This window comes from Meleagris gallopavo, chromosome 10 (assembly GCF_905368555.1).
Source record: "Meleagris gallopavo chromosome 10, MGAL_WU_HG_1.1, whole genome shotgun sequence".
Taxonomy (NCBI): Eukaryota; Metazoa; Chordata; class Aves; order Galliformes; family Phasianidae; genus Meleagris; species Meleagris gallopavo.
In genome coordinates, this window is record NC_139413.1 from 5144561 (window position 1) to 5271614 (window position 127054).

General features: G+C 51.7%; 1 protein-coding gene across 2 annotated transcripts; it reads left to right on the plus strand.

The window, feature by feature from the left end:
* The first annotated feature begins 363 nt into the window (after positions 1 to 363).
* On the plus strand, positions 364 to 109893 carry PBX1 (PBX homeobox 1). 2 transcript variants are annotated; one of them, XM_085232096.1, is made up of 9 exons: positions 364 to 1344; positions 3484 to 3557; positions 84684 to 84928; positions 87274 to 87464; positions 88425 to 88560; positions 91241 to 91400; positions 97943 to 98055; positions 99502 to 99591; positions 105647 to 109893. In XM_085232096.1, the coding sequence occupies exons 1-9, from the start codon at positions 1154 to 1156 to the stop codon at positions 105737 to 105739; spliced, it is 1293 nt and encodes a 430-aa protein (XP_085088222.1). In that variant the 5' UTR covers positions 364 to 1153; the 3' UTR covers positions 105740 to 109893. The 2 variants fall into 2 exon arrangements, with proteins under 2 accessions (XP_085088222.1, XP_085088223.1); XM_085232097.1 differs by lacking the exon at positions 97943 to 98055 and having other exon boundaries at positions 367 to 1344.
* Positions 109894 to 127054: the final 17161 nt, after the last annotated feature.

Below are 127054 nucleotides of genomic sequence, written 5' to 3' on the forward strand. Positions count from 1 at the left end.
TGAGAAGGAAGGAGCTGCTTGAGGCACGGAGCGGGGGAACGAGGGGAGAGTCGGGGGTGACGGCGGGCCGAGCCGCCGGCGTTGACGCCCGAGAGGCCGAGGAGAGGCGCAACACCGAGCACTGCAGCCCGGCGCCGCTCTTCGCCATCCGCCCCAGGCCGAGGCCGCTTTAAGGCGCGGGCGGGGCGCGGCCCCCGGCCCACCTCTGAACCCGGAGATTGACGGGCGGCCGCCGGGAGGGCGGTGCGGCCCGCGGGGGCCGGCCTTCCCGCCGCCGCCGCCAATGGGGCCGGGGGGGCGGAGAGCCGCCGCTGCCCCTTCCTCCCTCCTCCTCCTCCCCCCGCGCCTCCGTCCCTCCTCCTCGGGCTCCTCCGTGCCACTTTGAGGAGTCCGGAGCCGAACAAAAGCAGGAGGCGAGGGCCGGGGAAGAGGGGGCGGGAGGGATCGCCGCGTGCGGGCTCGGCCGGAGGGGGAGAGGCCCCGCTGCCGGGCGCGGAGCCGGGCGCGGGGGGTGGGGGAAAGTTTGGAGCCCACCCCCGCCGCGCTCCCGCCGAGCTTCGGCCCCGCGGCGCGGCGCTGCCATCGCGGGGGCCGCCCCGCTCCGCTCCGCGCTGCGCTCCGCCCCGCGGCGGCCGCTGCCCGCCGGCCCTGCCCGCCCCCCGCCGCCGCCTCCCGGGCCGCGCCGCGCTGCCCTGCTTTCGGAGTCGCCGCCGTTTCCCCTCCCTTCCCCGGAACCCCCCCTCCCTCCTCCCTCCCTCCCTCCCTCCCTCTTTCCATCCCTCCTCCTCTAGCAACCAAAGGGATTTTTTTTTTCCCCTTTCTTTTCTCTCTCTCTCTTTTTTTTTTCTTTTTTTTTTTTTTTTTCCCCCTCTGTCTCTGTGTGTGTGTGTGTGTGTGTGTGCCCATTTTTTTTCCCTCCTCCTTTTCCTCTCCACCGCCGAGCTGGAAGCCAGCGTGAAGGATAAATAATAAAAAAAAAAAAAAAAAAAAAAAAGCGAAGAGGAGGAAGAGGCTGCGGGGAGGAGGAGGGGGGGGGAAGGAAAGAAGAAGAAGAAAGCGAGCAAGAAAAGAAAGCGCGGAGCCAGGCGGGCAGCCCAGCCGCCGCGGCCGGCAGCCAGCAGGGAGGCGGCGGAGCGGGAGCCGGCGGCCGGAGATGGACGAGCAGCCGCGGCTGATGCACACGCACAGCGGGGTGGGGATGCCGGGCCACCCGGGCCTGTCCCAGCACATGCAGGATGGACCAGGCGGGGCGGAGGGGGAGGCAGGCAGGAAGCAGGACATCGGAGACATCTTACAGCAGATCATGACCATCACGGACCAGAGTTTGGACGAGGCGCAGGCCAGGTGAGCGAGGGGCGGGCGCGGGGAAGTTTACCGGGGGGGTGCCGGGGGGAGCAGCCCGGCTCGCAGTCCTTTGTGCGGCTTTGTTGTGCGGCGGGAGGGCGGCTTCTCCCGTCCCCTCGGCTCGGGGGGGCTGCTTCCCATCCTTATTTCCTAACCCCCACCCCGATGGAAGCGGTTTTTTTCCTCCTTTTCTTCTAACTTTGGGGTAGTTCCCCGCAGCCCGCTCGCTCCCGCAGCGCGGTGCCGCTGCCCGGCGGGGCCCAGCGCCGGCTTGGCGAGGCCGTGCTTCTCTGCTGTCACCGCCTGCCTTTCTGCCTTTAATTTTCTTCCCATATTCTTATTCCACCCCCTCCTCCCCCAGTAAATCCCAAGGTATTCTAAAAAAGAGGGAAAGGAAAGGCTGTAGGGTATGTGGACTGATCTGCCCTCCTGTGTGCGGCTTCCGAGGTGCGAGCAAAAGTTGGGGAGAGAAGAAAATCCAACTAAAAGCATGGTTTGAGGGGTAAATAATGATAATGAAAGAGTTGGTCGGTGGTGTTGGGGTGCGCTCAGAGTTCACCCTGCGTGGGGCCGTGGAGTGCAGTGCTGCTCCATCCCTGCTGCTGGGAGAAGGCACTGAACCGGAGACGCTTTGGGATGGCTTGCATGGGGAGCACAGCCCTGCAGTGCCCTCAGCAGCGTTCCTGGGAGCAGGAGGACACAGAGGGCAGAGAGAGCTCTCTCCTCCTGAAAGTTGCGGGAATTATGAGCATTTAGGGTGTTTCATCAAACCAATCCAACTCAACGACCTGGAGCGGAGCAGCCCTAGGAGGTGGCAGGGTTTTGCCTCGCTGGGCTATTCCTGCACCATCCTCATAGGACTTTTTTTTTTCTTTCTTTTTTTTTTTTTTTCCAGAGGTGCCAAACACGCATTATTTAGCAGAGATCTTTGGCTTTGCATTTCCTGCACCAATCCAGCTATCGTATGGGTGCTTTGCTGCTTTTTTCTTCTTGTTATTTTCCTTAAGTTTGGTACTTGGCCTCTGCCCCAGTGTGATTTGCAGGAGTGATTGTGATTTGTGCACCCCGATGCCTGCTCCCATCTGATACGGGCACACCGTGGCTCCGCGAGGTTATCCACCTTTGGGAGGCTTCGTCAGCCGCATAAATCTCTCCCAACATGTTGTGGGTAGTGGGGGAAGTGGTGTGAATGTTTGCCAGATGTTCACATCGGCTTTGCGTGTTGTTTCGGTTGGTAAACAGAAATCCCGTAACCGGTGCCTGCTAGGAGCAGCCCTTCGTACAACACAGCCCTCGGCCGAGCCGTCATACGGCTGCAGGAGGAACCCACAGCCATCCCACGTTGCTGCTTTGCAGACACCCAGCGGGCTGCGAAACCTGTCCATAAAACCACCCCGAAAAGCTCTCCATTCCCCCAAACGCACAGGCGGAGAGTGGCCAGCCCCGCAACACCGACCTCGAGGAGAGAGCATTGAGCGCAGTGCCACCGCTTCCCAGCAGCGTCAGGCTGTTTTTGTAAATATTTCCTCCCCCAATTGCAAGGAATTCAACCCTAGCACCTGCAAAGAAGCTGGGTGCATGCAAGGAGTGCAGCACGGGCGCGGAGAGCCGGATTTATTTCTCCATCTGCGCGCGTGCCTGTGGCTGTGTGTGTCGGTGCTCCAAGTTGGGCTCTGAAATTGCCTGGGTTGACAGCTCTCAGCAGAGGATGTTTCAGCACTGGGGGAAAGCAGGGGGGGGCTTTTTTCCTTTCTGCTTTGCGGGATGAGGATGAAACACATAGCTGGCTTTAGTTTGGAGGTGGGAGATGGAGTGAGCCCGCTGCTGCGCTGTGTGTGTGTGAATGAGAGTTAAACCAAGCCTGGCTTCTGAGCCTCCTGGCTCGGGGAGCAGCTTGCCTTGAGAGCCGTTCAGTAGCAAATGCTGTATTCGAAGCCATTCAAAATTGGCCTCGTTTCTCCCCTTTCCACTGGGGAGATGGCTGCTGGCTGCTCCGGTTCTGCATCCCCGTGGTCCTAGCAGGGCCCTGCCCCAAACATCCCCCCCAGCCTCTGGGTACACCAAGGAGCTGCTGTGAACCTGCGAAAGTTGTGGCTGTATGACGTCCTAACCTCACCCCTTTTTTCCTTTTCTCTGCAGGAAACACGCTTTAAACTGCCACAGGATGAAGCCGGCTCTTTTTAATGTCTTGTGTGAAATCAAAGAAAAAACAGGTAGGGAAGGCACGCCGTTGGTTCCACGTTGTTTTTCTTTCTGCTCTTTGAAGGTGTTATTCCACAAAGTTTGTGACCCCCCCCCCCCCCCCCCCCCGCCCTGATCCATGTGTGGGAGTGTTTAAGTGGGGAGAAACAACTCCCTGGTATGCGATGCTTCTGGCGCTGGACTCGAGTGATGTGGTTTGTGTCTGCCGGGGAGAATAGTGTGGTTTAGTTCCTATTGTGGAGCCTCTTCTTATTCATTGTTTTTTGGGGGAGAGGAGGGAAAAATGGAAAACGGTGCAGTTTCTCTCTTGCTCTGTTGTTTTGTTGTGGGTTTTTTTTTTTGTTTTTCCTTAAAGCACGGCACTGCTTTAAAAAAATAATTGATTGCAGAGTGTTGTGTGTGTGTGTGTGGGGGGGTAAAATAGTGCAGTTTTACTGCTATTCATGCTAAAATAGACCTAAAGATTTCTTACTTTTTTTTTTAAATAATTTTAAAGAAAGGGCTAAAATGCTCATGTCTGCCAATCATCCATCCCAGCTCATGTAAGAGCAAGTTGTCAGCTGCCTTCAGTGAAAGCAATATATTAGATTGTTAGTTACTTTAGGGTACTGTTGTTTTATGACATGGGGTGTTCTCAGGCTTCTAAAGAAGCTAATGACATGAGAGCCTTGGCTCTGCCGTTTCCCACTTTCCAGACCTCCTACCATGTACTAACACACTTATAACACATCCCAGGGGGGCATTTAAATTTTAAAAGCAACAATTAAAAAATAGCAGTCATCAATCAAGGGTGATCTTAAACAACAGATGCTCAGGGAAGGACATTTAGCAACATGCACCACTTATTTATTTATTTGCCGGAATCCCTTTTTTTTTTTCTTTTATTTCTTTTTTTTATTTCTTTTCTTTTCTTTTTGGTTGAGAGAAGGGGTGAGGGGTGGAAATAGGGAATAGCAGGAACGCGGTGTGGAGGGCTGACTTGTGCTAATGCCTTTCAGGGCCAACCAGAGGTGCTCAGCGGGCTCTCAGCTGCCTGCTTTCAGCACACAGCAAAGTATTCGGCTCCCACCCCCCTCCCCTTTTACAACGAGGACTGTAACAGTCAATAATTCATATCTAAACCATATAAGCAAGGGCATGACATGAATGAAAGTGACAATAAATATGATTGCGCGCCCGGTTGATATACATTGATAGTTACACATAAAAGGGGAACAGCTTTCGGAAACCTGAGTCTGGGTCTTACTTTCTTTTTTTCTTAAATATATATGAAACCTCCTAGCGTGAGCAGCTGATTGAAAATACAATTACTTGACTCTTGCAATATATATGAAACGACTAAAGGGGCCTATTGTTAAACGTTGTTTGTGCAGCTTGTAGCACAGACAAAGCACCTACGATGGCATTCAGCTCCAAGCCCTCACCGAGCAGCCCTTCGTTATGTAGTTTGCACAATAACACGCGATGGGCTCTGTAGAGGAACCACTGCAGAGTTGATGGGGTGTGTGTAAAGTGGTGGAGTCTGTGTGTGAATACATCTTACGGCTGCTTTTTTAGAATTTCTGCTGTGTGCCCACCCTCCGAAAAAGGAGCCGTTGGGTTCCTCTCCTTCTTCTCCTTTTATTTTGCTTTAAGCAAAGAAAATGTTTGCTGACGTGTGTGTGGTGCTGCATGTGGCACCGTTTGGCAGGGTGACCGGCTCTGGTGCCAGGGCATTCGTAAAGTTATGGGGTGGGGATAGGCACGGGGACTGGGCGCCTTCCTTCCCTTTAGCAGAGTGAAACCCATAGAGGTGGTGAGCAGAGCTGTGCTGTTGGGGATGAGTGATGTTCAGGTGCAGGTTGGGGCCGTCTTACACTTCTAAAATTGTGTTTGCTGCTGTTGAGTGTGGGTTACGTGGATGCACTGCTGCTGTACGGCGGGCTCTGAGGAGGCTGAATGGAGGTGCCTCTTGGAGCGTAGTTTATCTCCCCTTGGATATGGTGAATTTTGCTTTGCAAATTAAAGAAACCTCCTCCCCTTTCCCCCATCTGCATCCCCAAAAGTCACACTTTGTCAGCGAGCAAACGACCAGATGGTATTTTTCTTTCATTATTGCTTGGTGGGCCCGGCAGTGGCAGGAGGCTTGCCTGCTTTTCCTGGGGCCGAGGGCCCTGCGTTCTCCCCTTGGTTGCAGGGGTCTGTGCAGGCAAGCAGTGCAGTGTAAGCTGAGCCAACCTCTCCCTCCACTCTTCCCCTTTGGGTTCCCTTTCTGCATTGGGGGAGCTGCTGCTGGAGATGCTGTCGGTGAGCACTGAGGGATTTTTGGCAGTGCCTGCATGCAGCTTCCCCCAGCGCTGTGATGTGCGGTAGCATTTGCTCAGTTGCCCGCTGCCTGATTTAAGTGACTCCAGAGCCTCACGGAGACTTTACCACCGTCTCTCGCAGCGTTATGGATAATATTTCATAGCGCTAACGTTGCCTGAGCAAACCCAAAGTGTCTATAAAGTTTGCAGAAAAAGAGGTTGTCTTTACTGGCCGAAGAGTTTCCTTCCGCACTCATCCCCTTCAATTATATTAAAGCACTTCTAATCATTTTCTAATTTCTTTTCTAAAGCTCAGCAGTTGGAACCCATCGGATGCATTTTATCTGCAGGCTCTCTCCTTTGGGGTGATGTTTGTTTAGAAGTAGTAAAAGTTGGGAGCATCGGTCTGGGTGGAAGCACGCAGGGAAAGAATCGCCGCTTGGATCTCGGCGTGAGTTGCCAGCGCTCATTTGGTGTGCGTTCACTTGCAGTTGGCTGCTTTGTTATGAGCTGGAGGGGCAGGACTGCCTTCAAATGGCTGGCTGGCTTTTTGGAATAATAATTATGGAAATGGGAGGCATTGTTGTCCGGAATACAATCGATTCCTCCGTCGATAGGGTTGAAATCGGAAATTGCGTTGGGGATTTATAGAAAGTTTGAAGGCAGGGAGGGATAGGGGCTCTGACTCTGTGTCCTCTCTCCCCCCTCCCTTATGTTTTTTTTTTTTTTTTTTTTTCCCCATTTTCTTTAAGCTGTTCTCTGCATGAGCAGAATAGCTAAGCAGAAGAAGCAGGCAAGGCGTGCAGACGTGGGGTCCTTGGATGGCAAACTGGAAAATATCTGCTGTCAAAATGCAGCAGCGTCTCTCGGCTGCGAGCCTCCAGCGCCCATCTCACTGCTGGGGACCGGCAGAGGCGAGCGCAGGATATAGGGCTGCTTAATCTCATTCCTCCTCCTTAAGAGCTTTTCCTATCATTTCACTTTCTCTGCTCTTTTGGGGGAGGTGAGGGCATAGGGTGCACAGTACTTCTGTCAAGGCCCTGACTTCTTCCCTCAGAGCCCCGCTTGGCTTTTCGCAGCCCTTCTGCGGCGCGGGGATTAGAGTTGAGTAGAAAAGCGTGCATACAGCCAATGGATGGAATTTACTAAGTGGAATATTTATAGACAGCACTGATTAGCCGTGCAATTGTTGTCGAATAATGGGTTTGTTTCTTTAATTTTAGAACATAATAGCTATATAAGGTGCCTCTCAGCTACCTTTCCCCGTGCATTATCTTCACCAAACTTAACTCAAATCAGATCTTTGGAGGAGGCAGGATTTTTTTTCCCCTTCTTTTTCTTCCTTAACACCCCTTTGTTCTCTCCAGCTCTGTGTTCAATTAACACCCCCATCACAGAACTGTAGTCTTTTTTTTTTTTTTTTTTTTTAATGTCTGTTACTGTATTTCACTTCTGACACCTCTCTTATTATCCTTGCCTGCCGTTTCTCTTTAATCTAGCAATTACGTTATGGGGTTTCTTTCTCTTCCTGCCCCCAAAAGCCTTCCAGCGGAGGCACGGGATGAGAAGCAGCATGCCTTGCATGGGGCTGGTCATCCCTGGGGTCTCAGGGTCCCAATGGAGGAAGAGCAGAATGTTTTGTCCCTTTTCCTTCGGCCCTGCCAAGAGCAAGGCCTGTGTGTGCGGGGAAATCTCTCCGGGTAATTTCTCCATGCAACTCCGGGTAAATTGCTTCCAGAAGCCCACTGCCTTGAAGGGAAGGGAACGTGCAAGGGCTGAGAGATAGGGATGATCTGAAAGGGTTGAAAGATAGGGATGATGGTATGGGAGGGAAATGGTGTCTGGGAGATATTGGCTTGAGGGGGTCAGGCTGTGTGGCTGCAAGGGAAGTAGGCACACTCTGGGGCTAGCGGAGGGGATGGAACCCAGTCACCTTAATGGGAAGGCTCCAGTACAACCCAGAGACTCACAGGGAAGCAGCGGGTTGCATCTGTGGGGTGGGATCTGTGAAGCAATGAGCGCTTTCTCTGAGCTTTCCTCCTCAAACAAGATGTTGTCCGTCAGGGCCTGTCGAGGACGGGTAGCATCGCAGCAGCGTGCTTGCAGTGAGATTGCTCTTTCTTCCTTTTAATTTCGTATTTTCTCCCTCTCCCCTGGTAGCATGTGGCTGGAGCTCTTTGAACGGAGCAGGCTTAATTAGTTTAATCAAAATTGGCCTCCTGCAATTCACCAGGGCAGGAGGTGGAAGCGGGGGCTGCCAGCAGGCTCCTCACCCCCTCCCCTCAGGCAGCGCAGTGAGGCCATGGCTGGGCCTTATTGCTCCGTGCTCTTTGGGGAGAGAATTCCCGAAACGTGAGGTCTTTGTTCCGAGGTTGGGTTTTATTTAGGGTGTCTGGTGTCAAATCAACTTCCCTGTGGTTGCAGGCCTGTGGGGTTGGCTGCTGAGCCCCCCGCGCCAGCTGCTTGCAGGGGGCTGAGCCCCCTTCACCACACGTCCTCCTGTCCCTCCCTGCTTTAGGGGTGAATGCTGGAAAAATACCCACGTAAACCACATTTAACAACTAATGGTGACGTCCTCTTAAGGATATGGTAGGGGTCTTCACCATCCATGGGTTTCTGTCCACCCCCCTGTGAGTGCTCTTGGCAGCAAAATGCTGTGGTTAAGTCCAGTCTGGGGAAGGAGGGTCTGTTATTGGGCTGTGTAGCTCTAAACAAGAAACTCGGAAGATCTTTCAGGCCTAAATTTCTCCAGGGAAAACAGCTCTAGTTCCCTTATTTGAGAGCTGCAAAGGGATTTCCCCCTTTGAGTGCTGACTGTCTGCAAGCAGAGCTTTTCTAAACGGTCTCAAATGTTGGATTTATTCCTGTTAGCAGGCTTGTGCTCTGTGTGCTGGCCCTGGCTTTGAGGGCAGCAGCTGTAAACAAGATGCAGAGAAACTCTGAGACAATTTCATCATGGTTTTTTTTCCACTTTTTTTTTTTTTTTTTTTCCCCCTTGTCACAAGGAAATTACTGCATGCAGCAATTCTTTAGGGGAGCAGGGTGGTGTTTTAAATGTAAATGGTTTTGTTTGCAGTGAGATGCACTAGGCTATGCTGCTATTCCTGCTTCTGCTGAATCAGAGCTGGAGATTTTGGCAGGGAGAACAGAGAAATAAGGGATTCCTCCTTTGTCGCTGGTGTAGCACCTCATTTCCCAGCAGCTCCTGGATTAAAGAAAGAGCTGTGCTCTCTGTTGTCGAAGCTCTGCAGAGGATTTTGTGATCTTTTGAGAAGCTGTATTAAGCATTTTCCTGTCTCTTTCTCTTCCTGTGTTTGGACTTAGGGTGCTTTGGGATGCAGGGAGCCTGTGCTGTTGGCTCTGTGCAATGAAGGGGCTGTTTGCAATGCATGCAGCTGGTGCAAAATAAAGCTCTCGAGGCAGGAGCAGGGGGTGAGTTTGTGTTCAGATAAATTATATATATATATGTGTGTGTGTGTGTGTGTGTGTGTGTGTGTGTATATATATGTATATATATACATATATATATATATATACACACACACACCTATATATCAGAAGAGCTAGAAATATATATATATATTTTTCTTGCTCCCTTGTATATTCCTAGGGCAGTTTCCTTAGGCAGTGAGTTTCTTTATTCTATGCTTGGTTTTGGGGTTCATGTGGGGGAAGCAGCGTGTTCCTGGAGGGCTCCCCAGTCCTGTGTTGAATATTTTGCTTCTGGGTGCCAGAAGGAACACTCCCTTGCACAGCTAGGATATATGCTTTCCTGCCTGTACAGCACCTAACACAAGGGAACTCGGTCCTGATTTGGCCGTTTGAAGGAGGTAATGTGATTTACAGCAGTGGATCTGGTTAATAATCTATAGCAGCTTCTGTATACTCAGGGGCTGCTTTTATTCCCAGCCAGGTGTTTGCAGGCTGGATCAATACATCCCTGTTTGCATGGGGACAGTCCATAATCTAATAAACCTGGGCCCTTCCCCACCTCAGCCTGTGCATCTTGGTTTTCCCTGAACATCCACGCAGAAACTGTCCAGGTTTGGTTGCCCTGGCAAGTGTTCAGGAGGGTGGCAGAGCTGTTTGGGAATGTTATCAGGACTCCTGACTGCCAGTCTGGAGTAGCACGTGATGCCTAAATGCTGCCAGGTTGCATTAGGTGCCAATGTAACAACCTCTGCCCAACCACCCAACTCAGTGGTTTGAAAGGCTGGGCAGTCAGCTTCTGCATACAGTTTGTCTTGGGGGCACTGCTTCCCCCAGCAATTGGCTTAAATAACACAAGGTGATGGGCACTATGGATACAAGTTGCAGAAAGCCGTGGCCTGGGCAGGCTGTGGGCTGCATACATTATGGCACGGAGCTATCAGGCCACCAGCTAGGCCTTCACACGCTGCAGTGCTCAGGTTGGGGAACTGCTGGGGCATTGCTTGGGCTGGAATTGGGATGGGAAGAAAAAGGCACTGAACAGTTGTATCTCTTGGCCTTGCTCACCAGCCCTGCCCTTGTGTGTGTTGTTTTTTTTTTTTTTTTTTTTTTTTTTTTTTCTTAAAGCCAGAACAGTGTGATCCTGAGAGACTGCAGTCCTGCAGTCATGTGTAAGCTGTGGAAGGGGGTGTGCTGGGTGGGGAGAGCCCCTTGTGCCCTGCTACAGGACTGGGGGCTGTTCTCTGGTCCAAGGATAAGCCTGCACATCTGCTGCCTGTTGTAAAACATAGTAGGTTGACCCTGAATGCCGTCTTCAGCTTTCTGGTCTCTCAGAGGGCTTAGCTAACTCTTCTAGGAACACCCCAAAATGGGCTCTAGGAGGGGGTCTTGCAGCTTAAAGTGCTTTTGTTGTCTCAGCTGTGTTTTTTAAATCAGGGTCTCCTCCCTGTACAGTCACCTTTTCTCTGCTCGCCTTCTGTTGGTGGTTGCTAATCTCCCTTCCCCAGCCCTTAATAGCTTTCTGGTGAGCAGAGCTGGGGAATGGAGGGAGGAATCCAGGCGATGTCTTGGCTGGGAAAACCTCTGCATACAGACTGTGCTTTACCAGCTGCTTCCCCCAGAGCCGGCAGCGCTGTGCTGGGGAATGGCCTTGCCTGTCCCCGGTCCGTGCACACTGAGGAGCATTTTGGGGAGCTGATGAAGCAGATCACAGCGATCCCCTCTGACACCCAGGGAGCAGTGCATTGTCACTGTCCTTGCCCTGTCCAGCGTGTTCAGTTTGCATGGCCTTTTATTTATAGAAGCCTTACCAAAAATAGCTTTTTGCCTTGCCCTGAGCCTGAAGGATTGTTTCCCACCCTCTTAAAAATATGCAGATCAATTGAAACCCCTCAGATCAGCCAGTGCTGTGAGAAGTCGCAACAAGCTGAACTAACTTTGCCATTTTACTTCAGTCTTGACGGAAAAACAAACAAAGCTGCAAGTGGACACAGCCTGACTTTGTTGCGGACGGCTGGACTTATTTCTCATCTGAGTCCAGGCTGAGAAACTCAGATCCTTGCTTCTCTCCCTCTCTCTCTGCACGGCGTTTTGTAACTGCACATTTGGCCTAGGCTGGCTGGCCTGCCTCTCCTTGTTACCAGAAGAGGAAAATCAAGTTTCTCTCCTGGTTGGATAACATTTTCAAATTCCAGAGTGATGTCGATTAGCAAAATTAACAGTGGCAGGTTAAGCGGCAGAAATACCGTTCCAGTTGCTAAGTGTGCATTGTTCCTTGCTGCTCCTTTCCTAACTTCGGCGGTCCCAATCCTGCGCACGTTTCCGCAGTGCAGGTTTCTTTCTTTCTAATTCAGCACGACTCTTTCCTTTGACACTCGATATACACGGGGCTGAAGCCAAAATGAAAGTGAATCTGCCCACAACTCTCCGAAACGTGCCTTTCTCGTTTCGGCATTAATGTTTCAAAACTCAAGCTGCTTGTGGGTGTGCGTCTGCTTGTTTACACAGCTCCTTCTTTTCTCACGCACTGTGATTTTTCAGGTGAAATGTTAGGAATGATACAATACCTGGCGCCTGCTGGTTGCACCTCTGGGTGGATTGGTCTCCAGCTTTTAACTTGAGCAGGCTCTATCCTTAAAAAGGTTGCAAATGTATTGACTCAGTCCTGAGTGTTTTTGTTTGTTTGTTTTTTTTTTTTTTTATAAACTTGTGATTAGTATGGGGCATATTGCAGATTTCTGTACAAAAGGCTCAGCCCACAGGTTAAGGAAAATGAGTTGGAAGTTGTTAGAGTCATTGATTCTAAGCTGGTAGCTCCAGATGCAACCTATCCTGATAAGTTGGTGCTTTCTGCTTAGCGGGGCACTTGCTCCCGTGTGACCAGGCTGCCTGCTAAGGACTGAGGGGCCTGCACATCCCTGTTCCCAGTGCAGGGAGCAGGGGGCAGGGATGGTGTTTTTGGGGGATGTATTATCACCCTAGAAAATCCTGGCTGTTAGAGCTGGTCAGCAGATGTGATGTACCGATCGGTATCGGCGATGGGAAGTTGCAGTATACTTTGCTAATGGAGAAAAATCCGAGGAGTGATTCTCTGATTTACGCTTTCAGCAGTGTGAAATGAAGCAGCGTGAAGTGCTTTGCTCAGCAAGCTCTTAGCAGCCTGCTTTTCCCTTTGTACCTCACATAGAATTTCCCAAAAAGGCTGCTCCTTAACTTTATAGCACTGATACAGGTGCTCCGTTTGGAGGCACAGAGCCTTCTGCGTGCACCCGGAGAGGCAAAGCATTTCCTTTTATCCCTAGGCTTGTTGCCTGGGGCAAGCAGTGCTGGCTTCTGCAAAGCCCCACCGCAGTCCCGTTCCCCAGTGACCACAAGGTCATATAGCACAGTAACACATTTCAATATATGTATATTTTGCTCTCCCTCAGATAGTTAAACATGGTTCTTCTGGTCCGGGTGCTGCTGGTGGAAGTGTCCCTGGAAGGATTATTGGGAGGAGTGCCTGGGCTGAGGCTGCTTCTCTCCCGAAGGTCCCTGGCTGCTATTTGCACATCTCGAGGTCTGACTATGGCTGGCATTTCCCTGCTTGGCTGGAATTTACTTTCCTTCTGGCGAGGGCATTCGGTAACATTTGCGCACCTGGGCCGCTTAAGCTTTGGAGTGGTTGGGGGAATATGGCAGAGAAGGTCACGGGGCAAAAGTGATCTTTTGTCTCTGCCGTTCTTTATTGGCAGCAGGCAGCGGTGGGAGCAGCTGTTAGGCACTGTGTCCTCCACCCAGCAGAAGGAGGGGAAACCGCATTATGGAGCATGATGGTGCCCGTGCTGCCATCTGGGCCCTGCTGGGTTGGATGCTGGGTGCATCATTGTTGGCCCAGGCTGCACAGCTCCGAGCCTGCTTGGTTTCTTTCTTTTTGTTGTGGTGATGGATCAGTTGGGTAACCAGGTCTGGGTTTACAGGTGTTTTGTTTATTTTATTTTTTCCTATTGTGGAAGACTTGTGTTTGCATTTGGATAGGGGTGAGGTGTGTCACTGGAAGGGAGCAGTGATGCCTGGAGTGACAGAAGGAAGACAGGGGTGACGTGTGCTAGTGTGGTGGAGGTTTAGGAAGACCATCCTGGGGCAAATGGAGATTGTTTACCTCAAAAAGCCACATATAATGTGAAATGAGATAAAATGCAGAGAAGGATGGAGGTAAAGGAAGTCCCTGATCTGTAAATGAATCTGAGGCTGTTACTGTGCAGCAGAAAGGTGGCGAAGTCCATGCTGATGGCAGGACAGGCTTTCTTTTCCCTTTTCTGCTGTGTTTGATTAGGGCTTGGAAACAATCCCTGGCAATGTTGAGGTGCTCCATGAGCAAATAGCAAGCAGGCTGCATCCAGACAGCAAGTGCTGTAGCATGTGGTGCTTCATGTCTTGATGGCCCCAATTAGAACTGCTTGGTTTTGGGATCTGGTGCTTGCAGAAGGAATGTTACAGAGCCCTAGGTTAGGAGGAGAGAGTTTGAGTGAGTTGAATCCTAGAACTGCTTGAATTGGAAGGGACCCTTTGAGGTCTTTTAGTGTAACTCTCCTGTGATGAGCAGGGACATCACAGCTGCTGGAAGATCCCTCCTGCTCATTGGTGTGGTTTGGCCACCGAATGTTGTAGGCCTGCGTGGAGCTCGCTGGATCCTGAATATCAAGGCACGTGGCTGTAGGCAAGGGCGGAGGACAGACCTGCCTTATTATACGTAGGCTGTGATTGAGAAAGGAACTGCACAATTAGGAGAGGTCCCTGCGGTTTGTGTTTGAAAGGAACTCCATTAGAATAATTTCTGAGCTCCTGTTTAATCAGGAGGCTGTCTGCTGATTAAAATGGAAACTGCTTGCTCAGATCCTGAGCCTTGCTGGTGTGTGTGGCAGGCCCCCATCGCTCCGAGTCCCCTCGTCCTGGTCCCTTCTGGTTTCCCTCTGATTGTATTTGCGTCTCCCATCAGGGCTTCGGACCTGGGCTGAGGCGGTGAGGCCCTGAGGTGTGTGTGATGTTCTCCCTGCTGCCCATGGGCTCCTGTTAGGTGCTCTGCCCACCCGCCAGCTCCTTGTTAGCACTCCGGGAGGCCATATTGATGGTCTCATCTGTCAGGCAGCTCTTCTTGGGCCCCTTCCAAGGGTCCCTTTGGCCCAGGGCTGGAGTAGCTCAAGCCCTGGCCGTGCTGCTGGGAGGGGGCTCTCGCTGACGGGTCTTTTGGGCCTTTCTGCAGCCAGCAGTGGAGCAGGCTCCTTCAAACCGCACCATGTTTTCTCTGTGGAGCCAGCTTGTCCTGGCACATTCTGCCGTGTAATTTAGAGGCAGCCCCTGGGGACTGGCAGTGCTCGGAGCAGAGTTCTGTCAGAGGTCCCAGGCAGTGCCTCTCAGTGTTCCCTCCTAGCATGTGCTCCTGGGGGATGTGGAGGAGGCTGGCAGCAGAGGGAGGATCCCATGTTCCCAGCTTCTGCAAATAAGTCGTCTCTTCGCCTGGTTCCTCTGCAGAAATGAGCTTGTTTCCCATTCCTCTCTTTTCTCTCTGGTCTTTGCATGCAGTGGGCGGATCTGTGGGAGGGCTGGAGCTGCATGTAGCTTTGCATAGATGAACTCGAGCCTTGATTCTTTCTGCCTCCACGAGTCCCAGCTCTGCTTTCCCTATCCTGTCTGGTACTGAGCAGACAGGCCAGGCTGGAACTTCAGTCAGCTTCCTTGATCAGCTCTGCAGCTCTCCGTGTCTTGCACTGGGTGTGCTGGGCATTGCACGAGGAGCAAAACTTTTGTCTTGATCAGGACTGTGTGTTCTGCATGCTATGCCCTTAGTTAGGGGAAAATACTCCCTTGCCTTCTGTGGCCTTGCTGCTTGGGGCTGTTTTGGTTGTGTACCACATAGAGCTGGCTGATACAGGGTTGTTTGACTGCTGATAGTCAGTAGAGAGAAAAGGGATGCATGGTAACCTACAGCACCTGGTGCTCAGTAGATCTGTTGTGAGCACGGCAGGGCTGCACGTGCAGTTGCAGTAACTGTCCTCTGTGGTGTGGCACAGGGCTCTTCTTGATCCCCGTGCTGTGCTGTTGTTCCCAGTGCTGCCTCTGGTGCTGCTGGGGGAGATGTCTCCCCACCATGGCCAAGCGTCGGAGCTGCTGAAAAGAAAATTGATTGTGGTTTTGCTGCCATCATTCCCAGCCCAGGAGGGACTGATTTAAGTCATCTTGGCATGACTGCCACAGGGCTCTCCAGTTACGAACTGGTTTGCCTTCGCTTGGAGGGGCTGTGTGTGCCTCATGGTGACTTCCACAATTGGTCCCTGAGATCAGCGAGGGTTTGTGGCAGCAGGAGTAGCAGTTACAGGCCTTTGGTCCCCCAGCCTTTTGTCTCAATAACCACACTGTGAGCACTCAGTTTCCCTGGTTTGTTTGGGAGGTGGGGGAAGAGCACTTGCATGCTTTTGGCCTTCTGGCCCTCAATGCATCCCAAGGCCCTTCATCCATGTTTCCAGAGAGGTCTGCATGTAAGATAGCTCTCAGTGCTGCCAGCAAGCTTCCTTTTAACTGTGCCACAGTGGGGCTTTTTTTTTTTTTTTTTTTTTTTTTTTTTTTTTTTTAAATTTTATTAGGAAATTCCCATTGGGTTGCTTTAAAAAGCGAGTCCTTGTGGCTGGCCCCTGGCCCGCCGCTAACAGATTTGTTTGAGAAAAGGCTGCGTTGGCATCCTGCTTTATTGAACATGCCTCCTGGGAAGGCGGCTTGAATATCCTTCTGTCTCCTCGGAGCAGGGAGCTCTCAGGACTGCCTGCCGCCATGGGGATGGGGAATGCTCCGCACTCCTCTCCCTTCCCCTCCCACCCCTTCCCCTTGTTCAAGGCTCTTTTTTTTTTTTTTTTTTTTTTTTTTCCTCGGTGGAGAGAGAGAGAGAGCTCTGCATGGTGCGTCCCACTCCATGCGGCTTTTCTCTTTCCCCACGGAGTTCATCCAAAGTTCGTATCCAGACGATGAACAAAGTGGCTCAGACCTTTTCCTGACTCCTCACCCTTTGTCCTCATCACTTAGTGACAGACAGGAATCAAATGCCACAGACAGGCTGACGGGACCAAGCTCTGTGAAAGTCCTTGGTGGGGAGGAGGAGAAGTCCTGGGTGGGTGCGGGCTCATCTTTATTTAGAGAGGGAGATTTAAAGAGCAGAGCTGCTTTTCTATTGGAGAGCAGCGGTATTTTTTTGGCAGAAGCTGGGTGAATTTTTAGTGACAACAGAGGTGGGGAAGAAGGACCGGATAAAGTTAGCCTCGGCTGTTAGCTCTGGGTGTGCCTCTGGTTGCGGGCAGGGGAAGGAAGGGGCTAAGGGCCACTATGGATCTGAGATAAGGGTGCCTTGGAGGCAAGAATGGAGGTCGCTCTGCAGATGAGGCTGTCCTTGGGAAAGGGGCACAGCTCGCCTCTTGGCTTTGCCATCTCTGCTGGGCCAGCTGTTAGTTTATGCTTCTCACTGCAAACTTAGAATCATAGTCATTAAGGTAGGAAAAGACCACTAGGATCATCTAGTCCAACCATCACCCCAGCACTCGTGCCCGCTAATGCATGTCCTTCAAACTTGCTCCTTTCTGCCTGCTGCTGGAGCATGCTGCAGGATAGCACTTACCTAACTCATCCAGCTGTCAGATGCTTCAGATGAATCCCGTTGATCCCTCTCTCAGGTGTCTTCCCCACCATTCACCTTCTTTCATCTTTCCTTACATGAAAAATAAGAACTTGGCAGGAATGTCTGGGAGTTGCAGCTGAGGAAAGGGCAGCAGCGCCTCACGGCGGGGTTTTTGTGGGTGCTTTCATGGCAGCTGGGTTGGCTGCTGCACCAAGTTTGGCAGGGTTGGGAGGTATGGATCTCACAAGCCTGCAGGCAGGTGAGGTTTCTGTGGGAAGACATAATCATCCTTTGCTGGGAGCTGCTCCATGTGAGATGCTGTGGTTCTTCAGAGGCTGCCTCAATCATCTTGTGCCTTGCTTTTGTCTGGATGGCATGAACCTGCTTGCTCTCCTAACGAGTTTTGGGCAGAGGGCTGATGTCCTCTGCTGAGGACATGGAGCCTGTCCCCAGGCACACATGCACACGTATGCCCAGATACAGACAGGTGGAGGACCAAATCACAAACATTTGAGGCTCCATTGCTGAGATGACAGTTCCCACTGCCATTTGCTAAGGGCTACACAGTGACTTTATTTTGCAATTTTATTTTTTTTTTGCACTCATGATGATTTCTGGAAATGTCCTGATGCTGTGTATGCCATTGTTCTTCTGGCATAGACCAGAGGCTGCAGCCTCCTGTGCTGTCACACCCCCAGGAGCAAGGTACGAGGCAGATTTGGGGCTGGGCTTGCTCTGGGCTCACCCTGTTGGCAGGGAGACACGAATGCAGACAGACTCCATACCTGGCTGTTGGAGGCCCTGCCATGAGCTAGGCAGGGAGGGGTCCTGCATGCCTTCTCCCAGCACTGTGAGCGTGCTGCTGTCTGCCTGGCCCGCTCTGGGGTCACCTCAGAGGCAGCAGGAAGGGGCTGGGGATGTGCAGGCATTGCCCTGTTTTGTTCCCTGGTCTTGCAGAGCTTGCCTGGCCCCCAGCCAGCTGCTCTGACTCACAGGGCTCTTCTTGTGAGTCTCCTACACCCTCCATTACCCGATCCGAGCGCTTCCCAGCGTGTCAGCTCTTGCTGTTGTTACCATCACAGAGCAGTGGCCGTGAAGGGAGCTGTGCATTTGCGTGCTGCATACCCACTGCAGGCAGGTGCTGCTAAAAGGGACCAAAGCATAGGTCTCTGCTGTCCTGCTGAAAAAGCCCTTTGCAAAGCATTCTCCTTCTTAACAGTGCCCAGCTCTCCTGACCCCACGAATGGCAGCAGCACATATGTGTCCTCAGGGGCGTGTGCCCTGTATGTGAGACAGAATAAAGATCTCTGTGGGCGCTTTGAGGAATGAACTTGGAGGCTTTATCTCTTCTCCATCTTTTATCTCTGTGCTGTGTCGATAGCAGCAGTGCTGGGTGCTGTACGTGGTTCTGGGGTGTCCTCTAGCCTTTCCCTCATTGCTGTGGGACTGCTCTATTTCTGTTCCTAAGTGCAACAGGTAGCACTTGGAGGGGGACTGTAGCAGTGGGAAAGATCTAAAGGCTCCTCCAGCACTCCCCAGTCTCTGATTAACTCATCGTGTGAACAGGAGGTGACAAGAGCAGTGTCAGAACTCTGTGTGCTGATGCTGCAAGCCCTGAAGTCCCTATTGAGTAAAGGTGGGTGTGAGGTGCTTGGAAATACCCTGTGTTGCAAACTGGAGTCTCCTGGAGTTCCCAGCTTGCAATTGTGCTATGATTTTTCTGTAGACTTTGTCCTCAGCCCTGTAGGGAAGCAACTAGGGAGTGTTCCCTCCAGATCTCATAGCCCAGTGCGATGCTTGGTTTGGCACCAAGTGCTCTTGCATCAGGCTGGGCTGTGCCCAGCACCTTCCTACCACGCTGGGTGTGGGCAAGGTCCCATCCTTCTCCCAGGAGAAAGGTGCAGGGCTCGTGGCTCTCCTGGCTGGTGCCAGCTGAGAGCGTGGGAGGACTCATTGGGTGAATAACTGTCAGCTTTCTCTGTAGCAAGGAGTTTGTGGTCTGCTTGATGTGTGCTTGCCTCCCTCCCCTTTGGGCTGAAGAGCATTGCAAATGGACACTACACTGCTAAGCCTCTGTGTTCAGCTGTGTGCTGCCCGTGCAGCCTGAGGACTTGCCAGGAGGGTTCTTGGTGGCCTGGAAAAGCCCAGTTTGGATCTGAAGCCTGGCCATGTGCTGGGTGGGAGCTGGCTGGCGCACACATGGGCAGCAGAGGAGCAGCATCTCCCCTCGTGCAGAAGCATTAAGCTAAGAGCATGGTATGGTGGCTGAAGTTTGTTTCCTCTAGCCTGGGCTCCCCAGTTGTGAGGCTTTTCTTCACAGGCCTGTTTGGGAGGTAGGATATCCTCCAAATACACTCTTCTCAGTGACTTAAGCACCTTTTCAACAGAGCAGGTGGTCTGAGGGCTCTTAAAACCACTTCTTTGTGCTTGCAGGCTGCCCCTTAGCAGGAGTCCATGCGTGCAGTTCCCCCATAATCAGAAGGGATTCAGGGTTTGAGGGAGCTGTGCCACCTGCCTCCTGTTGTCCCTATTCCCATCAAGCACAGCAGCATCCTGCAGGATGCGTGCTCCTCGGCTGGCCCTTTCCTTGGGGGTGCAGCCAAGTCAGCCTGGAGCTGAGGTCTCTTTCTGTCTCTCCCAGCCCCTGCTTGCCTGCTCCATGTCTGTGTCTTCCCGAGCCAGCCAGCTGCTGCTGCCAGAGCCCCCGGAGCCAAGCGTTTGGGTCCTGGCCCCTTCCCTGCCTCTCCCCAACATTTATCAGCAGCCTCCCTTCCCTCCGAGGCGCTGAATTCTTTCTCTGTGGCGTCATCCTCCGGCCAGAAGCCGCCCGTCCCTGCTCTCCCTTCCTCCCGAACGAGCCCAGAACTGCTGGGCAAACATTTCGCCTGTTGTTATTACAGTATTCCCATCTGCATACTTAGTCATAAACCCCTTTTAATTCCAGCCTTTTCTGGGGCGGGGTTAAGAGTTCAAACCCATCATTTTTCTTTTGGGGCTGGAGGCTTACAAAAGCTGCCTGCAGCGAGATTGTTCTGGAGGACGGGCCCGAGAGTGAGCTTAGGGGGAGGGAGAGGCACTGGGAGGGGACGGGGTGCTGGGGTCCCAGGAGGGTTTTAGCAGCACTTTGCTGGCAATCAGGCTGAGGGGCCAGCTTTGGTGTGGATGTGTGGGGTGATGGCATGGGGTGCTTTGTGCTATCCCCTCTTCTTGTTCATGGGAGGCAGATGGGGCTGGCCCCTGCTTAGGGAGGTGTGAAGTCTTGTTGCTGATGGGGCCTCTTGGGGTTACGAACAGTGGAAGCGTTCCCAAATGTGCCCAGTCCTTACAGGAGAGCCCCTCCAGGCACAGTGCAATGCCACTGATGCTGCAATGATGAAAACGTTGCTGCTGGGCTCCTTTTGGCCCAGCTCAGTGGGTGCCTGTTCTGTGATTCCTTTGCTCTTCTCCTGTGCTGTGCAGGCATCCCCAGGACCCGATAAGCCCAGGTGTCTCCGTAATTCTTGCTACCTTGGTTGTGAGCCTACCTGGGTTGTGTAGGTGGCTGCTGTAACTCTTCCCTCCTCCTCATAGGGCCTGGCTGCTTTCAGCTCCCTCTATCAGAGGTTCCTGGATGTTAGCGCTTCCTACTAGCTTGATGCAATCCTGTTGTGAGGTCTCCCTTCCTTCCTGTGAGCTGCCTGCAGTCACCAGCTGGTTCACATGGGATGAGCATGTTCCTACATCCCACCTCAGCCCTATTTCTTTGAGCTCACAGCCTTGTGAGCTAGAGGTGGAGGCATGGCTGGGGCTGAGAAGGGGTGTCCTGCTCCTGCCTTGGGAAGCATTGTTGTTCTCCTCGTTTCTTTAGGCAAGAGGAATTCATTTATTTTTATTTTTATTCCCCCTCTCCCTCCAAATTAAAAGGTCTTGAGGAGGGAGAGAAATATGAACACGTATTTGGGTTGACAGAAATCTTGTGTGAATTTGTGCAGCTCAATTGCCCAACATCTTTGAGCAAAGAAGGCTCTTTGGGTTTGCTTTTGGGAAGCATAAAGAAGATGGAAATGTCTCATATTTACATTTGTGAAATTAAGCCTTTGCCTTTTTTTATTAAAAGCATTTCTCTGCAATTTGACTTCAGTTTCATATTACGAGAACCTTAAGGACAACTGTAACTCTAGAGAGATGCTGCTCAGAATAACAAGTCCTGAAACAACAGGTATTTGGGCAACTGTTAGAAAAGCTGCTTTCCTGCGGCTTTCACTTGTGTTTTGTTTTGCTCAGGTTAGAGGGTTTTCCTCATTTATTTGAAGGAGGGGTGGGAAAAACCCTTTTGTCAAAGGCATAACCTGCAACCAGGAGATGAACGCTGCCGAGCTGCGCATTCAAAGGCAGGAAATGCCAAAGCCAAGTTTGCACGAACAACCTCCACTGTTCCTCCCTGTGCATATCCTGCCGTTCCGCCTTTAATTGTATGATCATGCAGTATTACCCAATTTGGACTGCATGATGGCTTATAATGTGTGGCTCATTCCCCTCTCCGCTTTTCTTAGATGAACAGAGTGAGGGTTTCGTGGCACTGTGGATACTGAACAACCAAAGAGAAATAATCTAAACAAGCTGTGTGCTTCCAGACCACGGTGCAGGGCCATCCTTACAAGCAGTGTGTGGAGGTGCAGCGATCCTGCTAGCTGTGGGGCTGTCCCAGGCAGGATTAGCGCTTGGAATTTGCATCTAAATTAGCTTTGATGCTTGATCCCCTGAATTACCCTGTGAGAGCTACACTTCTGGGTGGAGAGATTTTTAATTTTTTTTTTATTATTTCTTGCACGTTTGCTTGTTAAGCTGCTGTAGAAGGAAGAGGGCTTGTCACGTGGAAGAGTGGATGTTGGTGGGAGCTTTACAAACAGTCGCTTTCAGTATTTCAGTAGTGTGATGCAAAGAAATGCAGGGCCTGGGCAGCTGTGTCCCTGCTCTTGGAGCTTTCAGTCCCTGATGGAATTCCTTATGGGGCAGCTCAAGCATAGCTGCATCTTGCCATCAAATCCCAGGGGATGCAGGGGCCGTCCACCAGCATTGCTCTCCTTTTTCAGGGGATGCTGCAATGCTGTATGCACTACGTGGGGTTTTGGATGCGGAGAGGAGAAACGCCATCCTGAGGCCATCAGCGCTTTGCTGGGCTGGATGTTTGGAGCAGCCCAGAGGAGACTTTGCTGGAGGGGCCCAGCAGGGTGCACGCAGCGTTTATTAGACCTGTTCTGCAGGAAGCTTACATCTCCAAAAGGCTGGGCTCGCCTGCTTGGCGTGGGGTCAGGGAGCCGGAGAGGTGCCGGTTTGGTTTCTGGGCACGCCGCGTTGCTGAGCGATGCCGGTCAAGCCGCCCAGCTTCCTGCTGTGCTGCAGGGCTGGCTGTGGCTGCACATCTCATGGCTGCTCGATCGATTACAGCAGCTCGGGTCGTTGCAGAGGGAGAAGGAAGCCTGCCTGCTGCGCTCTGCCTGCTGCCCTGCGTCGCACAGCGGGGCTCTGCCTGACCTGCCGCAGGACTTTGTGGTGTGGAGTGTGTGCACTCTTTCCATCTATCTCCTTTATTATTCCTTTTTTCTTAGAAAATGAGGGCTTGTGCGATTTCTCCCCCGCTCACCTGCACCGTTTGCCTTTCAGCCACCCCGTGCACTAATGACAGCACACAACCCCATGCACCGGTAAATCTTGGGAGAGGTCACTCCTGTCTCTCCTGGCCCCCTGCGTCACATTCCAGGCCCAGGATGGGGACGTGTGTTCTCAGCTCCTGCCTGCCCTGTGCTCCACCAACATGTCCTCAATCGCCGCTCTCTCCCTCTCTTCTTAACGTGTTTTCTTAACGCGTTGCCTGCGTAATTGTTGGCTGTTTGTCCGCTAATGATTATAAATTAGCGGCCGAGTGTATAAAAAGTTAATGAAGTTCTGTTAGTGGAACCATTACGAGTTCCCAGGCTGGCACGTACAGGTCGGCTGAGCCGGTAAGAAAAGCCAGACACTGCGTCCAGCATTACAGGATATCAGGTTTCAGCTTGCTCACTCTTTCCTGCTGTGGGCCCTTCTTACATTTTTTTGTTATTTTCTTTCTGGATGGAGTCAAAGTTAAGCACTTTGGGAACGCCTAAAGGTGCCCAAAGGTGGCAGGTGATGTTTGCTCTGCTTTGGGGGGGGGAAGCATCAAAATGCCTCTGTGTCCCCTGTTCATTGTGCAGTTGTTTCCTCTCCTTGGGTCCCTCTGTTCTGCTCTGTGCCAGCTTTTTTTTTTTCTGCATTTGAGCTTCTCGAGTCGGAACCAAACATCTCTGAGCCCTTCAGCTTCTGTTGCTTTGCCTTTAGAGCATTGTGAAGTGGCTGCTTCCATCTCAGCACTCAGTGCTTGTAGGCATGCTGTAGGAAGGCTGGGCACAGAGCATGACTAGAGCTCCTGCAGGTTAAAGCTGCTCAAATCCTCCCGCCTCTTTATTTTTTCCCATTTTTCCATCGTTCAGAACTTGGCTCTAACTGTGCAGCCTGAAGTTTCTCCAGGTGGAGGCAGATTTGGTGCAGCACTTACTAAAATGAGCTGAGCAGCTCAGAAAAATGAGATGGAGAAGAAGGCATCCAGCTTGCAGTGCACGTGGGATTTTGGAGGTGCCCTTGAGGCTCTGGCACCCTTCCTCTCGAGAGGAGCTATGGGAACATGGCAGTGGGATTGTGGTGAAAATTCAGTTGAACTCTGCATGGTTACCTGTCTGTTTAGCAGGTCTCTGAGGAGCCTGTACTATGTTTTGGCAGCTAAACCCCTGAAAGAGCCTGTCAGGTAGCTGGGGTCTGTGCTTTGGCTGCTCCTTGGCAGGGTCTCTCCCTGATCCCAAAATTTGGGTCATTGCTTTGGGTGTTCTCCCCTCCAGAACCAGCTTGCCTCCTGCTGTCCCTGTTCTATGATGTCCTTTGCTGCAGCCCAACTCAGAAAACCACGTCCAGAGAGACAGGACAAGATCTGCAGGGCTAGACAGACTGTGGGACCCTACAGCAGGCACTGAAGCAGTGGCTGAGAGCCTTGGAGAAGGTGCCATCTTTTTTTCCCCCGGACTCAGGTTTTTCCCAGATGGGATTATTTGCGTTCTCGTGGCTCTCTTCCCATCTCTAAGGGTGTTAACACTAGTCTCCTGGCCCCGTGCCAGACTGAGCGATCGCTTTCGCCTTCCCTTATTTCCCCCTGCTGCTTTCACTCGGGGCCGGCGCGGGGCTTTGTTCTGCAAGGCTGCTGCCTGTGCTTTTTAAGGCCAGGAGCCTGCGTCCCTGCAGAAAGCACCCCGCTCTTCTGGGGAAAACACTCATAGAGTTGCTCAGAGGATGGTGGGAGCAGTATGAGTGTTGCTGGACCCCACAGCCATGTTTCAAGATGGGCTTGAGCTGCCAGCTGTGATGCTAGAGCAGGCGCTGAGGCTAGCATAGCAGGCTGCCCAAAGCCTTCCCTTTGGTTTGGCCAAGGTCCATGCTGGTGCCTGGCTTTTGGGATGAGTGATGCGAGCCAAGAAGGGGGCAGCCCTGTGTGGATCCAGCTGTGAGTGCAGGGATTAATGCTGGGAGGCGTGGGTGAAAACTGAAGCTGTGAGTGATGCTGCAGGAGCCCGGCGATGCTTGGCACGTGGTGGGGATTACAGGCAAACGTCCTCCTGGATGTCCCGCGTCAGTGCTCTGTTTGGGGTTGGGGGCAGCTCACACCTCCCCTACGCCTTGTTGGGCTTAGGAAGGGCGTGCGGGTCTCAAATTTTGGCTCTGAACCCTTCGGAGGACACAGCAGCCGCACTCTGTAGCAGCAAGAAGGAGTGTGTGGAGATGCGATGGGGTGGGCCATGGTGGGGACCCCAGCCCCTCACCGGTGGACCCACGCCTCCTTCCCTGTGGCTCGTTTTCGGAGGGCACAGGCATTCCAGGAATTTGTAAGGAATTACCGGGCGGGTGGTGGAGGGGACGGGAGGAGGGGAAGAGCGGGAAGCCTCCTGCAATAGGAACCATCTGGCCTCGGTCTCTCCGAGCAGCGGTGCCTGGGATAAAGGAACTGATCGAAAACAGACATTGTTTGAGACAATAAAACCGTATTACACGTTAATGAGAAAATACATTTGAGAGCCGAGGGCCTGGGGCGAGCTGGGTGTTCTCCTCCATTTCCTCTCGACCCATGCACGGCTCCGAGGTCGCAGGCGGCTGGCTGCTTCTTTCCCCTCTGCTCCTGGGTGCTGAGGCTTTGCCCCTCCAGCACTGCCATAGGGAGAGGTACAGTGGCTTGCATGACGCTGGTGCCTAAGATGGGGTTCATGCAGGGTTTGGACTCGGCACGCTTTGCTCCATAATTTGGTATCAGCTCTTTGTTGCCGTATGTCTGCTTCAGGGGGGCTTGTTGTATTTGCACTCCCTTCCTTACTCGGTTGAGGCTGGGTGTCTGCAGGGCCTCAGGCTCCCACCTCTCTTTCTAAGTAAATAAAGCAGGTTAGAGCCTGCTTGCTCACCTTGGGGCAAGCAGCACTGCCTGCCCTGCCTGCGTCCCTGAGTGGGCCACCTTGACTGGAGCTGAGCTGGGCTGCCTATGGGCAGGCACAGGATGGACTCTGCTGTACCCATAGCCTTGAGGTGCTGTGCATTGCTGATGCTGTTTATGTGATCCTGCAGGCCCAGCAGGTTTCCTCCTTGCTGGCTTGTGCATCCACCTGAAGGAGCCCTGGTGGGATGAACAATCTCTGCCTTGCCTCCAGTGGGACATGTGCTCAGGTGTCTGTGCCTTGGCAGGGCTCCTCTCAGCTCTGCCCCTCAGGGTGTGGGCCTTGGAGTTCCCATGCTACTTCTCTCTGAGCTGGGTGTGAGTGTCCACATGCCCTCTGCTCTGCTTCCCCTTCCTGCAGAGAAACAGAGAAAAGCTAGGCGAAGTTCTCACCTGGAGGGAACTCCTTGAACCCAGCCCCATGGATTGACTCAACTCATCCAGGTTTCAAGCTGGGCTCCTAACCTCATGTCATCTTGTAGCTTGGCTTCCTGGCCTCCTGGCGTGTAGTTTTTTCCACAGAGCTGATCCTCACAAATGGGTCTGAAGGAGGATAAATCAGCAGAAGCCTGCCCCCACAAGCTAAGGAGAAGTAGTGATTTGGAAGGTGGGAATTGAGAAGAAAATGGGAACGGGGCTATGAGGGGAGAGCCTAGAGCTTGTACCTCCCAGCCGAACATTTTCCGAGATCTTTCTTCACCTAAGGCAGGAGCAGAGAGCTGACAGTCCACAACAATGGCCCCTTTTCTTCTCCAGTGCTGGTGTTTTCATAGTGTTGGGTTACATCCCCCTCTCGCTGAGGGAGGGAGGGAGGAAGGGAGGGAAAGGGGCATTTATAGAACCTGACACAGGCTACATGATGTAATGTTATTTTTCAGTACTGAAACGAGGCAATTTTTCACTCAAGGTCAGCAGAATTTATGTCAAATCCTGCTGGAGGGAGGGAGCATGGGCTGGGGGTACGGGATGGGGTCTGCAGCCAGGCCCCCAATACCTGCTCTGCTCCGAGCTAACACGCATGTAACCCTGGCCATTCCCTGCTCCCACTGCCCCTTGCCTCATGCTTGAACTTAAATATTTTAATTAAAATAGATTCTGCTGGGAGCGTGGAGCTAGGGAAGCTGCTGCAGACCCCGTTCTCGGTGCTTGGGCCCTCAACATCTGTTTCCTATTGAAAGCTCTTTGGAAAGGAGAGCTCACCCCTCCTCCCACCCCACAGTCTGAGTCCCTTTGGAGACCCGCGCGCAGGCCTGGCTTTCCAGCGTTCCGACCCCTCTCAGCCTTCCCCAGCCTCCCAGAGCTGAAGTTTTACTCAAACAAAAATAAACAAAGTTGATTGCAGCGAGGGCTGGCAGCAGAGAGGCTCTCATGCAGGGGCTTTGTCCGTGGAGATGGTCCCTCCAGGAGCCACCGAGGCGTGCTCTGAGCGTGGTCCACTGCGCTTGGGTGGAAGGCGGCTGGGAAGAAGTGAGCGGTGGTTGGTGCGGGCCCCCTGTGCCACAGGAGCATCGCTGTGGTCTTCCAGCAGCGTGCCTGTGTCAGAATCGTTCACGACTGTAAGAGGTAGTTCACTGTGTATCTGCTCTCTAATGTAAAGGAGAGCTTCCCTGATGCAGCGTGAGGCCTGGACATGTTCCAGGAGCACAAATAGCGGTGGTATGCCGTTTATTCAGAGAAGTGCTGCCCGGGCAGCGCTGAGCTGCAGTGTTGTCAGCTCTGGGGTTGCTTTCACGCTTCTCCCAGCCACAGCCTGTGGTGGGCCACAAGGCTTCTTCCTGAAGGAAAACCAGCAAACGGTGACTGTGCCTGCAGGTTCTGCAGGAGTTCTGGTGCGTTCCTACCAAAACACACGAGACTTTGCTGTGCTCCCAAGGAGAAACGCATCCTGAGCAAGGACTGCTTGTGCCAGGCTGGCTGGGAAAGATAGAGGCTCTGTGAAGGGTAGTCTTCTACCTGTTGCTGAACAATGTGGTGAGGTTATAGGCCTCGTAGACCTTTGACTTCAGGGTTGGAATGGATTGGTTGATGTTGAGGCTTTTTGTTTCAGTTAGTTAAATCTTCTGTTTAGCTTGGTTAAGTCAGCCTAGTAAAAACTTCTTCCTTGCATAGAATTGCCAGGCTGCACAGAGGGGGTTGCAATCCTTCAGGTAATTTTCAATGTGTTTATAAGCTGTATTTCTTTAGTTGATGCCCATGTCTTACCCTTGCAGTACGGCAGGGGAGCGTGTGCTTCCCTTGCTTCCCTTGCTTGGAAGGCTCAGCAAGGGGACTGGAGATGGATGGATGAGCAGGAGAAGGGAGATCAGAGTGCCAGGAAGGTCTCTGTACTGCTTGGACTGTGGAGATAGCTGGATCCAGAGATAAACCCTGAGCCCTCCTGCTATGGAGAGGAGAGGCTATAAAGTGCTGTTGCCATCTGGGAAGCAAAACCTCCTGGGCTCAGGAGAGGGGAAGAAGGCATGAGTAGGATTTGGGGGTGGGTAGAGGTGTTTGAAAAGCCCCAGAGAAAAATAAAAAGCTACGGATCTTGATTCACGCTGCATTCAAGGGTTTAAAACAGAGTTGTCTCTCTTCCCTTTCCTGGAACTTTTTCCTGACCCCTTTCAAATCAAAAAGCGTTATCAAATGTTAGTGGCTTTTCTTTTTTGTGATTGTTGCTTTTGGCTTGAAAGGCAGGAAGCAAACAAAAGCAATATGTGCCGTGCTGCCTGCTGCAGCCCCCCTCTCCCCAAAGCAATGGATGGCTTCCAGTGTCTATATTTCAGCAGAGTGTTATGGTTGGAGTGGCAGGGAAGGGAGATCGCTGCAATGTGAATGAATACATCTGCCTGCTTGGGGAGATCTCCTGCTCCTCCCCTGGCTGCTGAACGGCCCTGGAGTGTTGCTGACCCCCTTGCCAAAGGCCTGGGTGAGGCTGGTACCTGATGTACAAAGGGAGATCTGGCTAAAGGAATTGGATTCCCTTCTATCTCCCCGAGTCTTATGCAACAAGTTAGGACAGACCCACGACACCTACGTGGTGCTGATGGCAGAAGTGAGGCACGGGCACCCCGTGGCTCTCCCAGAGCTTGTCCCAGGTGTGGGGAATCCAGCCCTTCCCTGGGACTCGTATTCCTGCAGGCTGCCAGCCGATCCCACACTCTCCTGCCCTGTGTTTTATCTTGCTGGTGATAGTTTCCTGGCTGTGATGCTCCTGTGGTACTGGGACCAGCTGCCGTGTGAAGACACACGCGTGTGTGGGGCGCAAAGGTTGTGTGTATGAATGAGTGAAAACTCAGAGCCTAACGCCATGTTTATCTCACAGAAGAGGAATTTTTTGATGAAGCCTCGCAAAATCATCCGTCATCCCCATGTTGTTCTGGCAGCGGTGTTGCCCACGGGGATGCATCCTGCCCATTTCTTAGGGGCGTGGGGGATTTGCTTCAGATGCATGTGAACAGAGCCCCTGGGCTGCCTTTGCGGAGCTGAAGTCTTTGTTCTGATAAAAGTTCTCTGCTGCTTCATATTTCCAAGCTGTTGCTGCAGCAGCGGTGCTGTGAGCTCTCAGCAGCTGAAGAAAAGCTCTTGGTTGTTTCCTGGCCTCCCCCCGCCCCCCAACCTTTGCATTAACATCTGGATGGAGATAAACGCAGGCGGGCTGCTTTCACTTGCTTTGACTCCTTTGCAGCTTCAATGGAAAGATCGTTTCTAATTTGGAGGAGCAGTGGCACGGATTGCGCTGGGGTTTGCTCCCCACATCCCTCCCCAGACAGCAGTGTGTTGAGAACATACTCTGCAAACTTGGCACAAGCAGGGGGAGTGTAAGTGAAAGCTAATTGGAAGCAGCCCTAACTTACACTCTGCTGGAGCTATTTACAATATCTTTCATGCGGTGACTTATTGAGTTATTTGCTCAAAGGGGAAAAAAAAAAAGCCAACGCTGCTTATTTATAGCAACAGTGGTAACCACTGATACATGAGCTGGCTTGGACATGGAAGCATCTGTCCTGGTCAAACCTTGGGCTATTAATTCACATCCGTCACCCCCCAGCCCTGGATGTGTCAAAGCACAAAGGTGTCCGTTGTAAATGTTGCTGTCTGGGTGTCCCATCTGGGGACAGGAGCCCTTTCAGACCTTTCTCCGGGCTCCTGTCTGAGGTCCTGTGCCATGGTACCGTCTCGGGCTGGTTCTCCAGCAGCTTCCGTGTCATGCTGTTTCATGCCTGGTGGGTGCTGGTCTTCCATCATTGATAGAACTGTGGTCGTTGCTTGGTTTTGCTCAGTGTGAGCCAACTGGATGGAGGTGCTGGCTGGTGCTGCATCGTGTCATCGTGCCCTGTTGCAGGGCAGGGCAGAGGGAGCACTTCTGAAGGAGAGAGGGATGTGCACATCCCACACTGGGTGTTGGGCTCGGTTTCATGCTTAGATGGTGCCCTGAGGCGGAGGGGTTCAGCTGGGGGTGCTTTTGTGCTGTCATCTCTCCCATACCCAGATTTATTTCAGTGTAGGAGATATACAGAAGCCTCTAAGCCAGCCCGTGGCTGTAAATCCCCACAGACAGCCTTAGTCCAAGGTTGGGCCTCATGCTGGGTTTGGGTTGATGTCTTATGTGGATCCTGGCCATAACTTCCATTGTTCCCAAACCCCCACATGGTGAGTTCGGAGCCGTGGCTCCCATTCATCCCTGCCCTGCCCATCCCCAGATCACAGGGCTTTATTTAGGCCCAGGAGCACACGGTGTATGTGAAGTATCTCCCTGCTGGCCTATCTCCACGTCACCCTGCTTTCCTGGCTCTTGGTTCCTGCCCTGCCTGCCTCCCCCTGACTTTGTTGTTATTTTTTCAGCCCAGCACTAACACTTTTGATGTTCCCAGCCTCCCATCGCTGAGCATCTCCTGCAGCACCAGCCCCGTGCCTTTCATTACCGCATTAACAAACTCGAGTTGTGCCTAACGAGGACGCCTCATACGTTATGCTAATGATCAAGAGACATGTTAATGATATTTTAGAAGCCTAATTAGTGGAATATATAACTATATGCAATTTGGTAATGGACTGTGACAAGAAGTTGTTAAAAGGGGGCTTGACAAATCCAGTTGTATGTGGCCTCAGACAAACAGTTGCTGGAAGAGATGAGCAGGAGCGGGGCTGCGCTGCCTGGCCGTGGCCAGGGGCTGGGCTTGGTGCCCGTCAGCCTGACTGACACAAGCTGCTTTGTGGCTCTAAATTTCCCATTCTGCTTCTTGAACTGACGTGACCAAAGCTTCAATTTATGGGCACGGTAATTTTCTCTCTCCATCTGTCGATAGCTGCACGCATACGTATAAAATACAGTTGGGCTGCCTGCGTTGGATGTGCTGTCCTCCACCTGCGAGCGGGCAGAGGGCATGGAGCAGCACCACGTCTTGCATGCTGCCTGTGAGCCATCAATGTCACCTATTGGCAGCCCTTCCCGAGGTGCACGCAGTCACGGAATCACAGGATGGCTTTGGTTGGAAGGGACCTTCAAGATACTAAAGCATCACCCACCGCCATGGGGGGCTCCCTGCGTGACCTGGGGCTTCCCTTAGGTCAGCAAGGGGACTGCTCTCCTTTGAGAGCAAATGGTTAACAGTGTTAATTCCTGTTGCTCGTGAAGCAGCTCCAATTAGTAGATCTTGTTTCATGATATCAAGCCTAATCTTTGTCCTTTCTTAATGACTTCACGGTTTTCCTGGCTGTATCCTGAGGGCTGCGCTGTTTTGTTGCTTTGTGCATCTTCACACGCGGGGCTTCTCAACCTGACCTAAAATCGAGATTTTAATACAAATACGTTCTCATTTAAACTCTCACTACTTTGCATGCCACTTCTCTCTGGCAAGGAGACACTGAATTGAAGGGACGTGGGAAGATGTATGTGGCCTTTCTAAGAGCTTCGGATATCTTTGGAGGCATTTCTTGGTTTTGTTTAGGACGAGAGATGATGCACCAGAGGAGCTTCAGATTGGATATTAGGAAAAACTCCTCCAAAAGAGTGGTTGGGCACTGGCACACTCTGCCCAGGGAAGTCACCATCCCTGGAGGTACTACAGAACCGTGGAGACGTGACACTGAGGGATGTGGTCAGTGGTGGGGATGGGTTGGGGTTGGACTTGGGGATCTGAGTGGTCTCTCCCAACCTTAGTGATTCTCTGATTCTGATCTGGGCTTGAGCTGAGTTAGCATCGCACATTTCTGCCCTTCAGCAAGGACTGCCATGTGCTGACCATTATGGAGCTTCTCCCCAAGGCACCCCTCGATGGGCTGGGTGCAAGGAGCAGGGTCAGCTGGTCCTGCTGGTATGGAGACATGCTTCTGTATGGGCTGTCTGTGCTCCATGGACCCTGGGCAGGGGGCAGGGACGGATCCGTGACCCCAACAGTAGATCGCTGCTGGTTTGGGCTGCTTAAAGTGTTTGAATTGGGAATTAGCAGCCTCTTTGAAGCTTGGAGAACTTTCATCCAGTTGGTTTTTCTTTTCCCTTCAAATATTTTTTTTATTTTAAAAACGTTGAAATTCTTCTACTTATTTGGTTTTTTTTCCCCCTTGCTAATAACTAAATTATAATGAGGCTCCCAGTGGGATCAAAGAAAAAAAAAATCCACAAAAAAAAAAACCAACAAACCCTCGCAGAAATTATTCCTCTTCCACCACCCCCCTTCTTTTTTTTCTCTTTCCAGTGAAATCCATTCTGCATAATAGCTCTTTGTCTTGCTCACAGATAGGCACGGGGGAGGCCAGGAGCCAGAGCTGAGCAGCAGGGCTGTGCAGAAGAGTTTGGGAGCTCTGCAGGTTGCTAGCTGTGCCCTGGGGCCATTACCCACAGGTGGCAGGGCTTGGTGATGATGGGGATCCAGGTGGTTAAGTGTTCTTTGTTCGGTGTCACCACCTCTGTAAGGGAAGATGAAACCTGGGGAGCAAGGAGCAAGCTGCAGTGCTGCACATCCTCCTGGCTGCAGCATCCCACTGGGGTCAAACCATCACTCAATTAAATGGCACCAAATTCTTGTTTCGGGGTGATGGCAGGCTGTGTGCCGTGAGCCACGGGAAACCTGGCTCTGTGTGTGAATACCACCCTGCCTGTTCAGTGCTGGGGCAGAGGGAGAACTGGGATGGCCCCCCACCGTGCTCACCACAGCCTCCCCATTGCTGGGCAGGTGCCATAAAGCACGAGATTCTCTCCACTCTGTGATTTTATTCCACAGATCAGGGATCAAAGCAGAGGACTACACAGCGACCATAAAATTAACTGCTTTTTCAATTTTACAATGCTTTCAGTGATAAAGAATCATATAAATTTAATATTAATTAAACACTTAGCTTTTAACCTCCTCCTGCATCTACTTTTGGCTCCTTGTTGGGGAAAAATTAATTGGGCATCTTAAATCTTGCGTTACTAAACGCTTTGACAAGGGGGGGGTTTCAAAAGCACTTAGAACTTGAACAGAATGTATTTGCACCATCCGTCCTTCCACTCACCTAATTGAAAAAGGGTGGGGGCAGGGAAGTGGGGGGGGGGGGAAAGGTGGGTTTTATGGGTCACTTTCTTAAAAGGGATAAAAAAAAAAAAAAGGGAAAAAGGCATAACTTATAGCTGCTCTTACAGGCCATGCTTTAATTCAATCCCCACCACACTTAACGCCCGGCGCAATGGAAGCAATTGATCTTCTATTACACACTGCCTATCGATCGGCGCTGCGTGCCGCCCGCTCCCACGTCGGGCACGCGGGGACGGTGCAAACATCAGCGTCTCTCTCCTTGCCTACTGCTCTGGTAATGTATGGTATTAGCTTCCCGGCCATTGGAACGTCGCTGCCTTTGGGGTAGAACCCAGCAAGCTGCTTTTTAGTGGCAAACAGCAACGCTTCATAAATGCGCGAGGAAGGAATTGCAAAATAGCTCCTTTGCCATCCAAACCGGAAAGATGCAGTGGGAGGAAAGCTCCTGGAAATCAGTAATGTTGCAAAAGACCTAAGGAGCACAGCGGAGAGCAAATTAGATGTGTTATTTGCAGCGTGGCTTGGCAAAAAGAGTGCAGCAGTGGGCTTTCTGGGCTGCGCAGCCACACTTGATAGAGCAGCAGAGATCTTAGTTCCTGTTCCTAACTGCCTATGGCATGTGTCTCCAGACATCTTATTAATATCAGTAAAACGGAGAGGGCTGTGGAACTGCAGGTGTGTGGGGCTGGGAGAAATTCTCCCTTCCTCCTGGAATCTTGTTAAGGTCCGTAACAAACTGGGGGATCTGCGGCTGCTGAGCGGAGATTGGTGTTGGCACCGTACCTCTGTGGAGATGTATGGAGGCTCAAACAACTCCAGGATGCCGGGTGGAAGCAGATCTGCTCATGGCATGAATTGCATTCTGCCTGTTTGGATCAGTTCTTTGCATAGCTCTGGAGCTCAGTGGTGTCTTTTGCAGAAGCACGATGGCAGCAGACCCTTTGCAGATTTCTCTCACGTGGGCTGGCTGCAAATTTTGGAGTGCAGGTCTATAGGTGTGCATTAGTGGAGCTGCACAGGTGCAGTGCAGCATCTCAATGGAGAGCAGCAGGTCGGAGGCACCCCTGCACCTGTTCTGTGGGTGGGCATTGTGCTCCAAGGCTGAACTACTACCCTGTGACTGCTGAGCAGCATGGAATTAATGATTAACGATCCCCTTGGCGTTCTTGTGTTTGAATTCAGATATTCTCCTCAAATTTGGGGGTGGTTAAATAACTATATTTATTTATTTATTCATTCATTTTCACAAAAGAAGCTCTTTCTTGCTAAGGACTCGGTGCAGGGTTACCTGATGGACGGTGTGGCTGGGAGCTGTATGGTGAACATTGGATCAGACAAGGTGTGAACTGAAGAAGCAAAGTCAGGAGCAGGTCCGTCCCCCATCCCATTCTTGGCCGGTTGTCTGCTTGTATTTCAGGTTGGATATTAGGAACTTTTTTTCTGAGAAAGAGTGGTGAGCACAGGCTGCCCAGGGAAGTGGTGGGGGGTCATTGTCCCTGATGTTCCAGAACCATGGAGATGTGGCACTGAGTGATGTGGGCAGTGGACATGGTGGGGGTGGGCTGATGATTGATTATGTTATTTTAGTAGCGTTCTCTAGCCTTAATGATTTTCTGGTTTTTAAGGGGATCTCATACTTGAGACTGAGCCTGGAGGGGATGCTGAATACCGTCTGGTTCAGCACACTGGTATGAGGAGTGACCAGTGAGAGGATGCTAAAAGGGGCATCCTCTGTGCAGGGCAGCATTCAGACATCAGCAGGGCCAGCAGGATCTTTCTGTAGGTTGTGATGCCAGCCCTGGATGGCCCCATGGAAAGCAGGGGGCTGCTCCTCTTTGTGTGCTCACCCTGACTCCTTCAGTTCGGCCTGGGACTGGGAAAAGAGCTGCTTTGAGCGCTTGATTGATCCTAAAATACCTGGGGCCGGATGGGTGGCAGTGGGGAAGGGCTGAGCAGCAAAGAATGTGCCGATAACTGAAGTCTCCTCTGAAGTTTGGTATTGGTACTTAACATGTTGCTTGCTTCCGTCTTCCCCTGAACACACAGGTGCTGCGCAGGGCCTGGCAGTTCCATAAATAATCCTTAGCTACCCCCAGTGCTCCATATGCAGCTGTGGAAGCGCTTTGATACGGTTTATCCTGCAGGATCCATACGAAAAGTCATTGAGAAACAGCATGGTGCCAGTGAGGGTTCTGTAAGTAGCCCTTTGTGCTGCGACTTGAGAGATAACACTAAGAGCAAAGTGTAGCAGTGCTGCTCCCCACAGCATTGGGCCAGGGAAGCACTGTGGGACTGCTCTGGGCTTCCCTCTCCCCAGCAGCTGCATTTTGAAGGTTTTAATGTCTGTAAGATTGCTGGCAGCAGAGGAAGGTCTCGTGGGTGTAGCGGTGCCCCGGAGGCACGGATTGAGACCCCGCTGCCGTACAGGGGATGCTACGACGGCACAGCTTCGCACGGCTGGGGTGAGATGCTGTGGGGGAGATGTGTTGAGACCTGGTAGGAGACCGGGAGGGATCAGCAGCTGGCTTGCAGCAGGGTGTTCTGCTGGTGCTAGGGGAGCTTCACCGATTCGTACCAGCTGGGACTCGTCTTGTTTTTCTGCTGCGTGCCTGAAGCTGTGTGCGGGCAGCAGCGCAGAGCTGCTGGTTTTGGCTTGCTATTAACCCCCTTGGTGACGTGTCGGAGCTGCCCGAGCTGTGCTCTCATGAGAAGCCTGTTCCTGTATGAGAAGCAGACATGGGGTGTGCAGTGTGGGTGTCGGGCTGGGGGCTGGAGGTGCTGTTACTGCATCCAAGAGCCAGGCATTTCTGCAGGGCTCTTTGTTCCCGCTGCTCCCTTTGCTCCACTCAGCACATCCCACACCCTTCTTTCGTTTTGATGTTCTGGTGGTGCCGGGGCTATCATTAACCCTGCCTGCTGGCTTTCTCCCTGCTGCTCTCAGGCTGAGGCCCGCAGGCAGGCGCAGGGCAGTGCTGGTCACTCTGCCAGCTCTGGCAGTGGGAGGAGAGAGTCTGAATTTGGGTCAGTCACTGACCAGTGCTCCTCAGGGAGGGTCTGATTTCAGTGCCGGGTTATGTTCACAGAGGCTCACTGCTGGCTTGCAACATGGGCAGGATCTCTCATTACCTGCTCCAGCTTTGGAAAATTAACTCTGTGCTTGCAGTTTGCTCTGGGGAATTTTGCAGTCTTTTGCTCTTAATTCACTGTGTTTTCTCTAGCTTCTCCCTGTAGTGGGCTTACTTTTCCATGAAAGTAAGCAAAAGGACGAAGGCAGCAGACAGAAGAAGGTGGCTGTGGAAGGGCTGATCCATCAGCGAGGGGATCAGACCTACCTGCAGACATCAGGAGGTGGGTGGGAGCGGTGCACGCCGTGCCTGCCCATGCTGCTGCCTGCCCCTGGGCACGAGTGTGCACTCACACCCGGCTGTGTGCTGGCAGGAGGACCACAGCTGTGCCCTGGCCAATAAACACGTACGTCACAGAGCAATGCAGAGGCCCTGTGCTCGTGTTTTGGGCTCAAATCCCTCCCTGGTTTGTTTGGGAAAGGTGTGGAAGCAAGCTGGGCTCGATTTGCTGTTGGTGTGCTGCTTTCAGGGTCAGGCTGCTTTTGGATGGGGCTTATTTGCATGTATTGTTTTCAGCCCCTGTCCCCACTGGCGAGCTTGAGGTGGCTGTGGGGAGGGAGCGAGCTGTTTTTCTGGTTTGCAGCTGGCCGTGGGGCAGGGAACGACTCTGCTCTGCGTAGTTTCCGCTCCTTGACAAGTCGGTTTTATTCAGACCTGAAAGGGGAGTTGGAACCGGCCTCATCCCAGCATTGCAACACCTCCAGCCCAGTCTTCTGCGTGCTCCAGGCTGCCTGCCCAGCTCCTGCGTCTTCATCTGCGACCACCCCTGCTCCTCATCCTCCCCGTGGTCAGTTCTCTGCAGCCCTGACTGGCATAGCAGCGCTTCCATGCGGTATTTCCACACGTGGAACAGAAGGCCCCGTGCTGTGAGCAGAGCAGGAAAGGATCCCTGTGCCATCCCCGTGCCATCCGTGCGCCCTGCTGGAGCACAGCCCCATCCCCAGCCCATGGGGGCATCGCTGCTGTGTCCCCTGCCCTCTGCCCGCCTCCCCCCGCACACCCTCCTCCCCACTGTCGAAAGGAGGGGAAGAAAAGGAGGAACAACCATATGAAAAAAATGTTAATTTATTAATCACGGAATATATAGCAGTTCATCTGAAATGCTGTTGCTATGCCAACACCCTGGGAGTTTATTTTCTTAATCCAGGAGTGAAGCGTTTGGTCCCCCGCTCTCCTGCTGAGCTATTTGAATATGTTGCTGCCGCCGCCGTATCTGTTTAAAAGGGGGAAGGAGGGAAAAAGGGGGGAAAAAAAATAAAGTAGGCTAAACCACCAAAGCAGTCAGATGCAAAGCAGTAAGAAGCCTTTCTCAGTACGACTTAGTAAAAATGACACAAATTAATATACTCTACTTAAACCAGACCAAGATTAATGCTTCTCTTTCAGAGCAGCTTAGTCCAACTGTCACTCGACAAGCGTTCGTTGGACAAAATCAACACTAATCAACATTTATTCCTCTCTTGCCCTTGGGTCTGAGGAGCGTAGAGCGGGCTGCGCCATTCTCCGGCTCGTCTCGCCACGCTTTTCACCCTCCATCCAGCTTCGCCATATATCACCCTTCCTCTCTGTGCTTCTGCTTGTACGGATCCACACGCTCAGCTATCAGGCTACATTAGAGGCATGATAGATTTTCTGTTTTAATTTACATCTATTATATTACAACATAACAGATCTTGATTCAGTGGAGACCAGTGTCTCCTGTAGCCACACTCTTTGGGAGGATTTCTGCATTAACTTATTAAGGCTAGTTAGAAAGTGGCTTCGGATGGACTCTCCTTCTCCTTTTCTTGCCTCTGTGTGCTGAGCTAAGCGTGGCCGTGCTCTTTGCCTGCTGGGAAGGGCTCACCTTCATGGGCCAGCCCACAGGGGGGGTGATGAGTGTCCCCCAGAGCAGGTCAGGAGAACATAAAACGAGAGGTGACGGACTCAGGTTGTACTACAGAAGGTTCAGGTTGGACGTGAGGCAGAACTTCTCAGAAAGAGCAGAGATGCTTTGGCACAGGCTGCCTGGGAGGGGGTGGAGTCACCATCCCTGGAGGTGTTCAAGAAACCTGTAGATGTGGTACTTAGGGTTTGGTGGGGATGGGTGGATGGTTATCTAGATGGTCTTAGCATTCTCTTCCAACCTTAACGAATGATTCTGTGAACATCTGTCAAGGGTACTCCTGTTCCAGTGCTGGAGGAGGGCTCAGGCTGTGTGTGGCTGCCTACCCCTCTTAGGTGGAAGACTGGGGAGCAAGAGCCTGGCCTAGTGTTGGATCTCCCAGTATGAGGTAGGTGCTGATGTGCTTAGGATCTCTTTGCTCCTGTTCCTAGAGGCCAAAAAGCTGAGGTTGTTCTGTGTTTGGATGGGTTAGGTGGCACTGAATCAGGCAGTTGCCCTTGTAGGTGCTGTTCCTCTTCTCTGGAGGTCCAACACGTGACATGCACATTGTTGCTGCCCAATTTGTGTGCTGTTAGTGATGACCCAGAGGACCTGAGGACAGGATCCAGTTGGAAAGCAGAAGTTGGCTTCCCAGGTCAAACCAAAGCTTTGATGCTTTTGCTGTGTGCCCTGTGGCTCTGTTCTGCCATGGATCCTTTTAGCCTGTGTTGCTAATTCTAGCTTGAAGTTTCAGTTTCCTCTTTCTTCCTGCAAGCTTTGATATGGGGGTTTTCATTGTCCTCTCTTCCCATCGCAACCTCCGTCACATCACATACAGGCTGCTGGCAGCATGCAGGAGCATTCCCAGCCTGCTTGGAGCTGGTAGGATCTCTCCCCGCCTTCCTGTCTCCCTGCTGGTGTGAAGGAAGATGTGATTGATGCGGGCACTTTAGCACAAGTGCCATTTTCCAGGCCGTAGCTCTTGGCACTGGGAGTGCTGCCGGACCGGAGCAGAGGGAGCTGCAGGCAGCCTGTGTGTGCCGGGCGCTTTATGATGCGCTGGGAGGGGAGCATTGCATCCCTCCCCAGCCCTTAGTGCTCAGCAGTAAAGTAAATGATGCTTAGTATAACTTTGCACTTAGAAGACTTGCAGCTCAATTTGAACAAAACCAAAACTCTGGGAACAGGAGGGGCTCTGTAGCGAGCCACCTCATTAATTTTAACAGAGGGAGGAAGGAACACTGCGGTGGGGGTGCCAGCAGCCCAGGGGATGGGGTGGGCTCGGGGCAGACCTTGTTGGGGAGCTCTGGCTGCTTCGGTGACTCGTAAATTACCAACCCCAAACAATGGTCTTGGGCAAAAGCTGCGCTGGGGAGCGCTCGCTCCAGGGCTCCCTGGGTCTGCTGTGCTTTGCCAGCCCTTCAGGGAGGTTTTTGGAAAGGAGATAAGGTGCCCAGGAATGAAAGCTGTTTGTGAAATACTTGGAAGATGGAAAGAGCTATAGAAGTGCTTTAATTAATAGGGACTGGCTAATTTAATGTTCTGCCTGGACATCATCTCTGCTGATATATATAGGAGGAAAAGCACCTCCATTAGTGCTAGGGAAAATCGTTCCCCCTCCTGTGCTGGGAATAAAGGAGCCAGATTTATTTCTCTTAATTGTCTCCAGAAACTGAAGTCCAAACGTCCCTGCATCTTGGATGTGTCTGAGCCAGCAAAGCTCTGCACAGAGCCTTTGCTCCCAATAGCTTCCCTCCTACCTTGCAGGGACCTGTGACAGGGACCAGGTTTGGGGCCAGAACAACCCGTGGGCTCTTACAGAAAGCTGTGTGGGTCTGGAGCACACAGGACGCTTGCAAAACTCAGAGGTTCACATGCTTCCCGTTTGCAGCCTGAATGTTTTGTGTTGGGCTGGGTCTGTGCTGCTTTGAATGGCTGCTGCTGCAGTGAGGGGCTTTTTAATGACACCTCTATTGCAGAAGGACTTGCTTATATTTTGCTTTTCATTGCTGTAGGTCCTCTCTTTAGTCTTTTAGGCACCAGTTCTTGCAGCCATATCTCCAGTGCTGGTCAGCACAGCTCTCCCAGCCTCTCCTCCCTGCCTGCAGCTAGCAGCCTGCTCTCCACACTCCATATATAGCTTGCAGGGAAGTTGTTGGAGCTGCTGCCGCTTTGTGTCCAGCTTTGGATGTGTGCTGCTCACCGGGAAGCCAGCGTGTTCCCTTCGCCTGAATATGGTGTTGGGACCTGCCCAAGGCTGAAGGGACTGGCCTTATATGCATCGGAACATGCTGTTTCTCTATAGATGTTTTTGTAAGGGCCCTAAACGTTTGCTGCGCTGTGGGTTCATGGGGAACTTCCAGGAAGCATTATATCCCAGCTCCATCTCCTGCACGCTTGGGTGCAGCAGGATGGGGGACTGAGGGCACAGAGAGCCAGCCCCAAAGCACAAAGCCAGCCTGGAGCTTTCCAGCTGCTTATCCTGGTTGCTCTGTGTGTGCTGTGCACACAGGGTGACACCAAAGGCAGTAGGTGTACCCAGCAGAGCTCGATGAACACCCTCCTGCCAGGGCCAGCTGGCCGCCGTGCTGCATTTCGGAGATGCTTTGCCCTGCTGCTGAAAGAGCAAAGGAGAGATCCCTCAGGAGGAGGGTCAGCTGGCAGCCCTGATGCTGCTGTGTGTCCTGAGCCTGAGCCAGCCCCCAGGACTGCCTGTGCCTCAGTTTCCCCAGGATAAAAATGATGTTCGGTCCCTTTTGAGCCATCTGTTTTCTTTCGAGCCATGCTTAGGAAACAATAAGGGAGTCCTTGCAGTGCATTGGCGTGGTGTGGAGGGTTGGGGAGAGGTCCCAGCCTTAGGTCCTTAGTGGTGCAGAGCTGGGACTGAAGCAGCCACCCTGCAGAAGGCACCCTGACCCTTCTGTGCATGGGGACCACCCAGAGGGCAGCAGCTGGCCCCGAACCAGAGATGCTGTGGTAACTTAACAGCACCCTGCAGGGAGAAGCAGTGCTATAAAGAGGTACTGATTTAAACAGGTATTTAATGGGCTGGGGCTGCTCTGAGGTGTCTTGCAGGCTGCTTAAAAGCTGCATGCAATCCACCTTAATTGTCTGCCCTTACATGTTCCCAAATTGCCAGGATCATGTTCTCTGATGAGCCTCTGGCCAGAGGCCACAAGGATAACAGGTGCCTCCAGCAGGAGATGAGCCAACCCCGAAAGGCGTCCAAGGGCTGGGCCAAGGGGACCTGGGAGCCTGGCAGCAGGATTTGCAATGGGGTGGACGCGTAGGTCACAGGGGCTCCTCCGGTTTCACCCGAGGCGCTTTAGGGCCTGGTGACGCTGCACGAGGTCCCTGTGCAGCCAGCACATGATGTCCGTCCCTGGAGAAATGGGTTGGACACCAGAGAGGTGCTAAAGGCCACGCGTTTCTCCTTCCCTGTAAGACAGGGCAGGGACAGGCCCTCCTGTGTGGGGGGGCACAGAGGGGGCTGGAGACTTCATGTGCTTGTGGGGTGAGGTTGGCTTTGTGGGTTACCTGGCTCTGGCAGTGGCCTGGCCGTGTCCCTGTGTCTGAAAGGAGCACTGGGGGAGCTGGATGGAGGTTTGTGAAGCCAGATTGCCAGCTGGGGATGTGGGGAGCCCCAGAGACACCGCCAACCTGCAGGGGGCCAGAAGGCAAGCTTTCTGTCGCTGTGGCCTGAGCTTGGGTTGAACTCGTGACCCAGAGATAAAAGCCCGGCTCCTCCCTGCCTGGCTCCAGTGCCCCTTTCCTCCAGTTGCCCAGGCTCTCAGGCTTGCATCCAGCCTTACAGTGCAGAAAGGTCACCAGTGGCCATCCGTGCCCGCCGTCTGCATCCCCTTCCACCTCAGGCTTTAACCACAAGGCCATCTGGCTCCACTGAAAGCCTCCTCCTCTCCTCCCTCATCCTCTGCTCCCCACCCAGCTCTCAGAGTGCAAAGATGTGCCAAAGTAAACGCTAGTTGTCCTTTGGCTTTCGTGGGAGCTGCTGGGGAGCCCTGTTGTGGGGGTGGCTTCATGAAATTCACCTGGATTTGGGGTTTATAGGGTCGTGGGAGGGCTCAGCAGAGCAGCATAGGGCTGGGCGAGGGCTCCATGTGTGTCCCCTCCCTGCCCACTCCATGGAGGATCCGTGGAGCTGGGGAGGGAGGAGGGGGTCTGCGAATGTCCGTTATATCTGCCGTTAATTTCGTGATTGGAAACGAAGCAACAAAGGGAGGTGGTGCAGCGTGAGGATGGTTTAACCTTGATAAAACAGTGATTTCACCAAGGATGATGTTCTCCCATCTATCTTCATCCATCAAGGCGCCGCTGAAATATGCTGATGAAGCCTGTGGATAGGAGTACAGTGCAGTTAAATGGGGCGTTGCAAACGCTCTCTGCACCCCTGTGACAAGGTGGCGTTACTTACTGTCCAAATTTAGTGCAGGGAACAGCACGAGAGCTACGTTTTGCTCTGGGCTGGGGCAGGATGCAGCCAGGGCCACAGCCCCTCTGCAGAGGAATTGGAGGTGGCAGTGGCACCTGGGCGCATCCCTTAATTTTCCCTTTCTATTCAATTGCCACTGAGAGTCATGAGCGCAGAAGCAATAAGCAAATTCAACTTCCCTGTGCAGTTGTCTTCCCCTCCCTAGCAGATGGAGAAATGTGATTGTGGAAGGGGTCTGCTTTGCAGGTAAGGAGGTGGTTGTGCTGGCTTTGGTTGAGCATCAGCTGGAGGGTCTGCTCAGTGAAGGAGCGGGGGAGTTGGGGAATCCCAAGGCTTTATTTGTTTGGCTCCGTGTGTTGTGCCTGGGTGTGCTGTGTCGGAGCAGCAGTAATTAAGCTTTATTTATATGGGGTTTCCCAGCTTACGGGGTGGGAAGTCTGTGTACGTGGGTTTGAGTGCTGTGTGCGAACTTGACATCGAGTTGGGGGATTAGCAGCACAGGCCTGTGCACTGCAGTCTTTTTTGGTCATGGGTCTAAAGCTGGTTTGCTGGCTGCAGGAGGGAGATACGAGGGTAACTGCGGATAGGTCAGCAGTAATTGAGCCCTGTAACCCAAGCTGCTGCCCTACCTAGCCCTGCTGGGAATGGTGGCATTCTGCTGGCATTATGGTGTCGTGTGTGGCTCCAGCTTTTCCAGTCTGGACTGGGAGTTGCTGGTGGCGTGGGGCCATCCCTGGGCTGAGGAACTGAGGGCTCAGTGCCCTGTCCCAGTGCAGGCATTGCTGCTCCAGCCAGCTCATCCTGGTGCAGTCAGGTTTTCTTCCAAGGAGTGTTTCCAGCAGGCCTCCTTCCCAGTTCATGCTTGCGACGAGGTAAACCTGTCTGCAAAGCTTCTGTGATCTCCAGGGCTCTGACGCAGCTGTGGAGCTCTTCTCCATAAATAACCCAGACAGGCTGATGCCTCCTGATGGACAAGATGGTGAAGGTTTGAGAGCCCTCCGGACCCGGAGGTGGCTGCTGCAGGATCATCCCCAGCTCAAACAGCTGCCTCAACAGCACAGATACTGCACAAACTTTCAGCCCATGGGACTTCCCCATCCCACCAGCAAACTCGCTGTTTATGGCTAGCTCAGACTTTGTCACAGCCTCCCTTGTGTGACACCCAGGACCTGGAGGCCAGGGGGACAGGTTGCTTCAGGGCATAGCTCGCCAGCTTACAGCAAAGCTGTTCCTTCCCACCCTTCAGCCTCATGTGTTCCCATTCTCCTATTGCTGCTTCCAGTCCTGATGCATTTGGGAGCATTTGGGGAAGAAAAAAAAAAAAGTTGACAAAAGAAATGAATTATGCATAAGGAATTAATTTCCTTGATGAATAGGGACTTACAAACTCAATTGCCATTCGCTTTCAAGGGATGCTTGGGGGAGTGGTGGGAGGGAAGAAAAGCTGAGGATGGAGGGAAGGGTGAGTGGCTGAGCCTGGAAGTGTTCCTGGCCTTTGAGTGGACTTCTGGAAATAGCCTTTGGTCATTTAAACCGTATGATGGGTCCCATATTCCCATTGTTGTGTGGGGTTCTTCACTGGGGGGGAGAATCAGGGTGGTGAACATCCAGCAAATCTGGCAGTGCATCTGACAATGAGTGCCATCCTTTGCTCAGAAGAAGAAGAAAAAAGGGCCAGATGGAGATTCTGCTGTTTTCATAAGAAGGGAAACTGAGGTATGTGTTGAGGCCGGGTCCAAATCAGGAGCTATGACAGGAGCAGAGCTATGGGCTCCTGTGTTCCAGAGGTTTGGCTCCTTCCCCTCCTGGGTCCTGCTGTGTCCTGGGAGCAGAGCCAGCAACCGGGAGCATTAAAAGCACCAGAGTGAAGATTCTGAAAGAGAGCCATCTGGAAACTTTATCCAGCCAGAAGATGTTACCCCAAAGCCAAGGAGAGAGCTCAAGCTCCTGATGGGGTGAGCATATCCATCTCCCCAGCTGTCTGTCTGGCATTCGGCAGATGAGCTCTTGTGCTGTGTACTGGTGTGGACAGGAGGTCTCCTTTCGTGGTGGTGTGATGGGACAGTCAGTGCTTTGTAGGAAAGCTGGCTTTTGGTGGCAGTCACTTTTGGATTGAGAAGCATTTCACTTTGCAGAGCATCAGGGCCCCTGCGTCCCAACTGTCCCTGGCTGATGCATTTGGGAAGTGGCGGGTGAGAAGGCATGGAGCAGAGCTGCAGTGAACCTCACAGTCATCCCAAGATGGAGTAGAGTTCATGCTGGGAAGGCCAGCAGCTCTTGTCTTCCTTCAGATCTGGTTTCTCAAACCTCAGCATCACCAGATGAGACTGGGAGAGAAGGAAGCTGGGGCACTTGTGCAGTGCTGCCTCTGTGCAGAGCCTGGGCTCACGCCCAGCCCACAGGGAGGAGGTGGTACGAGTGGGGCTCCCAGCTCCATGAGCCAATGGAAGGGGCACGTGGACCCTGCTGGGGTGGTTTAATCGCTCATTTTCTTTCCCTTCTCCATCTCCCCCACCCTTTCGCTTTCCCAAGCACAGGGCAAAGGGGAGCCGCGGAAAGAGGGCTGTGGAAGCTGTCGCTTTGCATTGAGAGGATGGGGAAAGGTCTCTACCTGCCTTATTTTGTCCCTTTTGCTGTCAGCGCTGACAGTGCTCATGTTTATTTCATCTGGCGTGGCGGCTGTCTCGTTTCCCTATCCTCCGATGTCATTAGCGCGCTGAGAGCGGGCCCTGCAGTGCTCAGCCTAATGAATTCCGCTGTGGCTCTTCTCTCCCCACCTCGTTACCAAAGCTCAAGGTGTCAAATTAAACCTGGCCTGGGAAAGGAGAGCGAGAACAAGGCGTGAGGGGAGGCGGGGAGGGGAGAAGGGGGGCACCGCGTGTTGTGGGGGTTCACTGCCTTCCAGGTTTCCCATTTTCCAGCTGCTTTTATGTTTAAGCTGTTTCCTGTGCAGCTGGGATTTCTCCTTGAGGCTGGGCTTGGGATGACTTTGTCCTTGGCCTTGGGTGCCCTCCTGATGGGGATAAAATGTGCAGAGACCTCCCGGCCTTGCCAAGCGTCATCACAGCAGCAGGCTTCATCCTTGTCCCTGGCTGGCTTTGTAGATGTGACCTCAGTGGGCAGAGAGAATGTGTCCACGGGCTTCTTCCTTTCTCTGTCCCTAGATCCACAGCTCGTGGTAGGAGGAGACTCGTTCCCACTTAAAATCCTAGAGATCTGCGGCGGCAGAGAGCCAGCTGCTCCATTCTGCTTGTGCTGAGCCAGCTGCACTTCATTAGCTGTCCTCTGCGTTGGTCAGAGCGGCCGTGTTGGGGGTTTGGCTGCACCACCCTGGCTCTCAGGGCTGCTGTTGGCAGGAGATGAAGACTCCAGCTCTGCCTCCAGCTGCTTGGGCAGGCTTGGAGTGGGAGGAGGAAGACGAAGAGGGGGGAATGCCAGACATGGGTCTTTCCATCTCCACGTATCCCACGTGAGCCATTAGGATGGATGTGCTCAGAACCCACGGGCTCCTGTCCCCAACCCTGGGGATACTGGCGATGGCTTTTACCCACCCGGGGCACAGCTTGGTGTGACAGGAGGTGAGGAGCAATTTCACGTGCAATTGGAACTGCAAAGGGAGAGTGGAGGGAGCCGCGATTTAATCACCTCGGCTGGCCGTGGGCCAAGACCACCAAGGTTAAAACACCTCTCTGATGCAGGAGGTGCCAGGGGAGTATTAATTGTCATAATTCATCAAGCACTTGGCACCTGGTGGTGTGCTGTCCGTGCGCTGTCCTGGCATGCTGGGTTGGGGTCAGCATTGGGTGGGGACATTGGGCAATTTGGAGACTTTACTGGGAAGTGGGTTAAACCTGGTGTCTCATGGGGCTGTGGTGCTAGGGGCTGGCAAAGGGAAGGGCCTCCAGAGCCACCTGTCTGAGGGTGAGCATGGGAAGATGTCAGGTTTTGTCTGCGCAGGTTGGTACATGGACTGGATATGGGTTCAGACCCAGCCCGATTCCCTCTCTGGCCTGGCCTCGCTTGCTTCTTGGGAAGAACTTGGGCAGGATGGCCCTGTACTGTGGCAGCTTGCTGGCTGGGATACCTGGCATGGCAAAGAGGTCTGAAGAAGGAGTTAAGTGATGTGAATGCTTGCTAGAGGAACAGTCTGTGATAAAACAGGAATATTTTCCCTGCGATGCCCTGGAAAAAAAGGTGGGTGAGAAAGAAATGCAAGTATCTCCTTGGGGATGGCTCTTTGACCAAGGGTTCGGCCTGCTGAAAGAAAGATTCCCTGTGTGTCAGAAAGGGGTGAGCCCAGAATGGACTCAGTGCGAATATCAGTCTGTTACATGGAAATATTGCCACTTTTTTCCTACCATGGGAAGCATTGAAATGCAACCAGTTGTTCCGATTTAAGCAGTTTATATTGTATTCTCTGTTTGCTGGAGGTAGTGTTGTAGTAGGGAAGTGAAAGGCTGGTGTGAGCTGTGCGTTGGTTGGGAGAGCTGGAAGCTGCTGAGTGGAAATTACCTCCATGACACAGGGTTCTCCAGGTGGTTTGGGCTCTCAGTGCCACATTGACTGACGCTGAATGCAGCCCAGGAGGCCAGAGAAGTGGAAAGAGCAAAGAGGAGCAATGGGTAAGGCGGGACCCTTCCCCAGTGTCTCCAGTAAAGCAGGGATAGAGCTGGGTGATGCTCACTGGAGTTGGCTTATCCAGCCACGTGGCTGCTGTTTTGCTTTGGATCGCAGGAGCAGGGTTTGCATTCAATAACATTTGCTGGCTCTGTACTGATTCCTGTTAATACGAGAGGATTATTGTGAGATCCTCCTCATTAGCACAGCGATGTGGTGCTTCGCTTCCCAGCTACCTGTCTCAGGAAGCACGGGGTCATGGCAGTCAGCGATGCTAAGTGCAGAAGTGCAAAGCTGCTTGCATGGTAGGGTCCAAGGCACCCAGCAGCATGCCTCAGTTTCCCTGGTGTTGCAGAGGTTGATGTGCGTTTGCTGTGGCTCTGTGGTACAGTGGAGACAAGTTCATTCAAGCACATTTGAAGTCCTCTGATGAAAAGCACTGCAGAAGGACAGAGGCTTATTAATTGTTGTTGAGAGTATCTGTCAATCCAGCATGAGGAGCTGCTTGCTGAATTTCTGCTCTTTCCGGCTGGAGGAAGATAGTGACAGTATTGAGACAATCGGAATGGGGCTGTCATTCTCATGGAAATCAGTCCTGCAGGCTGAAATCCTCCTGGTTTATAGGAGCTATATCCAGGTTGTGATGAGAAATAGCTGTCCTGGTATGTTCCTGTGAAGGCATGGTTGTTGTTGATGGTCGCCCTCCTTTTCCAGGAACTTGCTGCTCTTTTGTCCTCTTTTCCCCAGCAGTGAAGGATGCTTGTTGGCTTCAGCTGCTTAACTTTCTTGTTAGACTTGAAAGCTGCAGGTGATAATGGGGAGCTGTCATCGTGCGTGCAAAACCAGGATGCTCTTGGTGGGTGATGGGCTAGTGCTTGACTCATGCCCAGGCTCAATGACTTGGAAAACTTGGGTTTTATTGCTCTGGAGAGGCTTCTCTGCAGGTATGCTGTACCTCAAAGGCTTCAGCACTCCTTGGAGCAGGCTCCCATGCGATGCACTCGGGCTGCGGCGCCGTGCCCGCTGCTGTTGAGCTGATGGGTCGCTGCCAGCCCAGATGGTCCGCGGGCCAGATTTCCTTGGCTGGTCAGCTATCAGCAAACCAAACGGTGACGGCTTGTATGTCCTACAGCAACTCCATCTGGCAGAGCAGGGGCGGCATCCCAGCTGTCTCAGCTTGACGTCAAAAATCACCCACGGAGCTTCTCTGCGGGTTTGTAGCTCTGGTTGAGGCTCTGTGCTTTCTGTATTCTTCTGATAAAGCTGTTGATGGGCTCTGGTCTCTCCGGCCTGAGCTGGTGTGGAGATCTCCCTTTGCTTTGCAGGTTGGGAGAGATCTAGGAGATTGTCCTCCAGTGATCATGGATGGTCCGAGAGAAGGTCGAAGCAGCTCCCTTCACCCTCTCTGATCTCCAAGACATGGGATAAGGTTGCCCTCTATTTCCCTACAGCCCCTTGAGCCTAAACTCCTGCTGTGTGAATGCTGCCCTTTTCCTTATGACTTGGGGAAGGAAGTGCAGGATCCTGCTGGTGATGGTGGAATGCGCTGCCAGGGGAGGGCAAACTTTCCTCCCACTCAACACATCATCACTTAGTCTTCCACCTAGCCAAGGGCTGCAGGGCTGAGATGACTGATAGGGTTCTGGCCCTTTCTGATGGATTGGCTTGTCTTGCTGACTGCAGAGCAGCCCAAAGTGAATTTGGAACTGGGAACTGGATGTTGCCGATGGTGTGTCTTGTGGCTTATAAGCATAGAGATCTCTGTGCTCCAGAGCTGGGCAGATGGGTAGTGGGTGTGCTCCTTGGTGACAGGTCTCAGTAGGACAGCAAAGTGTCCCTGACACCATGGAGAACTGTTTGTCCTCAGACGCCATGTGTAGATGGGTATTGACTACACACAAGGCTTAGCTTAAGGCCCTCCTTCCTCCTGGATGGATGCTGCCTTGCAGCTACACATCCATTGCCCCAGCCAGGCTCTGGGGGGCTCTTTTGGCACCTTCTGCACCCATGGCCAAGGGGGACAGACAAGGATCTCCCAAATTCATCACTTTCCAGCGTGAGCAGCCCTAGGATCTGTCTCCTTTCACCCAGCTCTGTCTTGCTCCTCCCCACCTTTGCTATGACATGTAGCATCTTTCTGGCAGATGAGTGTGGCAGTGCCAGGCTGGGCTTTCTTGCCAGTGTGGCAACAGCCACAGCTCCCAGCTTGTTAGACTGAAAGAATGTGCCGTTTTAATTAATGATATGTAAATATCCTTGAATGGGCCGCATTTGCATATTAAGAGAGATTTGCGGAATCTGCGGAGTAATATATTTTAATTAAGGATTAATTAAAAATAATGGGAATTTCATTTCGCCTGGCAGAATCCGTTTAGATCTTAGCACATGTCTGCTCTGGAGTCTGGTCTGAGCACGCTGCTGCCGTGGCTGGGGCTGTGACCTGGGTGCCAGTGCCAGTCCTCTCCGGGCAGGTCCTGGAAGCAGCAGCTGAGCTGGCAGTGGGGTGAGCGGCCGGTCCCCTCTGCCTCGCTGCCCAGCTGCGGGTTTTCGGGCTGTTTTTTGATATTCTTTATGGCAAAATAAGCAAATGGCTGTGAGACACGGAACACTAGTTGTGTTGGCAATTATGTTAATAGCATGCTATTAGGCTATGATTCTATATGAGCAATTGGGGAGAAGAAATGCCTTACTGAGAGAGAATGATACAACAGACGTCTGTCTTATTGATACAGCTCCAGAGGAGCTTTCTGCGTAATTACACTCGGCCACTTTTCAGAGGTAGGGGAGAGGCTGCGGCCACGGGGCGGAAGGGAGCGTGGCCCCCAGGGGCTGGGCCTGAGGCGGGGATGCCCTTGCAGTGCTGCTGCTGGGGATTTGATACCCAGCAATGATACTGAGCATCCAGACATCCTTTAGGCTCTGATCCTGGCTGGCAGGATAGGTCCTGCTGTTGGCGGCACTGTGGCTGCTGTAGGGCATGGCAAAGCTTGGTGGGACCCCAGAGCTTGGTTGCAGTGATGGAGCCTTGCTGGTTCCTGGTCACAGATGGACCGAACGGCACTGATGGATGGTGGAGATGGCACTTGGGACTAGTGAGGAAGGGATGAGCTGGGCGGGAGGGAGAGCGGGGGCACTGAGGGTGCTGCTCCCTCCATCCCGCTGTGTTTTCCGTGCGCTGAGCTTTCTGCAGCGTATCGAATGCAAATGGAGAAAATGCAGTTTGTGGTAAGTGTCCGCTAATAAATAACCTCAGAGTCTTCTCCCTATCAGGCGGTGACATCCTGCATTTCTCTTCCCCGCCGCACCAGCCCAAGACATTAATGATGTGGTGCTCCTTACGGGATGTGCTGTCCATGCTAAGCATCTCTGGGCTCACAAAATGGTGGGAGGAGAGCCCGGCCCCACTCCTGCAGCCCCGGGCAGAAAGGTCAGCGCTGTCCCGGCATCCCTCCGCCCTGCAGAGCCGTCTGCTCCAGCTCCTGGTTGCTAGAGGATTTCATTAACTGAATGAAGTAAAAAAATAATCAATTTCAGATGTTCCCAGTGTTTGTGGTAATGGTCTCTCTAACCATTCTGATTAGCCAAGTGAAATGGAATTTTTCTTTTAAATTACAACGCGTTGACATTAAATATAGGCAAACTTTGTGTGTGCAGGGGGAGGGGACCTGCTTTTTACATCCATCCTATCCTCCTCCCTCCTTCCCCAGCCTCTGCCTTATCTCGCCATCACTCCTCCCCAGCCCTGCTGAAATCTCCTGTGACTTCTCCCTGCTGCCCACCAGGCTGTGATTTTTTCCCTCTGCTTGCTGAAACGTTTCTGAAGGTTTGGGGTCCAGCGGGTCTTTTTTCTCCTGCAGTGCTTTGTGGCCTGGCCAGAGCCATGAGGTGGCTGTTCCTCCTTGCTTGGGTTCTGCCACGTCCCTTTTGGCTTCGTGGTTTCCTTCCAGTGCCCTGAGCTCAGCAGTGGTGCTGTGTATTTGGGATCAGGCTGGGGCTGTGTCCCCAGGGCTGCAGCCCTTCTCTCACTGCAGCCCAATCCCAGCTCTGCAGGGCCCATTCCAGACCTGCTCACCATGCCTTTCTTCCTTGCCCACGCTCTCCTCTCATCGCAGCAAATTCCCCCCACCCCAAACCAGCCCACAGTGGCTTTTCCATTATTAATATATTTTCCTTTTTATTTATTTTTCATGCCTTCTTCCCCCCCCAAGCCCCCTTATTCCTCCCCCGGTCAGTGCATGGCTGCAGCATGCTCTCACATTGGCTGTGTGTGTGCTCCTGTACCGAGCCCAGTGCTTGCACTTCTCCTTTTGATAAGCTGTCATCCCCGGGCCCTGAGCAGGGATTTGATCAGAGCACTCTCTCGACCCCGTGGAAGACATTAAACACCCTCCCAGACCCTTTCCTCTGTCTCCGTCTCTGAACCTTTCACTCTCCTTTAATGAGAATTTCTCCTAATTATTTCAGTGGCTGCAGCACAGGGACCGCAGTGTAGTTAGATCTTGATACTGGGACGTGACTGTTATGCTGATAAAGGCAAAAGATCAATAATTTAGGCCCTGGCGTTAATGGCAGAGCTGAGAGCTTAAGTGTCTGTATTCAGGTTTAGTCCTGAAGGTTCCAGGAGTATTAATGATTTCCAGAGGAATTCCCCCCCTTCCCCAACACTTGTGCTGCCGTTGCTTTTTCCCCAAGTCCTGTGTCTTTTTAAAAGCCCGTTTCCCTCGTGTTTTGTTTCATTTTTGCATTCCCTTTGCAGCTTCCCCATCACTGCACACCACAGCCACTCTGCTCTGCTTCCCACTTGCCCCAGAATTGCCCTCCCGCAATTGGCCTTGTGATGTGTTAGAAAGCAAAGGGAGGGGGGGAAAGCATTAAAGGGGGAAAAAATAACCAATAAAATGCGCAGAAAAAAAGCTGGCTTTGGAGATGGCAGTGCTGACCCTGCTCTGGAGCTGAGCCCTGGGTGTGAAATGCTGCTGCAAGCCACTCACAGTATTTTCTCTCCCCATGCAGTGTCCCTGGGCTGCCTGGGTTGTGCCTGGGTGCCTGGGGTGGCACGTGGGAAGTTTGGTGAGACAAGAAGGGAGAGGGGTGGGAAATGTTAACCAGTTTTCCTGGTTAAGCACTTTCCTCCTTGGCTTTTTTCCTAGCCTGTTAGTACTTGAGGATTCAGGAAATACTGAGTTGATTTGAAAGATGACAAATGATGAAGGGAAATTGGGGGATAAAGACTGTTATTTAGCCACTAACAGCGATGCCTGGGAAACACTGTTATATGCATTAGCTGGTTAATGGGAATTTTGCCTGGGTATTCTCCATCCTGATTAGGGGATGGAGGGTGGGGGGGCTCAGATTTCGTGGCCTTTTGGTCCATGTGGTGTCCCAGGCTGTCCCAGGGGAGCAATGAAGGGTTTCTTGGGGTGACTCAACACCTCCTTTCTCAGGTGCATGGGATCTGAAGAGCTGAGATCTTCCGGTTTCCACCTTTTCAGCAAAGGGTCCTGTTGGCATCGAGGGCTCCTTTGCATCCCTGTGCCCTGGCTGGGTTTGGACAGGCAGTGAACAGGAGCTCAGTAGGACAGTCCTATGGTGCTCAGTGCAGCTGGCCTCTCCTGTTCAGCTTGTGTTGGCAGGGCAAGCCAGAGTATAAATTAGTTTTAACTTATTGTAGTCACTGAAGTATATAAATATAGCTGAAGACATGCAGGGAGAACATCTGGCCAGTGGAACAGTGTTTGCTGGCTTTCATGTGATCGTTATTTGGAGTTGGGAGTGAAGATCCTTTAAATGCAGGTTTTTTCAAAGAACAAAAAGGATTTAAACAGTGCCTAATTCCACTGTGTTTACAGAAATAAATACGTACATGCGTATGCATGTTTGTATCAGTGATGGTGATCTGCTGCCCAGTCCGGGTGCTTGAACACCATTTTCAAGGTCTCTTCTTGCTCTTTCTAGTGGGTCTCAGCTTCTTCTCCAGGGCAAGAGATTTTTCCAGGGAGGGCAGTGAGGCAGTGGCACAGGATGCCCAGAGAGCTGTGGGTGCCATCCCTGCAGACATCAAGGTCAGGCTGGGTGGGCTCTGAGCACTGATGGAGCTGTGGGTGTCCCTGCTCAGTGCGGGGAGTTGGACCAGATTTGCAGTGCTTGTCTCAGCAAACTTCAGAAGCCATAAGGACGCACACAAGTAGCTGTGGATTTTATGGCCACCAGAATGGTGGTAGTGAGCTAAGGGAGGATTCCCAAAGCTGTACTGGTATTTGTTGTGGGTAGCCCTGGGGAGCGGGTATTTGTATCTGAAGTGTTAATAGAGAGGCTGAATTGAATCGTGCGTGCCGTCAGGGGAGCGGTGAAAGCCATTTACAAAAGAAGCCAAGAGAAGATCAGTAGAAATGCACACAAACCCTAAAAGTCCCAATGTGACGCCTGTATAATCGCCCATTTGTCTGGGGAAAGAGATTAATCCAGCCAGGGTTCAGTTTAACAGGATTATTGAACGTGGGAGGGGGGACAGAGGCACGAGAGCACCCTGGGATTTTCCATGCCGCTCCAGACCTTGGATCTGCCATTTCCAAGAGCTCCAACAGGGCTTGGAGGCTGTGGGGTGAGGGTGACAGCTGGGTGTCCGTGGGTTGGCTGCAGTGGGACATCTGGCCTTCGTTTCAGGGCAGAGATGGGGGCACGGACATGGATGTGATGTTTGGATGGGGTGTTCTGTAACAGGGGAAGGTGGAGCTGGTGGTTTGGCTTTTTAACCGTATACCACCAAGCAATCTGTTTTTCATCTAACCAACACCACGTTGCCTGTTGTTGGTGTCTCCAAGGAATCTGTGATCAGCTTAATGGTGTCTATTGCAGTCCTGCTGGGGAAATCTCTCTTTAGAAAAGCCAAGGCAGGGATCTGGGAGGTGTTGCTGCGAGGGGCACGGCCCCTGTAGCCTCTGGAGGGGAACACGAGACTTGTGGTGGTGCTGATGAAACCCTGTCACAGGGGTCCTACTGCAGAAGGTGCCTGGGGGCAAGGAGCTTTCTGTCCTTTGGTGTTTTGCTGCTTGGTAGCTCTGATCCCGGCAGCTTTCCTGTCTTAAGCTGTTTTTTAGGCATTAATGTGTTTTCTTCTTTCAGGAGCTTTTTGCTCTCAAAAACAAGCAGGCACATAGACAAGCAGGGAGACAGTTCTGCTGCCTCTACAACATTCCCACAAAGCAGATCACACAAAGTAAAGTGAAAGGAGGAATGTTTTTATGGTATTGCCTGCATTTATGTGGAAGTAGATAGGAGCATGCCTCTGTGTGTCTTTGTGCATGCTTTGTAATATAAAGCAACCCCAGTATCTCTGTGGTGTTCCCAGAGAGCTGCTGATGTGCTCTCAGATACCATAACCTCTTTTAATTCTTTCTCTTGTGTAGAGTGTCTGAGCAGAGGGGTTGGTGGGAGCAGGGGGCTGGAGCTCCACTGGTTCCTTTTGGGATGTGTCAGTGTTTTCGGGGGGAAGGGTGGTGAGAAACAAAAGCCTCAGCAGGCACATAAATGATGTCACTTTTTTATAAAGGCCTCACTTTCCTGTTTCGCAGTTTCCATGTATTTAACCTACGGATCAGTTGTAAAAGAGGCTGTCATTGTGCAGCATCCCCTCCTTTGCACACGTGAGAGCAACAGTGGTGACGTTGTCTTTCCAGCCCCTCTCTCAAGACAACATGCTCCTCTCCTGCAGCAGGACCCATTTTTCCCCTCTTCCCCACTTGCAGCTTGGCGTGGTTTGTTCAACCAGGAGTGCAGGATATGGGTGAGAAAAATCCACCCAGCGATTGAAGCCAGGAGCTGTGGGTGTTACCCCAAAATAGTGTTTGATTTGGAAGGAGATGTGTGTGATGGGTGCTCATCAGCAAGTCTGGTCTGTGGTTTCTGGTCTCGGGGTGTTTTGGAATCAATGTCTGGCTTTTGTTACTGGATGGAGGACCCCCTGTCTTCAGGATGCTGCATGCCTTGGGAAGTGGATGCCCCATTGCTGGAGGTGCTGAGGGTGGGTTGGATGGGCCCTGGGCAGCCTCATCTGGTGCCTGACTGAGTGGTTTGGTAACCGTGCCTGTGGCAGGGATTGGACCCGGACAATCTTTGAGGTCCCTTCCAACCCAAGCCAGTCTGTGATTCTGTGAAGAAAAGTCATAGGAGAACTAAGATGGCAATGCCATGTGTGATATCTGTATGCAGCAGGGGTTGGTGGGATGTCTCCCCAGTGCCCCTTGAACCCACGGGGAGGTTTGGAACCCTGAGCAGCCTTTGGCAAGGAGTTACTGCAGCTCGATGGCACTCCTGCAGTTCCTTGAACCTACAGATGCTTCTGGAGCTTGTTTTGCAGGAAGGCTGTTTTCTGGTATGGATGGGGAGTGGGGCTGCCCACTCTATGCCCCCTGTCCCCCAACCTGCAGCCCCCGGCACCACGCCGTGCTGAGCTGGGAATGAGTGATGGGGGCTCAACAAAGTGTTTAAACACCAGAATGGAAATTAATGTCCCCTCATTGCTAGTGAGGCTGCCAATACATTACGGCAAGCACCTTCCCAAAGTGAAATGAATGTTTGTTTATCCTCATGAAATATACATCAAAACATGTTGGTGGGAGAGGCTCCTAATGAGGGACAGGGCCAGCTTGCCATCAATTCCCGGCTGGGAGCGGACGCTGCTCCCTTGCTGTTCCTCTCCTCTTTCCTTTCCTTTCTGGCCTTTATTTCTGAAGCCCAACCTGTCCACAGCTGTGCATCCAAAAGCATTAATACGGCTTTAATGAAAACTCCGCTTGATCTGTCCAAAGATATTGATGAGTGGTCCTCCATCGTATTCATCTTCTCGTTACGGGAGGAAATGAAGGCGGTGAGCGCACGGGGCTGCCGGTGCCACTCTCAGTGCTGGCAGAGCGGAGCCAGGGGCCTCACCACCCCAACCTCGGGCATATTCCCCAATTCTCAGTCCCTTTTTTGCAACAGGAAAGAAAGCAATCACCTCAGCTGGACTGCGCGGTGAAATTCCAGGCCGGTATTTAACATTCAAATCATTAAGTTGCTGCCAATAAATCCATTACTGTTAATTATATTGAAGGGCCTAACGATCCGTCGACAGTATTCTCCCATTGATTTCCATTCGTGTCGAATGGGCTCCTGGCCTTCTCTCCGTGCTGGGGTGCGTTTGTTGGTGTTTGCCCTCCTCCTTCCTTGCAGCATCACAGCAATGCAGCGTGGCCGTTCGCCCCGCTGAGCCCGCTCTCCCCGCACGCAGAACACTTCTCGATAGGAACAAGCTACATTTCTTTATGGCTTATGGCAAACTGCCTTGATTACTTCTACTGTTGTACCCATTATGTGAATTAAATATGTATTCAGTTGCATGCTGCTTGCGTTGTTATTGCAGGGTGACATATGGTAGTGACTCAATTAGAATGAAACTAGCATTAGATAACCCTTCTGATTACATGCATCCCAGCCCGCTCGCCAGCCTGCCGCTGCTCTGCCTGCTCCCCGGCCATCACCAGGCCGTGGTTCTCGTCGTCCTCCGTCGTCTGCACTTGAGCTTCAGGTACGAACATCCCGCCTGCGTGCTGGATGAGGAGCTTGGATCCCACCTTGTGGCATCCCATTGCTGCTGGGTTTTGCTTTCCCTTGTGGTAGCACTGGAATTTTATAGGATATGTGGGTGCCCAAGCACAGGGGCTGCTCCGATGCGGCACCACGGTGTTTGGGGACGTCCTCACAGCAGCAGCAAACAAGGCTCTGGCTTAGGTTGTTGCATGGTTGCATCTGGCAGGTAAATGCTGCCACACTTTCTGTAAAGGAGAGGAGTTGAGTGGTTGGTGATGTTTCTTTTCTCTCTTTTTCTCCATGTAAAGTGAGCGTCAGGTGAGGAATGTCCTGCAGACCCAGCCTTGTTGCCTCTCTTTGCTGGGTGGCTTTGTCACTGCTGCCCTCTGGTGCATGCAGTGACCGGGTCCCTGGGGAGCCCTATGTTGGATTGCAGGGTGCTGGGTTAAAACTGCAGGTTTTGGGGTTTCCCCGGGTTCCTCCTGTTCTGCAGAGACCAGCATGAAGTTCGTGCTTCCTGCAGCTGAAAACTGAGCCTTTCCCCGCCCCACACGCACCTGGAGTTTGGAAACTGGGTCAAAACAGTCACAAAAACCTGCATGCCAAGCTCAGTGGCTGGGTCTGGCTGCCTTTTTTTTTTCTTTTTTTTTTTACCCTAAGGAACTATCCATGTGCCTGCCAGCAGAGGGATGGGAAGGCCCAAGCTGCTTTTCCCTTAGTGCCACTTGAGGTCCTCATGTTCACTGGCACACACAACACTGATGGTGAGCCCTCCCCGCAACTCCCAAATCCCTTACTTTAATTTTAGAGTTTTGTGGATTGTTTGTCAGCAAATCCTGACTCAAAAGCAAATAGGAAATGGATTAATTATATAACCACGAGGTGGTTCCATTGGCGAATCTCAGCCTGCGTGCTGTTTGCAGGCATCTCTCCTGCAGGGCAGCTCCCTGGCTGCAAGCTGGGGTCAGTGGGATCGGCACAGCATCTCCTCCTGCACTGGGCAGAGGGGCTTTTCAGAGCCCACTAATGACTGTGCTCAGGGAGCAAATAACATGCTTGTCAGTGACAGGGCTTAGCTAAATACAAATTTTATCTGTGTACGTATATAGCTATTGAGGGATGTTTGTGAATGGAAAATAATAGAGTTCAACATTAAAAAAAAAAAAAAGCATTTGTAAGCTTTTTCGCATCAAAATTGGGAGTTTGGTTTGTGTTTGTTGTTAATTCTTTGTATTTCTCTTGCATGTTCCCCTTGTAAGTATGCCTATATAGGTGTATATGTGTACACATGGGCCTGCATGCATATTATGCTGTCAGACCTCTGTGGGAAGCTTTATTCTTGCTTTTGCAAGTGGGAAGTTTCTTTTTTCAGAGGAATAAAAGCCCAGAGCAGAACCAGAAGGTATGGCAAAATAGCTGCTTCAGGAGCCCTCATCCTGTATCCCCTTCCGACCCCAGCTGGTAGCCCCAATCCCATTAACTCCGTGTATTTTCCAAACGTGAAGCTTTGCGGGTTGCTTGGTCCGTTCTCCCCCAGCCCGGTGCTTGCTGCTGGAGCGGGGTCTGGCCCTCTGTTTCTTGCCTTGCTATCTCTTGTCTTGCTTTTGGCTGGAAGACCGTCAGCTCATACAAATGACTGACAGCAGGCAGTGTCAGGCCTCGGCAGGTATGTAAACAAAGGAGGGAATGGTTTTCTGCTCTTCCCTTTTATTCCTTTCTTTTATTTTTTGGGGGGAAGGCATTATTTCAAGCACGTGTGCGCGATGCACGCTGATCGGCCGCATGCACGGCCCTTTTGGGGCTGGCAGTGGCTCTGATAGGTTTCAGATGGGTCTCAGCTTTATTTTGGCACCCTGGGAGCCAAAGGGATTGGGGAGAGGGATAAGCAAGAGGTTGGTGCCCACGTTGGCATGCTCCCCACCAGTTCCCTGGGTTTCCTAGCCCTTTTGTTTCTCACCATCCCACATATTTCCTCCCGCTCTGCTGTTTGCAGAGCCTCCCTGCTCTGTTCTCTGAGCTGCCTGCTGAGCCGAGCCCCAGGTCTGCAGGGCTGTCAAGGGCTCTGTCTCTGTCTGATTGATGGGAAAAGTCCTTGTGCATGTATGTTGTCTTTTTCCCAATGAAAAGCACCACCTGAACGGGTCTCTGCTGGTAGAGCCTACTCAGCTCACAAGCTTTCAGCCAATGACTTCAACGCTACTAGGGGAAACCAAAAATACGGCCAAAAAAAAAAACAACACCTAAACAACCCAAAAATTATGGTTTGCTGAGGATGCTCAGCCCGGGGGCCAGCATGACCATAGCAATGCTGCTCCTTCCTGGACAGATCTGGGTTCAGGGGGATTTCACAGGAGTGAAAGTAGCTGGGAAATAACGTGAGGCCACAAAGCCGGGAGCAGATTATTTAAGTGGATTAGCAATTCCTGAGCGAGGGCTTGGGGCCGGGGCTCTGGGAGCAGGAGGCTGCAGTGAGGCCTGCGCAGCATCCAGGCCCCGCGCCCCAAACAAAGGCCATGGGGGGGTTGGTGCTGCGTGTCCCCTCCCCGTAGCCCAGGGATGAAAGCGTGGGGTCAGAGGGGACAGGGCTGGGGGCAGCGGGGCCCTCTTTGTCTGCACAGACTGCTGTTCAGGGAGGAAATTCCCTCTTTCCCTCCATGCTTTCTTGGCACTGTGTGTGCACACGCTTCTTCCCCCCCCCCCTTTTTTTTATTTTGTTCTTTTTCTTTTCTTGCTTTCCCTTTTTCTAAAAAAAATATATATATATATATATATATATATATATAAAAATAAAATAAACCCCCAGCAGAAAGCAAGCTGTGATACTGTCGGGCTTGGCGTTGATGTTATTTATTTTCCTCAGTTGCTGCTCTGGAAGCCCGGAGTTGACAGAGCGGTTTTGTAGAATAGAAACATTATAGACTGTTACTGTCAGAGTGTTAAATGTGATGGATAGAGAAATACAGGAGAGGGAGGGGACTTTATACTAGCCATGTCTGCTGGCGAGGGTGCTCATGGGAGAATAAACCATCCGCATGTAAGAAATGAATGAGGTAATGTGGCGGGAGGTAATGGACTCTCACAACATGCGGAGCAGGGATGCGGTGCTGCCCAGCCTTAACCCTCACTGCTCTGCTATGGGGCTCACACCCATGGGACATTGGATGTGCAGGGACCATCAGTGTGCAGGTGTCACAGCCGGGTGCTTGTTAGCAGAGCCACTTGTGTTATATGAGGCACGATGGGCTGCTGCAGCATCCTATAGGGTGGACTTGGGGCTTTGCTGAGGATGGCATGAATGCTTGGTGGCCCCCCAGCTGCCCTTCCTTACCCAACAGCAGCCATGGGTCCTGCCTCAGTGCCTCCGGTGTCAAACTGGGCTCCAAAGCCATCACCTTGTGGTCGCAGTGCTCAGGTCAGGTTCCAGCTCTCAGTTCTGGTGTCTGTAGACAGGATGAGGGCCCGGCTGCGGGCAGAAGCTGTATGCTGTCTGGCTCCTGGCTCCGCCTGCATCTCTGAACTCCTCTTCTGGTTCGCGTAAATGGCTTTTCCCGTCGTCCACGTCGCTATCAAATTGCATTTTGAAGCCTAATGAGCGCTTGGTGCTCGTTCCAGTCTCTCCTCGCTCTCCTCATTACAAAGTCTCTCCGCAGCTCCGCTTGTTTTTATTGCCTTTGCCTGAGTTGTGTGTGCTGCGGCTTTTTGCATTGAGGGGCCACCAGGACACCCCTCTCCAGGCTCTTCCTCCTCTACAGGACGAGGTCAGGAGGCAGCAGCAGGGCCACCCGGGCACCAGGCCTGCAGCACTGCCCGCCCCTCGCCTTCACGCTCAGCTGGGCGGCCGCACCAAGTTTGGCGTGGCCAGCGTGTGTGAGTAATTAAATTACTTCCTTGCGCATTTCACCCTCGCTGACTTTTACCTAGCGTCTTATCTCCGGCTCACGGAGCTTCGGGTGCATGGCCTTGGAGGAGCCTTGGTGCAACAAGCTAATCCACGCTGCTCGTGCTCTCCTCCAGCTTCCTGCTGCTCCTTCTGATGAGCGTACCAAACAGCAGCGAGCCTTTGGATGCATCTCTTGAGCTTCTGGTTGAAAAAGCTAATTATTTTTCTTCTTCCACCTCTTTAGCCAACTTTTAGTCCTTGTGTAGCTGATGAAACTTTGGGGGAATCCAAGGAGCGTCAGCTGTGCTTGATGTCTTCTGTCGTAGGGTGCGTGGCAATTGTAATAGATTAGCGAGGCGTGTTTTCCTCTTTCTTACAGGCACTGCTAGTTAATCTCTGTGGTATCGTGTCCATCTCGATGCTTTATCCTGCCTATTTATCATCTGAGCCAGTACTGAAGTGCAGCTCACGAGTCTGAATCCGTGGCTCATCTCACTCCATTTTTTAAAAATAGGGTATGACACTTTGTGTCCTCTGGTGTAATGAGAGATTGAGCTGCTAATGAAAATATGCAATCATTTTATTTCGGAGTCCCTGCAGAACTCTTAGACAGGTATTATCTGGTCCTGGTGACTCCTCATTTTTCATTTTCCAAACATGTTTTAACATCACTTCTTCTGACATCTCAATCTCGGGCTGAGCCTTGTCACCACCTGTGGGATCTCCACACTGGGGGCAGGCCGAGCACTGGGATCCTCTCACCTGCACCTTGCATGGGGGCTGTTGTTAGTAGGTGTAACGAACAAGTTCCGCGCATTTCCTTGCGTTTGCCTGCTGCTTCTTAAAGATTTGAGTCAGATTCTGTGAGTGCTGAGCGCACATTCACCCAGACGTTCAATGGGGGAGGTGTTTGGGTGCTCTGTCCCCAATAGCTGAACGTTGGATTGCTGCTACTGGTCCTGCCTCCAGCTTCAGTCATCACCGGAGAGGCGGGAGGAGCCCTCTTCAGCCCAAATCTGTTCTTCAGGTGGGTGCCACCACACGGGGTGGCTGCCAGCCCCAGGGATGCTGCAGGGCTGGCAGCAGTCAGGCAGTCAGTTAAAGAGCTTTTCTCAGCTGCGCCGAGAAGCAGCCTGCAAATCCCTCTTTTATTACAGCTCCTTACATCTTCCTGTTCCCTGAATTACACTGGAGCCAGTCAGGAGGAAAGGAAGAAAAAAGGAGAAATATCCCCTTGTTTGTTAAGGTGTGCTTCGCTCTCTCCCCGAGAAGGAAGGAAGGCTGCTCTCCAAATCAGCTTGATTTGGTAAACTGCTTTCAATGCAGTGTGTCACAGATAATTTATTCCCGGGTGCTGTAATCTGAGGAAAAACAGATAGAAGGACCTCTAGTCACATGCACACGCACACACCAAAAGTTAAGTATTCTTGCTTTCGCTGACAGTACAAAGGTGTCATATACGAGAAGGATTGACACAGACCAAAGGGTCTTGTGGGAAATATGATAATAACTATAAAGAAGACAGATTATTCCCCAGTTGCCAACATTCAAACCTTTTTACAGTCAGTTCAAACATATAAAACTTTATTGCTGTAGCAGAAAGGGGAACAATTTCTGGTTGCACAGCTTTCCCAGGGCTGGGTTTATACTGTCTGTGTTATTGCTCTATAGTGGCATTTTAAAGTTTATTGAACAAGACTTTTACAATTGAAGGAAGTATATAAAACTGTAAATTTATTAGATTTTTCAGGATAAGTGCCCTTTCTAGTTGTGCTCAAGAATTCGGAGCTACGAGAAACTGCTAGTTACAAGACTTATTAATATTAAAGACTGAGAGAGTGCACATTTTATACCTTAACTGATCTAAAAAATAATATTATGATATTACTGAAAATCTGAGCTGTCACAGAGTGGGGTGTGCAGAGCGTTTGTGTGTGTATAAATATTCCACAGGCGTGTATGTGTATAGATGTGTGAGCGGGGTGTGCCTATGGGAGTGTGCAGGTAGATGCTGTGTGTGCATCCCCTTGCACCAACATGGAAGGAGATGTGCATGTTGGAGTGCATGTAGGTAGGTAGGTGTGTGTTTGTAAATCTACCTGTGCGTTATTTTTATGTGCATCCGCTTCCTGTATCGTGCAGTTCCCATGAGTGAGGAATCTGGGTGCACGTGGAAGGCTTTCAGGTAGTGCAGAAATACAATAGGGCGCCTACAGAGATGTGATGGTTCTGTTGGGGTTGTTTGCATGTGGTGCAGGTGGGCATCTCTGCGTTACTCGTGTATGGACATCTGCAGCGTGTAAATTATTCCTTTGTACCGCATCCAGAGACCCATCTGGGCTTCTGTGCTGCACACTGCTGTTGGGTTCCATGTGTGGAGGGCTCGGCGTGCCCTGCTCTACCACCCGCTCCTCGGGGCTGCAGTGGAGTGCACAGATAATGAATGGGAAAGGACGGGATTCTCGGGTCTGCAGATTTGCTCAGAGCTGCTTATGCAGCAAAACAGGGCCGTAATGCTGCTGGAGACAGCAGAACCCTACAGAGAGCTCGTCCTGCCTGCAGGCCCGTGGGAAGCCCTGTTGGCTTCCTGTAGGAAGGTCTGCCCTCCAGCTTTGGCATGATTTTGCCTTAATGTTGGACTATAAATAATTGTGCACCGAACTTCACCTGCCCACCCCAGTGACCAGCGTCACTGTGGGGACACGTGTCTGTCATGGGGTGGCCCTGGGGTTTTGCCAAGCCACTGTGACTCCTTCACAGCAAGGCCTGGCCATCACCTCTCCCTCCATCCTCTGGTTGCTTTCCATCCTGTTCCCGTGCTAGCCTCTTTAATTAGTGTTTCTATTAGATTTAGCTAGGTTTTAGCTGGGGAGAAATAATCTCCCTGTAATTGCAGTATCTGCATGCGCGTGTTGAGGAGGAGGAAGAATATGAATGAGCAGCAGTGATGCTCAGCACAAACAGGCGCAGCTTGACCATGTAGTATCTCAGCAGAGAGGTCCTCTCAGGGAAGCGGCGGTGCCAGCGGTCCTGCCGGCACCCTGCTTGTCCTCCAGCCGGGAGCACGGTGGGGATAAATCCTGCTTAGGGAGCACAGCTGCTCTGCACCGCATCGGGGAAGTGCCTTTTTTCAGCATGGCTATCTGTGATGGCAACTTGGAAGGGCCGTGGGTCCTTTGGAGGCTGCGAGGGAGTGAGAGGAGCAGCACGGAGCAGCAGCGAGCATCGGGAAGTCAATAAGCCCTGAATCTTTTATGAGACCTTGGATATTCTGATCACAGCTCCGCTGGCACTGAGATTGGAATACAGATTATGTGAGAAAGTGTCCGTGACTTGAAGCTCAGTCCTGGGTCTTCCTGAGGTTTTTAACTTGTCTCCCCACATTAACGCTTCGCCGCCGGTTCTGGGGGGTTTCCTCACTCTCTTCCTGCAGGAGAGAGAGCTCAGTGATATCCTGGGGTCGGGGCTGGCTGGGGAGGTTCTGCAGCTAATGGGGCTCAGAGCCTTATGCTGCGTGTTGTTAACAGCAGCAGCAAGCAGAGATGCAGCGCGGGGAGCCGAGAGAAAGGAAAGCCCTCGCATCTCCTGTAATCCTGCACTGCACAGCACGGCGGCACCGGCATCGCAAGGGTTCCTGCTGAATTCATTGCAGGTTTGGAGAGGGCAGGAGAAGGGAAGAAAATAAGGAGGATAGGGAGGGGGAAAAAAGAGAAAAAAAAATCCCTTGCACCGAGATGAATTTATGCCTAAGCTTGTCTTGGGAATGCAAATGTGTTTAAGACTCTCTGAGCTAAACCACCCCTTTTGGGAAGAGGGAGGGGGGAAAGGGAAAAAAAAAGAAGCATGACATGGAAAGGACACTAGGAGAATGTGAAATGAGGGCCTGCCGCCCCTCCTCCAGCACCCTGCACTGCTGAAACAGTACTTGGGCTGGAATCAGGGGGGTGGCAGCAGCAAGGTGGGGAGCAGCAGGGATAGGGACTGCAGGATGCTGAGTGCTGCACACAATGCCTGTGTTTGCAGGGCTGTGCACTATGTTAGGGCCCCTTTGCTGTGCCTCTGTGCTGTGGCCATCAGGTATCTGGACCAGACAGGAGGCATCTTTGTGCCCCTTGGTCCTCACTCTCCATCCTACTGAACCCACAAACAATTAAGCAGCAATAATTTATGGATTTATGGCATGGTTTCTCCTCCTGGATCAAGCAAGCTCTCCCAATGGGTTTGGGAAGAGGGGAGCACAAGCAATGGAAGCAGTTCACTCTTCCCTGCTCTCCTGGCTGAGCCACAGCTGGTCCCATGGGACCAGGTGATACTGCCCATGGGAACGAGTGGCAGGGTGCCACGTGCCTGTTCCTTGCACCTCACAGCAATGGGGACCAAGCAGGGCTCCTGGAGTGGCTGATGCTCACCAAGGCTCTGCAAAGCACTGCGGGGCCAGGTGGCTCCCTGTGCACCCCTGTCTGTACGCAGGTGACTTGCAGGTCCCCATTGCCTGTTAGATCCAAGGAGAGAAGGGAGAATGGGAAGAGGAGAACTGCAGCAGCGAGCAGGAGGGAGGGGGGTGCAGAGGAGGCGAACCCACTGCCAATTGGGCAGTTGTGTCTGTTGTCTGGAGGCTGCTGCTAACCACTCGTTACAATTAAAATGAAGTGTCCGTCAGCGGCTATCTTCGCTGTGTGGCCCATATGTTTCTGAGCTGATACTGTCCGGATTATTCTGTTTGGGAGAACGATAACGGCTGTTTATAACCTTGGCAAAGACTGAGCCCTAATCAGGCTGGAGCACATTTTCACTGACTGGCTGATAACGGGCTGTTAGCTGCCTTATCGCTGGGGAGAGATAGGCCAAAATAAGCAGATCTGTGAGCACAGGAGCCCAACCAAGAGGCACATTCTCTGGCCTGGCCTTTATTTTTAGATGCTTTTCCCCCCACCCCTCCCTGTTCCTGGCTGATTTCAGAGAGAAGGGGGGATTATTGCAGCAGAAGGGGAGGGAGGTTTTGTTCACATCAGTAAATGGGATGGCAAGAAAGGCGTGCAGTCATCATGCAGGGTGTGCCGTATTGCTTCCCATGCGCCCTTTGCCCCGTGAATTACACTGTGCCCCAAAGCACCCTGGGGGTACGTGTGAGTATCTCCATCTTCAGAGATGCTCAGAGATCTGCAGCAGACACCGTGTCAGGCTGGGGCATCTTGAGTGATGCTCAGGTGCATGATGCAGCACCCACCACAGTGAGGGTGGGTGGAGCATCCCTGTGCTGGTGCAGAATTTAGGCTGGTGCCACAATCCTGGATGCGCCATGCCCTTCGTTGCCATATCCCAAAGTTGTTCCTTGTCTCTGCTCTCGAATCTTCCAGTGGAAGCGGTCCAGCGCCCGGTGCTGTTCCTCCCTCCCTCCTTCACTCAGGCTCCATACTCTGCCTTGAAGTCTCAGGCAGGTGTTCAAATAAATAATGCAGCTAAAAATACCTTTTGGCAGCAGCTGGGAGTTCTCGTGAGCAGCGCCAGGGCACTGGGAATACAGCATCCCAGCTCTGCAGGCAGGTGCGGCTGTGTGTTCGGGAAAGTTAGAGCAAGTGTTGGGGGCACGGGGCTGCGTTCCCCCTGGAACAGAGATGCTTATTCTGAACAGCATCACCTTCTGCCTGCTGCCCTTTCCTAGGAATTGGCCCCGTGGCTCCCTGTGGCTTTTCCTTCTCCATTCGCCCGCGTGGAGCCAGGATACTGGGTGCAGATGGCTTCATCTCTACCAGCACCCGTCTCCTGGCCTTGCACGGAGACCTTTCGAGATCTCCCCTGGCAGCAAATGGTTGGACGCCAGATTTAATTATCGCAGCAGGAACATGGCTGGGGGCAGAGCATCTTTCAGTTGGCCACAAACAAAACTGACCTTGGTTTTCCTCTTGCCCAACCAAAAGCAAACAGCGTGCTGTGGTCAGAGCTGCTCCCACTGCGGTGCACAGAGGATGAGGGCTGCCGGGCTGCTCTGCTCCCACACCCACGTGTTTTGGGGTGTGCCGTGTCCCCATTTTCATGCATCGGCAAGGGTCACCGTGCTGTCCTGCAGAGCTTCTGCTCTTTGAGACCTGGAAGAATGAAACTATAAACGGCGAGCTGAAAAACCTCCCAGTTTCCAAGGAAGGTGATGGCATGCTTTTTGGATGTATTCAGGCCCGTTCCAAAAGCAGAAGTGCGAGAGGTTAAGACCGTTTTGGGGTGAAGTTGCGGAAGGCCTCTATGCACTCCCACTGTGGTGGCTTCCCTAAGTCCCCAGGGCCACGGGGTTCGTGCAGCTCTGCAGCCCTGGAAGCACGGGCAGAGCTGTGCGGCTGCCACGAGCCAGGGCAAGCTGACTGTTCCCATCTTGTCCTGCACAGAACAAACAGAGCTCAAGGTAAAGCGCTGAAATTTCACCATGACCTTTTCTTAAAGCATTATAATCAAGTTGAACGTTTCCAGTTGTCCCACTAATGTTTGCCCCATGGGAGCAGGCGTCCTGCTCTGAGCAGGATGTTTGTGGCGAGGCCGCGCGTGCCCCGGGAGCTAATTGCACTGGATGCCAAACGAGCGCTGGGGGCGGGGAGGCAGGGGCAGAGGGCCGGGGCTGCTTCGTGCCTGGCGCTGCGACTCAGCCAGGGGAATGAATGCTCTCAACGCTGTGCATCTGCTCCAGCCTTTGCTCTGGGCTTTCCGACACATGGATTGTAAAGCACACACCGCCTGGCGTGTTGCTCGGCACCCGTAAGGCCTCACAAGTGCGATTTCAAGGCGCTCGGGCTGCAGGATGAGCATCTCCTGCCTGGTGGTAACCTGGGGTTGGTGCTGGAGGGCACTCTCCTGAGGGTTTGTGGGCTCTGGGAGCTTTCCCAGCACAGCACAGACCTTTCTGGGGTGGAGGATGGGCTGTGTTTATCGTGTTGCATCCTGGGCTGAGCTCCTTTGCATTCCATGGCCCTTGAGTGTTCTGCACCTGCATGCAGGTGCTGCCCCGGCATCCATACCCCTCAGCCAGCTCTGCAGGAGATGGAACTGCCTGCCTTAGTGGGAAGGGGGTGGAAGAATGAGAAGGGACAGGGTTTAAATTCAGCCGCCACCGCTCCCCACTGACCCCCAGCTGTGGGGATCATCCTCTCAGCATTCGCTGTAACCCACAACTCCTGCCCTTCCCCTGCACAGGAGGTCCCTGCCACTGCCTGAGAGCCCTGCTGGCACCATGACATTTAGCTCGGCTCTCTCACCCCATCCATATGTATGAAGGGAAGCTGGTGAGGCTGGCCTCAGCCTCGCGACCTCCGCAGACAGCGAGCTGCTCTGCAGGGCTTCTGTTTGAGATTTCTCGTAGAAATGTTCCAGCAAGCCCAGTTCCATCCTGTTGCCTCCCCCCCTGCACTGGACAGGGGATGGCCAAGCAGGGCGCTGCATCCTCAGGGTCCCAAAGATTTGTGCTGCAGAAGGAAGGACAGTGCTGGGGGATGCTCAAGAAACCATGGCATGGCGCAGCCAAAGGGTGCAGCCGGTGGTCCCCTGGTGATGCCACCTCCCCACCTACCACCGAGTTCCCCAGGTTGGACCCTGGGTGCCCTGTCCTCATCACATCCCCTCCCAGGCTGCTCTCCCTGCACAAAATGGCTCCACAGGCCCCCAGCCTCCCCCTCCCCAAAACTTGGTGCTCTCGGGTTCTCTGCAGAGCTGTCCTCTGTTCGGTTGTTCCCGGCTGTCAGAGGTTATATATATCCGCTCTGTTCATGCTCATCCTCTGTAACCATTTTCTGCTACAGAATCTTCTGGCTGCTCGTTGAAGCCTTAATCCGTAATGCAGCGATCAATGGGTGTGCGCCTTTACCACTCGGATGCTCATTTTTTAATCCCCACTGCCTCCTTCAATGTCATCCCTTCCCATTTTTCTTTATAGAATTTCAGGTCTACTGTACCTGCTGATTACTTAGCGGAGACCGCTGGACATCTCCCTTAATTAATTCCATCGATTTCTCAAATCCCACAAGGTTTGGGGTCCTTAGATTTCTGAAGCAGCTAAATGGAATGTCTAAATTCCGACATTTTCCCTCTATAAATTGTTTTGCCAGGGAGACGCCGAGAGGCAGCGCTCCGGCTTTATTTATTCGGAGCCGATCCCGACCTCAGAGCTGTCCCCATCCTCGCTGCAGGCAGGGGACATGGCTGTCCCTTGATGCCCCTCTCCATGTTGCACCCTACAGACCCCCAAACCCCAGCTGCTGAAGCCTTGGGGTGGGAGCAGAGCTGCCGGCAGGGCCCTGTGCACCAGCGGGGCTGGGGAAGACTCTGTTGCTATGCGCAGGGAGCTTAATTTTATTATTGCTCTCTGCTATTTAATGTCTGTCTCTCAGGCAGCTGGTGATGTTTTAATGAAGCTGGAATCGTACAGTCTGTAGCGCTGGGTGAGCGTAAGCTGCCGAGTCAGAATCGAATTAATAATTCATGAAATTAAAGTGTATAATTAATTCGAACCGCGCAGATGAGGAGGGACCCCGGTCTTTGGGCCGCGAGGAGCGCACATACACACGTGTGTGTGTCCATCCACACAGCTCTGCCCTTGCCCCCCAACCCTGGGTTTGAGCTGTTCTGAATCGCAGGGACCCGGTCTTGCTCTGCCTTACGGGAATTTCCCTGCTCAAGGGTACTTATTTCAGATTAAAACTTAGAATCATAGAACCACAGAATCGTTGGAGTTGGAAGGGGCCCGTAAAGGACATCTGGTCCAACCTCCCTGTGATGAACAGGGACACCTACAGCTCCATCAGGTGCTCAGAGCCCACCCAGGCTGACCTCCACAGTCACAGTCCAAGAGTGACACTCCTGCTAAGTTAAACCCAATGGGACTCAGTTTGTGGCTGCTCCAAATAGGAACCACTCTGAAGAACCAGCAGGCAGTGCTGCTACATCCTGGGCTGGTGAAGGAGCACAGTGCTTTCAGTCTGGGTGCAGCAGGATGCACTAATGAAGATGCCAGTCCCATCTCGCAGGAAGCACAGGCTGCTCCCCATTGCATGGATTTGCCAGCGCTGAGAGGAGCAGGTACATTTGGGGGGTGCCTTTCTCTAAGACGTTCGTGGGGGTTTCTTTTGTTCATAAGAAATATCTTTTTTTCACCAAAAATCTGGCTGTGGCAAGATCATGTGATGTGCTGTAAGCGCTGTGAAGATCTCAGATTTGCTGTGAACAGTGTCTGTTAAAAAGCTGGTTGAGTATCTGTTGAAAAACCTTATGACTGAAAGCAAAATTGCACTGAGAGGACAGTGTGGGTTCGTTTTTGGAGTGTGAATCAGGACTCCTCCCCACTACTTGAAGTCAACTACGAAATCCCCATCCCTCTTGGTGCAGTTGTGGTTCATATGCAGTAAATTCCATTGAATAAGCTTGGAGTTGTTATGCAGCATAGTTGGGGCACCATGTGCAGACGAAGCTTTTCTCCCAAGAGGAGAGGACACAGGGGTGCCCATTTCTCCAGGCCCAATGCAGCTCCCAAAGTGCACTTTGGGGATGGGTGCCTCTTGTTTGTTGGTGGGGCTTGGCTCAGGGCTTGGCTTTGTTTCAGTGGTATGTGGGAATCCTATAATTGGAGGTGCAGAACGCAGATTCTTCTGTGTGCACAGGAAATTCACAAGGTTTGTTTTATTTCTGAGTTAAGGACAAATGTTGCTCCTTTCAGTGTATCGCAGAACGAGGTTTTTTTGATTGTTTGCAGGGTCTGTTGCAGCTGTTGACTTTGGCAGTTCTGTCTGGCTTTAGTTCCAGAGGAAAGAAGATGTTTCAGTATTGAAGGGTTTTTAATGCTCTCAGTGAGGTTGGAGAGCTCAGTGCAAAGGCACAGCACATCCTGTGATGGAAAGATCGAGTGTGCTGGACCTTCATGCTTATTCACTGTGTGCAATTAAGCCCTGAAGCTTGAGATACCTTCTGAAATCAGGCCATTTTGCTTGGGCCATCCCAGTCACAGTTCTCCTCCTGAGTCTCATTGGCATCTCTGTGCAGATGGACATCTCCATCCTGGGAACTGCTGAGGGGACCTGTTCCCCATGGGAGTTGTTGCTGTGATTTGTGCCCGATGTTTTTCCAGGCATTCAGAGCCAACCACAGCTCCTGGTTGTGTGTGGGTGAATCGGGTCAGCACACTTGGCTCCCTGAGCTCTTTCTCTTAGCATACAGATACCACAAACCGTAGCTGAACCTCTTGTGCTCTGCTTCATCTCACTGTCCCATGGTTTCTTCGTTGTGAAGAAGTAAAGGGAAGGATTTCCCCCTCCCTACAAGCATGGCTAAACATCAGCAAAGGCCTCCAAGACTGCGTGGTGCTGGGGAAACGCTGGGCGGTATTACTAATAGCCCGACCCTTTTGCTGTTGTGCTCCACTTTGGAGCACAGGTCTGTTGTTGTTGTTGTTACTGTTATTAGATTGTAGCTGCTGTGAGACAGGCTGTTGGAAAGCCGAGGCTGCTTCTGTGGCCGTGGGGTGGGCATTTTGTGTGCCTTGGAAACTTACTCTACTGCATCTCCATGGCCTTGTATGAGCTCAGTGCCACTGCCCAGGATGAGCTGTGGGGCTGTACGGAGGACACAAAGCTGTGGCTACTCCATTCCTGGAAGTGCCCAAGGCTGGATTGGATGAGTCTTTGAGCAGCTTGATCTGTAGGGGTAATCGGCCCATGGCAGGGCTTGGAACTGGATGGACTTTGAGGCCCCGTCCAACACAAGTCGTTCCATGGTTCTCTGATTCTACAATCCTTATGGCCCCGGCTCTTCCATCCCAGCTCCTCCCTGCTCACAGATTCCCAGAGTCCCCGAAAAAGGCAGCATGTGGGGTGACATCGGAAGGTGGAGGAGGGCACGATCGGAGGTGCGGGGCAGGAGCCCAGCTGAAAGGGTTACTGCAAACAAAAACACCATGCAAATGAGCTGCCTGCAACAGGTAGCCTTAATCAGATGCTGTCAGATGAATTCAGCATCTCTCCGATTGTCGCCTGCGCTAGCCTCCCGTTCAGAAGCCCTCATCTGCTCCAGATGTGGTTTAATTTACTGCGACTTGGCTAATTACTGTAATTAAGGATTAATTACTGTTAATTACTTTCACATAAACTCAACGCCAGTCAAAGAGCGGAGCCTTATGAAGCCTGCCACTGCAGCGAACACGAGCTCTGCAGCCTGGGTGGGCCTGGCAGGTCGCGGTGCTGCAGGGTTGGTACCCAGCATCAGCACACGGGTCACCCCGTGTCCCCAGGTGGGGCGGGGGCAGCTGGCAGCCACCACTCATAGCAGTGATAATGAGGCAGAGCGGGGATCCGCTGTGCTAACTGCAGGCTCTGGAAAGCTGCACATCGGAGCACCCCTACTGTCCCAACAGGATGCTGAGGTGCTGTGGTGGCACCCAGGAATTTGAGCCGTGGCCATGCCGTGGGGCACAGCTTGGCAGCAGCACGTGCGGCATGAAGGAGAAAAACAGGAATGATTTGATGGGTATTGTTCTATTAGATCTCTGCCTGCTTGCTATTGTGTCTCAGCATTTGAAGATGAAACATATTCATTTAGCTCCCAGGATGAATGGTTTTAATAAGGGGAGCACGATGAGGTGGGGTAGTCCTGATGACTTCAGAGACCCATCAGCTCACCCCCTAAGGCCATTTCAGCGATGACGTGGGCCACACGGCTATTAACACCGCCATCAGGACAAGTTTTCTGCGTCCCTGCAAATCCTTCAGCCGGGAGGAGCGTGTTCGGGAGCCCAGCGGGAGACGTGTATTGGCCATAATCAGATTGGGGCTGCAGGAGGGGAGGGCAGGGCTCTGCGGTGCCATTCCTGGGGGATGCAGCTGCCACCCAGCACCCACTGCTCTGCCACCACCTCCTCTGTGTCCCCAAACCCGGCTCACGTCACCAAGACCTCGTTACCCGGCGCTCGTTAGTTGTGTCAGGGAGATCCGGTGCCTCTCCGCCTTCCCACCCGGCCCCGGCTGCTTCATTACGCTCTGCCTCCAGGCTGGCCGTGACCTGCTTAAGCCTCCGATCACCCTAATTACCGTTATTAGGAACATCTCTGGGTGCAGGGATGGGGACACCACGCTGCTGCTCTGCACGCCGGTTCGGGGCTGGGGTGTGCGGGGGGAGCGGGGTGGGCACGGCTTGGGCTGTCAGCTCGGCTCAGCCCGGCTGTCAGGCGTGGGGACGCGCGGGGGCTCATCGCTCTAATTGACACCTTCCTCTTGCGCCCCACGCGCGGTCATCCCAGCCTTCGTCCCTCTGCTTGGCTGTGTGTGGGAGCAGTGTCCAGCCCCTGCAGCCCGTAACAGGAAAAGGAGCTTGGGCTTTCATGGCTTGTATCGGAGCAGTGCTGGAGAGGGAGAGGCATGGAGTTGTTGTGGATGGGGGCTGCTTCCAGGAGCACGGTGGCATCCCTCGGATGACAGCTTTGCGTGCTGATGTTCTGAACACAGGAGCATCCCGTGTGGGTTTCCTTGCTCCTGTCCGAGGCGCTGCGGAAATGCCTCGTGTCAGTGCTCCGGGGTCATTTCTGCCCATGGAAAGAGCAGAGCCTTAAAACCCGCAGGATTTCTGGTCACGCTTTGCTGTTCTGGAGGCATCTCAGTGCACGAGGGCTGCAGAGCATGCAGGGGCTGTGTTGCGAGGCCTTCGGAGCGCACAGGGAAGGCTGGGGGGGAGCTGGTGGGATGGCTTTGTCTTATCCCGTGATTCCTGCTAGAAGCCAGGAGATCTGTCAGTTTGAGAGCCAGAAGAGGGGTTGTTCCATCCTTCCTTTCACTATGACTCCGCTCCTGAAAGCATTGCACCCCAAACGCCAGCGAGATTTCCCCTTTGTGCACCAAGGAGGGCATCCCTGGAGGTCACCTGTGTTTTGTGATCCAAGTTCCTCCCAGGCAGTGCAGAGAGATAGATCTCTCATTGAATCTGCTGTCTATGCCATGTATTTATTTTAAAGTTTTCCCCTTTGATGTCTGACTTTGCGGCTTGTTTTATGCCAGAAGGCTCGGAGCAGCCTGTGTAATTAGCCCAGAAAACGCTGCTTTCATGTGGGCTGGGGGACCCAAGTGGAGAATGGATTTTGAGGGCTTTGTTCTGCTGCGGAGAACTGTTGTTTGGTGTTTGGTGGGTTTCAGCAGAGCTCTCCTCGCCCTTCCCTTTTTCTCCTTCGGCAGGGTGGAGCTCAGCACTTTGGCAGTGAAAGCACACATGGTGAGCTGCTGCCTTGCAGGGCTGTTGGCTCCTATACTGCATTTTCTGATAGCCAAGTGCTGCCCGTTCCCACCTGGCAGCAGGCACAGCCCGACTTCCTTCCACGGTGGCAGTGGGACCAGCAGTGAGGGCCCAAGGGGCTCTGTGGAGATGTCCCCTTGCCATCCCCAAACCAGAACCAGGGCACAGAGCTTCCACGTGGGCAGAGGTATCACCTTCTTTCTCCTTTCACATTCTCAATGTATCTTTCACTAACCTCGTGCCATCTTCTTGCATGTACCAGCTCCCCCAGCCCGGCCTCATTCTGCTCTTGTTGAGGGCTGAATGGATGTGGTGCAGCCCGGTGTGGGGCATGAGCCCCTTGTGCGTGGGTTATCCACAGTGATCCTGTGTTTTGAGCACGTTAATGAGCGTACGGGAGAGCAGGGAAGATGGATCGTTTATGGTTATGATCTGGCTACTGTCAAAATAACGTGTTATTTTGACGGTTGCTTTGTCTTTGCTCTTGGAGCAATACAGAGGTAGTTTCTTAGCAACAAAACTGTGTTCTCAAACAACACCAGTGAAAAACAACCCCCCAGAAGAGCAGTGCTGGGGGGAGAGGCAGGGTGGAGAGTGTTCTCCAGCACGTTCCCTGCCCTTGGTGCACCCACAGATCTGGTGGAGAACACTTTGCATGCCCCCAAGGGTGGCAGTCCTGCCTTGGGAACACGCTGGGACACCGCAGCCTGGCTGGCCCAGCTGGGTGCCAGAAGGAGGACAGGAGGGAGCTGCCTGCAAACGATTTGGCAAAGGTTTTTGTGCTCAGTTTGGAGCATCTCCTTTGAAGCCAGCGCCGGGTCTTGTGTCTGCACTGACGTTGGAGTCCATGAGTGCAAACGGCTCCTGCAGCCAAGTATCTGCCAGGCTGTGTCGGGAGAACTTTTATCATTTCTGTCACAGACATCACAACTCGCTTGTCTTACCATACATCTTCCTAAATGTGACAGAATATTCAGCTGTTATTAATTGAATACTCTCTAATTTAACTGCTTAGCAGGAGGAAGAGAGACTGGTTTGTTTCAGCACAGAGAGCTGCCGACAGGAGGCTTTGGGGTACCAAGGGGTGGTTTGTGGGTGAAATGGGGTCTTCGGACTGGGCACCCCAGTTGATACGGGAAGTGGCTAAGGAATGTTCCCCTTCCATCGGCCTCATCTTGCTCCAGTGTCTGCTGTGCTCCTGGTCCCATGCCCAGGCATGGTCCCGTGTAGCATAGCCCATTCTGGTTTGAACCTGGGAGATTTGGCAGCTGCATGGATGGGGGGAGGGCTGAAGAGCCCCTCTGTCACCCCATACGGCAGCACCAGCACCGCAGGATCAACCACCCCTGTCCCATGTCCTGTGCCCGCCAACCACTTGTACACGTGTGTGCCCGTGTCTCTGTGCCGCTCACCGTGAAAGTTCAAAGCCAGAGTCAAGTTTATTGTTTCTATCTCGTTTACTTTAAGTATAGTTTTACACTTTATTATATGCTGTGACATCTTAAATGGAGCCTGTCACTCCATCTTGACTACTGCTAGGGGCTACAGCCACTTACTGTGTCAGGCTTTTCGGCAGCCCTGATTAACGATATCAAAACGAATGGATCCCAGCACAGGCACAAGCACGAAAATCAAGGGGTGATTTGCATATTCAAATTGTGCGCAGCATTGAAAGGATGCAGCTAATGCAGGTATTGCACCCATACACCCTACGGATGCAAATGCGTGCTGCCACACATCCCATGTACATGACCTATTCAAGCCGTTAAGGTTCGTGCACACATACGTGTGTTTATTTAGCATCTTCAGCCAAAGGGAAAAAGCATTTGCCCGTTTTTCTCTGAGTTTTTTTTTTTCATTTCCCAGGACAATACATCAATTAGGATAGCTAAATGGAAAAATATTCTGTTTTCTTGATAGTCCATTGGAATATGTTGCAGGATTACCCAGGCAAGAGCTTTTTTTTTCCTGAAAGTAACATTTTGTTAGGTTAATTCATGCACTGGAAAAACAAACTTTCTGTTCTTCCAGTCCAATCTCCACTTACAAGTCAGGTTTTTGTAACCCTGTCATTAAAATGCGAGGTAGCCTACAGTAATTTGAATATTTCATTCTGCCGGCTGCTAATGCACTCTGCATTACAGATGGTACTTGCTCCATCCTTCTGGACTGGGTTCAATTATAAATGAAAGTAGGGAGCTGAGATTTGTCTTTTTGTCTCTGCTTAGTTGGAATAACACAATAAAGCTTGATGGGTAGGAATTCCTCAAGCTGCCTCCTCTTTGCCTGCTACGTTTCCTGTGTAGATTTCAAGCCGAGCCTAGAGTATTAGGGCTGGCAGTGGCAGAGTTTTTCACCGTTCCTTTGTGCCTCAGAGGCATTGCATCCTCTTTTTGGAAACTCAGTCCCGTCCCTCTTCATCCCCGTGCCCCCTTCTGCCTCCTGAGCAGAGGGCAGTGGCAGGGGACATGCTTGAGATGCTCTGAGGACAAGGAAGGAGGATGCTGCATGGGTGCTGGGATGCTGTAGACCATCCCACTGCTCTGCCCAGGGACGCAGCTTTTCTCCTGATGTGTCCTGTCTTAAATCCAGAGCAGGGTGACAGCCATGTCCTTAGCTGTGGGGCACAAGGCAGCCCGGTTCCAGCCTGCGGCTGCTGCTGCAGGCTGTTCCCAAAGCCCTTTGCAGTGATGGGGCCCCTGGAGAACCAAAGAAAACATTTACCTCTGCTTCATGATTAACAAAAGGGGGGTAGCAAGGCTATAGCCCAGCTGCACGGCGGCTCTATATTACATACAGATGCCTTTTGCGAGCTCCTTCCTCATCCCCAAACGGTAAAAGCAATATTGCCAGGGGAGTCGGAGGAGGTGAGGGCAGGGCTTTCAATTTGGTTTTACATTTACAAGGACCAGATGGCCCGCTGGAGATGATCTTTGATCTGGGACACAGCCGGAGTTTGTTGAAGATTTTTGCTCCCTTTTTTAATCTCCTGCCTGTTTATGGCGTGGGCCTCTCGCAGAAGGCTGGAGGAGCCGGGGGCTGTGCGTCAGTCTGTCTGGCCAGCCCCCCACTTCAGACCTGGTGTCAGCCCCAGAGCCTGCAGGGAGGTGGGAGAGGATGGCTTTGTGGTTTAAAACCCAAGATCGGGCTGTCCAGGGTCATTGATCGCCTCGTTGGACCCGCTGCTTGGTCTCCTGCGTCCTTCTAGTTGTGCCCCTAAAATTCAACTCAGCCCAGTTTTGGGAGGACGTGGGGCTGTAGGGGTGCACCAGCCCAGATGCTGTTAGGCTGTGGCCCCACAGTGTGGAAATGTGTGTCAGTGTGATCTTGCATGGCGTATAACTAAACAGACACAGACACCTTGAAACAGAAATGCCATTAATTGATCCTTTTTAACGATCTTTCTCCATTTTCTCTGGTGTCTCCCAGGCTCGTGGAGTTGGATGGTCTCCTCTCCTCTCTCCTCCCCACCCCTCAACAGCAGAGACCCATTCTGGGTATCTTTCTTCCCCCACATGTTTCACATGGAGCCGAAGCGAACGCGGCCGATCCTATTTCACAAGCGCTTGGACTCTTGCAGCATTTTCCCTCCTGTCCAAACAGATCATTTACAGAAGGGGCCTTTATTTAAAAAAGGAACTGAACATTCGGAGCTGCTTTCTGGCTTAAAACGCTGCTGACCGGCTGTTGCCTTGCAGTGAGCTGGGCTTTGCCTGGCCCGCTGTGGCCAGGCCCAGTGACTTGGTGTGGTGGCCAGATTGGATGGGGCCCTGGGCAGCCTGGCCTAGCATTGAATGGGGAGGTTGGTGGCCCTGCATGTGGCAGGGGGGTTGGAGATTCGTGATCCTTGAGGTCCTTTCCAACCCTGGCCATTCTGTGATTCTGTGGCATTCTGTGGCATGAGTGGCTGAGCATCGCTCTGAGTGCATCCTCATTTGTTTGCTGAAATTCCAAGCAAAATCAGACTGCTTGAGCATCAGTTTGCAGCTGTGATAGGTTTGGGGCTCAAGTGAGAGCTGCGTGTTGTCTGTCCCTGCCTGCTCTCTTCTTACATCTCTTCCTGGACATGGAGGTGATGGCTGTTTCTGCGGCCTCTGGAAGGCACAGCCCTGGGCCATGGCTGAGCTCTGAGAATTCCTGCTATTGCTTGATGCCGAGTTTTGGAAATTCTCTCCTGTGCCTGGCCCTTGGCCACTCCTGCCACTCTTTTCACCTATGACTCCTTGGCCTGGCTGCTTTGTATGGAGAGCAGCAGGCATGGCGGGGCAGGGAGGTGACCTTAGCAGAAGGAGAGCGGCTGGAAAGACCGCTTCCTTCTGGGGAAGGCCTCCCTTTGTTCCTCCCGGGCCTCTGGGCTTGGCCTGGGGTGGTGGGATCGGGACCCCTGTCCTCAGAGGGGCTGCAGAGGCCCTGGCTTCTCATTAGTAGATTCAGCTCATTCAAAGGACCCGTTTCTTTTCAGCAAGGAGAATTCATATGCAAAGCACCACACGGAGCAGGAGGCAGATCCCAGCCCAACTGGCATTCATGGTTCTTTTTTTTTTTTTTTTTTTTTTATGACTGGACTTGTCCTCAGAGCAGTCCCATCTTTTGTTTGCTGATTTGTTCCTGCAGGGCTTAGGGAATCCCGCATCCACTTCCATGTGTGCCCAGTGCCGTGTCTGAGCCATCGGGGTGGTGCAATGGCTTGCTCTGCCCTTTGAAGAGTCCCTTTTGGGACTTTGCTCTGTCTCAGGCTCCAGCAGATGAGGGTGAGGTCCCGCCACTGTAGGCTCTGCCATTTGAGGGATGGATGTGGGGCCCTATGTTGAGTTGCTGGAACAGCAAAATCTTATTCTTTTGCCCCGTATCACAGTCTGGAGTTAGAAAAGGTCCCAGCTACCTTCCAGGAGGTGTGGGCACTTTTGTGTTGCCCTCCTCCCCTCAAGTAATTAATTCCCAGCATCGTGTGCCTCCAACTCCCTCCCACATAAGCATGGAAAGGGGTTTTGCTGCTAGACAGGATGGCATGGGTAAGCATGGCTGGTGATGCCACGACTGTAAAGGGAAGAATGGAAAATACAGAAATTTGATCCAGGGTGCTTTGTGGGACCCCGACGTAGCATTAACTGGGTTCATGGAGTCAAGTTTCTGTACCCAGCTCACTTGCTTGCCGTGCACTAACCCGGTCAGCATGGGGAAGGGCTGGAAAGGGGCACTCACGTGTGCTCATTCTGCTGCCCAAGGATTCACACTGCCTGGGGAATCTGGTCTTCAGCAGTCACTGATACTGTGTGTTTGTTGTTTTTTTTTTTTTTGTGGAAAGGGCTATTTTAGGTCATTGCTCAGTTTTGGAGGATTTTTCTTTCCAATGTGTTTGTGATAATTTTCCAGACCTTTTGAGCATTGTGCTGCCAGATTCTCTCTTGCTATGGCAACTGGTTTGGCACTGGGGAGGAGCTGGGAGAAAACTTGCACAGATTCCCCCCATCCTGTGCAGTCCACTTCTCCATTCTGCAGCTTCCATAGCACACGAGCTGCATCTCCCTGAAGTGATGGAAAGCCGCTGCTGGGAGATGAGAGATGTTTTGGCATGTGATAAGTCCACCCCCTCCCATTCTCCACACTCCAAAATTACAGTGTGAGGTTAGTTCAGGCTTTTGTGTGTGTGTGTATTTGGGTTGAATTCAGGAAATAATTTGGCCTCTTCTGCCCCAGAAAGATGCAAAGTTATTATTTTCTGAAGCGCTTTTTAATTCTTTTGAAGCTGACCCAAATTTTGATTAAAAAAAAAAGGAGGGAGGGGGAAAATTATGACATGAAATGGAAAGAGATTTCTTTGTTGGTTCAGGAAACACTTTTTGATTTATTTGCATTTGGGTTGTGATGCAAGCTGCCCAAACGTGATGTTGAGGTAGTGCTGGAGCATCTGATGCTTCTGCTGTGATCATGGCCCTGATGGGGTCTAATGGGGCTTCTTGGCCATGGCTAGAGTTGGCCTCTGGACAGGGTGGACCTTTAATCTGAGCAGACACAGTGCTTATGGGTCATTGTGCAATTGATGGGCGTGTTTTCTTGCATCCTGTGTTGGTGACAGTGAGCACAGAGTGTTGCATGGCTGGGTGCTTCGGCAGCGCTGTAGGGCGTTGTGGTCAGTAGGTCTTCTTGGGGTTAGCCTCTTGTACAACCCCTCACTGCTGTATTTTTTCACAGCTGTGTGCTTTACGAACTGGATGAACACTTCTCCACCTTCAGAGTCCTCTCACAAAATCACAGAAGTGCTTGGTTTCCAAGCAGCCCTGATGGACATCCCCATGCTGAGAGAGGAGTTGACTGTGCAAAGGACTGGGCTGAGTTTGCCAAGGTTATGGGCATGAGCCACTGTTTTTAGATTGCTGCTGGGATTTGTTGGTTTGTTTCATGGTTTTAGACTGCAAAAGCTGGTGACAGAAGTGGCCCATCAGTTTCACAGTGTTCCTCCTTCCTCTGTGAAGTAAATAAGGAGATGCACGAAAAGCTGTTTTGCCAGCTGAAATTTTCCATGCCTCATCTCATGGCAGCCTGTTTTGGAAAATCTGAGCAAAATCTGTTCATCCGTTTGTAAGTTTTGGAAAGGCTGGAGAGAGGAGGGAAACTTTTATGTCAATTGTAAGAAAAAAACAACTTTTCTTAATCCCCACTTCCTGGAAGGGCGTGTGCCTGCATACTTGGAAATACCAGCTTCCATTCATGTTGGAAATCAGTATTGATGTTTGATGTTGATTTTCTCAGTTGCTCTGCACGGTGGACGTACCCAACTGAGGTCTCAGAGGCTCTGGGTTGACTTAGCATGGAAGCACTCCACCTTGTTGGCTGTGATTGCTGATTTTACAGGGCTGTGACTTGGAGATATGCAGTTTAATGCCTCTCCCTACATTGGCCAAGCTGTTGGCTGAGGTATGGCCATAGTTTCTATGTGTATTTTGAACGTGTGCTTGGTGCAGTGTGAGTACGTTAGCTTGGCTTATGCAGGATCTCAAGCTTCAGGGCTTCCAAGTTAGGGAATTTTGTATTTTCCTTTGTGTTTGCTTTGTTGTTGCAGAAGAAAACAGGCTGCAGGTATACTGGAATAGGAAAAACAGCAGGAATTTAGGTAGGTGCATGGTGATTAGAAGCTCTATTGAAATGCAAAATTTAGGAAGAGCAACTGAAGGCCATGCCATCATGGATCACCCCAGCTGTCCTGGGTATGGACACACACAGGTGTGAGCCCCAGCAGGCACAAGCCACCCAGATGTGTTAAGTCCTTGCAATTTTAACTGTCCTCAAATATGAGGCAGATGGGAGTATTTTTGTACCAGGTTCAGTGCTGTTGATCTCAAATGTTCACAAATGTAGAACCAAGCTCCGGGGAGTATTGAGAGTAGCTTGAAATAATGTGATTCGTTAGTGGTTTTGTTTGCACAGTGTTGGCATCACAGCAGTCCCTCTGGTTGCTGGCTGTTGTTTCAGACCTAAAAGCATTTCGTTAAACAGCGAGCTGGTGTAAATCCTGAAGCTGGGGCTCTCTGAACCCAAGCGAATGGTGCTTAAATTGCAAAAGGTGGGAAGAGTGTTGATGTTTGATGTGCTGCTGTGTGGGTACACACAGGAGTTCTGCCTTCCCAGAGGAGCTGCCATGCCATCATTGTGTTAATGGCACATCTCAGTCGAGGAAAGGGTTTGGGCAAGACCTTAGTCATCTGCTGCCAGTGGAGATGTAATGTGCTGGTGCAGAGGGAGGCATCCGGATGGTCCGTGTGTATGGAAGTAGCCAGTGAGGGCAACCAGCAGGGCTCCACAAGTGGCATTGCTGCTCCCATTTCCCCATAGAAAGGCAGCAGGAAGCTCACAGTCGTGGCAGAGGGATCCTTGCTTTTCCTGCAACTGCTGCTGGCTGCGTTGTTCCCCTCAGTACATCTTAGGCACAGTGGAGGCAGGAAAGAAAACCCTTCTGAAAATCACAACCTAATTACTCCCATCTGCTCCAGCACGGCTTCCCATTTCTGCCTGCCAGGATGCTTGTCTCCAATGCTAAGTAGCACATTATTTTCGATAAGTTGCAATCATTTACTTGAAATCTCCTTCTCCTTTAAACATCCCCCTGGAAAGGCACTGCAGCAAGTTGGGAACAACCAGCAGAAAAGCCTTCTAGGAGCATCCCAGCTTGGGCAGGGGCCCTCTGCTACTTCTTCAGAGCCATCAGCTTGTTTCTTTCTTTAGTTGTCTTGTTTTGGTGTCCAGCTCTTATATCACCACCTGGTTTGGCCTCTGTTGCGTCCCATGTCTTCTTCCTGCAAGCTGTCCCCAAGGCATCCCCATCCCTTCCCTGGGCTTGACCTGGTGCACGAGACCCACTGGCATGTGCTGGGTGTTCTTGGCTGGAGGTCACCACTGGGGACAGCAGGAGAAGGAGAACACGGCTCTGTGAGCCCGAGGGGAGCCATGGCATGTGGCTTCAGTGGTCCTCAGCTGCTGGTGACGGTCACCCTGGTCACCAGTGGCCGTGGAGGGGCCGTGCACAGCTCATAGGGAGCGAGCTGAGGGGTGGTTTGCAGCAGTGCAAATAGGGACAAAGAGTGCGGTTTTGCTTTGATTTTTAGAATATAGATACGTATCTGTTTATGTGTATTTGTGTATGGATATACGTACATACAGAAACGTGTTTTGTGCCAGCGGGGGCCCTCGGCGAGAGCTGAGCACCCTCTAGTGGCATTTGCTGCAGCTCAGGGCTGCCAAGCCTGCAGAAAAGCAGCAGAGGATAGAAGCTCTGCCACGAATTTGCCTCCCCCAGCCCCTCTCGGTCATTATCTTTCCTTTGGCTTCCCCCTCCCCTCTCTTTAACCAGGAGCAGCAAATGCTGGGCACTGGGGTACTAGGCTGAGGGATGTGGCCTGTCAGGATCTGCATCCATTCCATGCAGACGTATTGCCCTTCCCCTTTATTTACCCAGTAGCCTTATTCCACACGGCCTCCAGCCCCAGCTGGGTTTTGGGAACACGAATCTGGGCATGCCCACAGTACACAGCGATCCCAGGGCTCCCAGTCCTGCAGCACGGCGATGGCACAGAGATGTCCCGTGCTTCCCATCATGAAGCAGCTTGCCAAACATAAACTAATTAATCACTTGTGCCTACCTGTCAGGTCAATGATTCCCAAGATTTTTAATCTAAAAATATTTCCCTTTTGAAATCCAGATGCAGCCGTTTCGGCAACTCTCTTTTTGATTTGTTTTCAGGTTTTTTTTTTAATTAGTGTTTTACCTGGGTTGCATTCTATTTGTATTTGGGCTTTCGATGCGCTGCTGTTTAATGATTCTTTTTTTAATAGGGGAATAGGAATTTATTCTCTTTATTCCATAGCAAGTTCTGTGGTGAGTATTGTCACTTCTTCCCCTTTTGGAAGAGCACTGATGCCGGCATGAGCTGAGGAGTGCAGGACTCATCTGCTTCCTCTTGCTTGGAAATTGGCCTCTGCTCCCCAGTTTGGTGCCATGCCCCCATCCCTCTTCTTATAAATGATTGTCTCTAGTGTGGAGTTATTTACTATTGGTCTTCTCCAACCTTGATGATTCTGTGATTCTATGATCTTCTGCGTGTTTCAGAGCCAGGAGGAACTCACTCCTTGCTTGGCTCTGTTTCTTATCTACTCTGATTTTACATCTTATTGGCAACTGCCTTCAGATATGCTTTTAAATGCGCTGAAAATCACTTGCTCTTGTTGCTGCTGCTGCAGCCTGGGGTTCAGAAGGGATGGGATGAGCATCCCAGGTACCTCAGGCACCGCTTCCCTAAAGCCCACATAGCATCACCCAGCTCCAGCAATGCAGGAGCTTCCACGTGAGGGATGCTCACGCGTTTCCACTGTGTTTTGAGTCCCTGTGACAGATGAGATGGGAAAATACAATTTGCTTCTCTTCTGAGATGTCTTTTTTTTGTTGGCTTGTCAAGGATGTATTTTATTTTGTGCAGATGTTTGTGTACACGTGGAAAGCGAGGGCCGTATTTGTGTGTGCAAACAGCCAGCAGGTGGGACCACAGGGAGATTTCCATGTGATGAAATCTTGAGTTTTGCATGGGTGTGCATTTGTGTCCATGTATGCCTCCTTCCCCCTCAGTCCAATCTGCAGGCAGAGCAGCACCCAGCAGCTGAGCATCTCACAATTAGTTGGTAGAGGGAAACACTCCGAGAATGACTTTTACTGGGAGCAATAATTGAAGCAGTGAGTACAAAGAGGGGAAAAGAATTCTCTCCTTGGCAAGTCGTTCTGTGCGGATTGATTTATTGATGCCCCTTTTCTTAGCACAGTTTTAGAATTCACTCGAACGACCAGATTCTAAAAAAAGGCATTTTGCAAATGATACTTTTTATTTCAGACATTTTATTATTATTATTTCCTTGAGTGGCTAAAAGCTCCTTGTGCTTTGGCTTTATCCGTACTTAGAGACAGGGAAACTGAGGCATGGCCTGCCCTGTACTCTGTGCTGCCTCCTCCTCCTCCTGGGGCTGAGGATGTCTGGGCAAGCTGAGGTTTGGGCTGGAGCCTTTCCATCCCATGCTTGAACTGGGAAGTGGTCCTTATTACTGATTTCAGCAAGTTTTGGTACGTTCAGTGTGGTTTTGGTTGGTGGTGTTGGAACTGAACTGAGAAAGGATGTGGTTTAGTGGGCATGGTGGTCATGGGTCAGTGGTTGGACTAGATATCTTAGAGGTCTTTTGCAACCTTAATGATTCTGTGATTCTTTGATTCTGTGAGAGCATCGTGTTGGTGCAGATGTGATGGGAAATGCAGGCTGCGAGCGAGCAGCTTTGCAGTGCATTTGCAGCAAAATGCAGCTTTCTGGGTTACTTCTGCTGGGAGGTTCCTGCTGCTTCTGCCCTATTTCAAGAGAAAAAGGGGCAGAAAGAAATTGCAGAAGCCATGGGGAGCTCTCAGCTTAGGGCTGTGCCGTGTGTGTCAGCACGCACCAACTTCTGTACCCGCACACCGATGCAACTCATCCTCTTCCCTTTGTGTCCCCACAGTGCTGAGCATCCGGGGAGCACAGGAAGAGGAGCCCACAGACCCGCAGCTGATGCGGTTAGACAACATGCTGCTGGCCGAGGGCGTCGCGGGCCCCGAGAAAGGAGGGGGTTCTGCTGCTGCCGCCGCTGCTGCTGCCGCATCGGGAGGAGCCGGATCCGACAACTCGGTGGAGCACTCTGACTACAGAGCCAAGCTGTCCCAGATCCGGCAGATCTACCACACGGAGCTGGAGAAGTACGAGCAGGTAACAGGCTCATTCGTGCCATGGGATGGGATGGGTCTGGCCGGCGCAGAGCACGGTGCTGCTGCCCACGCCAGGCAAACAGCCTGGACCGCTACTGACATCTATTGTTAGCAGAGTGCGGGCAGTGCAAGCTGTTGCTTTGTGCAGCGGTGGAAACGTGCCTTCTTAGCACTGGGACAGTTCTTTGTTTTCTGCTGGAGTGTGCTATGAGAATAGGCTCAGCATGTGTTCCCCCCTCAGTTTTTTTTCTTCTCTCCTCTCTTTGCATTTGGCTAAAAATTGGCACTGTCGAAGGGGACTCCTCTTTGAGGCGCTGCCCTCATTGCAGGCAGTTTTCCAAGGACCCTTAAGCTTGAATCAAAATTTCTCGAGTATTACTTTTGCTTGGAAAGTTAATTTTCCAGAGGGGGGAAAAAAAAAAAAAAAAGAAAATGTGGCTTTTTTCTTGTGGCAAATGATTCTTTAAAAAAAAAAAAAAAAAAAAGACAAACTATTTGGGTCATGAATGCAGCTATTAGTAACACTGACAATTGCATGAGAAGCTTTGCAGTCCAAAGCTCCGAATCGCTTTCTTTCAAACGCTTCCAGATGTTCTGCAGAGCTTCTTTCCCGGCTGCGCGACTCGCTCTTGTGATGACTATGGTTTGTACCCCGAGCATCCCTCCTTTTGGGTGGAGAAGCAGAGCACGGCCTCAGCGTTACAGACACTGTGCCATGGAGCGAGGAGGGCTGGCATGAGGGGGTGCATGGTGTGGGCTGACCTTTGTGGCTGTCCTCAGCCGCTGCTGCCGCTGCCCCGGGGCAGTGTGGCCACCTCACGTGGCTGGGGCACAAGGCATGTCGCAGCTCATCCTTCAGGCCCCTGGTTGCAGAGGGAGAGGGAGCCCACGTCCTCTGGCACCCCACCCCAGGGAGAGCAATGGGAAGGGTACAACCCACCCAGCACCTTGCCTCTGGCTTGCTCCTTCTCACAAGCCATTCCAGTGTCATTTTTACCACCAAGGTGCTTTGGGAACGGATGTGCCGGGCCACATTTTTACAGCTGCAGGAGGCAGAGCAAGTACCATCCTCTGCAGCACTACAGAACCAGGGGTTGGGATGGCTCTCCTGACCTCTGTCCCCCCTCTTTCTAGCTCTGTCTGGCTTCACACAGTGTCTGGCTGAGGCTGTGACAGCGCAGCACTCTCCTGCAATTTTCCTTTAATGCTCTTATTTCATGCTAAGAGGAGACAAGCTGAAATTGCTCAGCTGTCTGGGAGCAAAGAGTCACTGGGCTCAGAGCTCTCATACCCAACCCCACAGCCCAGGCAGGTCAGGGCTGTTGGCTGCAGGGTTCATCACCTCCCCATGGGCTGACCCTGGGGGCGATGCGCAGAGGGGAAGAAATTGCTTGGGATGGGAGATAGATAGTCGACCTCGGGTTACCAGTCCACACAATCTGTGTTTCAGCCCCATTTTCCATCTCATGGATGGGTGCTGGTGATGCTCTCTCCAGAGCAGCTGCATGTGTCTTGGGAGCAGCTAAAGCTTCTTAAGCCACCAAGTGGTTGCCAAATGCTGGGTTTTAGAGCTTGGACCCAAGACTGGTTCTGGAAATCAGATGATCTGATTTTACCATCCAAGAGGTGGGGGGGAGCAATGGGGTTGCTTTCATCCAGCCTCAGAATCATAGAATCATAGAATGGCTTGGGTTGGCAGGAATCTCAAATATCATCTAGTTCCACTCCATCTAGAGTCCTCCCTGGCCCCTTGCTGCTGAGTCCTCAATATGCCATGGGGAAGTGGGAGCAGGCAGGCACTGCTGTGCCCACAGCAAGCTAATGGGATTGTTGCCTGCTTGCCCTTACGTGTCAGAACTCCTGCCTCAATCAGGCTATCGTTACTATCATTCCATGCTTCTCATTCGAAGTGCTAAGGGCCCAGAGCAGGGCTGTGTCCTGGAGCTGTTCCCATAAAGCAGAAGGGGCTCTGGAGGACACATGGTGCTAGCTGAAAGGTTCATGTTTCTCAGATTCATCTGTAGCTCCTCCAGCCCTATCCAGGAGAAGTACAAGGGCTGGGACATCCTGACAGTCCTCGGGCTTGTGCGCCAGCTCCAGCTATCTGAGGGCATACAGTTGATTCCTGCTTTTTGCTCTGTGTACATTGGGATTTTCTCTTCCATTGAGAGGAATACATGTCCCCTTGAGAGCCAGCACTCCTTTGCAGGTCTGCCCTAACAAATCTTAGCCATTGAGGCCCCTGCCTGCGTCTCCTTCTTTAGCTGTTCTGCTCCTGTGCTCTATTTGACGCCATCGAATGACCTTCCGATCCTGGGGTTTCTTTTGCTTTTCTTGCCATCCCAGGCATGCAACGAATTCACCACCCACGTGATGAACCTGCTGCGTGAGCAGAGCCGGACCCGGCCCATCTCACCAAAGGAGATAGAGCGGATGGTGAGCATCATCCACCGCAAGTTCAGCTCCATCCAGATGCAGTTGAAGCAAAGCACGTGTGAAGCCGTCATGATCTTGCGCTCCCGATTTCTGGACGCACGGTGAGTTCACTTCCCCAGACCTTTCTCCACACCCACTGGGCAGCCTTGTTTGGGCCAGGGAGAGCTTCTGGAGTGAGTCAAGGAGCCTGGGAAGGACAGGGCCCCCCGGTTTTGAGCCACAAGGACTGTATCCTCCTTATCCTTCCCTTGAGAACTACACACTGCTGATTCTGCTGCAACACTTCGGTTAGGGATGAAAGCTAATCCTGCAACCGTCCTGTTCCCTCTGGTTTTCCTGTTCTTTTCCTTCTGTTTCCATTGTCCCAGATTCTCAGTGTGCTTTAGAGCTTATTCACTTTCCAAGCTGGTTAGATGCAGACTGTAGGCTTGGGCTGCATCTTGAGGTAGGGAGACTGGGCAGCTGTAACTTGGGAAGAAATAGCTGACAGTATCCAGCTGTAAAAGGAACAGACTTCCCCAAGGACTTATCTGTGGCTGCTTTCTCAGCAGAGGGCTTTGCAGAGCAGAACTGACCTCTTCTGCTAGGACAGCCAGGTGTCAGGGGTCACCTTCCCAGGTGCAGGTCTGGTTGCTTGTGTTAAGGGATGAGAGGTACTTGCTTTGGAAGGTGCTGAGGGAGGAGTCCCCAGCAAAGTGCAGATGAGGATTCCTGGCCATGAGTCTGCTGCACCCTATGCTCCCAGAGCAGGGGAAGATGGGAGGCAAGTAGGGAAGTTCAGAGCATCTAAAGTTTCTTCTCAGAAAGAGTGGTGATTCATCGCAGAGGCTCAGAGAAGTGGTGGAATCACTGTATCACTCCATGTGAACCATGGAGGTGTGGCAGTAAGGAACATGGTTAGTGGGCATGGTGGGGATGGGTTGACGGTTGGACAAGGTGATCTTTTCCAACTTTGGTGATCTTTTCCAACTTTAATGATTCTGTGAAAGTTACGTTCCTGTTTCTGAATCTCTGGTACTGATTCCTTTTTCTTCTGTTTTTCCTTCCTTCTTCCCTTCAAGGCGGAAGAGAAGAAACTTCAACAAGCAGGCTACGGAAATCCTGAATGAGTATTTCTATTCCCATCTCAGCAACCCTTACCCCAGTGAGGAAGCCAAAGAAGAGCTAGCCAAGAAATGCGGCATCACAGTCTCACAGGTGAGAGAGCCCAGAAATACAGCAAAGACAGCTGCTGCTCAGGGAAACCAAACACCTCCAAGGGCACTCAGACCTCAGTCTAGTTACTTATGTCCCACTGTTGAGCATTTAATTGCTAAATGGGATCAGAGTAGACTGGTGAGTAGGAGAGTAGACAGCAGACTTACAGGATCAAGCCATGGGTGAAAAAGGAGTGTTTGGGAGAGGACTTAGACGGGATGAAGACTTAATGTGTGTGACTGTGTGTGCAGTCAGGGTGTCAGCAGCACAGAAACAGTTCAGCACAATGCACAGAGGCAGTTTTCTCCTCAGGGAATCAATGCTGGTTTGCAAGGAGAGCTCGTTTGAGCTGAAAGACCATTCTTCAGGGTAAGGGATTTGAAGACAATGAGAGGGGTTGAGCAGAGTTTGCCTGATGAGGCAGAAGGAACAAGGTTCTGGTGGGAAGGGGTAGGGTCAAACAGGCTGATGGTTAGAGCCAGTGCTCGAGGAGGGTGGGCTTTCTCAGGGTCGTTTCTCCCTGATTTGCTTATCCCTCAAAGGAAGGTGGTCAGTGAAGGCAGACTGAATTATTTCCGTGCATTTGAAGCAGCCGGGTACTTCCGTAGTTTTGAACTGCTAGCTATGGGGATTTTTGAGGAGCACAGTCAGTCCTTGAAGTGTTCAGCTGTACATTACTCAGGCCTGCCCTTTGTTTTCTCACTTTTTGGAGCAAGCCTCGTGACTGAGGGCTGGAATGTTGCCTCTGGTAGTCTCGTCCTCCTGTGAGCTTAGCGCTCCCTCCAGGCTCCTGTTGCACTCCCCATCTTGGGCCTCCTTCCAGCCCCAGGGCACATGCCTGCTCATCACTTGAGTAAACTGAAGACAGCGGCAGCATCTGGTGTCCTTGTGAGAGCATGTCTGCCTTCAGCAGGAGCAGCAGCATCTGAGGGTAGGAGTCGTCACTGTGCCGAATGCCCGCTGAGCCACTCCGACTGCATCCCCTGTGCCAGAAGATCCAGGCATTGATTCTGTCCAGAGTTACCTGCAGGAGACAGGACATATTGGCTCAAGTAAAACTGCAGCTGTCCTGATGCTTCCCCTCTCACTTTTAATTCATCTGTTCGCACTTACAACTTCTCCCCGGTGGAGAGAAAATGCCCAGGAGAAATGCTGTGCTTATGAGCTAAGTGGGAAGCTGGAGACGGAGCACATTGCCATTAATGAGAAAGCTGGACTGAGAAGTGGAATGGAGCTCTTAACAAACTGTGCCTGCTCCCAGTGCCGTTGAGTATTCAGTCCCAGATCTGGCTTGGGTGCTGATCTGAGTTATTGCTTTTTGCCTCCCTAGAGTCTCTGTGTTTTACATTTTCCTTTTCCTCCTCTATGGCAGCAGTAGCTGCAATTCAGTACCAAGTAAATTGGTGGATGAAGCTGCTTCTCTATAGAAGCTGCTGAGCTGTCTGTGAGCACTCCAGACATAAAACGTCAGAGGAATAAATCTTGAAAATTTTCAGTTATCAATGCTCAAGTCAAAACAATTTCCATAAGATGAGGAAAAAGCAGTGAGCTTCCCAGAATTAACATCCAGTCTTATCCTCTCTGACTTGGCACCGGGGCAGTCTATTTGAGGGAGGGGGGACTGATGAGCTTCTCACCAGCAAGCAGAGGAGACCATCCTTTGTGTCCCACCAAAGAGGCTGATCTGTTGAGTCCCAGCTCAAGATGGCAGCTCCAGTCAACCCCAGGAGGAACTTCTGTTGGAGAATTACAGCATCCTCTGCCTTTGCCCATCTCCGTCATCCTATTGAGCTTCCTAAAGCAAAGTCAGGAGTGACTGCAAGTCTCTGCTTAGATACCTGCACATAGGAAGACATCCCCCCAGTTCTCCATGTTGCTGAAGAAGAAGCTGGGAGCTGCATCCCAAACCCTAGGCTGAATCTTCCCTACATCTCTGAAATTGTTGGCTACAACGAAGCTGCCACAAGTGAACGAGGTTATGTCAGCAAGGCACTGACTGGGATTTGGGGAACGCTGGGTGGTTCTGGAGGTTCCCTAGCCTTTTCCCTGGAGAATCAGCCCTGGCAGGGTACTACAGCCCCATTTCTCAGACTCAGAGCTTCCTTTTGCTGTGCTGAACGTGCAAACTTTGGGATGTTTGTCTAGACACCAGGCAGGATGGCCAAGTGACTGTTCTTTGAGGCGTTCATACCACTGAGCCCACGATGTCATCTCACTGAGCTTTAAGGATTGCCTGCTCACACCTCTCCTTGGGGCTTTTTGCTGTCATGTTACATTCCTGCAGGCAGCTCTCTCCAGGACTGAAAGGAGCACAGCTGCACTGCCTCTCTCTCCCTTTACATCCAGCCCATCATTTTCAGCCACCTCCAAAGGGCACGCTTGTTTCCTGGGACCAAAGTTAGGTCTTAAGGCAATCCCTGCTCTGCACAAGGGGACAGGCACACAGCCCTGCCCTGAAGGCACCAGATGGAACCACACAAACCCTTTGTTCACAAGTGTCCCCACTGTCTTTCAGGGGGTTGTTGTTGATAGAAGGTGCTCCCCCCCATGGCTGAACAAACGGGGAAAAAAGAACAACTATGATGCACTGTTTAACTTGAGCTAATCCACTGTCCTCACCCAGGCACTCTTTCCGGAGCAGAAACGTTAATGTTTTTGTCTTTTCTTAAACTCACTCTAGGTATCAAACTGGTTTGGAAATAAGAGAATCCGGTACAAGAAGAACATAGGTAAATTTCAAGAGGAAGCCAATATTTATGCTGCCAAAACGGCTGTCACGGCTACCAATGTGTCAGCCCATGGAAGCCAGGCTAACTCACCCTCAACTCCCAATTCAGCTGGTTAGTTTTGTTTTATTTTATTTTGGGTTGTTAATGTTTGGTTTTCTGTTTGTTTGCCCCCCTCCCTCTAATCTCTCTCTTGATTTCTCCTGTGGGTTATTTCAGTTTTTATTTTCTGGTTTTGGTTGGCTCACTTTTGTGGTCTTGAAAAGGAAAAAGATAGATGGGTTTGGTTTTTGGGGATTGTTTTGGGAGGGCGTGGGGGGATTTGTTTAAGCTTTCTACTTGGCTCCCCTTCTCTGTTCTGGTTCTCATTTGAAAAGCAATGTGATCAGATCATGTGAGTGACGGCGATGTGTTGGGTTCTATGCACAGACACAAAAACAGAAAAATGACCAGAAAAAAAAAAAAGTGCTGGGTTTGTTAACTCTTTGGGAAGAGGGGAAAAAAAGGGAAAAAAAAGGAGAAAAAAATCCTTGTTCCAATTGTTCCATTTCACTGGGGGCAGAAAGCATGAGTGGCCCTCGTTAATAAAGCCCAACATTTCTGGGATGTCTGAACTCATGCCTTCGGGAGTTGTTTGGGGCAGATTTCTGTCCGTTGCTTTTCTTTCTGTTGTGGTTACCTTTGATTGCTTACATGATGATGTCTGGATCACCTGCAAGAGTGTGCTCTGTGTGAATTTTATTTTCCCTTTGTGTCAGGATGACCCAGGGAGACCTGTGGGTCACTTTGTTCCCTTCCCGTTCCCCCTTTCCTGCCCATTTGCTGTGGTTTCCATCTGTTTGTTTTGAGGGTCAAAGGCACAGAACACTTTGCCCAGATTTCAACTCCTCCGCTAGAGAACGATGCTCACTGTAGTGGCTGACTACAAAATCATGCCAGGCTGTGGTTGGCATGCTCTGTTCTGGTTATGCCCAGCTCCCAGGAGAAATGGAAAACTGAAACCTGATGAAAAGGAACAAAAAAACAGCAGTTTTTGGGGAGCCACACACTTAGACAAATATCCGTGTGAATCTTTTCTTTGTAGGGGTGGGAGGGTGTTGGGCAGCCCATCACTCGTACACCATACAGATGCTGGTTGCTGCTGGGACATGTGCTCACAAAGCAAATGCAGTATCTACACAGTAGAAGGTGTCAGGGGAACTGCACGCCCAGATCTGGAGGTCTGGAGAGGCAGAGAAAGCAGAGCCCAGACAAAGGGAAAACCAGCAGTGTGGGATTTTTTGTTTGTTCGTTTGTTTGTTTTTGTTTTGTTTTGTTTTTCCTTTTCCTTCCATTGCTGTAACTGCAGAAGATCTAAATGCAGTTTGAAAAATGTCATCCTTACTACCTGCTCAAATGGCTTAGGCCCAGCTGTAGGAAAGCCTGGAGGACAGAAAGCAGAACTGTGTGTGCTGGGAGGATGGTTACCTGCTGCCCTGCACACACAGCTCGGGCCCACAAGGCACAGCTCTCCTCCCGTTCTGCCTTTTTCACCTGGAGTCAGACCCAAAGGTGTGGAAGGGCAAGGGAGGAGCTTCAGATGACTCAAATAGGTTTGGAAATGGCTGTTGGATGTAGGCATTTCCCCAGTGCCTGCCCTGTTAAATAGTGCTCCAGCGTGAGTCTGTTTCTTTGACATCCCCACAGGCAGTAACATGGCTGTTTCAGTGATAGATTGGCCGGTACCCTGCAGTAAACGGCTGAGATATTCCCTGGATAACGCTGTGCTTTCAAGGAAGGACAAACAGTCTTGTTATTAACATGTAAGAAATGAGCTCCTGGGTCCGCTTTCTTGTTCCCTTTTCCATTCCCCAGGAACACCAACCCCTTTTCCTGTGCTGAGGCAGTGCTAAAGCAGCTTGTTGATGCACATGAGCTCCTGCACTTTGAAGGTCCTTGCCGTGCTGGAATCAAAGTGTTTCTGAGCTGACCATTCTCCCTGTATGCTGCAGCAGTGGCAGAGCAAGGAGACCCTACAGCCCATTCTCTAGGAAAGCTTGCAGAGACAGCGGAATTGGGTGTCCTTACATCCTCTCTTGAGAAGACAGATGGAAGGGCCTTGGGACTTTATCTCCAGCAGCGGCACCCCAGGCTGAGATTTCCCCTGCTCAGCCAGGCATCCCTATACTGTCATGTTGTAGGGCAGAGGTCTGTCCCAGTGGCATCTGAAGTCGAATGACCTTCCCTTCTTCAGGTTGTGCTGTAGGTGCTGACAGCCAAAAGCACACCTGTGTGTGCTCGGTCTGAAATCCCTATCAAAGACTTGGAGGATGGTGCCAAGGATTGTGAGCCATCCAGGTGTGCTGCATTGCCCTGGGAGGAATGTGGAAGTGCGTGAAGAGATGAAGGACTAAGGTGGATGATACCTCTCCTTTAATACCAAGGTCTTTTTTCTGTTTACAGATCAGTGGCAGGGATTTCGGTGAGGAAGGAGCCTGAACAAAGACTAGATTTGGTGATTTGTAGGGTCCTCTGATTTAAATACATGACAGGACACATGGGAAGAAGGGGAGCAGACAGAGGACAGGTCATGAGAAGGAGGCGACAACCAGCAATGTAGTCCCTGGAGGGCCATGATGTTGGAAGAGGAGGTGGAACTGGATGTGTTGGGACCTGGGACAGGAGCTAAATTCATTTCTGCTGTGGCTGTGCAGACCCATCTGTTCTCTGCATTGACAGCCATGTTACCGGAGCTCGGTGAATGGCTACGGTCAGTCAAAGAGATTGGCCACACATTGACAAGGGCAAGGACTGCATCTGGCTGGCCATCTGGCACCTTCAGCACAGGGTCCCCCACCCTCAGTCACCCAGGCCTGAATGTCAAACACCTTTTCATCCTGAATACACGCAGTTGGGTTTTATCAGCCAGATGTTCAAATAAGCTGAGATGTCTGGCTCATTTGGGCTAACAACTCCCCATCCTCACTTTGATTGTATGGACAATCTCAGCACAAAAACCATGTGGCAAATGAGAGCTGTTTTATGTGGGCTGACCCTTTTTGCCAACCAGAGTCCTGGAGGACTGCACATGGGTGATGACATCCAGTGAAATCTTCCATGCAGAGCAGCCAAAATTATCCTGAACTTTTTTTTTTTTTTTTAACCTGCCTTTTGTTTTGTAAAAATCTTCATGCACAGCTGCTAATGGACAGGATTTGGAAATATGCTTCATCAGGCACCAGCCTGATGGCTGTATCTTCTCTGCCTTCCTTCCCCCACTTGTTTGTGAGATGGCAGAGTGAGCAAAGAAACCATGCTCGTCCTGATCTCACTGTCTTCAGTGTCATTTGGCAAGTGAAAAAGAACAGCAGGTGTCCTGCAGGACCAGCCCAGGCTTATGTTTGCTTTTAGACGTGTCAGATTAAGGGACTTTGTCCGTCTGAGCTGCTGCATGGTCCATCATCTTCTTCCCTTATCTTCGGCCATGGTAGAAACACAAAGAAAAGTTACATTAAATCAAGTTTTCCTGATGCATGTAGGTCATGGCCATTGACTTTAATTAGGAATCTCAGGTACACAACCAAAGTTGATTTCAGTGGTTCAGGATATTTGTCTCATTGGTGATAGGTGGTAGGAATAAGCAGCCCGTAAATGTGAGAAGTGGAAGAGATCTCATTGTTGGCATTGCTTTGATGTAGGTTTTCACCCAGTGGCAAGATCTGAGTGCCAAAGCTCGTTTCTTTTTAAGCATTGCCACCACTTTTTCTGAAGCTGGTGTTCTGATGGGAACTCACCACTAGGGAATGATGGTGATTAGATTTGAGTTTGTTAAGATGTGTGGATGCTGAAGATGGACCGCCGTTTCACACTACTACGAATGTTTCTTCCTGTTGTCTTTTGTCTGTGCATGGAAGCATCAAGGGACTTACATGTGCCAAGTTCAAAGGCCTTTCATTGTGGGTCCACAAGCTCAAAGGTGGTTATTACATTTCACTTCTCAAGGAGTTCTGCGTCAAACTGTGGTGTGTTTCCAACGGAGCCTTTCAGAGGGACAGGTCAGATTAAGGATGGACCCTCCTCCAGCAGACACATACGACTTGTTTCTGCGAAGGATACCAGTGTCTTAATTTTGAGGACTCTGCATTCCTTCCCCCCTCTTCCACCCCAGCGCATCAGTCCCTCGTAGCTGCATCTCTGAGGCTTTGGGCCATTGTAATTTTCATACATGGCTAGCACATAGGCAGCAGAGTGCTGAAACAGCAGAGCAGCAGCTCAAAGGGCTCTCTGCAATTATGGCTCTGATACAAATGCATCCATACATGCGGGCCATTGGTATGCGCATATTTATCTTTGCATCCACATCAGCAGCGAGACATATTTACCGTTTAGATATGCACATATATTGTAAAAATACCCTGTGCCGATAGCAGTGTATATCTTGTAAGTGACATCTCCAGCACTCCTCATGGTTTCCAAGACACCGTGCTCTACAGAACTAGAGTTTGTGATTGTTTATTTTTATTTCCTCCCTCCCAGTCTCAATTTTAAGGGGCAGTTTTGTTAAATTTCCATAAGGACCAGATACATTTATGATACTTTTGTTGTTGTTATTATTATTATTATTATTATTATCTTGTTTTGGTAGGGAAAGGTGGAATGAAATGCTGCTCTGCTTGGGGGTAGAGTGATGGTGGAGTCCTGTCAGGGTTTCCCAAGTCCTCTTTCCTGCTCTGACACTGATTGCTTGTGTCGTCTCGAAGGGTTTCGCTCACCTTAAAGTAATTGCAGAATATTCTCTGCTTCTTGTGAGGGTTAACTGCAGAATCCTTTGGTTCCCAGCCACTGTAGGAGCACAAAAGCCATCACACTGCTCTGGGCTTTATGCTGGTAGTCAAAGTGATCATTCAGAAAAGCCAGTAGGAAGCAGTTTTTTGTACATAGGTGTCCATCCTCACGCTTTAGGTTGAGTGGTGTCAGTGGGGGATATCCTCAGACTCCTACTTGACATCTGTAGCTTTTTGCCTTTAGAACCTGAGAGGTGGGGAGGCGACAGGAGTCGGGTACCAGCTGAGCAGGGAGGTGCTGGCTGCAGCCCTGCCACCTAGTGCTGTTTACTTCACACAGCATTGGTGGGTTGCTCCACCGTGTGCACTCCTGATAAAAGGGCCATATGCAAAGAGTAAGGTTTTTTGCAGTAGGGTGTCGTGAACATGAACTCTCCAACTTAGACCTCCTACTTGTGGTCTTGCTCCCTGAGCCTTCTTGATGTTGGCTTCCATCCGGTTCCTTCCTGGCTCATCTCCAGGGCAGAGCCTGGGCACTGCCAAGAGGGTTTCTCCCCTCTCCTCTCCAGCAGGAGATGGGAGTTGTTGGACATTTCTCAGAGCACGCGCATGAGCCATAGTTGGGCAGTTCCACCAGGACTGTGGTTGCCAATCTGCCAAGCTGGAAGCAGCAGCGGAGATGATGAGAGCGTATTTTAGGTTGGAGCTGAAAGCAGTGCTGACCTGGGCCCCTGAAGTCTCTCCTTTCCAAGGCTAACGTCATGTATATAACCAAACCTTGCACGTTGAGCTGTCTCACACTTAACGCGCTGATCTGCACGATGAGTTCTGAAATAATCCCATAAAACCTTTTTATTTATTTTTAACCCCCTTCCCTCCTCACCTGCCTTCCAGTTACACAGTAGGCTTGTTTCTCGTGTTCAGTAGTCAAGGAGGTGCTCAGATATCTGAAAGCTGGAAGCGGGGCCTTTTTTATTTTCCCTCATCATCTGTTGGTTGTTTTTTTTTTTTCCTGATGCCACCCAGTTGTCCTCACCATTATCGTTTTTTAGCTGGCGACTGGTGCATGCAGTGGGAATTTGCTTACAGAGCTCGTTCTGGGGCAGCTGGCCCCATGGGGCTGGGACACCCAGGTCCTCTCACAGCCCACTGAGATGAAAGGTTGTCAGCCAGATCAGTTACTGGGAGCCTGGCCCAGGTGCCTTCACATTTTTGTGAACCTTCGCTCCTGGTGCGTTGTGCTTAGCCCTGGGATGGATCCTGATGTCCTGAAGGCAAACCATGCACAGCTTCCTCAAGGGAGCTCTGGGCATGGAAAGAGGTGGTGCTTGGATGTGGTCACCCGGCAGAAGGGCCCCGTAAGGGTGCATGGCCTAGACTTACCTGCACTGAGCTGAGCTTCTCAGAGACAACAGCAGCATGGGCCCGGGTAGCCGTGCTGAAGTGGCTTCTGCTTTTGATAGCGAGGCGTTCTTTGGGTAATTCTGTTCTCCGGTGCAATCTGCCGGGTAGACATCTCCAAAAATCGAGATGTGCAAAGCTGCCTGAAGGATTCTGATGCCCTGAAATGAAAGAAAGGGCTGTCTGAGTCCTCCAGGCTGGGTTTTGTTTATCTCAGTCCAGAGCATGAAGAATCCTTCCTCCAGCTGAGGAGCTGTTGAAGAATGTTCTTGGCATTGAGCTGTAACAACATGTGGCTTTGAATAACCTCAAGAGTGCATCCTTTTTTTTTTTTTTTTTTTTTTTTGCTTGCTCTGTTCTTCATACTACTAACCTGATTGTGTGTTTTGTTTTTGTGGTTGCTTTGCATGTTGTTCCTTCCTCTTGGCTGAGAGTCATGGGGTGGATCTTTTTCCTTTCTGTGATTCAGGTGCCTCACTCTTTCCTTTCCAGGTTCTTCCAGTTCTTTTAACATGTCAAACTCTGGAGATTTGTTCATGAGCGTGCAGTCTCTCAATGGGGATTCTTACCAAGGGGCCCAGGTTGGAGCCAACGTGCAGTCACAGGTAGGGACCCATCCGATGTACTGCCAGTGAATGCATTAGTGTTGGAGGAGCCTTTGATTGTATTGGCACTTCTCCCTCCCGTCCGAAAAGAGCAAATCTCAACCAGCACAAACGAACCAACCAACACTTAAAAAAAAAGTAAAGCAAACCAAAAAACCAACCAACCAACCAAAAAAAAAAAAAAAGCAAAGGCAACAACCACCCAAAAAATCAATCAGAAAGAAACCAAAACCGAACACCCAACCAGACCAACCATGGTCTTGAGGAGACTTGCCCACACTTTGTGAATGCATTTGGCTCTGGCTTGATAGTCGTAACAGGAGGAAAGGAGGTTCAGGAGAACAGGCATGTACTCAAACAAAAGCAGATGAGGTTTAGGTTCCGCATGCTTTATTCTTCCAAGGGAAGGGGTCAGAAGTCTGGACTGGTGTCTCGTTTTACATGGCTTCCACTTACTCCTTTGATGCCAAACCAGGTGTCTGCTGCAAGGCGAGAAATGTTCAAATACGCAGCTAGGGTTGATTTTTTAAAAAAACTTTTTTTTTTTTTTTAACTAAAAGCCACCCTTCATCGTCTCCCCATATTCCCAAAGCACAGGCACTCACACTGCCCATGTAGACACCAGCAAGACAGAGTGAGGGAGCTTTGAGCAGCGTTACTGAAACATCAACCTATGCTTGAAGAAGAAAGAATTTAAAATAGCTCACTTAGATCTTCCCCTTCCTACCTGATGTCCAGATATGCCATGAGTCTTCTCTCTGGTGTCTAAGGCTCTGTGTTGAGAGATGACAGCCAGTCTGACATGTTCACATTGGGCAAGGAGAGCTTTCTAAAGCCCAAGTCACTCCCCTTGCAGTGCTGGACACAGAGATGCACGTCAGTGTTCCTACTGCTGCCGGGGCTGGGCTGAGTAGTGGAGGGAGAGGAGCGAGGCACACAGAGGAGAGCTGACGGTGCCTTGCCATGGTAGGTATGTTCTCTCTGGGCCCTCCGAAATGGAAGGAGGAGCTATCTTCACTATCTTCACCCAGCTCCAAACATCTCCCTCCACTGATGTGAGCTCAAAGGGTGGAAGGGGATAGGGGTAAGACTGTGGGTCCTTGGGCACGATGCTGGAGCTGGCCCCAGCGATGTGCCCCAGGAGGTGCCAGCCTGTGCTTGCCACGCTGTTCTCCCTCTCCACTATTGGTGTCTAAGGGCTTGGGGCCACCAAGAGTGTGACGGGGGTGGGCCACTGGGGAGGCAATGGTGCGCTCCTCTGACTTGACTCTCACCAGGAGTCCAACCACGGTTCTTTCCCCTCCCCTCTTTAAATACATACCTTTATTAGTGCTATTATTATTACTGTTTATTTGTTCTACCGTGCCAAAGATGAACTGAAGCGGCTTTGCCCACTAACCTTTCGTTCGCTCTAATTTGTGTCTTTGTTGTCGTTGGTCTGTTTAGGTGGATACCCTTCGCCATGTTATCAGCCAGACAGGAGGATACAGTGACGGACTCGCAGCAAGTCAGATGTATAGTCCGCAGGGCATCAGTGTAAGAAAAAAAAAATAGGCTTGGGTTCTTGTTTTATTTTTTCCCTCCCTTTCATTTTTGTTCTCTCACTACCAATTATTTCGAAGCCATAGGGCTCAGAATGCCACTTAGTAGGACTTGTCTTTGCTTTTACGGTCACCTAGTTTATTGCTTCTGTATCGGTCACGCCAACGGCAGAGCTTTGCCCACGAAAAAAGTGGCGACTGGGCAGGCTCTGTGCAGGCAGCTGGCGTCTAGGACTGTCAGAGCCGATCAGCGTTCGCGTGGCACCTGCGGCCACATGCGTTCGGCTGAGAGGAACTGCTAAACAGGTGACACCTCGCGTAACCGCGGTGGGGAATGTCACCACGAGCACCCTAACCCAGAGATGGCTCCGCGCCGATGAGGCTGATGGCAGCATCCTGCAGCGGCCACCTAAAAATAACCCAACCCTGGCCAGGATCTGAAGCCGGGCTGGGCGGGCGGGAGGGGGCTGAAAGCACGGCGATGATGGGGTTGACGGCGGTAATGGTCATAAATAGAATGAAAAGGGGAAAAAAACAAGCGCAACCCAAGAAAACCTCGCCCAACCGAACTGGGGGAGGATGCGAGGGGGAGGGAGGGCTTTGGAGCATCTTCTCCTTGTTCTTGGGTGCGCTGGCGGGTTCTGACTAGCATGAAAATTCGTAGCGACAAGCTGTGTCGTACAGGGTGAAATCGATCAGACACACACAAGGAGAACCGAGTGTAGATTCGGGACAGCAATCCAACTTCATTTCTCAGATCAATCGTCCACCATCTCAGCGGCGGTGACAGCAAGCTGGGAGAAGAGGGCAGCCTGGAAAAGGAGGCTGTGCTCCCGGAGTGGGTGGTGGCGGTGGTGGTGGTGGCCCGGCTGGCGAGGGGAGGAGGATGGCTGTGGCCCGTGGTCGGCATGCACCACAGCCCCGTTGGGTGGCGAGGAGGATGAAGGTTGAGGTGGGGCGGTCTTGGGCTGTGCAGGGAAGTGGTGGGTGCCATGTTGTGTTTTGCTGCCTGTGTTGCTGACTGGAAGACTGAGAGAGTATTGTCTTTGGGGAGAGGGGGTCAGGCTCAACCTTGGCTTTGGGCTTGGGCCAGTGGCAGCATGGGCTGCTCCAGCAAAATGCTGCCTGCGGCGGGGCGGCCAAGGGACGCCCAGGGAGCTCCAGCTCTGCCAGCCAGCGTCTGTGGCTTCCTGTCAGTTTGAAACAAAGGCGCTGAGATGGAGACGTGATACATGAGGAGGCATTAAATGAGCTTCCTCACAGCCTCCAGCCCTTCCCTGCCTCTGCCTTTCATTCAGGGACGGGAGAACATGGCCTCGGCTGCCAACCACGGGGCACCTCGCCCTGCCACATCTCCCTTCGAGTCCCTTCACCCTCCAAGGAGACCACTCTCCAAGGAGTCTTTGCCATTTGGCACCTTGCAGCTGACCAACTTGGGGCCCTTGGTGTCTGAAAGACCACCACCGACATGGGGAGACCCCGTGGGTGGAGGAGGAAGGGGCTGCAGAATGGGGGCTGCGTTCCCCGCTCCACCGGGTGCCTGGGCTTAGCAGGCAGCTTGACGTCACGAGGCAGAGCCAGGGAGGATTTGTGAAGTAATGTAATTGAACATGTGCAGATAATTATGTCTCATTACATAAGCCCGTTGCAAAAACGGTGCTTGGAAATGCCACATGAAAGAGCCTATCGTTCCGCATTAATTTCTCTGTGCGCTGAATTTATTCCCTTTCTGGCTTTTTAATACTTGAAGAGTAAATGAATCGGAGGCTGATCATGATAAGAGATGATACTTTTGTATAAATTAAAATACCCCCAAGGAAAGAGGCTGAGCTGATTATGGTTGCAGTTGGCTTGGAAAATAACAGTGGGCTGGGTTAAGCCAAAATTTGGGGGGAGGGTTGCTGATGGGGATTACAAGGCAGGGAGGGGGACAAGAGGAGAAGGGAGAAGAAAGGAGGAGTGCAAACTTGTAAGCCAAGTAGGACATCAGTGGGTGGACTGGATTTCTGGCAGCCAGTGGTGGTCATAATGGGAGCAGCACTGGGAGTTGGTGAGCTGGTGGCAGCAGCTTCCCAAATAGTGACCCAGGGTAAGTGGCACATGGTGTTGGATGGTTTCTAGGAGGGCAGGAACCCAAAGTTGCTTAAAAGGGTCAGGCTTATGAAGGATCAGGGCCAGAGACAGGCACAGGCAGGGAGGCAAGTGGGTAAGCAACCCACCCAGTTCGGGGGAGACTCCTTATCTAGCTAGCGTGTTTCCCCAGATAGCATTGGAGCCAGTCTAGAAGAGATTAGAAGGTTTAGGAAGCACTTCTGGGTTGCCTTTCTTTCCCCAGAGCCTTTGCTTGTGATATCATGTCTTCTCATCCATCCGGATCCCAAAGTATTTGGCAGCCCCCAGCTGAGTGATCTGCCACCCCTGCAGCCTGGCTGCCTTCTGGGATGTGCTGATGCTGGATCCCATAGGTGCTGATGTTGGTCCATATAGGCAGGGGCTCTCTCATAGCCAGAGTAGTGGGCACGTTTTCCCTGCCTCTCCTCAACCCCTTTAATGCTGCAGAAATGAAGCAGGATGCAGAGGAAAGCTGCCAGCAACACAGAGTGCTGCGATCCCTGCCTAATCCGAGCATCCCTGGGAGCTGCGGGAAGGAGATGAGCCGAAACCGAGTCAAGAGCCCTGTCACAAAGATCTCTGCACGGGGCTGAGGTTAAGTCATCCCTGGAGCCCGTCAGGTCTGGGAAGGCAGCAGCAGGTTGCCTGGCTCCACCGCTGTAAAGCTTGGCAGGGGAGACAACGCACAGGGCTCGCCTTCCTTGGTGGAAGATGAATTTTTAAACGCGTGCACGTCGTGACAGCTGAGGACAGAAATACACCCAGAGCCCAATTTCCTCCGTGGTTCTTCTGTGAGCCTGTCTTGCTGGTTGCAGCTGCTCAGCGGCTGACAGCCCGCCCGGCACTGTCTGTGCATCGTTAGCAGGATGATCAGCCATGTCCCTGCCACTGGATCTCTGTGACCTGCAGCGATGGCTGAGGCAGAGCAAAAACAGCCGGCCTCACATCTCTAGGTGGAGATGGTGTTGGGCAGCTCATCCCCATAAGGTCTCTTTTGGCCTTGGTGAGGTAGGACTCGAGTTCTCATTGACCACATCTAGAAGGAGGATGTCTCTGTATGTGTCCTCCTTGCCATGTGCACAGGGAGCTCTGTGCTTGCTCCCGTGGATCTGCCTGTAAACACGCTGTTAATGCAGACTGGGTTGCTGCAACGACTCTGATCAGTCTGCTAATTAATTAATGGTTTATAGTCATCTTAAAGAAAAATCCTGTCAGAAATTTCTTTTTGGACACCCAGCTCCTCCTTTCCTTCTCCTCTTCGTGCCCTCCATCCTTAACCTTCTAATGAAGAAAAACCGAGCAGGCTAGTTTATAAACCATTGCAAAGTCTAACACGGGAGGCTATTTTTAAAATTGGTCAGCGTGGAGGAGTTTTGATTTAAAAACGCTGTTTTGCCTATTTACACAGCAGTGTTTGTCATTGTGATGGTGGTGCTCCATTGCACAGTGGATGTACATCCACGCCTGCCAGCTGGGAGTGAGGACCACAGGGACCTTCAGTGGCCGTGCTGGCTGTAGGAGGTGAGACCTCCTTGTTAGTGTGAGACCCCCAGCAGCTCAGGCTGCCCGGGGCTACATCCAGCCTGCCCTTTGGCACCACCAGGGATGGGGCACCCAGAGCTCTGGGCAGCAGTGCCAGCACCTCTCCACTGTCTGCAGGCAATTTGAAGCCTGTTCCTCTCTGTCAGACGTGGTGTCTGGTTTGTTGGGAGGTTGAACTGACTTCCTGGCTCATTGCTGGTTGGACAAGGATTTGGCCACGTACAGTGGGATGTGGTGACAGGCTTCGTGCAAAGCTGCAAGCTCCTTGAAGAACTGGCAGAAAATCAGCCCCATGCAGGAGGCCGGGCTGGGAGCCAGCCTGACTTGCTGGAGGAAAAATGCTGTGAGACCTGCAGAAACCGGCCCCAAACCCAGTTACTTCAGCAATCCATCACCCTGGCTCTACGCTTGGACAACCACCAAGGCCACGGCAGTGCTCTGGCATCAGAAGGTGACATTTGAAGAAACACCCTGGAGACTATTGCTGTGTGTCTGGCTGTATCCCCCCCGCAGAACTCAGAGCTGTGTGCAGGGCTCCTCACAGGGACCCATCCTGTCCGTCACTTGGGCTGTAGTTTGGGGCTACTCTGGCTGGGGGAATGTGAGACTGTGATGTGTGGGGCATCTTCAAGGCCAAACCCATTGGAGCAGAGGTCAGCACCTGCCCAGCAGCATCTCTTCTTCCCACTACGTGGGATTGAGGTGACAATCAGGGCACAAAACCACCTTTTCTACCAGAGGTGAAGGTTGGCTCCCAGTCTTGAGGCCAGAAGGGCTGCCCAGCGTTTTGGGGGAACAGGGAGAGAGGGCAGCCATTGTCTGCAAGATGTTCTCCCCCTCGCTTCTCTCAGCTACGGCAAGCATGAAAAAGCCTCTAAAAATAGTGCAACACAATAGGGACCGAGCCCTGCTCCGAGCGGCCCCCACCGCCTCTCCCCCCTTCTGCTCACTGTAATGACCCTGCAAACACTAAATGGCATCTGAGTGCATTAAGCAGCAAACTCTCCGGTGACATAGCAATTACGGCTCTGAAATAGATTTGGTGCGTCACGGAAGATAAGGGTTTTGAAAGTTTCTGTTGTGATTATAGCTTGTAACTCCAACAAATAACAGGCTTCGTAATAAGAGGCTGCCAGCGCCGCTATTGTGGTTCTCTCTCACTGATGGCACGTAAATTGCTATTAATGTCCTAAGTGTACTTGAATATGCCAGTCTCTGGGCGGCGGAGTTGGCTCCGTGTCTCTCTCTACGCGGCCTGTCATTGTGGGGCTGATAATCTACGGTAATTGCTGCCTCTTGCAGTGGACCAAGACGTGGAGAAGGGTGGGTGCTGCGTCCTGGGGAGCAAGATGCGCAGCGGGGCCGCAGTGGGCGAATGTGGGGTTGTGGGTGAAGCCCGTGAGGTCCCGTGTGGGACTGTTGGGCCCAGCGATGGACGTCCTAGAGCAGGAGGCATAGAGTGGCCAGAGCAGGCAGAGAAGCCTGGGCATATCCAAAGTGGGATGGCTGCTGCTGCTGGCTCAGCACAGGCAGGAGTCGGGGTGGATTAATTAGCCGAGCACTGCATCAATGTCAGAGTGAGCAGGGGAGGTGGTGGCAACATCTGCTCCTCTCCAAAGAGGTCCGTAGCCAGAGAAAAGCAGCTTCCGTGAGCTGTCGTGCATGGCAGCCGGGGGCCTGTGGCCAGCTCTGCCCTGCGGAGATCTGGGTCTTTAGCTGGGAAAGCACCCATTGGCTTTGGGAGGAAAACATTGCCTGCCTTTGCTGTATGACCTCTTGGATGAGGAGGATGCTCAGCTGCAGCTCTGGGTGGGCTGCTCTGCTGCCAGCTGTGGTAGGACAGCACTGCAGAACATTGGGGCAGCATCAGGATCGGTGTTTACGGTGCAAGTGGGAGCTCCAGGATGGATGTGCAACCCACTGAGCCTGAGGAAGCCGGGGAGCGTGGACAAGTTTCACTCATAGGTCCCTCGTGTGCTGGTGTGCAGCACTTACTCTGCGTTTTCATAGCGCTTGGGTCCAGATGGAGTTCCAGAAAGGGGTTTCAAGTTCAAAAAACAAACTTGTTTAGTTGTTTGCTACTTTTGTCCTCTATTGGGAAGGATCCTATTGTAGAGTTAAAAGCCAGCAGAGTTCAGGGTTTCTGCAGAAACCCATACTTACTTTAAAGAGCAGAATTTCTGTGAAGGCTAGAAATTATCAAATCCCCCAGTTTTCATCAGTGCTATCCTGAGCTGTTCTTGTACTTTGGGTGTCCAGAATGGGATGGGGGCGGATCCTTGCCCTCCATCCCTAACACCACTCCATTATCCGAATGGAGACCTGGGGTGGGCAGAGACATTGCAGTGGGGCTCCGTGCTGCTATGACTGACGGCTGCCCATCTCTCTCCCCGCAGGCTAATGGAGGTTGGCAAGACGCTACTACCCCATCGTCGGTGACCTCCCCCACAGAAGGCCCTGGCAGCGTTCACTCTGATACCTCCAACTGATCTCCCAGCAAATTGCATCCCTGGCTGATCCGGCCCCGGCGGGGTGGGAGGGGAGGGGGCCTCTCCTAACACCGCAGCAGTCAGACTGGAGGTGAAACCAATCAGCACACACAAGAAGACTCCTTCTCTTCTCTTCTCTTCGTCGGGATGCTTTTTTCAGCCAATCTGGACACTTCTTTATACTCTCCTCCCTTTCTTTTCTGGGTAGAAGCCGCTCTCCCCCCCTTGCCGCCGCCACAACACCTCCCTCCCCCCACCTCCCCACCGAAGGATATTTCGACAGCTAGAAGGATTTTATGGAGGAAAAGCAAAAAACAACCACCGCCACGCCAACCGAACCAAAAGCAGTGCATGGCCTCGCACTGAGCCAAAACCATACCTCGGTCGGGTCTCGCTCCTTCTCCACCAAGTAGCCCCGCTCACCCTGTTCCTCTCTTGCTACCTCTCTGTAGGAAATGATCTCGGCAGCCCTCTGCCCTGCTGCACCCTCACCTCAGCTGCTCTGGACACTGAGTGCACCCTTGCTGTGCCCCAGGAGCCATCCCCGTGCACTGTGGGCTGGAGGGCAGGTGGTGCAGCCCTGCTGTATGTAGGAGCCAGAGCCGGGGGCTCCCCACTGCTTTATGGAGGTACCAACCAACCCACTGCCAGCCCCCAGGCAGCACTGCTTGTCCTTCTCCCGGCCCTGCCGCAGCTCCCAAAATGCGTTGGCCCTGAGAGGTGACACCCTGCCAGCATCCCTCCTGGCCACCGTTCTGCAATGCTGGAGGGGAGGGGAGGGCAGGAAGCAGAGGCAGGTGGGTCACTGCTGGTAACCAAAGTGCTGAGCACAGCCATGGTGCTTAATGTGATCAAGTAATGATCAAGTAATGATGGATGGAACACGAGCAGTTTTCTCACCTAGGGAGGCCAGCAGCAGACAGAGTTCTGCAGAGAGCATTGCACGGTGTTAGCTCGTGCTTCCCCCTGCAGGTCCACCAGCTGCAGAGGGAAAGGAGAATGTGGGTTTCTTGGTGGAAGGGTCGGTGGCCCCCTCTGCATCCCCAAACTGTTGCCTGGTGCACAGGACCCCACAGGCTAGGTGCACTCTGGGTGCCTTTGGAAATGGGTCATACAATGGCTTTGCTCGAGGGTGAAGTTCTGCAAGGTGAGTGGACGTCCCTTTGGGGTTTGTCCTTCTGCTGTGGCTTGGAGTTTCTCTGAGAAGTGGCATCTAAAGCCTTGGGAGATATCATGGGGTCTTCCGCCCGGCTTTTCCCATCTGCTTTAGGAGCAGCTGGTGATGGGTGGAAACAGGACTTGGTCCTGCTGCAACAGGATTCTGGGCAGCGGGAGGGAATTGCAGTGGCACCCACTGCCTCTTGTCATGGGTGATGGGCAGCAATTTGTTCTGTCGGCTGCGTGGGGCACCTGGCAACAAACCTTAAGGCCTCCCGACCTCGGCTCACGTCCACGGCTCGCACTCTGTCCACACCAGCATTGCCTCCTTTAAGCTGGGAATCTGGCTGGTGCGGAGCAAACATTTCGCATTAAAGCTCCGCCGGAAACATTTCCACCCCTGTGCTGGAAGCAGCAGCACTGGCCCACAGCCCGGTGCCAGCAGCTCGCGGTGCCTCGGGGGTGGCCGTAGGGACATGGCTTCCCATAGGGGCTCCCGAGTGTGCAGTCGGTGACCAACAGATCAACAAAATGTCTGTTCCGTGGTTGCTTCTGATCAGTGACGGGATGAACACGCCTCCCACCGCTGATAAAGGGAGCGAATGCCCCAAATCTTGAAAGATTCAGCCCAAAGGAGAGACTCCGCGCCGCCTCAGTCGGAGAGGGCCGGGCTGCAGGCAGCACATACAGCACCCAAGGCGAAGGGCTGCCTCTGCCAAGCTTTGCTTCAGGGCATGAAATCCAGAGGGCCAGGAGCGAGTTGGTCCCACGCAAGGACAGCCCCGAGGACAGCACCGCGCTCACTCCTCCACGGTACTTTGCACCCTCAGGTTCGTCCCTCTGGGTCGCGTTGTCGGTCGCACTCCTTATGTCTGTGCTTTTTTTTAAATGGTTTTATCCCCTCTCTGCCCATCCCTCTACCCCAAAAAGTGTTGTGGTTATTTTCTTTTCTTTAAAATTTTTTTTTTTTTTCCTCTGCCCAGAAAAAAACCTGACTTCGATACCAAAAAAAAAAAAACCCACAAAAAAACAAAACGAAACAAACAAACAAAAAAACACAAAAAACCACACACACAAAAACCCAACAAACAAAAAACTGCAGAAACCCGGAAAAAAAAATAAAAACGAAAAAAAAAAACCCCGCGGGAAAAAAAAAAACCACAAAACTCGACGATTCTTTCAGCTTTATTAACATTTTCCATTGTTTCTTGCGATTTGTGTCTCGTTCTTTGTAGTATTGATGATAACGAACATTTGATAATGAATGTTCTTGTATATTCAGATAAAGGAAAAAAGAAAAAAAAGAAAAAAAAAAAAAAACAGAACCAAAAACGCAGTCTGAATTTAATAGTGTTTATAATAAAAGAATAAAAAATGGCCCTTTTAGCACGCAAAGTGGAGCAGGGAAAGGTCCATCCCTGCTCCTCCTGTGGCAACAAGCGCTTCATTCCTGTATAGTTTATAACATCAGACTACCTACATTCATCTTCTTTTTGTTTTGTTTTGTTTTGTTTGTTTTTCCCTTTTTTTTTCTTTTTTTTTCTTTTTTTTTTTTTTTTTTTTAGTTTTCTCGCATTTGTGAATTAGTTCCAGAATGCTAGAAAAGTGTAGAGTTGTGCACACTCATTTCTTATTACACAATGTTTAAAAAAGTGACGGTAATTCATTTTGTAAAACTTTAAAGAAAAAAAAAAGATGGTTGGAATAGTGAGCATTAATAGGTACATTCTAACACTTTATGTTTCTTAACGTTGAGACCCAGAAATTCCTTTTTTAAAAAGAATTTTGGTTTTTTCTTTGGCGTTATCTGGGGAGGGGGTGGGGGGGGGTGGGGTCTTTGATGATGACTTTCTTTTGACCTGTCTGAGATGATGGCCTTGCAGCTTTCCCCTCCTTTTGGCTTCAGAGCTGGGATCCAAATGATGTGAGAAGTGCTGGAGGTGGTTTTGGGGGGGGAGGGGGTCCTTCTCTTCTCCGTGGGTCTCCACCTGTTTGGCCACCCAAGACCTTTTGGCAACCGCTTTGGGGTTTGGGGAGTAGATGCCCCAGCGGGATGTGAGGACACAGCTCTGAGCCTGCAGTTCCGATGCCTTAGGGTGATGTGCAGTGTTGAGCTGTACAGAAGGGATAGGAAGCCATGAATTCTCCCCCAGATTCGATCTGTGGGCTCCAGTGCCCTTATTCTCTGCCCTACATCCCTCCCTCGCCGTCACTCCATGCATCTACTCCAGAGCCAGTCCTGGAGGCACCCGTCGACCCAACTCAACCCAAGAGTAAGGGATGGGAAGCAGTGGAGGTGCCAACCCCCGTGGCCTCCATCCACCTTGAGTGTTGGGTGAGGATGGATCTTACAGGTGCCACCAAGCCGCAGGGCCCTGGGAAGGAATAAGGGACGAGGGAGGGGACGCAGCCACAGCACCCTCACGGGTCTCCCATCATTGCATGGCTGCAGGTGGGGCTCATGGAGAAGAAATCTCTTCTTCAAAGATGGTTCTCCCCACTCCGCCCCCCCAAAACACCTGAACTTCTCACATCACTGAACGGTTTAGGGTTCGGGGCGTTCTTTTTACTCCCGAGGTTTCCTCGAGTCCTTTTGTTTTCATACACCTTTATTATTATTATTATTATTATTATTCAGATGATGTAAATCAGATGTTGCCTGGGGGGTTGGTTTTGTTGGTTTGCTTTTTTTTGTTCTCCTCGCAGAGCCCTTTCTGTCCCTTGTAAAGACGATGCCGTTGTTCTGAGTTCCTTTTTCTTTTCTCTTTTTCTTCCCCCATCTTTTTTTTTTTTTTTTTCCCTCTTTTCTTAATGGATTCCAAATATTAAAGGAAAAAAAAAAAAAAGAAAAAAAGAAAAAAAAAGACACTGTTCCGACCTGGTTTTGAAACTTTAAGCTTTTCTGCTTCTGTAAAGAAAAAGGCCTCTGTCTTTCTGATCCCAATTGAGACTTTTATGTTCTATGACGATACTAACAAGGTGTAGGTTTTACAGTTTCCTGATTTGTACTGGTAATGCATATTCCAAATAAATAGTTTCTTTTGTTGCAAAAAAAAAAAAAAAAAAAAAAAAAAAATCTTTAAACTAATCCTGGCGTATTTTTTGGGAGTGAAAAGTGGGAGCTGGAGGGAAGAAATTTGGATGCCCAGAGTGAGGTACCACCCCATCCTCATGCCTCGTAAGGACAGCTCTGACCCAGGGCGGGGGCTTTTGGCCCCCCTGCAGTGGTGCTGATGGCTGAGGGGGGGCTCAGCGTGGCCCCCAGGGGCTGTGATTTCCCAGTGCCAGGAGTTCTGGAGCAGGGCTAGTGGGATTTGGGAAGCAGGGTGGGATGCAGGATGTGGGATGCAGGATAAGATACAGGATATGGGATGCAGTGCAGGATGGGATGCGAGCTGCAGGACGCGGGATGCAGGATTTGCAATACGGGATGCAGGATGGATACACTGTGAGGGGTATGAGCTGTGGGACGCAGGGTGTGCAACGTGCGATATGGGATGCAGGATGTCAGCCAAAATCCCTACCAGCACAAGGATGCCCGAGCTGTCCTGGCGTCGCTGCCCGCGCTCCCCTGTGGGTTTCTTGTCAATGATTATTCAATCTCCGGCCTGACCTTTCTCTTCTAAATAACACAGCAATATCAGTGCAGGCCAGCCTCCAGCTCCGGCTGCAAATTAACTGTATCGCTGGCTGCAGCAGCCCCTCGGCACCGGTGCTGCAAAACCGCCCCAGGCATTATCTCCCTACGACGGTGCTCTCCTAATACCAGTTTAAATATCATCTTGCTCCCAGCTGTTTCCTTCTAATAACTGCTCATCCCGGCTCCCAGCGCAGAAATGCCAGGTCTCAGTGGGCTCCACCGAGGAAATGGCCCAAAAAAGCCTGGGCTGGGGGTGGCACACATGCTGGTGAATGTCCCCGTTCTCATCACAGCCTGGCACGGGGCAAGGTGCAGCACTCCTGGTTATCCATAACCCCCCCCAAAATATCCGAGTGGTTGGGAGGCATTAAAGTTATAGTTGGCAGTAAAGCCCGTGTCTGTTTGCTGGAGAATTTAATATATTGCGGGAAGTTTCGCCTATAAAAGGTGATTGTTATGTTTTCTCCAGTTCACAGGGAGTCTATAACTTACGGCCTCCATCAACGGGAGTGGGTCTCTCCTGCCAGCCCATCACTCTTTGGGGTAATTCTGCTTTGTAGGGAAATATTTCACGGGAGCTGCAGGCAGAGCCCCGTGTGGGCAGGGGACAGTGGTGGCACAATGGGGATGGGGCATAGGGTGGCACTGCCCTCCTTGGGCATCATGAAGGCTGGGACAAACAGAGCAACCCAACCTGCAGGGAGATCCACTGGGAATGTGTGCTGTACCTGTTAATTATTGCTAATGAGATTGAGCTTTAATGGCTTTAGAGGGACACAGGAGTAGGATAATAAAGCGTCAGAGCTGATATAGGGGTGAGATGGAGGAGGAGGAGGAGGAGGGGGGTGGGAGGAAGGAGCCCGATGGGCACAAGGGTGACAAATGATGGTCCACACACATTGTCCTGGGCATTGGAAGTTATCTCCATGTTCTCAGGTCCCCATGGGCCCCTGAAATGTTCCATCTCCACAAAGTCAACCCTACTCACAAGCACCCTGGCAAGGGCAGGGAACCCAGAGGTGCTTGCAGATCCCAGCTAATTAAAAATGCAAATGAGAGCCAGAGCTCTCGCCTTGCAGAGGTGCAAATTTTGCAGGCTGGCTGTGCTCCTCCTGCACAGGAAGGTTTTGGAGTGGTCTGTCCTCTGCCTCGACCTCTAGCACAGGCAAAAGAACGGGGGATAGAAAAACCACACCCATATCACCATGGGCAGAGTCACCCTCAGGGCAGGAGCTGCTTTCAGCACAGAGGGAGTAGAAGGGCTCCTGCCGCATCACTCAGTGCTGCAAAACCTTTCCCCCCACCCATAAAAAGCCCCCCCGAGCTGGCACAACTGGGGGCTGTCACCACGTGATGCCCGTGGATGTGAATCACAAATGACATTTCATTAACGGCTCAGATAAAGCTGCTTCCCTCTTTCCTGCAATGCCCAAAAGCTTTTGCACAAATGCTTTTCAAATCCCAGTGCAACAAAATGGAGCTGGAGGGGCTGTGGGTCTCTGCTGGGGGGCAGGATTCACTCCCCACCCTGCCTGGCTTTGGGACAGGGCAACAACGGAAGCAGTACTACCAAGCCATACCAAATGCTTGGCCAGCCGTCCCGAGCTGATGACCCTTGTCACTGTTGCCTGTCTCTGCTGGGAGCACGGGGACACCAAGCCACAGTAATGGTCCCGGTGCCACCAAGCTTCCACTGGGGACTGTCCCAAGGAAGAACACCTCTCAGGGAAGCGGTGGAGTCGTTGTTCCAGGACACATTCAAGAAACATAGAGACATGGCACCGAGGGACACGGTGGGGATGAGCTGATGGTTGGACTAGATGACCTCAGTGATCTTTCCAACTTTAATGATTTGATGATACCTGGGGACAGAAGCCCTAGGCTGTGGGGTGCCCCAACCCCATGGGCAACAGGGGCAGGAGAATGTGGACAGAAGGTATCCAAAAGCTGTTGGGGGAGACACGAGCTCCCCAGCCAAGCACTACGGTGAGCATAGAATTATAGAATCATTCAGGTTGGAAAAGATCGCTGAGATCACCGGGTCCAACCATAGACCATCTTGTCCAACTCAGCACAGCCACGGGCAATACATAGGTTAAAAGCTTGAGCTCCACATCTCCACATGATGCGGTGTGTGGCCAAGGATGGCCTTGGCCCCAGAGATGGGCGCACAGCTGAGCACCATTCAGGTCCTGCCCCAGCCAGCTGGGACCTCGGACACCAGTCAGAGGCCTTGTGCCCCTTGGGTCCCCATGGCACCCCAAGCATCCCAGGAGTGGGCTTTACATGGCCACCAGTGTGGCTTTGTGCTGCCCAGCATGGGGGGCCTCTGTCAGGGCGAGCGCTGCCTTCCCTGCGACCGCCGTTGATGTTATTCGGCTGGACAGAGGGATGTCTATGCGAATCATTTTCAACGCTATTCCATATTCATAACGGGCTAAATATAGGGGAGCAAAGTGGGACCTGGCGGGCAAAAAGCCCTCCCCGTGGTCAGCGCGGATGACTTCTCTGCCAAGACGAGATGCCAGCGCCAGCCCCGCCGTCCCCATGGGCACCGTGAGGCAAAGTCCCACTGCTGGCAGCACTGGGATGCGGAGCAGGTTTGGGGCCCCGCTCCTGAGGCCACCTCCCAAGACTGTCTCAGCTGGCCTACTCATTGCAACGGGCAGGAATCCACAGCGCGGCCCAGGAGGCGTCCACCAGCCCCTGGGCATATTCTTCATTAAGCGAGAAGGTTAATGATTGCAATTATGTAAAAGGCAAGCAGCTAAATGAGTATAAATAAAGCTTTTTCTCGGGTGCGGTGTGGGGGCTGGCACGGGGCTCCCAAGGGAAATGGTCTCTTGGGGGTGCAGCTGAAGCTGTTCCTGGCGTGAGCCACACTGAGAAAAAACACAGCAAAAAGCCAAATGTAGCCCTGTGTTATGAGAAAAGGCTCCGTGCTCGCAGCCCAGAACTGCTGCTCACTATCCTTAGAAAAAGCCATAACAATATGCAATAATGTCCAACCCAGCAAATAGTATTTGCAGTGTTATGGGTAACTTAAGATGTTGTATGCAGTAAATGATGGTTGGACTTGGTGATGTTAGAGGTCCTTTCCCACCTTAATGATTCTATTACTCTAAATCTGTGTCTCACCCAACAAAAACCAGGGGATGGTTTCCAAATTTGTGCAGCCAAGCAAGGGAAGGATGGAGAACGGTGTTGGTGGGACAATATTTGAGAACATAGTGCTAGTGGAGAGCTTCAGTGCAGGCCCTGCTGGTGTCCTTGGACCAGCCCTAACTGATTGCCCCATGGAAGACTGTGTCTTCCAGCATGGTTTCCCCTTGGGAGAAACTCAGCAATATTATTCCCTTGGGGGGTGGGGGGGAGGGGGAGAAATGTTCTGTGACTCATGGAAAAAGTAAAATAAATTGCAGCCCCCACACTTGAATAGATACGTGGCTATTTTAATAGATGAGGTAATAAATAAACCTGCTCGAGATTTTTCAAGTTTTCATTCATTTTTGATAGAGAGAAATTATTTCCTTTCCTTCATCAAAAAAGAAAACTCAACATTGCCATTGGGAGCAGTCAAATCCCCAGTTTCACCCCAGTACCCAAACCGGTTTTCCAGCCCCACTGCCTGCAGCCACCACTCAAAACCATTCCGAAACCAGGATGGGAGCCTCCAAAATGCCTTTCAGTTCACCTTTAGGATACATTTAGTAACTCACCTTAATATTGATGCCCTCCTTACACATTGCTGCAGAAGGAATTGCGGCTGTGGCCAGCGTAATGATGTGTTCAATATTAACGGTCTCCCATCCGTCAAAGCTCCCTGGCATCCCACCGGGCAGAGAGAGCTCCACTGCCCTCCAACACCACCCGCTCCATGGAGAATGGCTGGGGAAATCAACAGCTTCTTTTGGAGAGTATCTGAGCGTTGGTTCAAGGCTTAGCCCTGCAGAGGAATGGAACATAGAAAGGCGTCAAATGAATACGTGCCGTAAAAAAGCTCATTTCACTCAACCCATTGCCCTCCTCCTGCCCAGTTCACCAAGGTGGCTGCTGGCACCTGGCCAGACCTTACAGGACTGATACTTGGCAACCAGAAGACCTGAGTGAAGAGGATAACATGGCAGGAGCCCCACCAGCTCCATCCTGGTCCACCTGGGGACACAGCTGCTGATCCCATACAAATCCTCGTCACCACAGTGGCCCCAACTCTTCCTCTGCCCCAAAGGCCAATCCCTCATAGCTGTGTCAACGCCTTTGTCCCCATTATCAGCCAGGTTGGTGCCACAAGGTATCTCCAGCACCATGTGGAACCTGACCCACAGCTGCAGGCCTGGGCAGGCATGGGGCAGAAACTGCATCCCCTGGCATGGCTGCCTGCATGGGGTAGGTGAAGTGAGATAAGAAGAGCTTTTTCTACTTTATACTTTGTGCTACGTGGGCCTTTTCCTCTGGGTAAGCACAAAGTCTGCCTCTTTCCTCGCTATTATTAAAAGTCAGGGCTCCAATCCCTTTGGGAGCAGGGAAGGCAGATAATCCCTTCTCCTCCTGACCTTATTTCTCTCCTCACTTTGCAAGGTTATTGCAACTCCCCACCAGTGGCTGCCCTGCACAATACACTCCTTCCTCTCAAAAAAATAAAATAAAAAAAAAAAATAAATCACATTATTTCTAGCAAACACACCCTTAAACCACTGAACTCCCACCCAATTCCTCCTTTGTGAGAACAAACAGCTGAAAGCAGTTTACTCTTCCCCAGTACTGCAGACATCTGTCCCCGGAGCTGAAGAGCTGCAGAAGGGGTTTTTGTCTCTGCTCAGAAAATACCCCAAAATATAGGGCTTACATTCAGCTTAGGGGAGAATGGACCACAAGGAGGGGGCTGCATGGAGCTTTCTGCTTTGGATACACCCTTCCATGGCAGGCTGAGCGCTGGTACCGACACTGCTTTGGGGCTGGGATGCGGCACTGTTGTGTGTGGCTCCAGCAACCTCTAGTGGAAGGCAGACAGAAGCAGCTGCACATAAAGGAAGGGCTTTGCTTATTTACTCCATCACACTTTCCATCCACCTACTTCAAAGCCTCAACACAAGATTGGGCCACGAGATGTGCTTAAACCCAATGCTCTCATTGCAAACACAGATGCATGCAGCTAAGACATAGGATCACAGAATCATCAAGGCTGGAAAGACTTCTAGGATTATCTAGTTCAACCACCAAGCCACGCCTGTGACCACTCAGACCACATCACTTTGTGTGACATCTGCTTTTCCTTTGAGCACTTCCATGCAGAGTGGCTGCACCACGTCCCTGGGCAAGGAGCCCTAAGACCCATCTAGCTTGGGAAAGCCTTTCAAGTTCACCATATCCAGCCATCAGCCCAACCTACAGAGTCCCATCACCAACCCATGGCCCTTAGTACCATGGCCACACCTCCAAGGACGGGCAGGACATTCCAGTGGCTGGCCACCCCCTAAGTATATCTGTCCCAGTTTTGGGTCCTCTTTCTCCTTCAGGAGGACCAGGAACTACTCATCCCCTAAAGCTCCTTCACGCTGTGCCTGGGTGAGCCTCTTGCAGGATGGCTGGAGCTGCTCATTCCACCCAGACCAGAGACTCTCTTCCATGTCTTTCCTGTTTGAAACCCAAACCAGTACAACTCAAATCCCCCTGAAACATGCTGCAAAAATGGTTAACGACCTCAAAGTGTCAGGGATAAGTGGGGCTGATGGGAAGGATTAGACATTAATGAGAGCCATCTCCAGAAGCATCCATCACTGCGCTTTCGTGAGTTTCTTAATGCGGTGGGAACTCTGCCATGGCTGGATTCCTTTTATTTAAAGCAAAGATAAAAAGCTGGAGAAGTATTAATATTAATTAAGAGATAGACATTTGCAGAAACTTTCCTTACCCCATGTCACACCCAACTCCCTACCCCACTTCAGCAAACAACCTGATTTATTCCAGAAAGGACCAAACCGTTCTGCAGCATTGATGAGCCTTTGTCATACTGCAGGGACTTTTCTCCCACAGTGCAGAGCAGGAGAGATTAACCTCCACAGAATATCTGAAAGGGGAAAAAATCCCACCTCCCATTGCTATTTTTGTGTTGTTTTGGTATCATTCCATAATGGTTCCTGTTGCAACACGGTGCTGGGCTCCGTGCCACCCCTCCAGGTCCTGCCACCAGGGTGAGGTGTCCCATGCATTTCTGTAGAATTGAGCTTGCTCTGAGGCTGCACAACCCATTTTGGATGGGGAACACTGTAGGGACACACATAATCTCCCCTCTCCTTGGATTGGGACACAATTATCTTCTCTATCCTATAGTTTCAAGACCACAAACCTTGAACAGACTTTTTTTAATGGAAAGCTCCAGTTGGAAATAGCTCCCAGTTTTAAAGAGGAGTGTTTTCTTAGAGCTACAGCCCTCTGCAGCACCTTCAGCTGCAGAAATGTCTGGGCTTTTCTTAACAGCAGCACACAGTGCAATAGAGGGAAAGGATCATACGTGGGAGGCTGAAACCAGAGGTGCCAAATTCAGAGCAATCCTTGCAAAACCCATCGCAGGGAAGAATCAGGACGGAAAGCGGATAGCGTTGGGATCTCCCTCTTTTGACTGTTGGGTTAGGCGGAGTTTGCCATCGGGCAGCCCGACCCCTGTGCCCCTATCACTGCCGTTCGGGGCTCAGCCAGCAGAGGGAGAGCCCGGCCCGCAGAGAGGAAGGACTCGGGCTCACCGCAGCGACGAGCTGAGATTGAGTAGAGATCACAGAATTTGGTGGAATGGACCTTAAAGATCACCCACCGAGCTCCATCCCCTGCCGTGGCTGGGCTACCAACCACTAGATGCAACCACTCAGCTGCACGGGGCCCTGCTGCAGTCACCCACCACTCTGCAGGGATGATGCAGCCAAAGGAACAGAGCCCTGTTGCAGACACCCACACGGGGACAGACCCTGGGTCTCTGCTCCCACCCCACTCAGGTCATTAATTAGGGGTGAGGCAGCTTTGCTCCCATGCCCCTTTCCAATCCTTGCATGGGTAGAGAAGGACGAGCTGCCTTTAGCTGTGCAGTGCCGAGTTAGTGCCAGCATTGTTTCTTCCTTTGGCTCCAAGTCAGTGTAGTAATGGTGGAAGGGACAAAACCTGGCACATGAGCAGCACAGTGCCTGCACTGCTATGGGCAGCGTTGCATAGAATCGTTTGAGTTGGAAGGGGCTCTTAAAGGCCAGCTGGTCCAACTCCCCTGCAACGAACAGGGACACCTACAGCTCAGAGCCCCATCCAGCCTGACCTTGAATGCTTACATAGACCAGGCATCCACCACCTCTCTTGGCAACCTGCTCACAGGGAACGGGCACCCGATGCCCCAGGGCAACCACTGCACAGTGGTTGTGCTTTGTCCCTCCCAACGTGTCCCTGGTGCCCTGCAGCAGCAATCCTGCACTGCAGGCTGCGAGCACAGACCAGACTCTTCATCCTTAAGAGACCCCATTCTTTCCCAAGCAGATCCCCCCAGCTCAGCACCATCTCCCACGTTCAGAGTAAGCCCTGCCTGCAGAATGAGCAGGCACGAGCTCCCCAGTTTGAGCCCTCCTGCCTCTCTCCAGCTCCTGTCTATTATCACCGAACTTGTAGGAACTTAATTATCTCTGAGACCTCTCCCACCACCAAACCCAGCCAGGAGCACTCACAAGATAACGAAGGCAATGGACAGGCAGCACACACGAGCACTGTCTCTTCCACCAGCAAGGTCAAAGCCATCACACCTCTCTGCCAAAAGCAAAGGTAGGGAGAACCTTTCCATCCCACAGCCACAAGTGGGAATTGGGGCGAGGACGAGGCGAGGGATGCTGGTGCCGGCCGTCAAGCAGCGGGCCGGTAATAACCTCATTATGAGGCTGGAGATGCCGGGAGGGGTGGCGGGGGTGGGGGGGCAGATGCCGTCCTTCTGCCGTCCGCAGCTTGCGGAGCCAGAGAGTTGTCAGCGCGTCTCCTGCCTCTCACCTTGCTTCTCATTAGCTCCCCGCAGCGCTGCCGTGCGGGCAGATGGGGCAGGGCCGTGGCCACAAGCCGCTGCCGGGCTGGGGGCTCACACACCAGCCTTCCTCCCCTCCCCCCTTATTTCTGGGCTCCGTCTCAGGGTGGAGATGCCCACCCCAGCTGCTTGTCCAAGGCGTGAGATTTCTCTGCTGAGCGATCTGCAGGCAGGAAGCTTCCCTTGCACAGAACAGCCAGGTGATCCCCCCCTAAGATGAGGATGACATCCTACCACTGCCCTCCCAAAATGGGGTCACTAGTTGTCTTGGGGACCGAGGGTGCTTTGGGGCAGCCCCAGCCCTACCACATGCAGGATGATTTATTGCAAGAGCAAGGCAGAGGCATGCTCTGATGGTAACTGCCCCAGGGATGCCTCAGAGGGATCAGTGGAGCATAGCCAGGAGTAACAAGCAAGGAGCAAGGCAGAGGAATGAAGGGCTGCACGGTCAGCAGGTCCAGGAGACCATGTCCTTGTCACTACCCCAGTGCCCTGCACACCTCTCATCTTCCCAAGAGGAGACACCTCACTCCATAAGAAGAAAAAGCACAAACCCCTGTATTTACCCATAATGAACAACTCTTTCAGGCTGGATGGATGTTCCCAGCCAGAAATGACTTGTCCAATAGTATGGCATAAGCACCTATTGACTGAGAAGGCTCCCACATTTATGACTTACTGATAGCCCTGCAGACCAACATCAGCAGGGGTTTCTGCTCCTGTGGGTTCCCAACACAGCAGCTTTGGGTCATGCCCTCACCGTTCCCATGGACTCCCAACACCAAGGCCTTGGGTCATGTTCTCCTGCTCAGACCATTTGGCCCTTTTGCTCTCAGCTCCCCTGCACCATCTGGATTAGGTGCGCCAAAACACTGAGTCAAGATGCTGGAGAAAGGATGGGATTATCCCTCTGAACCCCAAACCCTACTGGCATCTCACCTCTCCTTCTGAGCCCATCTTTTCTATCCATGCTCCTCAACAGAAAGTTCCAGCTCATTTCCTAATCATAACAGTTTCTTCCCCTCCACCAAGATTTCCTAAAGGAAACCAGAACACCAAACCCAGAGCATATGTGGCAGTTTTTCCTCCTTTTGTCAGCACAGGCTGCAATTCGAGGGAAGGAGATTTGAAGGCATGTGGTACCTGTGCTCAGCAGAGGGGGTGCGGCCGTGTGTGCAGGCGTACAGAGCTATTAATTAAAATTGCTCAGTCAGATGCTATAGAGAGATTAGTTGTCACATTGTGTTAATGGCAAGCTTGGCAATGCTGTGAGAAGGGGCAGGACTGCCCGCCGTCCCCTCAGCTGTTCAAGTGCCACGTTTATACCCAGCCAGAATGACTAATTGGCAGGTTTTGTCTAACAGAAGCCCCCTTGTTATTGGGAAGGCATCGGCGCCTTAATGAAGGACAGGCAGGGAGGGGACACGTGGCACCAACCACCGAGGTCCCATGGCTGGGGACAGCTGCAGCCCCATCCTTGTGGCAAAGGCTCATAGGGAGCTGGAAAAACCCAGAGCCACAGGGTTGCCCAGCACCAGGTGCAGAAGATGGAAACTTGGATGGAGCCATAAAGCTATTTAGGTGTGCAGCACCCACCAGGCTCTACAAAATGCATGCACCTTGAGACTGTGTTCTGGTTTGAGAAGTTGAGTTTTGGAGAAAAGTAGAGAAACCGAGGCATGGAGCAGCATGGCATTACCTAGGCTGCATCCAGGTGTTTGCATGAGGCTTTCAGCTTGGTGTCCAGCAGCCTACTTATTCTAACTAATACAGACCTCACATACATGTTTCATTGCTGAATAGATGGCTTCCTTCACCCCAGTTTTGACTCCATTTTGTAGATTCAGACTTTGCTAGAAGACAGCAGGGAGCATGCGGAAACGACGCCAGGGAACAGCAGCCTTTGACTTGATCAAAATAGTGATGTTTAGGCATCTTACACACACAGTAAAGCTGAAATTCCTGCATTGCTTTAGAGAAGCTCTTCAGCACGACATCATTTGAACTTATAACCATAGCCAGGTGGAGTCACTTCACCCCAAATCAGCTCTGAGCTGCTACAGCTGTTACGGCTGCCCAGCTAGGTCCTCATGCCATTAGCTCATTATCTCCACCCTGCAGCTTCATCAGGAGCCTCAGCTGTTTCTCAGCCAGGGCTGAGATATCCCCACCTCCAGCCTCCAAGCTAGCTGTCTGTGTGGAGATGAGGAAGTCAAAAGGATTGCCAGCAATGTTGTTTGCTCCCTACAGCCGGGTTTGGATAGGGTAGCTTGGTAGCTGGAGTCACACAAATGCCCAAAACACCATTGTCATTCACACCTTTAGGGAACCTGGCCCAAGTGGCTTTTAGAAGGTCATTGAATCATAGAACTATAGAATCATTAAAACTGAAAAAGATCTCTAAGATCACTGAGCCTAACCCCAACCCATCCTCACCGTGCCCACCGACCACATCCCTCAGTGCCACATCCCCATAGTCCTTCAACAGCTCCAGGGACAGTAACCCCACCACCTCCTTGGGCAGCTGTGCCACTGCATCACCACTCTTTCTGAGAAGTTTTCTTTCTGACATTCAACCTCAGCCTCCCCTGGAAAGTCATGCAAGACATCTCCTTTTGCTCTGCGGTCTATTAACAGGTTAGCAGTCATCTTGGTGTGTTATTTCCTACCACAGATCTAAGATGGTTCACAAAAAAGATCCGAACCTCCTCCATGCACTTTCCTCTGTTAACCTGCTGATTTCCTGCTCTTACACCTCCCTTATTCTTTCTTCATCATTTTAATCTCATATTGACCTGAATTTTCCCAAGCAAGGAAAGAAGTGCATTTGGAGCACACACAAACAAATAAATGAAATTTAAAAAAAATCCCCCCAAACCAGTGTTGAACCCAGTTTTTTCTTCTGTTCTTTACTCCCTACCACTCAGTCATGCACTGTCATGTCTTGTCCAGCAGTTACCTGTCACAGAATACACTTTGTTCATGCATTTGAGGACAACTTCTAATCACTGAATATAATAGGGCAAGATGAGTGATAGATTGACACAATTAATTTCCACGTTCCCAGTGGTAACATTGATTTTAGGGCACTCAGTCTTTACAAGTCACTGAATGCAAGGGAAAACTTGGCTCTGATCTTTTTGGTAGAGGTCAAAAGAATGCTCAGATCTTAGGAGAGCTCAACTTTTCAAATACCCTTCAGTGCCTTGACTTCTATCCCACTCGTGCATATCTAGGCCTCTCAGTCTCCATTTGCTCAAGAAGAACTTACTGAGAAGGATATGTGTGCACATCCCTGGTCCTACACGAACACTCACAGCTTTCTTGAGCCTGTCTACAGAGCATGCAACAGTTGAGTTTCACTGTATGTTGATCTTCTAGCTCTAGAACCACTTCCTTTCCACCATGCTCTAACCAGAAACTGATGGTGATCAGCCCTCTGATTTATCACAGTGGTAGCAAACCTTATACTTACTCTCCCTAGCGGGATGCTTGGCCCACCTGGCCCAACAGATCTGGAAGGATATAGGAGTGCGACAGACAGACATGAGTGATCCATTAGTGGGTGTCCAGGAGACAAGTCCCATCTGGCCTTAACACCACTGGGAGATGCTCAGAGGCAGACTCAGAAGGAGCCTGATTGTGGTTTCATGATTTACATCAGGTATCCAAACTTCAAATCAACTGAGAACAAATAATAATGGTCCAGAGATCCTCAGTCCCCCTCCCGCCTCCCACACTGAGTCATTGTGGCCTTTATGTGTCCAGCCCTTCCTTCCATAAATTCTTATAGAATAGCTTCAATCCCAAATGTGTAAACTTTCCCATGTCCCTCTTTGATATCTCTGAGACCCACTGTCCCCCTAGCCATTGAACACATGCTGAATTTGCTGTCATTTTACCATATCTCATTTTCTGCACAAACTCATCAAGTATCTCATGGTGGAACCACTTCTCTAACACAGAGCTTCTTCGTAGTGTGAAAGTGCATGCAATAGGGCTTCTTTGCAGTACAGACGCGCATGCAGAGATCCTCCTTCCTACCTCGTAAAGCAATGATCCCAAGAGAGGAGTCCAGCAAGCTTTGGACACAAAGCATTGTATCTGGCAGCAAACAGAGAAGATAATTTCTCTCACATCTCAGTTGCCTTCTTGAAGTGAAAACCACAGCTCCCAGCACAATGCTGGGCTCACCGATCTGCTCACCACCCTGCGAGGCCCTCAAGAATGCTCCTTATGTCCAGCACACCTGACCTGTCCCTGTGCTGCCCACTCCTGCCCCATCCCGTTCTCCCCACCACTCCTCCATGCCCTGCTGTGGAACAATGCCTGCCCTAAGAAACCACCCTGTGAGCAGGCAGCCCTGCTATGCGCGGCATCCCCGCTCGCCAGCCAACCTGGGAGATTCACCTGTGCAGCCCAGACAGTGAAGAATTGTTTGGAGCAAAACACTGTGCAATCAAGTGGAGATAGCAGAGGCAATGGGGTCAGGCAGGCTGCCTGGGGCATCTTTCATCTCCCACGTCGGGAGGTGGGGTGTAAAGTGTGCACTGGCCGGGGCCAGGGCAGGCTGAAAGGCAGCCTTGTTCTGCCAGCTATCTGCCATCTCTCTGATGTCACACGTCGCGTTCGGGCAGCTCACTTCAAAGGCCCCTTTCTGGTGCTCTCTCCCTCCCCTCGCCCCTTTCTCTTTTGGGTTCGGAGTTGGCTGTTTGGGGGGATAATAGCCTGGCTTTCCAGAAAGCATTTGGCTGTGCAATTAAAAAAGAAAGACGCTTGGAGAGCAGCCGCCCAGGTTAACCCAGATTGAGGTAGAGACAAGCAATGGGAAACCAAGGGCTCCCATTCTCTATTCATGCTCAAGCACTCTATGTGTAGCAGTAGATTCAGACCCATCACCTCTGAATTCTACAAGGGCATCCAAGCCCACAGCAACAGGGTGACAGCATCCCTCTCTGCAGCTCTCACTGGGTGCCTGGAGGCACGTCCTGCAGGCAGGAGGCCAAAATAGCAGCACTGCATTGGCCATGCCAGACAAGACATCTTGCTGGGCTGCAGCCTCTCACTGAATGATGGTATCTCTGCCAAGCTACACAAATTTGTCCAATGCTGCACAACAGAAAAATGGCATTTCAAAAGGCTAATAAAACTCTGGATCTAAGTTACCTGCTGGGAGGATGTGTGTCCCATTAGGAAAAACCTTGAGAAACCCAAAGGGAACATATTCAGATGCAGTCTGGGACAAAGATTCTGGCCAAAAGCTGCTTCCAGTTTTTTATCCTAAACACACAAAAATTCATGAGCCTTCAACTAAGTATTGGGTGACTTCTGTCCTCTGATTTTGAGATGTTTGGCAAAGGCAGTTTCAAAGTTTTTTCCACAGCTGGGTCAACTGGAAATTATCCAGTGTAGTAAATATCTTCCTGCTCATTGCCACGTTTCCAAGAGATGGGGATTTAGAAGACAAAAAAATCTGTGAAGGGAGAAGGGGAGTGGGATTTGGAGGAGGGATGGGGCCCAGCTTAAGCTGCAGCATCATGGAGGTAGTGACATCAGACCCATCACTGCTGGGGGGTAGAGAAAGTCACCAAGATTTCCTCCTCACTCATAGAACCACAGAATCATTAAGGTTAGGAAAGATCTTTCAGATCACCAGGTCCCCAACACATCCCCACCATTGGCCACATCCCTCAGTGCCACATCTCCACAGTTCTGTAGCACCTCCAGGGACGGTGATTCCATTACTACCCTGGGCAGTTCGTGCCAGTGTATGACCACTCTTTCTGAGAATATTTTCCTAGTATCCAGCTTGAACCTCCCTCAGCTGATATTGCTTCAATTAGGATGGCAGTAGTAGGGGAAGGTGCATAAACATTTATGCACATACATGAACAACACCAGAACCCCCAGGGGTTACTTCTTCACGTTGGCAGTGGGGGAGGTACAGTTCATAGCAGCCACGTATAACTTTCGTCCCCAAAGCAGGGGGGATGAAACCAGGGGGATTTAAGGGACTCGCAGAACTTACTGGCAGGTATTAAAAGTTCACTGGGGCTGTAATAGCAATCTGTCAGCCTGCTGCTAATCCTTCTTGACAGAAACTTTATAAGAAGCTGAAGCGTGTTAAATAGTCCTGGAGTTTGAGCAGAGCGAGTTTGAGGAGGGCAGCTTAAAGCCAGGTCTGCTTTCCTTAGACCCCAGACCAAGAGCCCAAGGGCTAGATTGGGGCTTAACCCCCCTTTAAGGCTCTCCTTGCCTGGAGGAGAAAGAGAAGAGCCCTCCAGAAGGTGCTGAGCAGCACTGGAGCATCCACGGGCAGCTGGCACGCACCGGGCGATGCTCCCGGCCACACAATAGCGGCTCTGTGTGTTCACAGGACCGTCCGATGCACCTGCGCTCACCTTGGAGTCAGGAATGCGAGTAATTCACATCTGCAAATCCTGGGAAAGCCATTAGCAATGAAACTGGATCTGCTCACCCTGCGAGGGAAATCTGCCCGGGTCCGTGCCGGGCTGTGGTTCTGAGGGTGGTTTGGTTGTCACTGAGCCCTGGCAGGGCTGTGTCACGCATGCAGAGTGGCATCCAGCCCATGGACGCCAACAGATAGGACGACCAGGTGGGTCATCCTTGCAAAAGTGGCTCACCCAGAGCAGTCGACCAGTTACCTCCAGTACACAGCCCAACAGAACACCAGGGCCTCAACCCACAGGCGTGAAGGGCAGCTCCCCATCTATCTCCAACACAGTAGGCTGTGTCAGGGTCCAGCAGCTGAGATGCTGTATCCAGTGGGTTCCCACACCACTGAGGCTGTGAACGCATTGCAGGAGCAAGTTTGTGTTGGCACTGCTCTGAATGTTCCCTGCAGTCACCTTGTTCTGGAGCAGATGGCCAAGTTTCATCATTGTCTCTGTATTTTACTGCTGTATTTCCCACGGACTTCCCAAACCTTTTGCCTTTTAGCGAAGGATCCTGCTCCCTCAACCTGACGTCCATGCAGCAGAAAATGCCACAGGGAACGCATTTACCGTTAGGGTGACTTGACAGATCTGCATAGCAAGAAGCTTGTCCACCATCCATCCATAGAAACCTATTTAACTTACTAGAACTCGCAGAAATCATCCAACAACTGCAAAAAACTACTGGGGCAAGGAAGTCAGGTCAGGTAATTTCACAGGTTTTGAGCAGAATCCCAGTATGGCTGGGTTGGAAAGGATGCCAAAGCCCCCCCAGCTCCACCCATGCCATGGTCTGGCTGCCCCCCAGCTCAGGCTGCCCAGGGCCCATCCATGGCCTGGGACACCTCCAGTGATGGGGCTCCCACAGCTCTGGGCAGCAGTGCCAGCACCTCGCTGCCCTCTGAGCGAAGAATAAATTCCTTTTAGGAAGAAATTAAAATAAAAGACAGCTAGGAACATTTGCTGGGAAAGAGAGTGGCACAAGAGGTAGCCTTGCTGGGTTTGCAGAGCGGGACCTACAAGGGCAGCTGGGAAGGGAAAACCTGCCTTGTAGGGGCTGTGGTCCAGCACAGAGTCCTCACAGCATCCCAAGAGGGGTGGATGCAAACCAGGTCACCTGCTACAAGCAGGGATCCTGCAGACTTCTTGCTTGGGAAGCACCCAGAAACCATCATATAGGAGCTCACTAGCTGGCACTGTCATCCTATTTCCAAGTCCCCATTCCCCCCGGGTACATTGTCATCATCCTCCCCAGGTGCAGAGTTGTTCCCAGGTAACCAGATCCCCAAAGCCACAAAGCCCCTACTGTACTTACCCCGATGCTATCAGCAGGGCTGGCCCGGCGCACACGGTCAGGCAGCACCTAAGCTCGGGTGGCCTGGGGCTGTGGGATGAAACAGGACCCTTCCCCGTGACACACAGTGGCTTTGAGGATGTGACGGGGAGGGTTAAAACCACAGCGTCCCTGCTGCTCACCGGTGTGTTTGTGGAGCTCTTTTTCTATCAGCTCCAGCCCTGTCCAATGGACTCTCCACTCCCAGCGATCTGGCTGCGGAAGCCAGCACAGCCACAAGCATTTGTCAGCTCCTCCTGAGCTCCTGGCTGGAGGTGAGCTGGTTCTACCAACAGCAGATTTGTGTTTTGAGGAAAGGAGAAATTAAGCAAGTTGGGGAGACAGCTGTTAAACTGCAGGAATAATCAATTAAGAGGCAATTTCACCATCTTGATGAAGCTTGTTTGCACTTAAAAGCCTTCTGAAGCAAGTGATTAGCCTCTAATTTATGGGACATGTAAAGCCCAGGGAAGAGACAAAGCAGCTCAGCCATTTCTGGGGTACCATAAGGGCTCTGAGTCCCACCACTGCTGCCCATAAGGTTGGATGCCCTCGAGGAGATCACCCACCTTTGAGCTTTGCAGGTCTAGCTCCTTGCCAGATTAATGCATTTCTCTGGATTCAGTGTCCCCTCCTGGCAGCGTCAGGATGTCACCGCTTCTTCCTCACTCCCTCCACCTACTCCAGG

Bases quoted from the DNA above. Each gene is read 5' to 3' on its own strand.
- PBX1 (XM_085232096.1), top strand. From the start codon at position 1,154: ATGGACGAGCAGCCGCGGCTGATGCACACGCACAGCGGGGTGGGGATG. The intron at 84,929-87,273 runs GTAACAGGCTCA...TTGCCATCCCAG, and splicing joins AGCTGGAGAAGTACGAGCAG to GCATGCAACGAATTCACCAC. The intron at 88,561-91,240 runs GTGAGAGAGCCC...AACTCACTCTAG, and splicing joins GCGGCATCACAGTCTCACAG to GTATCAAACTGGTTTGGAAA.